The 142718-nt window shown below is 30.3% G+C and overlaps 13 protein-coding genes and 1 long non-coding RNA gene across 19 annotated transcripts; 10 read left to right on the top strand and 4 right to left on the bottom strand.

Annotated features, from left to right (window-relative positions):
- Positions 1-4354: 4354 nt before the first annotated feature.
- On the bottom strand, positions 4355-5006 carry LOC114162258. Its single transcript, XR_003599174.1, has 2 exons — positions 4777-5006; positions 4355-4701 (listed from the first exon to the last, which is right to left on the bottom strand). It is a non-coding gene; the product is annotated as an uncharacterized LOC114162258 (long non-coding RNA).
- A 5308-nt stretch (positions 5007-10314) lies between these two features.
- LOC114177743 (protein TRANSPORT INHIBITOR RESPONSE 1-like) lies at positions 10315-14101 on the bottom strand. The gene is made up of 3 exons (XM_028063250.1): positions 13400-14101; positions 11631-12123; positions 10315-11527 (listed from the first exon to the last, which is right to left on the bottom strand). The coding sequence occupies exons 1-3, from the start codon at positions 13867-13869 to the stop codon at positions 10730-10732; spliced, it is 1761 nt and encodes a 586-aa protein (XP_027919051.1). The 5' UTR covers positions 13870-14101; the 3' UTR covers positions 10315-10729.
- An 8456-nt stretch (positions 14102-22557) lies between these two features.
- On the top strand, positions 22558-23276 carry LOC114196274 (myosin heavy chain IB-like). The gene is made up of 2 exons (XM_028086871.1): positions 22558-22862; positions 23002-23276. Exons 1-2 carry the CDS (start codon positions 22654-22656, stop codon positions 23072-23074), a joined length of 282 nt encoding a protein of 93 aa, XP_027942672.1. The 5' UTR covers positions 22558-22653; the 3' UTR covers positions 23075-23276.
- Positions 23277-29075: 5799 nt separating this feature from the next.
- Positions 29076-32242, top strand: LOC114165041 (protein NETWORKED 3C). 3 transcript variants are annotated; one of them, XM_028049684.1, is made up of 3 exons: positions 29076-29183; positions 29897-30020; positions 31111-32242. In XM_028049684.1, the coding sequence occupies exons 2-3, from the start codon at positions 29924-29926 to the stop codon at positions 32031-32033; spliced, it is 1020 nt and encodes a 339-aa protein (XP_027905485.1). In that variant the 5' UTR covers positions 29076-29183; positions 29897-29923; the 3' UTR covers positions 32034-32242. The 3 variants fall into 3 exon arrangements, with proteins under 3 accessions (XP_027905485.1, XP_027905494.1, XP_027905475.1); XM_028049674.1 differs by having other exon boundaries at positions 29082-29183; positions 29878-30020; XM_028049693.1 differs by lacking the exon at positions 29897-30020.
- Positions 32243-43889: 11647 nt separating this feature from the next.
- Positions 43890-48630, top strand: LOC114177098 (probable indole-3-pyruvate monooxygenase YUCCA10). The gene is made up of 4 exons (XM_028062340.1): positions 43890-44695; positions 46541-46774; positions 47090-47215; positions 48292-48630. Exons 1-4 carry the CDS (start codon positions 44075-44077, stop codon positions 48463-48465), a joined length of 1155 nt encoding a protein of 384 aa, XP_027918141.1. The 5' UTR covers positions 43890-44074; the 3' UTR covers positions 48466-48630.
- An 11253-nt stretch (positions 48631-59883) lies between these two features.
- LOC114163074 (auxin response factor 2A-like) lies at positions 59884-68099 on the top strand. The gene is made up of 14 exons (XM_028047143.1): positions 59884-60110; positions 60446-60558; positions 64080-64181; positions 64267-64323; positions 64545-64697; positions 64788-64872; positions 65006-65096; positions 65368-65538; positions 65709-65825; positions 65953-66028; positions 66131-66305; positions 66466-66971; positions 67230-67420; positions 67642-68099. The coding sequence occupies exons 1-14, from the start codon at positions 60053-60055 to the stop codon at positions 67736-67738; spliced, it is 1992 nt and encodes a 663-aa protein (XP_027902944.1). The 5' UTR covers positions 59884-60052; the 3' UTR covers positions 67739-68099.
- A 345-nt stretch (positions 68100-68444) lies between these two features.
- Positions 68445-69331, top strand: LOC114194547. Its single transcript, XM_028084861.1, has 2 exons — positions 68445-68734; positions 68854-69331. The coding sequence occupies exons 1-2, from the start codon at positions 68477-68479 to the stop codon at positions 69124-69126; spliced, it is 531 nt and encodes a 176-aa protein (XP_027940662.1). The 5' UTR covers positions 68445-68476; the 3' UTR covers positions 69127-69331.
- Positions 69332-69796: 465 nt separating this feature from the next.
- LOC114194532 (zerumbone synthase) lies at positions 69797-72653 on the bottom strand. Of its 3 annotated transcripts, XM_028084843.1 has the most exons (4): positions 72542-72653; positions 72072-72149; positions 70241-71074; positions 69797-70157 (listed from the first exon to the last, which is right to left on the bottom strand). In XM_028084843.1, the coding sequence occupies exons 1-3, from the start codon at positions 72595-72597 to the stop codon at positions 70270-70272; spliced, it is 939 nt and encodes a 312-aa protein (XP_027940644.1). In that variant the 5' UTR covers positions 72598-72653; the 3' UTR covers positions 69797-70157; positions 70241-70269. The 3 variants fall into 3 exon arrangements, with proteins under 3 accessions (XP_027940644.1, XP_027940634.1, XP_027940652.1); XM_028084833.1 differs by having other exon boundaries at positions 69800-71074; XM_028084851.1 differs by lacking the exon at positions 72072-72149 and having other exon boundaries at positions 69800-71074.
- A 4133-nt stretch (positions 72654-76786) lies between these two features.
- Positions 76787-81158, top strand: LOC114162781. Its single transcript, XM_028046762.1, is given in 8 exon segments — positions 76787-77147; positions 77283-78408; positions 78410-79163; positions 79247-79516; positions 79596-79676; positions 79833-79944; positions 80038-80104; positions 80824-81158. Coding segments are annotated over 8 exon segments (2721 nt in total). The 5' UTR covers positions 76787-76936; the 3' UTR covers positions 80924-81158.
- An 11302-nt stretch (positions 81159-92460) lies between these two features.
- Positions 92461-97379, top strand: LOC114163313 (RNA-binding protein BRN1-like). 2 transcript variants are annotated; one of them, XM_028047546.1, is made up of 9 exons: positions 92461-92776; positions 92884-92966; positions 94761-94812; positions 94949-95074; positions 95158-95237; positions 96154-96333; positions 96418-96751; positions 96892-97035; positions 97117-97379. In XM_028047546.1, the coding sequence occupies exons 1-9, from the start codon at positions 92599-92601 to the stop codon at positions 97242-97244; spliced, it is 1305 nt and encodes a 434-aa protein (XP_027903347.1). In that variant the 5' UTR covers positions 92461-92598; the 3' UTR covers positions 97245-97379. The 2 variants fall into 2 exon arrangements, with proteins under 2 accessions (XP_027903347.1, XP_027903356.1); XM_028047555.1 differs by having other exon boundaries at positions 92463-92776; positions 92884-92970; positions 97117-97359.
- A 6762-nt stretch (positions 97380-104141) lies between these two features.
- LOC114164539 lies at positions 104142-105149 on the top strand. Its single transcript, XM_028049252.1, has one exon. It carries the CDS (start codon positions 104423-104425, stop codon positions 104798-104800), a length of 378 nt encoding a protein of 125 aa, XP_027905053.1. The 5' UTR covers positions 104142-104422; the 3' UTR covers positions 104801-105149.
- Positions 105150-108743: 3594 nt separating this feature from the next.
- Positions 108744-111529, bottom strand: LOC114173132 (rho GTPase-activating protein 2-like). Its single transcript, XM_028057371.1, has 4 exons — positions 111002-111529; positions 110221-110341; positions 109754-110104; positions 108744-109671 (listed from the first exon to the last, which is right to left on the bottom strand). Exons 1-4 carry the CDS (start codon positions 111307-111309, stop codon positions 109114-109116), a joined length of 1338 nt encoding a protein of 445 aa, XP_027913172.1. The 5' UTR covers positions 111310-111529; the 3' UTR covers positions 108744-109113.
- Positions 111530-118067: 6538 nt separating this feature from the next.
- LOC114178961 lies at positions 118068-125433 on the top strand. Its single transcript, XM_028065121.1, has 10 exons — positions 118068-118335; positions 118428-118619; positions 118714-118879; positions 118964-119355; positions 121016-121047; positions 124058-124083; positions 124135-124280; positions 124373-124564; positions 124666-124831; positions 124916-125433. The coding sequence occupies exons 1-10, from the start codon at positions 118126-118128 to the stop codon at positions 125320-125322; spliced, it is 1929 nt and encodes a 642-aa protein (XP_027920922.1). The 5' UTR covers positions 118068-118125; the 3' UTR covers positions 125323-125433.
- A 12865-nt stretch (positions 125434-138298) lies between these two features.
- LOC114192772 (NPL4-like protein 1) lies at positions 138299-141891 on the top strand. Its single transcript, XM_028082588.1, has 2 exons — positions 138299-139515; positions 141359-141891. Exons 1-2 carry the CDS (start codon positions 138532-138534, stop codon positions 141611-141613), a joined length of 1239 nt encoding a protein of 412 aa, XP_027938389.1. The 5' UTR covers positions 138299-138531; the 3' UTR covers positions 141614-141891.
- Positions 141892-142718: the final 827 nt, after the last annotated feature.

The following is a 142718-nucleotide window of genomic DNA, read 5'->3' as shown; positions in this document are numbered from 1 at the left end:
ATTTATTCTTTATTAGTCTTTCCAATTTAGTTGCAGTCATAATTATGTAAGAATTAAATTGAAGTAAAACCTTCACTCCTAAGAATAAGAACATCTTTAACAGTAATTGGAATAAGTGTCATGATCTCTAGTCTAAAATTTTAAATGAATTTATGGTAATTGAAGAAAGGTTCATTGTAACATATAAATGACCATACAAGCATATTATATAAATGGTTTCAAAACACTCAAAATCAATTTTTAAAATTAATTGAAAATGACAAATTCACATTAAAATAAAAGTGATTCCTTATAGTTTATTCATTAACCAAAATCAATTTTCTCACATTAAATATCAAGTCGAATCAATTCTTCAGAATGTTTCCAAATAAATTAATAACAATTAAAGATAGAATTGTTGATAAAAAAAAATCAATATCATAATTACCCTTAGTATTTAAGTTCACATCTCACTGTACTAGACTTAAGAGATATTGAGAGAAAGATCCTTAGTATACTAAACTGTAGAGAAGACAGCAAAAGACATATTCTGCAACAAAAATCTTATGATTAACTGTAAATAAAATTCATCCTCAGGCATAATTAATGCGTATTGAATTTTAAGTACATGAGTTTTGTCTTTAAAATTATAGTTTCTCACACTTTTTCTTTCTTTTTTTTTAACTCTCTTTCTTTATAAAATATTTTATTTCTTTTTGGGGTTTTAAAATGGGTCAATCTGACCTGTTTAGATCTATCTTATTTCTGGTCTATTCAAATCGGATTAAATTAAACCAATTCGATATTTTAAAATGGGTTGAGAAGGTGAACATGTCCCACTAAAGGACTGATTGATAGATTGACCGGTCTTTTTTTTTTTTTTGCATTGGCATATTTTCCATCTTTACACTAAAAAGAAAAAAAAAAGTGCATTCATTTCACAGAATAAATTATTTATATATGAAAGTGACTCGGTCACTAAATTGTTGGGTTTTATTTGATAAAAGATTGTTTAAATTTTGTTTGAATTGGATACTCTTGTTGATATTGATAAAAAATTAGATTATGCATGTGAATTATATTATTTCTGTAATTTGAGTTTGTAATACTTATTATGATTTATGAAATTGACATGAGCTTGTACAAATATACATTGGGTTAAGGAGAAAGGATTGATTTGAAATTAATAAAGAATAATCCTTGAACAAATTACGGGTTGGAGTAATCATATGAATTAAGAGGTGATAAGATGTAGTATGCATGAAACCAAGAACTATAAATATTCAATGATTGTTAGGTGTCATTTACGCAGCAAATGTGGTAGTTTTTTATCAAAATAGTGCATTTTTATACATAAATTATCAAAATGGGTAAATTTCAAATAAATTATACAATTTGAAGTATGTCTAGTAGCGGATCTTTGAAGTGATCAAAAGGAAGTCATGACCCTCCAATTTTTTTATATCTTTATAATTTTCATATTACTTAAATATTTTTTTTAAAAAATTTAATATTTTTAATATATTTTATATATTTTTATTTTTTATATATCCCTATCTATATAAAGGAAAAGTTATTTTTTTATTTTTCATATCTATTTTTTCATTTTATCTCTTAAATATATTTTAAAATAAAAATAATTATTTTATTTATATTATCTTTTAAGTAATCATTTATTTAATTTAACCATTTTTTTATTTATTTTTAATTTAGTCATTGCAAATGAAATATAATTATAGTAAAATTATAAAATTATTTTATTTCATTTTATAATTATAATAATAACAATAATTATTATTTTATTATTTTTTATTATCAAAAAAAAAGTAAATATAATATTTTTACTGGTTTGTGTAAAAATTTGGAAATGACTCTTTTCATTCATTTTCTCGCTCAAAAATATTAAGTTGGTCCTTCAGTTATTTTTAGTCTCAATTTGGTCTCTTTTTTTAAAAATAATGCAATTTAATCATTTTTCGTTAAATTTCTTGAATCATATTAAGATTTTTTCATTAAAATTGAAGTTAAGGATAGTTTGCTTTATTTGTGTAATTGACATAATTCTAATGTCAATTTTGATAAAAAAATCCTGCCCCGCGTTTCAAGAAATTTAACAAAATGATCAAATTGTATCAAATTTTAAAAAATCAATACCAAATTGAAACTATAAAAAATTAGAAGATCAACTTGACATTTTAGATGAAAAAATAACAAAAAATTAATTCAATTAAAATTTTAGTACCTAAAATATTGATCGAATATCCACCTGTGAATATGTCGTATTCAAATCATGCAACCTCAACTTTTATTTTACAATGAGTTCAGAAGAAGGCTTTGAACTTCAATTTTGAAAATCAACGGTTGTGTTCAGAAATTAAACTCTCATCACTAAAGTTGTGAGTTTTCCACACGATTTTCAACTCTCTTTTTTTAAGTGAAATTTGCCACATGTATAGTAGTGAGGTAGTTAATTAGTGACCCATTATACAAAAATATCTCAGAAACTATCAAAAAAATAAAATAATTGTTGGAAAATATCAAAGGCAGTGCGAGCTTAAAATCATAACAGAATGCTTGAACATGTGCACTTTTTCCGGTTTTGGCAGCTTTTGAATTTATTAATTCCAATTCATAAAGATCATGATAAAGCAATAAATTTTACTTGCCAAATAAATAATTGTTTCCTAAACTATATATTATATTGATTTTAAAATGAACTTATAATTATTCATTAAACTAACAAACAATATGTTGAATTATTTTAGTTTTTCTTTTATCCACATACCATAATAAACAATTTCTAACTAGATACTAAAATATTTTAGTATAAAAATATACAAGGTAGTCCTGTATTCTTTAAAATAAATAGTTGTTATTTAACAAAAGAAATATTATTTCTTAAGCAAATTTTATTGTTCTATTAAACACTTTCTATTCTCAAAGTACCGTAAAAGAAAAGAAAAAACAAAAAAAACACAGCAACTTTAAAAGAAGATTTCTGCAATGGAAATAGCTGAAAACACGAGTTCGGTATCAAAAATTAAATTAATAATCGTATCTCGAGGTTATAATTTTAGTTGTCCATCTAAAAGATTCTATTGCAAAGACTTTTAATTTCGAAAAAAGAAATTGAGAATTGTGACAACTTTACTTCCCGCACACGATCTATATTTTCAAAATTAAAATTCAAAATCTTATTCTAAGTTTACCACTTCTATAAAATAGTAGTTGAAGTATATACCAAATTATGTAATTTATTTAAATTTGTTTGTTTTTGTAATTTATGCATAAAAATACACTATTTAGCTAAAGAAAATCTTAATGTCATATCATTTATTGTTATCTTCAAATGGTGTTAGCATCTGTTCAACACGATGGACCTAATAAAGACAAAACCAATAAATGAAAAAAGAAAATTGGGTGTGTAAAAGTGTCTTTCTTGATTTTTTTTCTTTTACATAATATGATGTCTTGTGGTATATTTTATGATAGAATAATATTTTGACCTATAATTTAATATGCAGAACAAGTTAATTATTTCGTTTTATCATTAATATTTGGTGAAGGAAAAATATTATTTAAATACATGCATACCTTGATCACAATTCAAGTGAATAATTGACATTATAATTTAAAAATTCTCATTTATCCACCTAAATTTAAATTTTGAAAATGATCTTTGTTTTGTTATTAACAAGATTACAAATGAATAATTATATATATATATATATATATATATATATATATATATATATATATATTATTTTTGCTACTATAAAAACATGGTGAAAATAGTATGTATCTTAAAATTGGCTTTAATTTGTCTTCTAATAGTTACTTTCTAAGTATTTAATACTTATGTATATTTTATGTTTTACGATGACAATAAATAAATAAAAGTTAAAATTAATTATTTTACAAATTTGATAGTTATCTTGTATATTAAATATGTAAAAGTTATTTATTTTTGTATACTAAAATAAAATATTTTACTAATTATTCTTAAAATGTGTAATATTATTAGTCGTTACTTTATTTAAATATGAATTATTTATTTTTACTAATTCAATTAGTACATTTAATTAAAAAATATGTAAATATTAATTAGTATAATAATAATATTAAAATATGAATATTTAATTTCATTAAAAGTAGTTATATATTTTTTTTATAATCCCGTAGAAACACTAGTTATGGAAAGAGTCAATGCTTATCATCATAGGAATGCAGTTGAAACCTCTAATCTGCTCCAATTCATGAAAATACCTTCCAATTCATAGCATCTGATTCTTCTCACAGTTCACCAATTCCAACATCTTAACCATTTTTACTTGTCCGTTAAAGTTATGCGAGAAAGAAAAATTGGGCGTTCGGGTGATCAAAAACACCGTTTCTTTTATTGATTTCAATTGTATATACAGAGTATCTATTCAGCCATGAGAGGCAGAGAAGAAGAATATGGGACATACATCTTGAGAAAAAAGTGAGAAAAAGAGGAAGAAAAATGAAAATTGACCTAATAATGGAAGCAAAGAATGAATAAGAAAAGTTGAGATAGAAAGATCAAACATAGCGATACACTACAACCTGCCTCTTAGGGTTGGAGCAGATAACTATGAGAGTGAGAGCAATCACCAGCGCCATCAGAAGACCCATGAGGTCGATGCAAAACTCCGTGCAAGCCATTATTGCTATGTTTCTTCTTCTTCTTCCTTTTAACAACTGCAAAAGTAATCAAAACCAAAACAAATTCATATATGGCCACGCAATTCCACTTATTTAACTATAATTTATGACCTTTCTCGTGGCGGGCCATGGCGTGGTGGTTAGTTGAGTTGCACCAACATTGACCCAATGAAGGGGCATGCATCAGGTCTTCGTCTCTCACTATTTTCTATTAAATTCTTTTTCAAAGTGGAAAAATTAAACACCCATTTTCTAGTTTCAATTTTCAATTTTCAATCAAGAAGATTCAAGATCATTCTAGAAAACGTGCCCTAAAAATTAAAATTATCATTTTATAACTCCTGGATTACACTAATCCCCATCCCAAACTTGTCACTAAACTTATTCACAGGTAGCATAAATTAAGAAGTCAATTGTTCAACATCTTTCAAATTGTGAGGTCTAAAAAGCACGGATGTGGGATCCATCTATATTAAAACAATTCAAAATCAAATAATTCAATGTATTTGGTCTTTGTTGTACTTTGGAGGCTGAAGAAAAAAAAAAGAGAAAAACTCTTTTAGGAAACGAAATTAGCTTATTCTAAATTCTAAATTCTAAATTCTAAATTCAACTACGTACTACAGATTCTTTTCCTCAACTTATTATATATTTATCTTATGTACTAGTTTTGTTCTCATTAGCTGGGCCTAACCTATAGTTGATGACTTTACCACCCATTGGACACAAGTGTCTGGTTAGGTTCCAGAAAAGTTTGATTTAGCTACCCTATTTTTCTTACAAACAAAAGATAATATATAAAATTATTATATTCTTTATTTTTCATCGTCAAATACAAGTGTCTTTACTTAATCTTTTAAATTCATCTTGGACCCTATTCAACCAAAATTGAAGAAACAAAGGGCTGATCACCAAGCTTTGATAAAATGGACAAGAGATTGAATAAGTACTCATTGTCGAATTGTATTATATTTATAGGTAATTTTGAAGCTGAAATGATAGGTATTGTCTTATTATACACGACAACAAAAATAAATTTTAGTGAGAAAAATTTAGTGACAAATATAAATTTTGTCACTTTTTATATATTATATGTGACTAAATTTTTATTTGTCACAAATATTAATCATAATAATGATAAAATAAAAAAATATCACAAGAACTATATTAAAAAAATTATTAAATAAAATTATTATTAATATATAAATTTTTAAATATTAATAACTCGGTTTTTTTTATTAGTGATAAACTATTAATTATTACAATACTGAAATATTTGTTTCATTAATAATAATAATAATAATAATAATATATAACAAATTTATTTTCTATGTTTAAAATAATATATATATATATATATATATATATAAAAAATATTAAATTCCTATTTGTTCAGATCTAAGTACCATATCTTTATTTTATAAGTAGATATTATTTTCATTTTGTCACAACGTGGTTAATACAATAATAAATATAAATTTTGTCACCATTTATATATAATTTATAATTATCTTTTAATTTTTCACAAAAAATTTATTAAAAATGACAAAATATATATGTCACAAATAACTGTTCATTAACCTAAAATGTCGAATGATAAAATTGTTTTTCTTTTAATAAGAATATAATTAATAATAAAATTATTAAATATTTATAAATTTATAATTACCATATAGTATTAATTATTAATGTAATTATAAATATTATAAAAAATAAATTCTTTTTTTACAATATAATTAATTGTGTTAGAGATAAAATTTGTCTTTATTTATATATGTAACCGTTTTTTAAAAATTTTATTAAAAACAATAAAATATCATAGTTATTATGACAAAATTATTTTTTGTATAAAAATATAATATTAACTTTTATTATATTATCTGTAACTGTTAAAAAAAATTGTTTTATTTTAAATTTAAACTCTAGTTCTTTTATTTAAAAATTAGTTCTATTTCCACTACGCCACTTTATATTCATAAAATTAATTTCACTAATACGTTAAATTATCTATTTGTACATACTTTTATAATATGATACTAATAAATAATATATCCATTTTAAATTTAAATTCAACATATTAAATTTGAAATATCTAAATTATATAGTATGTCTAAATTTAACATATTTTTTTAATTTTAATTTTTTAAAAATTTGAAGTTTACATATTCAACCATTTATAAGGATAAGATTTTTTATCGAAAAGATAGTACATTATCATGTAAAGGGTCTCAATTTGATTTTTTTTTATCATTTGAAAGATGGATTAGATCATTTCCAAGGAGATGATCTTTATTTACGAAGATTTGTTGACAAATACTAGAGTTATCAAAATGAGTTGAAACCCGCGAGCCAATCCGGCTCACCACGGGTTCGGGCCGGGTTGGGTTAATTTTTTTTTACAAATTTCAATACGGGTTGATTTTTTCTAGAACCCTGCTCACCCGGGTTGAACCCGTGATGGACCAAATTGGCTCATCAACTTGCAAATAAAGGGTCATATAAGTATTTTATGTTAAGTTGGGCTTTATTTTTGAGTCATGTTAGATATTTTTTTAGCTCACACATAAATAATTTGTATTTTTTTAATTTTAGTTTGTATTTGGATTATATTAAAGTTTATTTAGATTTTAATTAGAATTATAATCTAATTTTGACTCAAAAAAATAATAAAGAAATTGTATTTTTTTAATTAAGTGAGCCCGTGAGCCAAACCGTTTAACCCACCAACCCGCGGTGGGCCAGGTCGGGTTGGATTTTTTTTGGCTCGCTAATGAGTGAGCCGGGTTGGGTTGGCTCACTAAGTGATCAATCTGTGGTCAATCGAGTCAGATCGGGCCGAGTTACCCTTTTTAACAGCTCTAACAAATACCAAGTAAATGTCTCGATTTGAAAAAATATATTTGGCCAATCTCATGGACAAAGTCTAGGTGCAAACGACCATTCCAACACAACAAACCTCGAATTAAATGAAACATAAAGAGATCAATTATTATTTCTTTAGAGAGGGTCTTGATACAAGCAAATCGATTACCATTCCCACACAAAGGGTGTTGTCAATGTAAATGGAACCAAATGAAATTAGTGACAATTCATATAAAGAGGGTCGTACATAAAGAAACCATATTTTTTTAAAGAATTTGAGTTTGGTATATAGGTCATTTCATATGAATGAAAATGAAAATGAATATATTATTTGGTGTTAGATAGAGAGATTTTCAATACCTATGTGAACTTTGAATTTGAATTTAAGATTATACATTAAAAAGGTAGACATCTTTTTTATTTGAATTGATACATGTTAATTTTGTCTTATAACTAACAAAAGGGAGAGAGAGAAAAATATAATTTTCTTTCATTTAACTTAGTTGACCCATAAAGTCAGAAGTAAGAAAATATAATAATATCGACTAGTGCAGTGAGTGGTAAACTGATTCACCAGTTTAATAAAAAATAATTGGTGCAAAAAATTTGAATACATAATATCTATACATTTTTATTTTATTCTAGAGACGTTAAGTTATAGGCAACTGAGAACACAATTGCATTACTTTTAAATATTAACAGCCATGAATCTAAGAGTATAAGAAGAAAAAATGTATTGTCAATGTAAATTTGTTAAGATTACTAAGTAGTAAAAAGTTCAATCATGTATAATATTTGTAAAATAATTATTATAAAATCTAACAAACATTACGATAATTTGTGATTGAATATCAATGTAAAGGATTTAGCTATTATTACATCAAAATTAACTTTATAAGAAATATTAACTAAAAAAGGCAGTTTATTTACGTTATTGAAAGAAAGTTTGTTTTCTGTTTATTATTATAACAAATGGTTAATTAATTATATATAACTTTGAATATAACATAATAATAAGGTAACATAATTGTATAGAATTGCTATGAATACTACGATACCAATAGTTACATAATATCTATTAGTTATAGAATTAAAGACGTGGGTTTTAATCTAATTTTAGAATGATCCTGCACCTCCATAATTTAATCTTGTTCTTCATATCCTTGAAAGATAAAGATAAATATGTCATTTCACAACTCTATAGAAGTGGAAATTGAAATATATGGAGGTGCAGGAGGAAGCTGTCCTAATTTTACTGTCACCCTCAAAACATGGGCTTAGCATTATGAACTGGGCTAAGAGGCCTTGCAGTGGTTTCCAAGCCCAAATCATGAAAAGTTACGGAGGCTGAAATTGGAATTATACAATGATAGAAGATCCATTTGAACGTTAAAATGAGAATGAAGGATATGGGTGAGTTAATAATAAGAGAATAAAAATGATGATGGTGATGAACATGAAACGTGCGGCCATCATTAAGTAATGAAACCTGGTCTCTCTACTACTCACACCTTCGCCCTTTTCTTTTTCTCTGCTTTTTCTTTATTTGATTGGATAACTGTGGTGGGGACCAAACTCTCCCTGCATCATAATCTTCTTGTCTTGCCTACTTCTCCTCCCCACCACACTTTTTCTCTGTTCACTTCTTTTCTTCTTTTTGCTGATTTTCAGTTTCTTTTTCTGTAAAACAAAAGTTGTTCACAATCACATCCTCTTCTACCAAATTTAATCGATGTGTTCTTTGGAACGGATCTGTTTTGTTAGATGGTGTGAGTTTAGGGTTTAAGAAAAGAGAAGTTGAACGAAGAAGAAAAAGCAAGGGACACCATCCAATGTGACCGAATCTATCACGTGGCTCGCCAGTCGAGGATCTCTTCCTCTCTTTCCCCGATAAACATTGAATGAAAAAGCAGATGTCACCACACCTGAGGGCATTTTTACCACCCTAGCCTTTTTCCTATTTCTTTTGCTTTTTCAAATGCCACTGCCACAAAATTTGGGCCATTCACTAATTTCCCTGCCAAAGCCACCTGAAACCTGATTCTTCTCCTCCGCAAGCAAAACTTTTAAAACCTTACTCACTCAATCCTCTTCCCAGGGGAGAGAGGGCACCATTTGCAGGCTTTTACACACTGCTTGGATTCCGATTTAGCAAGCTGTTGAAAGCAACACATTGTCATAATCCGGCAATAAAATGTGCCAAGTTTACATCTCCACTTTTTTCAGCTAAAATGTGTACAAGGCGTACGAACTAGATACCTTACGATTCAGTAGCCTAAAAAAATACTATATGTAAACTAAAAGCAATAACGCAAAATATTTAAACTAAACCTGACTCTTTTATGTATGATGATTCTATACTTTCGGTAATTTGTTGGGAATAAAACAGAAGCAACTAAAAGTACAGTGAAAAGTTATACATAGGTTTATAGGGACTATTAATAAAGCTGTTTCAACCGTTTAGCTTATCTACTTCAACAAGTTTGCCTTTCCTTTCTTCACATCTTTTTATAACATTTCATAGTTTTCTAATGTTTACACAGGGACACTTCACCAAATAATGAACTTAGTCCGCTAAGAACCAAGGATTTAGAGTTTCTATATGATCTACGATCAAAGTTCAATGCAATCAAATTAAGTACCTACCATTTTATGGGGCTACTGAAACCCTTTTAACTGTAGAACCATTTTTTGTTTCCCACGATGATCGATAGTTCATCCTGATTCTGTTCTTCAGCTTTAGACACAATGCATCAAAATTGCTAAGGGCGGCTAATAACGCGGGCATTAGAATACGAATATTATAAATTGAGAATGCTTAATTAAAAAGACAAATGTGTCCAACATCCTACTAAAGAAAGACAAAATTAACATACAAATAAATTGAAGGCCGCGAATATTATAGTATGATGAATAATATAACAATTAGTATCGAACGCACATACAACAACAGTTTCAGTCTATTTATTAATCGGTAAATGAGCATCTCGTAAGCTCAGCCAGTGTAAAATGAATGGCATTCGAGCTCAAGCCGTCGGCGTACTCTCTTTCACGTACCTAGCTCAAAGACGAGCCATAACTGCATCTATGTAAGCCAGGCAACAGTAAATTCACTAGAGATTGCATACTGAGCGTGTACCTGTCATTGTCAATTCCCCAAATCAAAGTGGCATTAGATTTCTCGGCTCAATCCAGAGCGTGATCACTCAAGCCTTAGCGAAGAATCATCTTCCATTGTCCACACAAAACCAGGCATGTCCAACCTTGGCCCGGCGATAGTCCTGTAAATATAAAGCTTCTCAACAGGACAATCATCCGGCCTAGAATCTGGAGGTCCTCTTTCATCAATGACTTCAACGTTGAGTCTGGGCATTTTCTGACCCAGTAGCTTACATGCTCCATAACTCACTGAGCAGGAGGACATCCAAAGGGATCGCATTGTCTCCAGCTTTGCAGCATTTGCCAAAAGCGCCTTGTCACCAAAGGGGCAGTCCCTGATCTCCAGCTTCCTAAGATTATCACATCCAGACAGCACATAATGAAGTCCCAGATCACTTTCTCCAGCAAAAGCCACAGATAGCATCTCCAGCTTCTTCCCGTAAGTCCCAATATACTCGAAAACACGATCTGTAAGAAGACCGGATAGGGATAGGCGTTGCAGATCCTTGCAATGTTCTACAATGGCTCCAAAACCAGAATCAAGTGGCTCAAGCGTAAGATAGTCGGGCGTTCTAGGCTCGATGATACAAAGCCGAAAACGAGTCATATTAGGCCTGTTCCGCGCAATTGTGTGCAGGGCTGCATTAGACATTTGACGACAAAAATATAGAACCGATTGGAGCCGGGGGCAACCCTCAGACACGGAGACAAGGCCCTTTTCTGTCAATGAAACATTTGGCTCTAAACCGAATGGGTCAGACGGAAACACCCTTAACTCCCTTAAATCCTTACAAGATGCAGCAAGGTTATAAAGACCAGCATCTTCTATGTAATCCAGAACCTGTAGCAATCACCTTAATCAGCACAAGAGTTTAATAGTATGACTCCGACCAATGAATCGGAGTCGTAACATAGACATGGGCAGGCAAACAAAATAGACATACCCACAAACGCAACAAATTTGGGCATTGACTGATAAGCTTAATAAGATCAGGGCTCTGAATAATAGCATAACTCAAGTTTAGTGATGTTAGCCTTGAGCAGATGGGGTAGACAGCTGGAAGGTACGATGGGAGCACGTCCCAAAAACCAGACAAAGTCTTCAACTGCTTGCACTCAGAAAATGCAGCTTCCAGATTTGAGAAGACCTCTGGTCGCATCTCAGTTGAGTAGACTCCAGTGCCTAACTCAACCAGCTGAGGACAACGACGAAGTAGGTTGGGTAGTCTATCAAGTGGCACAGCACGATTGAGGCGCAGGGTCCGCAGGTTGGGACACCTCCCAAGCAGACGCTCCAGTGCAGATAAACTCACCTCATTGCCTAAGCAAGAGATGTTCAGTGACACCAGTGACGTGTAGGAATCGGGAAAATGGCTTAGCCAGTGCCCACTAAGGTCATCCACTTCACTCTCCTGCAAGTCCAACTCCTTCAAATTCCTACAACGCATTAGCAGATAGAATTTATCAATGACAATATCAAGACACTACAGTTCAGAAAATAGCATCCTATGGGTTTCTAACCAAAGAATGTAGTACATTGAACCACACGGTCCACACAACAAAAATTTAACACATTGTTGTCAATGCCCCAATATTAGCATATCATTCTATTCATCAGAGGTGCGCCATGCATAAAGTAAAACCTTGGAAGAAGAGAGAAATAAACTTTTTCTCACATGGTTCACACAAACCCCTCTCATCCGGTATCAAGTTAAAAATGTTCCTCTAACCATGCAAGTTTCTCGATAATAAATTATTTGATAACCATTGTTACTAAGCAGCTTTTTTTATCTAGTCAACCAATCATAAAATTTCACGTCATACGTAAGTAATTGATTTTGATAATAATTAAATGTCCGTGAATCAAAAATTAAATTCTTGAATTGATAGCAGCAGAAAAAAAAATAGGGATACAAGTGAAATCAATATGCAGGAAAAATTAATGCTCCAAACTTTAATAATGTAAACAACCCAACACAGCGTACTCCCGTGGCTCGCGAGTGAGATTAACAGCAGGGGCTTACTATTACCATTACTATTATTATTTATTAATAGTTAGCAATAATAATAATAACAACAAAAACAAAGCATCTAATCTAATAGAATACTACAATAGTCATTTAAACCAAGACGTAACTAAAGGTAAACCCCAAAATCACATCACGGGTCAAATTATTAGACATCCAAATCAATGATACTCACGGTGTCAAAAATTTCAAACATTTTTTACAAATAGCCGGGACCATAAACGATATAACTAGCGCTCGAAAGGGAAGGAGAACAGATCTAACATACACCTGAGAAAACGAATAAAAATAACGACACGCCCTCGAATTCACAACGGTGTCCGTTCCAAAAACACATTAACCAAAAACTAAAAATACCATTGAACAAAATTTAAGTTAGAATATCAGCTCTTACAGCCCCAAGTCCAAGATGAGGTTAAAATTCAACATATTTAATGTTTCATTTTGAATGAGTCAAATCTGAGCCTGGAAATGACAAGAGAGCCCGCGTTCACATTAGCCATAGGACAAAAAACAAGCCTCAATAGCGAAGATCCGAACCAGAAGTTCTTCCGGCGAGAAGAGAACACGTTAGTTACAGCGACAACTATCTACTGGCTGCTTTCACTACCAATAATAATCCACAAAGACGAGCAATGTACCGTTTCACTCAGCTAAAAGCAAATGAGAAAAGGAAATAAAGAAACCTGCAGTTGGCAGCAATGGCGGCCAGTCCGTCAGTGGTGAAACCCTCGCAAGAAGTGAGAACCAGCACCTTGAAGTTTTTGAAGGACTTAGCGATGAGTTCCAAGCTCTCGTCGGTGATGACCATCCTCTTGAGTCTGATCTCTTCGAGGCAGGGCAAGGCGCAGGCCATGGCGGCGATCCAGGGACAGACGTAACCGCCCCAACCCTCGGGGACCAAATTGAAGTCCGCGAAGTGCGGCTTCCCCTTGAGCGCAATGGATCTCAACTCCGGGAACCGCTTGATCACCATCACAGGGCTCACCGCATAGCAGTTACCCACGAAAACCTTCCTCCTGCACCACCGCTCGATCTCGTACCACGACTTGCACACCAGCGAGATCGCGTTCCGGTCCCTCTGGCTCTCAATGAAGGAGAACACGTGCTCCAGCACCTCCTCCGGAAACGAGAACGTGTAGGCCATTCTCTGCATAGGGAAACACTAACAACAGGCAGCCAAACGGCGTCGTTTCCACGATGAGAAAGTAGCAGAAACGGCGAAGCGCTCGTACTGTTAGATCTGAGACGCCATTAACAAGAAGCGAGAGTAGTATGTGTAACGTGATGTGAGTGAGAGAAAGACGGAGAGAGAGAGAGAGAAAGAGAGAGGATAAGGAGTTTATGTTTATGCTGTGTGTGTATGTATGTGTGTGCCTGGTAAGGTTAGAAATTAACCATGGTTAAATAGGTGGTGGTGAACTGGTGACAGGTGATGGATGGTTTTTCGTTTTCTTTTTGCGTGAGCAACTGTGAAGAGGACACGTGGGTTAAATCGAACCGTTGGATGGGGAGTGCGAAGAGGTGATCATAATATCTTATCCGTTGAGAAGGATGGAAGAGGAGCCGCAGAAAACGGGTGTACGTGAAAGGCGTGGACCAAATGGGGACGATATTTTGTGAGTGTCGTTATTTTCTCGCGAGTCATAGGGATGGGAAGACCGACAGGGTTTTATCGCGGGGGGAGGGGTTTGATAAAGTGTTATGATGTGTAGGGAAGTGGGTGTGGAAGGGAATCTCATGATTCGCATTGCACGGCTGGATCTGAAGGGATGGGGGAGGATACGGTGGGGACCACCGGGGATGGATGCAGGGATATCATATTTTGAGTTGAGTCCGAGAGAGAAATAAAAGAAGAAAGGTTGCGATTGCATAATTTATTGAAGGAATGAATGATATGAAGTGGAGTCTGGAAATCATGACATCACGGCCGTCCAATCATATATGACTGTTTCATTCTATGATTCTAACAGTCAGATATCTGTTTCCGGTTTCTCACACATTTCGTATCAAACTTTTTTTTCTCACTCAATCTCTCCCCTCAAAAGAAACCTAGGTCCACTTTATTAATGCCACCATACACACTAATCTAATCATCTATGCCATTGTTTACCATATGCTTGTGGTACCGGTACGAATCACCCTGCATTAATGACCTTATCGTGCAAATGTCAAAATACACAACCATCAATTAACCTTACAAAACGAAATCATGTTAATTCTAACTTTATCTCTTTTCTTTCACTAATCATTATATTATGATGATAATTGGTATAATTTTATTTGTTTAAGAAAGGTCGGTTACAGTATTAAATGAAAAAGCAAATTAAAGATGAGGATTGAAAGTAATTTAGGTTGGTGAATTGAAAAAGAAAAGGTGCAAAGGAATCGGAGTAGAGCAAAGCAGAGGCATGAATAGCATATGAAAATGTGTTGAGTTACGGCATTGGTTAGCTTAGCAATCTTCCTTTGCCCCTTTTTGGTAGATGCTGATCGTAGATGTTTGGTTAGTTAAATCATATTATTATCTTGAGTTCATTGTGACAAGTAATTCTCCAAAAAAGTGTCGGCAATCTCCAATAAGAAACGAAGTAGATGAACAAGTTTATGAAGGCAAGAATTGATTGGCTTTTCATCCTTGGTATATATTCAGTCAAATTTTATTCTAGACAGCAAGAAAGAACTCCATCGTGTCAAGCCACCACCAAATTAACGATTCAATGCACCAACCGCTTCCTTTCTCCCTTTTCACAAATTACGTATCAAATTCGCGTTCTCACTCACACTCTACTGGTTAACTAAGCAGAAGTAGAAAAGAATAAAAAATAAAAAACAAGAGGAAGAGCAGCAGAGAGGAATCCATTGGCTCTGGTGAGGAATCGATTAAAGTACAAACAAGCTGCACGTTGCATCTCTATCAAACCTCTCTTCTTCTCCCTCATCAGAAGCTTTTTTAACAGTGTACGGTCTGCGGGTGTATTGTATATTGTAGTTTAGTTACACGTATGCCAACAAAACCTAAACTCATTTTTCTCTCTTTCTTCAGATTATCACAAACACAAATTCGCTAATTGGTTTTCTCTACTCATAAACGGGTAAGTATGTATAATGATATATGAGCACTACGCAAATTATTGGCGAGGGTTTAGAAAATGACTTAACTACCCCTCGTTGTTGTGGTTTTCGTAGCGTGGGAAAAGGGTATTGTGGTCAGGAGATGACAACGACATGATAGTATGGGGTTTCACTCGCTGGGCATGGACTCCATTGAGCTGTCCCTTTTGTGTCCAAAAGCAGAGACTAGACAGTAAAACGAGAGAGAGAGGCTCAGACGGGTGGAATCAACGGTTCGGATTTCATCTTGAATCGACCCCTCTTTGTCTCTATTCGCGCTCTTTTCAAAACACAAAAATAAAAATCTTTATTATTATTATTTCAAGAAACGTCGAAAAGTTTTGCTTAAAATAATCAGGAACCAGTTTCTGCTAATGCTTTCCAAAGAAGGAGTTCATTAATCCGTTTGAACTATGAACTCCAATAATTTGCAGTATTAAAATGGAAAAGCGAGAGCTGAGTTGTCTTGCACGTATAGTTCATTATTTAATTCCCAGGAAATCAAGCTTATAACTTTAAAAACGCATTAATGAATTGAGATAATTAACAAGTTTAATATTAAGTCCACGCACGGTTCTCCGGGATTCTCTCTCTCCCTGGAGTGGAATTAAATCGCCCTCGCCTTCACTACAATATATAATATGGTGCTTCGCATGGTTCTACTGTTTAAGGTGCCCTCCAATTTTATTGATTTCAGAAAAAGGAGAAAAAAATAATAATAATAATAATTGAAAATAGGAGCAGAGAGAAATATTGAGTTGTGTTAGTGGGTACACGTGAAGTGGCACATCCAATGTCGAAAAATAAATGAAGGTTGGATCCATCCATGGGAATAGAGCGGAAAGCATGGCGGAACACATGCCGGTGAAATCATAGATGGCAAAGTCACATTCAACGACGAACTGGCGCAGCAGAGAATACAACAACACACCCTCCTTAACAGAATCAATCATCCATAATTCACACTACCGAGTTATAGTAGTTTACAAAAACCTAGATTAATTTATAACATGCCACACAGCTTTGGAATTTTTAAACAAAATCCCAATATTTAATTTAATGTTCCTACAATTTCTATGCATCAAATCTATGTATGAGTGTGCCTTCTTTAGCGGGTGCTGGTGAAGTTAATGTGACATTGTCTGCACCAATTGTCCAATAACCTTCATCATGCCCGTTGTTAATGAACTGTCAAAGATCAATCATCGTCGTCTTAATCACCATCACCCTTCATATCATCAAACACATTTTTCCCATAAACAACACTAACAAATTTACTTTCAAATAATCGCTCCAGAGATTTCCATTCAAAATTTTAGTTCGAATAAATCATAATATATAATTAGTATAAAGAAATCTCAAGATAGTTAAAGATATATTATAATAAATTTATCATTTTTATATAATTTGGGTTAGTCCAACGATATACTAAACATACTGATTAATAAGAATTTTTAAAATCAAACCAATAAAGAATCGACAACCGATTGACCTAAAAAACATTGGTAAAGTAGTTAAGTAAACCTTGTGTAAGTTTGACTACAACTTAAAATGCCTAGTGTACAGTATGGCCTACCATCAGACCATCGGTCAGACGAACCAAGGAACATCGATCAGACGAATCAAGAACCATCGGTCAGGCGGACTCTCATTTATGAAGACAACCGACGGGACGCACGACCCATCGGTCGGGCGGTCACACCAAAACCTGGATCAACGGGTAAAAGGTTGATTAAAGTAAATACAAGTCAGTAATCTGGTTTAAAACATGATTAAGAAACTTTAATCACAAACCCATACCAAAAACTATAAATAGAGGCTTAAGGTATGTTGGTAAGGACCTTCAACTCGCATTTTATTACAGCATTTACTGCTACCTATCGATCGGTCTTAAACTGACTTAAGTATCGAAGTCTTTTAGACAGGTACCTCGATCGCCCGACCAGTCGAGGAGAGAAGACGCTAAGCAAGAGAAAAAACTATATAAACTCACTAAGAAGGACGTCGGACAAAAGACTCAAAAATAATTTGAATGTTGGAAGTAGGTGTTTGATCCCTACATCCGAAACATCTAATAAAATTTCCTTTCATAGTTTTTCATTATTTGAATAAGGAAAAAAGAGAAAGAAAAATTGACTATATTTCATGCATTACAAATATGGTTAAATTGTTTTAATTTAAATTTTATATTAAATCAAATCCACCTATAGATAAATTTAATTTCCAGTTTAAATAATTATCTACTCCTACACTTGTAGCTTTACTGTTTAAAAACACAAACACAATTAATGTATCTGAAAAAGTCTGCCACTAGATATGGCACGAAAAATTCTGCTGTCGAAAAGAAAGCAAGAAAAATTCTTGGTATGGTAAGCGATCTCGTGGTGGTTAGTTATCCATAACTTTTGTTCGAAAAAGCAAATCAAACACAAATTCCATTCTATATATTAACACGAAAGTTATAACCCCTTTGCGTCACAAAACACTATAGTTAAGAAGATTAATACGTGTTTTAATTTATAATTGTTCTCTTATAAGTATTTTAGACAATTTTATCTAAACACGTCTTGATATAAGAATTGTTTAGGTAATAAAAAGAAATGGGGGGTGGGGATTGAATATGAAGGCAATATGAAGATAAAGACATTTTTGAATAGTTGCGTTAAATATTTAAGAAGTATTGGACGACCATAATTTGGTGCTCAAATGAAAGTGAAGGCAATCATGGAGATTAGGTGCACGTGATTGAAAGCTATGTTATTTAATTATGTATATGTCAATTAGCTTTTTTATTAGTGGAAGGGTCTCTATCTGATCATTAGTTAATGTCTTTTCTCTTTATCCCCATTTCAATCTAATACATCCTTACCCAGTTTAATATATAGCTTAAATTTATTTATATTTTATTTCTGTATACTTATAAGTTTGGTTAGTAAAAAGGAATAAAATAACCTCGCGAATAATTGGTATGTGCAGTGAATCGAAACCGACGGTGGTAACCATAGTGGAACAATGTGCATGTACATACACAACTTCAATCACAAGTTCAAATTGTGATTCCTTTTGGTTCAACTAAGTGGCTCAGGATCGATTACGTGATTTCCTCTGACAAGAACCGAATTTGTTTTGCATCCAAATCAGGTTTAGCTCAGTTGTTGGAAAATCAAACCTATGATTTCGGAATTTGAGATATCACACCAACCCACCGCAACAAGATTTTTCAAAAAAAAACTAGCACCATGCCTCCACCCTTTCCAAAAGGCGAAAAACTTATTCCTAGTTAGTCCACTACGTGACAAACTTAAATCTGGCACGTTTAATACATCTCTTAGTCAATATTTCTGCACATTCTTTTGACAATTTGGATCATCTAGTACACCAAACTCTTCACTTTTAACCTATTTTCTTGCCTTACTTCACACCACCACACCATTTGGTTCTATACCATGCTTTCTTTGTTCTTCTTCACATGGATCAAATTTTGAACCCTCTTTTCTTCTCCTCTGGATCGGTGAAAGATGAAATGTGTTGGTAGCAATTGTACATGTGTAATTTTGCAGAACTGAGAGATATGTACTGAGAAATGGTATTGAATATTCCTGGTTTGACCACATCACATGTGTATGTGGTACATAAAGTAGTTAATGCGTGACATCATTGATTAAAATTGTTATGTGTTGGGACCACACAAAATTTAAGCAACTCTCAAATCTCCCATATTCAAAAGAATGGAAATAAAGAAAACAAAACATGAAAAGGAAGGATGTTACAGATTTAAATTTTTATCTTTGAGTTATCAGCTTCGTTTGTGGATTTTCTGCGCCATTCACCGGAGTCTTCTGAAGCTCTCTGTTCACCGAAGGCCCACAGTGGTCCATAAGGTCCAACACCCAGTGGATTCAATGTGCATGTGCCATGCCATGCCATGCCACTTTATTATTTTAGTTATTTTCAAAACCTAACTCTTACATTGTTTCCCATAAAGCTTATAACATCTTTCTTTCTTTCCTTTTCCTGATTCTGCTACCTTGTCTCTAATGTGTATGATGTATGTGTACAAATATCTGAGATGAATTAATGCAAATGTTGATAAATTGGTATAAGTTTGTATTAGTTAATTTATTATATGGTTTTGATATGGGTTGGTATAGCACATTTACACATGATTCATGAACGAAGCTACTTTAGGACATTTTATGGACCACTGGTGAAGAAGAGGACCACTAATCCAAGGACTACACTGTCAACCTCTATCTGTTGGGGACCAATTTGAGCGACATTGACTTCTTTTGTAAACACAACCTTTTTCAGAATCGGTTTGCCAAATCTGTTTCTATCAGACTCGGATTCAATGACCTAGCTAGGTCATCATTTTGTTCTTAATATAGCTTGCTTTAACTAGAACAACCAAAATAATCATCCTTCATAGATTTGCTTCAACTTCAGTTTTTGTTTTGTTTTATTTTTGGGGTCACACTGCAACAACTACTTTGTTGGTATGATGGATGGGATATTTTTTCTTTGGACATCAACAACTTTCACTTTCCTTTCCTCAACTCTCATGGATCTTCTCTTTTAATTGAAGTGGGACATTATTCATTGCCAAGTCTGACAACTCCTAATTGCCATTTTTATTTTTATTTATTTATTTGCTCCTTACACATCCTTTTCACCACCCAATCCATCAATCTCTCTCTATTCAATCAATTGGTGTTCTATAGTTCGGCAAAAATATACCTATTTGTTGCTAATGCCATTAGACATATATAATCGGACAATGATATTTTAACTACTAAATTTTAACAATTTTTTCTTACAACATAAGTTATCATCTTTTAAGTTATCATCTTTTAAGTGATTTTTAATATTGAAAATAAAAAAATAAAAAAATAAAAAATCACTAAAATAATGACATCTAAAATTGTAAAAGAAAGTTATCAAAATTGAGTAGTCAAAAAATCATTTTCCTACATAATCAGCAACCATAAAATGAGATTGTAAAAAAAGTACAACGAATCTACTCAAGTAAATTTGAAATGACAAAAACTAAATGTAATTATCAATTCTCCAAATTTATGTATATTTATACCTACATACTATAAAGAGATTTATCTTTATCCTTCAAATTATATTTTATTTAAATTTAATTCATTTTTTATATATATCGTTTGCTTAAGAGACGTAGGTGTAAAATTTAGGATTAGTTTTTGATAAAAAAAAATATATTACTAAATGAATATATATAAAAATTTGAGAACAACAAAAATTATTAGTGATCTAAAGCTACTGGGCCTTCGTGAGTTCAATAAGAGGGCCCATAACTAGTGGTACAAAAGATGGGTCATAGAGTGGGAAGAAGCCCGATGTATTTAAGAGGGAGTCTGTGACGCAAGATGTTTCAGTTCCCCCAAACCCTAATTGGCATCACTGTTACTTGCATTTTGGGATTGTTGGAGATTTTGATTTGAAAACTTTCTTTTCTGCTTTGCTCTTGTTCTTCGTTTCAAGCGTTGTATTACTATTTTGTTTTGATCGAATTGGTATGTGGATTTGGAAATGGAAGAAACGTTTTTTTGTTTGTTTGTTTGGACAAAAAAAATGAGTGAATTAAATTTTGGGAAGTAGTGATGATGAAAGTATTATTGGCATGAGCAGCGACAACACTTCTGCGCACCGTGTTAGTTTATTTTCACGGGTTGTCGTTTCGATGAAGAATGTGTCAAAATGCTAATCTGAGACTCTTTTCCCGTTTAGGTTTTTGTTAGTTCTGTGATATTGTTTTATCGTTATCAATAATTTTCTTTCTTTTTTTTTTTCACTTTTTCGACTTGAATAGCTGACTCGTGGTTGTGAATCTCCTACAATTTGTTTCTTTTTTCAATTGATTGGGAGGAACTTTGAAACACGTTTGTATAATCTTAAATTAGAAGTATCATTTATCTGGAAAAAAAAAAAAGTCTTTTGTTTTTGCCTTCTCAATTAAGCTTGAGAACCAGGATAAAAGGGATATAAGTTTGAGACTAATTTCTACACACAATCTCATGAACACTTATTAATTATATTCCGATGTAGCAAACACAACATTAAAGATGATTCAACCGTATATAATGGATATAATGATCTTCTCATGAAATTTACCAAAAAAATCATATTTAAATTGAATTGAATGTGAAGAATAAATATAATGTTATAATGAAAGTAAATCACTCATGAGAGTAGGGTTAGTAGCATCACTGTCAACAAAAGATTTCGTTTTATACATTTGTTTCTTGTTATGTGAAATTAAAATCTTATGTCATGCATGTCTTTTCTGTCATCAAACAGAACAGTTCAGGCCATCGATTTGTGTTGCTTCGAGTTCCAAAAAAACAAGAATTTGATGTATTATTCTGAAGAAGATATATGAGATAGATATAAGCATCAGCCAAAAAGGACAGAATCTAATCATATTTAAAGCATTGAACCTAACACTGGGTGAACTTTGGAATAGTTTCATTAATAGAGAAAGTGTAGGAGTGAACATGAGAACTTCAAAAACTTCTTAGTAACATGTTTGTTTGATTTGTAGAGTAAAGAGGTAGGTAAGAATGGCATTGACTGATAGTTAGGAAGTATAGTTAGATATTTGGTGATTGGTAAAGCATGCACTTCTTTTCCTTACACAAGAAGGAAAGTTGGTGAATGTTACTTCCTCTAAATAGAAGCATAGGGCAGGAACTATATATTTCGTCTCAAATTTTAGTTTTCTTGTCTTCATTGCGGTGCTAAAGTTGTTTCTCTGTGCCTCTCTGCAAATTGTTCTATTGTAAAAAGCTACCCAGTTAACATGGGACCTGGAGGACCAGGGGGTCCTGGGCCTGGTGGAGGGCCAGGTTGGGGTCCTGGGCCTGGTGGGCCAGGTTGGGGTCCTGGGCCTGGAGGACCTGGTTGGGGACCTGGGGGACCTGGTTGGGGACCTGGAGGACCTGGTTTCTTTGGGCCTGGTGGGTTTTTTGGTGGGTGTGCAGATGGTATATGCGGCCTTTTATCTTCATGGTGAGTTTCATTATGTAGAAGAAAAAAAGTGCATAAAATGATGATAGTGTTTGTGAATTAATCAATAATGATTTTATATGTTGTAGTTTTTGTTTCTAATTCTAAATTTTAATTAATTCATGGTGACCGGGGAATGCAGCTTCTACTGCTTGTGCTGTTGTTGCTTGTTCCGAGATTGTTTCGGCCCAGCCATGCCACCTCCTCCATTTTGAAAAGAAACCCACGAATCTGTTGGGCCGTGTCCATTGTTTGTTTGCAACAACGTTGTGTTAGTCGTTCAAATAAGGTTTTATGTCTTAGCTCCATTGCGAAGTAACTTTTTTACCCAGTGTAATGTAACGTGAAGTACTGAAGCTATTGTTATTTTACTTCTTTTATTTATAATATATATGTAATTTCATTGTTGTTTAAGAATTTTTGGTGATTATGATTTTGAAGGCATTATTATTGCTTTGATTGTTTAGAATAAGATTTTGAAGCCACATTCATATTCACGTTAATGTATAGATCTAATTACAAAATAAAAATATTTCTATGATATTTAATCCCTTCACCGTATTTTAATAGTACATATTCTTTTGGCCACTAATTTTACTAGTTAATGTAAATTTCCATAGCGGTTATCCCTTAATGAAAAACCAAAATAATAGCAAAAGGATAATAATATTATTACACCTATTTTCTTTTTCCGAAAAGTAACGAATCTAAAATGAAATCACCTCGTATTGAAGTAAGAAGTGTCTATAATAAGTCTATCCATTTCCAAAAATAAGGTTGGAAAATCTGTAAACTCAACATGTATTTTGCTTCTTATTGTGTATTTTGAGACAGCATGTTTAAAATCACTCTTTTGTGATTGATGTTACGAGAATAATTAAAAAATATTCCCAAATTTATAATAGAAGAACTCAATTAATCATATATACAGATAACATTAGTGTGAATCCAATTGTATATTTATCGGTTTATTCATGGACTTGGATATTTAGAAATGTATTAATCCTTAATTATTAATTTGCACTTCCACCGTTAACCCACTAGTAAAAGGCTAATTTCTTGGTTAAACCGAGTTTAGAAATAAACAATAAGGAGTGTGAAATTAGATTTGTTATATATAATTTTTTTAGTTAGAAAAAAAATTATTTATTTTTTTTTCATTTCATTTGCTTAAAACAAACACACATAATAGTGTAATTTAAAAAAAAAAATTATTATCATTCACTATTATCATGTTATTATATCATGATATCAAACCATGACCATGAATACAATTTTAGATAAACATTTTGTACCTCATCAATTTGATTTGGTGGATATTGTCAAATTTGAGGATACTTTTCCCAAATCGCGTTCTAATAAATTTTTAAATTCATTATATATAATTTTAAGAACTTTAGGAGTTTGTTTTTCATTGTCTCGAATTCTTGGTTCTCATAAAAAGTTTAATTAACGAAGATATACTTTTTTCATCTTTATCATATAAACCTTTTTCTTTACAAAAAGAATAGATTTTTTTATTCTTTATCATAATCTTTCTAATAAAAATTTATCACCTCTCACCTATTTAGAAAAAGATAAAATTTATATTCACAAATCACAATTATCACAATACAAAACATAACAAAACTCATACCACTTTAATTAAGCAAGCAGCACTGTATAAATTCAACACTTTAAGAAAAATCATAGGTAGCAAAAAACACAAAATCCCTAAATTTCATAATTAAGGGTTATAATAATTTGAAAAAAGTTTTAATTAGAGTTCATACCAATCTCAAAAAAGAGTTCTAAAATCAAAATTAGGGTTTATACTAATATGGCATAAACTTAATTAGGGAGAAACATCCTTAAAATAATCATAAATCTAATATACATAAATCATAATAAGATTCTAACATCTGTTCCCCAACTTTTGTTTCTCAATCTATCTCTTTATATTTATTTCTCCTTACACACTTTCATAATAATTTACATGGTGAAAAGATATTATAGTCAAAAAATACTTTAATCTCTATTATAAATTAATGTCTTCATTAACTTTTTTATTTTATCTTTTATTATAATTATTCATAATATAAATAATATATAAATTTATATAAAAACAAATTCTTTAAAAAATTGGAATTTATTTCCACTATCACTACTAGGGATGACAACGGGTTGGGTCGGGTAAAGATAGTGCCTACCCGCAACCCGACCCGCCGAAAAAAATATGCCCACTACCCACCTGTTTACCTGCCGGGTATCCGCTTAAAAAATATTCGCGGGTACCCGTGGATACCTGATACCCGCAAATATTTAAAAATTTTATATTATATAAATTGTTCAATATAAAATTATAAAAATAAAATAAAATATAAAATTAAATTAAATTACATTAAATTTTAATTATAATTAAATTTGACATAATAAAATATACTGATAATTTTAATTTTAATTAAATTTAACTTAATAAAATATAAATTAAATTTTAATTTTAATTTTTTTGTGGGTAACGGATACCCGCGGGTACGGATAGTATGATACCTGTACCCGACCCGTTTATAAACGAGTATTAAAATATCCGCTACCCGCAGATAATAAATATCCGCAGGTATTAACTATCCGTCACGGATTTTATCCGCGGATATCTGTGAACACAAGTATTTTTGTCACCCCTAATCACTTCGTAGTTTCGCCCTGCTTCTTAGTGAAACAAAAATTATTTGGAATCTTACATTAAAGGAAATATATGGTATATATTTACAAATTTTAAAAAATTCTTACATTTTGTTTGAATAGAGAATTTTATAAATTTTAAAACATTTAAATACATTAAATTTGAATTAGTTTTACCTTAATCTTTAAGGTAGGTTTTTCCTGTTAATTCCATTTTTTTTCTCTGTTGGTTTATTGGGCATAATCAGAAATCTCGAATCTCGAATGATAAATTTGTCCTTTTTTTTGTTATTCTTCCATTTTTTGTGCGAAGATTTCACTGTAATTTCCTTCATTGCAATATAAGATTTTTCTACACTAACCTTCTGCATTAAAAGCATATTTAATTACTATCATATATTAAATATTTATTGAATTATGCTTAATTTCAATAACTAACAAATATTTAGAAATTACATATGCAAAAATTTTGTAAAAACAATTAGTATAATAATAGTTTAATTTAAGAAATTAAATAACTATAATTTCTATTATCATTATTATTATATATCGTTATTAATAGTAATATTAATATTATTACTGATAACACTAAAATTACTAGTATTACTGTTATTTATTATCAGTGTTATTCATATTGGTATAGTTAATATTATTATTTAAATTAACATTAATATTAGTAATAGTATTACTAATTATTATTATAATTATTAATATTATTATTGTTGTTGTATTGTCGTATGGTGGAATCGTTCTATCGTTATGTCGTTGTGTCAACGTGTTGTCGTGTTGTTACGTCGCTGTGTCATTGTATCGTCGTATCGTTGTGGCGTCATGTCGTCATATCGTCGTGTCACCGTATCGTCATGTTGTGTTGTCGTATCGTCGTATCATTGTATCGTCTTAAAATAAGAAAATTATATGTGACTACAATTAAGAAATGTCACATAGAAAAATAATAATCATGTCAGAATGAATCAGCTCAAAAAACTCAAACAATTCCTAAGAATACCATTACACTTCTAATTTTATAGGATGTTCTATCTATACAAAGAAACATAAAAAAAATATCAAGACATGTTGTTATGATTACATATTTGCGATTCTATATTCGTAGAAACTTATGTAAAAAATGAAAATCTCACATACAAATAGTAAAAGCATTGCATGCAACAAAAACAAAAGAAGACAAAAAAAAAACTAAAACTATACTTTACCAATAATCAAAGAAATAATATTATCACGTTTGAACCACTAAAAAAATCATGGAAGAGATTTTTTATCTTGATAACAAAGAAAAAATGATTTTTTATATATTTACGAATATATAATAATAATAGTAATAATAATAAATGAATTAAAGATAATAATATTTTGATTTATTTTTTTATCAATTTTTAACCAACCACTTAAATTACTTTTAAATTATCTATTTTAATTTTTATTAGTAGTATAATGTAATGATCTAAGGATGATTTAAGTGGTGAGTTAAAAATGAGTCAAAAAAGTGAATCAAAATATTATTATTCATGAATTCTATAATGAAGATATTAGTGATATAATTTAGTCGGAGACTTTCGATATAAGAAGTATTTTGTTTTATGTTTGTTAAATTTGAGTGCAAAAACATGCACTTTGTACGTATTTTTTTAAGTAGTAATTAAAATATATGTAAATTATTTAAATTGTAAAAGTAGTATCTAAAAATATAAAAATGAAAAAAATAGTTATAGACATAATTATATGTATAGTTATAAAATAAAATAAATTATAATTATTTAAAAAAAATTATTATAAAAAATATTGTGTAAAAAGTATCATGAGTAATTATTTAAATTTGAAAAGTTAGTTACAAAAATACAAAAGAGTTAATAATTTTTTTTAATAAGTATTTATTTAAATTTAAAAAAGTAGTTGATAAAATGATAAAAGTAAAATAATTTTTTATTGTAAATATATATTTAAATTTTAAAAGTAATAATGGAAAGAATAAAATTATAAAACGAATGAAAAAATATTTTTATATATAATTATTTTAAAATTTAAAATGTAGTTAATAAAATGATAAAATTAAAAAATAGTTTTTATTATGAATAATTATTTAAATTTGAAAATAATAATTAAAAAAGTGAAATTAAGAGAAAAAGTGTACACGAAAGAAGTTATAGATGTATTTAAAATATTCAGTGCATATCTACAGTAACTATAAATCAATACCTGAAGAATTTGTAATTAAAAGTACGGAGAATGATAACCGGATGACACTTTTTAAGATATTAAAATATAGTTAATGAACATTGAATTTACTAAAAGTTATAGGTAACTGTAATATTAAATAAATTATAACTTTAATAATTATTAATTCACTTTTATTGTATTTGAAGAACAAAATTACCCTGAGTGTTATATATTTTATAATTGATAATTTATTTGATAAAAATTAAAATAAAAAAATATAATAAATATATTTTAATATTGTTAAAATTAAAATATAAATAAATACAAAAAAAGAAAATTAACAGAAAATAAAATAGTTTTTTTTTTAAACATACAATATTATGTTAATTATTTCTTTGTTGAAAAACAAATGATATTTTATTTTTCTGTTAATTTAATTTTTTGTATGCTTATTTATATTTTAATTTTTAATAATATTAAAATACAGTTATTTTATTATTATTTTTTTATTAAATAAATTATTAATTACAAAAATGAAAAATATTTATGAATACTTTTGTCATCTAAATAAAATAAAAGTATACTCATAATTATTAAAGTTGTGATTTATTTAATATTACAGTTATTTATGAACTTTTAAATAATTCAATATTTATTAACTAGTATCCTTAAAACGAGTCCAGATTTTATTGGACATTCAAAATACATTATACTAAAATTAATAATAATTAATATATTAGAAAAATAGAGTAAAAAGTAGTAAAAAAAAAATAACAGAATCCAAATTTCCTCAAAACTCTTTAGCATTACCCCTTCTACTCTACAGACACGTTGACATTAATTGACAAGCTAATTTCTTTCAACAGTTTAATTATGGTGTCTTGAAGTTTGTTCAAAACCTGGAATTAAATTCGCATCATAAAGAGGAAATAAAACACTTGCAGTGTATGACAGTTTCTGACCGTTGCACCATAAACTTTTCTTTTCTTTTCTTTAAAATTGTTAACTGTACACGCTCCTTCACGTTTTCTAACCCAAACCAGATCAACAAAACTTCCACGCTTTTTAAACATTATTTAATATTCATAACATTACAAAAATAAATAGTTATTACTCATTCATTATAAACAAATGATAGTCTAATCATTTCAGATTGATCAATAAAATCATAAGTTTAAGCTTGATTATGATAAAACCATCTTTAATATCAGGCTTTGAATGGGTCAGCGTTATGGGCCTAAGGCGATGGCTGGGCCCAGACATTTGATACACGTGGGAGACTGTGATAGGTGGAGAGTTATGAATGAGACAAAAAATTCAAAATGAGAAAGAACGTGGTATTTATGTTACAACACTCCCTCTCTGTTACACTTGAGTGGAGACTACTCCACCACAGTTGCTGAACAGCGCAGAGCCAAAGAACAAGACTCAGATTTCCGACCGTGAGGAATTGAAGCTTATGCACCTTAAAACAACTACCTAAACCTGGTATCTTTCTCTGTCTCTGTTATCATGTCTCTGTTGATTTTGTTTTTGTTTTTTTTTTCTGTCTTCTTTCTGGTTTCATTTTAGTTTTGGGGTTTTGAAAGTTGAATGCTTACTTCTGAGCATCTAAATAATAATACCATAAAATAAGTTATACAAGAGAGTAACAGTTTTTATGAGTTGCTTTTAAGGTTATGTACAATATAAGTTTAAACTGTGAGATGGTATTAATTGTGATTCAAATCCTACAACAGAGATATCTAATCCTTGAGGGAGATTAGGTTAAAGATCTTTTTGATGTGAATTAAATAGTTTATGCTAAGCTTAGTAATGGTAGTAGTTTTGAAGTTACGGGGAATGATAATTTGAATTTCCATTATCTTCTACATGTAATATTTGAATGGTTTTTTTTTTTTTAGGATAAAAACTTCTCTTTAGGATAAAAATAATTAATTCTTGAAAACAAAAAGAAAAAGATATAAGAGATTTTTTCTAAAGATTATTAGTTTATAAGTTTATAGATAAAAATAGATATACTATAATTTTAATTTTCATAATATCTTCTACATTTACCTTATCTTCTGTAACCGCAGTACATTATTTAACATTATTTAACGAACACCAACAATCTATTCCAACACTCTATACCAGTATTTTTCTTTTTTGAGCAAGTGATTGTTGTTTTTTTTTTTCATAGCTTCAGCAATTTTTGTTAGGGAGAAGTTTCTTAAGAGAAGTTGAATATGGGTGAAACGATGGAGAAGCAACCATCACAGTGGTGGTGGCTTGATAATCACAACACTACTAATCGATCCCCATGGCTTCAATCCACAATCTCTGGTATGCATTGCATTATCAATTTGTTACATTTTTATTTTCTTTTGACAAGTGATAAGTTACCCTCTTAATAGAAAAAGATGAACACTAGCAGAAAAGCATAAAAAGGTTATGGGGGCACCCTTATGACTTATCTGAGTGTTACTTTTCAAGTTCTTTATCTTCTTCATCTTTTGTCCTCTGGATTTAGCCGTTGGAGCAACCCATGGAACCTTTTTGTGCACATTCGTCTTTTGGATTTCCTAATGTTGTAGATACAAGTTAAAGAAATAGAATATATGTTGGAAATTACAGTGAGTCCAATAAGAGGGCCCATAATCAGTGCTACAAAAGATGGGCCTAAGAGGCCCAATGATTGTGCTGTATTTAAAAGGAAGTCTCTGTTACATAACAAGCTTTGTTTCACCAAACCCTAATTGCTTCGCTGTTACTTGCAATTAGAGTGTTGCGAGATTTTGATTTGAAAATTGTGTTCTGTTCTGTTTCGCAATTGTTCTTCTGTTAAAGCGTTGTATTAATACTTTGTTTTAATTGAATTGATTTATGAAATTGGAAAGGAACCAAGGTCTTTTTGTTTTCTTTAGAAAAAGAATGAGTGAATTGAATTGAATTTTGTGAAATAGCTGATGATGAAAGTATTATTGGTACGAGTATCGGCAACACTTCTGCGCACCGTGATTGTTTATTTTCACGGGTTGTCGTTTCGATGAAGAATGTGCCAAAATGCTAATCTGAGGCTCTCTAGGTTTTAGTTTTCTCTGTGGTATTGTTTTATCGTTTCACGATTTTTGCCTGTGATTTTCCTTTTTTAACTCCCAAGTTTTTCAATTCGAATTTCTGACTCATGGTTGTCTAGGATTTATTTTTCATTCTCAGTAGTTAATTGTGAGGAACTATGAAATACGTTTATATAATCTTAAATTAAAACTATTATTTCTTCGAAAAATATAGTCTTTTGTTTTTGCTCTTTCAAAGTCTTTTCGCTTTTAATTTCATACCTATAACAACGTTGGAAGATGTAAAACTGAGTGATTAGTTCACCAAAATAAGTTTATCCTAATATGCAATAAAGTTATGTGATTATCTGTTGCAGAGCTAAATGAGAAGACAAGGGCAATGCTAAAGTTAATTGAAGAAGATGCAGATTCCTTTGCCAAACGTGCAGAGATGTATTACAAGAAGCGACCAGAACTTGTGAGCATGGTCGAGGATTTCTACAGAACACACCGCTCCCTAGCTGAGCGCTATGATCAAGTCAAACCTGATACCACTGGAATTGGACACCTCGTTACTGGGGGATCACCGTTTGCTTCAGCCAAGTATCAGATACAGAAGTTGATGTGTTTTTCAGATAGTGGATACGACACATATTCTGAGCGTTGTGATGTGTACGAGGAGTACGAGGAGTCCGAGGAATCTGAAGTAGATGATCCCGAAGAGGAGGAGGAGGGGACCGAGTTTGTTCACAGCTGCACAAAAAAGGAGAAAGCTTCACCAGTGGCTGTGAGTGATGAATTGATGAAGATGAGGGATGAAGTCATGAGACTCAATGAAGAGAACAATGCTAATAGGGATCAAATCAATGATAAGAATACCATTTGTGAGGAAGTCAAGATGTTGAGGGATGAAGTCATGAGACTCAATGAAGAGAACAATGCTCATAGGGATCAAATCAATGATAAGAATACCATTTGTGATGAAGTCAAGATGTTGAGGGAAGAAATAGGAAGGCTTAGAGATGAGAATGAGGAACAGAAGAAACAACTCAAACAGAAGGATGAAGAGAAGATAGAGGTGATAAGACAGTTGAGTTTAGCAGTAGATGTGCTGAAGCAGGAGAATGTGAAGATGAGAAACTTCATTGCTAATGAGTCTGCCAAGAAATGGAAGAAACCGTTTGATGAGATCAACAAACTTGTGGGAGCATTTTCGCTGAAGTTGTTCAATGGTGGTCCGAGGAATCAGCCCAGCGTTGAGCTCTCCACATGTGGTTTTCATTGTTTCGCAAATAACTAACTAATAATGTTCAAACAATCTTATGGAGGTGTTCATGTTAGGAACTTATTAACCAAAAATTTACATCTTGGGCCCGTAGTGTGAGTGCTTAGTCATATTCATTATATTCTTTTACATATGCAGTTTTTCTATAGCAGTTGTATTCATTTCAGTCGTTTCAAATGTGTATTTGTATTCCTTTATATATGAAATCCATTCGAATTCTTGTCTGTTGCATTCTTCTCCCTCTCTTTTATGTGGTCCTAAGTACTATCAGAGTAAATAGTGGTCCTAGGGGAAAATGACCAACTCCTTTAGTTCGATCAATTTGCTGAAGTTAATGTCGGTTGGTGAAGGCAACGGAAGGAATTTTCAATGTTTCTCTCAACCTTTGATGGCAAAATTTCCCAGCTTTTGTTCTTTAGTTCCAGAGTTAATATCTTTGTTTTGTTTGTACCGAGTGTATGAAAGATAAAGTTGTCTTTCAGTATTTAAAACAATCATTTATAGAATTTGAACTGAATTGAACTCAACTAAGTTGGATGGACTTTAAAAGTCTTGAGATCTTTTGCCAACTGTGATCAACCATAACCTAATCATAAATGTTGAAATAACTACACAGATAGAAACACCAACATCAATGTATTAAAACCAAGGCATAAAGCCACATTGTGTAAATTACAGGTAAAATAAAGCATGACATTGAGCATAACTGGAAAGCAGAAGCCTGAGATGGCAAAAGATTGAATACAGTGGCATCTGGGTTGGGAGGGCTTGGGCTTGAAGGAATTGTGGGCAGTGAGGAATATGATGGAGAATGAGAAACTCCACCTGCAACTGGGGTGGGAAAAAGTGGTTCAGTATCTGGTGATTGAGTAGGAGAAACTACAGGATCACTTTCTGGTGCTGCTGCTGAGATGGTGGAAACTTGCATACTTTGTTGAGAACTGGAAGAAGAAGCCAAGGCTAATGAACAATTACACGCCAACATGGCCATCATCAGCATTGCCCAGATTGACCAAAAGGGAGTCATAAGTGGTGGGGGAAAACTATATATTACCTTGTGATGAACTTCAATAAATATATCTTGATGAGAAAGAGAAAACTGTTCCAGGAGAAGCTATGAAAGTGCATGATTGATGCTTAGAACAGCGTAAAATGAATAATGTTTCAGGATGAGAAGATAAATTCAATACAACTAATTTTTTGTTTTGTTTTTCATATTAAGTATTTTAGAAAGTAAAGCATCATCCATATGAAAAGGGTCTAACAGAAATGATTGTGGGCTTCCAACTGTCAGTGGTAATTGATGTCTAGGACCTACTTGTTGCATTCTGGAGTGAGTGAATCCTAGATGTCCATGCCATATAAATGAAAACCAAAATTCAGGAGAAAACAATGGAAAACTAAAGCGATTTGTTGTTTTAGATTCTTTAATCTTAGTGTTTTTTATATTTAAGACAACCTTTTTGTTTTAGAAATATATATAAAGCCAATCATATAACTTTTTATTTAGGGTGATTAAAATTATAACAAATATGTCAGATCGTTTCACATAATATTAACTATAGAAAAGAAATTAAGAAGAAACAAATTTCGGACAAACACAAAATTCGTGTAGCTTTTTTACATTTATGATTTTATGCCCTATCCTAGAATATTATATCTCAAAGCATAATTAAGAGAGAAGCAAGAATTCCAACCTTTTTCTCTCATCATTCACAAACAATATACGATTTGGAATTGGATCTCTTTGCCCAAGGTAGTTTCTTCCCGCACCTTCATAAATTTCTTCTTGTACTCCTATGATTTTTTGTATTTTAAATCGTACTATTCAGTGTATAAAATTTATATTCCAAAATATATAATTCGAGATATATTTTTTATTTCAGAATATACGATTCAAAATATAAATATATTTTGAATTATACACATGCACTCCAAAATATAAAAATGTATAAAGATACATGTACAAATTATGGAGGGACAAGAAGAAATGTCCTTTTCTCAATCCTAGAATATTTATTCATAACGAAAAGTTAAAAAAAAAATCCAGGCCCAAACAACAAAAAACACGAAAATAATGAATTGGTCTGAGCCACAACCATGACATGTCTGCATAATTGGAAATGGAGGCTTCTCCCTACATCTCCAAAGAATTCTACTGCACCTTCAAAAGAATTTAAATTTTCTATAGTACCCCTTTGAACCCTTTAACTGTTAAGCGATAAAAGTTAAAAAAAGATTCTCTCTTTTGCTGTGAAATCATGGGTTCTTTTTTGAAATCCGGTAAAATCCTTAACCGACTTTTGAAACCTGGTAAAATCCTTAACCGACTTTTGAAACCTGGTAAAATCCTTAACCGACTTTCAAAATTTGTATACCGGCATTCGAAGCCCGGTTATTGAATTGTCTATCGGCATTCGAAGTCCGGTTAAGCCTTTAACGAAATTCTAAATCAATTTTTTTTAAAACAACATTCGTAGTACAGTCAGTGATTTTAATTTTCTTTTTTTTATTTGATTTTTTATAAGATTTAACTTCAATTGTTTTATAATTTATGTATTAATTATTTAATTTTAGATAATTTATATTTTATATAAGTACATTAAATAAAATATTATTAATTTAATTTTTGTAGTTATTTTTACTTTATTAATTTTTAATTAATAATGATAAATTTTTATTTAAAATATTTGCCTTTATAATATCTAGATTAATTTTATTTAATTATTTTCAAATTATTTTTATTTATTTATTATTTGTTATCTTTTAATGTTTTTATTTATTTACTTTAAAGATTTAATTTTAATTTATTTATATTCATATATTAATTATTTAATTTTAGATTGTTAACATTATATATAACTACATTAAATAAAATTATATAATGGAAGTACGGTTCAGTAAATTATTTTTTTATTTAAATTTTATATTTATATAGCATTCGAATTTTGTTAGTTTAATTTTTTTAATTTATTTTACATATAAAATTAAAAAATAAATAAAATGAATACAAAAAATTGTAGAAAACAAATAAGATTAAAAGTTTATTTTTTAATTTATTAAACAAATAAAAAACTCATTCATCAAATAAATAAAACTTTAAAAAAGTGTAAAAAATAATTAATACAAAATATCGCAAATAACAAAATTTATACAACAATAAAGTAATAAAATGAATAAAAAAATAACAAATTAAAACAAAAATAATAAAATAAATAAATAAAAACTCAATTTCATAACTAAAAGAAAAAATATTAATAAAATATAATACAACAAATCAACAACTTAATAATATTAATGTAATTGAAAATAGATCTTATATGCGAAATAAATTAAAAAAATTAAACTAGAGGAATTCAAATGTCGGTATATAAATATAAAATTTAAATAAAAAAATAATTTACTAAACCGGACTTCCATTTCCAGTAAAAATAACTACAAAAATTAAATTAATAAAATTTTTGTAATGTACTTATAAATAATCTAAAATTAAATAATTAATACATAAATTATAAAACAATTGAAATTAAATCTTACAAACAAATCAAATAAAAAAATAAGAAAATTAAAATCACGAACTATACTACGAATATCAGTTAAAAAAAGCTGATTTAGAATTTCGTTAAAGGCTTAACCGGGCTTTGAATGCCCGTATACAAAAAAATGGATTTCGAATTCTGTTAAATCACTTAACCGGACTTCAAATGCCGGTTCATAATTTCAAATCCGTTTGGTATTGTTCACCGGGTTTCGAAAGCCGGTTAAAGATTTTTCCGGGTTTCAAAATATTAAAGAACCCGTGATTTTAGAGGAGAGGCAGAGAAAATCTTTTCTTTAACTTTTACCGCTCAATAGTCAAAAGGTTCAGAGGGGTATTATAGAAAATTTAAATTCTTTTAGAGATGCATTAAAACTCTTTGGAGATGTAGGGAAAAGCCCCCATTGGAAATTTAAGATTTTAGTGGCCCATAATGGTTGTTACATGGTCCCTTCTAGTTGCAGATTCTTATTAATTTCTTTGTTTTCTTTCACATTTCCAAGTTTCTAGTCCCCTCTCATGCTTTCACTAATGTACAACACCCTCTCCATTAGTACTTAATTATTTATAATTGTATGTTTCTATTTAGAAGTTTGGATTTCATTTTAATATTTTTTTACAGTATGTTTATCTATTTATTATTTATTTTTTCATTTTATAAAAGTCTCATATCAACTAGAAATAATATAATTTCGTAATATATAGATGAGTGCAAACTTCAACTTATGAGTCGATTTTTTATGTAATAAATTACAAAATTTTTTTTACATGTTATTGATCACTAGGTAAGGAAAATAGTTTATTTTTATAATAACTAATTTAAAATGATATTAATTTTTCATTATTTGATATCACACTATTATACTACTAATACATAACAAGAAAAAAACTCTAGAGGTATTTTAAGAGTGAGACATTTCAATAGGGCACTTGTGCTTTTTACATTGGCAAGCGACCCTTCAACAACAAATAGAAGATTTGTGACTTATTCATCGAGATTTGGAAAAAAAAATAAAAATAAAAAAGATACAACACAGCGCTAAAAGCATCAAAACAAAACTAGAAATGAAAAAATAATAATTACCTAAATAAAATAAAATTGTATTTTTCCATTTTCCTTGTTATTCATTCCCCACCAAAGAATTTAGGAGCAATCCTAAAAGTAAGTTAATGAACTTGACATGTACATGTGAATTTATTATGTGTAAAAGCAAACCGTTTTATCATATTTTGTTAAAAATATTAAGAAAAAGTAAACATACTTAGAATTTAGTATTTTGTTCATGTAGCATGTATAAGGAAAAGAGGAAAAAGAGTTGATAATATAAACTAGTTAGGTTTAAAAAATTAATTAACTACAATGTAAAATCACAAAAATAACATTTCAACACAATTAAAACATATTAGAAACTTATTGAAAATACCTCATGCATGGATGCCCACACATGTATCGCTTACTACGTATATGATTATGATATGTTTATTTTGAAAATAAATAATTCAAATTATATATTTTTAATTTTATAAATTACATATTTCATTAATAAGATATAAGAAAATTTTATAGATTACATAATAAAATATACAAAAATAATATATATATATATATATATATATATAGTGATTCAAATTAAAATATCATAATAAAAACATATTATCATGAATAATAGTTCAATTAAAAGAAAATTAATAAAGCATAAATTATAAGGTTGAAGAGAACTTTCCATGCCAGGACAATATATGAAGCATCCAAAGAAGAAGATAAGGTCTAAAATTGTTATTTATTATATCTTTACACGGTATAAACCCTTTATATCATATAATTCAACTTAATTTAAAATTTGTATTTTCTACTAGTAATAAATGAGTTAGTATAATAATATCCTATGTTTCTCTTTTTTTTTTCTTTTTATTATCATAATAATATCTGGTCATTTTTTAGTCTCTCACCTCGTTAATACAATTTATATACTAAAGTTTCATATGAATTGAAATAGTTTTATATTGACTTAACATCATAGCGTCCTTGAAGAGCGATCGTTAACAAACATAAACAAAATAGAAATATTTTGTGAGTAAAATAATTAAATTACTTATGGACAACCGATTATATAAATTTTATAGATAACTAGGATGCAGATAAATTTGAATATTATTGAAGCTCGTTTTATTATTATTTGAATGATTGTTATTGTTGAAGGTGTTGTTTTGAGGATGCCATTGTTCATCTTGTTATTCTTCACTAATTCTTACTTCCTCAGATATTCCTTTCCTTCCTACAGATTTTATTCAGATAAGTAGCAATTTTTTCTGCCCAACCTATTCCTTTAAAGGCATTAATTCATCTTTCACAACCTTTTCTTTTTCAACTATGATCTAAGAAAAACAAAGTAAAAAATTAAGAGTTATAGTAAGCACGATTTTTAATAGCTTTTTGTGAAAAATAGTAAAGTGGTGAGATGAGTATAAGCATAAAATTGTTAACAATAATAATAGTGAGAAAGCAATTGAGACGTTGTTGAAGGGGTAAATGCGGCATCATGAAAAACATTGAATTTGGCGACATTCATGAATTGACTTCCTAGGTTAGGTTGCGTCAAACAGAAACCCAACTACCAATCAAGGCAAAGAATTAAAAAGTAGGAAAATATAGGTCACCCTTTTTGTCAAATCTCATTACTACATTTCATTTTCTTCGTAAAATACACATTATTTCTCAAATAATAAGATTTTGAAAAACAAAATTTTCCAAATAGGTTTCGGGTGGCTGTTGTGCAATATGAATAATATGAATATGTAGTGGGACGTCGGATATCAAACGTTGACTAATGTTAAATAAGTGAAAAAATTGACGTCTAGTGATGTCAGATGCGTGGAAAATAGACGTCAAGTTTGAGTGAAGTCTGGCGCGTGATGTACAGATATTAAGAAACATCAGAACATATCTGGACAGACGTTAAAATTGACATTTTATTTACAAAAATGTCACTGGTCATGTTTAACGTCTGTATTCTCTTTAACAACGTTAACTAAATGATGTTCTAGACACTTTTTACTTTTATGTTAGCGACTTCTTTTTACTGTACACATGAGAAGTTCGGTCTCTAGAAAATTGAATTTCCACTTTCAATTTGCAGTTCCTACACAATAAAAAAGTTCATCGGTCCATTTGAGAAATTTTATTTTTAAAAGGTATTATTTAAAAAAAAACTGGACAAAATGTGGTGTACATACACTTCCATAGTGAATTTCATGTTCGGTGTGGAACAAATGTATTAAGCACCAGCCACTATGAGTAATAAAGTTTTGTCATGTAAAAAGTAACTAATGAGTAATCATTAAATTGTGATTCTTCAAAATCAAAAAATGTATGTTTTGCGTTTGAGTTTTGACCTTCTTTTACATAAAAAAATTGCATTAAAGAAGAAAAAACACATTTAAGCTGCCAACGATTATTTTAATGTACTTTGTATTCATTTTACTCTTGTTTTCTTTCGACCTTTCTTTTTGTTAAAAGTAATTTAAGTATAAAAAATTATACTATAATAATTAAATTTTGACAATTTTTTTTATATCTTTAATTATCAGTTTTTAAATGGTTTTTTTATTTTTTTATTTTTTTATATTCTAAACTCACTCAAAATATGTCAACTTAAGTTATAAGAGAAGTTATTAAAAGTGAATTATTACATTATCATTATCCTTTAAGTTAGTCTCACATAAAATTAAATAAAAAAAATACTAAGAAAAAATACTCATAAAACTAATATATAGCAAGGACCATAAAGAAGCAACCATTGTTTATCACTCTTTATTTTTCTCATAACAATAACAGCTTTCAAAGTTCACATCTTCTTGCATTGTGAATATCTAATAAGACTAATGTGTTAATTGTACGATAAATTGTGGTAGAATGAAAAAATAAAATAAAATATTATATATGAAATAATTGTTGATTATATCACTATCCATTATGACAATATATAAACAATTTCGATTTTTCTAGTGCTGAAATTGGGTTCACACTAATTGTTTACTTTTATGTGATTTTCGTGAGAAAACCCTAAAATATCTTGTCCTAAAAATTCAAAGACACAACTTACTTTTCCCAAAAGCAAATGTGTTTATCATTTATTTCTTTCATTGGAAGAAAAGTTGATTATGGATTGACATGCTCAATAATGCACTGCCACTCTTCTGAATTCTGATACCAGATGTTGAAAAACTTACAACTAATTTCTCTTTCTCAAATATTATGCTAATTACATCATAACCAATTACAAGGTACTTTTTTAATACGTTAAAAGAACAAATTTCGTAGACTTGATTTTTCTGTTTATTAGAAATGATTTTAAAAACTGATAAAAGTTAAATTCTAGATTATATTAAGTGTATAAATTGAAATCTTAATTTTGTATTATTTAGGGACAACCACCGCATTCCCAAAGTATTGTCCGCTTTGGAGCATTTTAGCTCCGTCACAGTTTTGTCCTTAAAAAATACCTTAGAGAGTGGAGGGAGGTAGGAGTATTTAAATTTCGCTTGACCTCGACTCCTAAGCGATGTGGGACTTATTGGGTATACCGAAACAAGACCCCAGTCGAGGACAAGGAAAGTTGAAGGGGAGTTGTCGGGCCCCACGGTGGACGCCAATGTTCCAATTCCGATCCAAATTCGTCCGGCAGCCATCTTTTAGGAACACATTCATAACTTTTCACTAAAGTATTTGTATGTTTCACTTTTTTTTTATCAGAAGTAATTTCCATATTAATTTTATGATATTTTTTATTAATTAGGTTATCATATCTTGTTTAAAGATGATTCTATAAGAAATAATGACGTTAAAGAAATACATAATCCGTTATATCTTATTAAGAATTGAAATGCTTAATTATGCACTTTCTTTTGCTTAATATTTATAGATAGAATTAATTGTCAAATAATTATGAAATGTAATCATTTTCTAATAACAATAATTAGATCAAATCTTTCGAATTCTATCTTTAATTTAAAGATATCGACGTTAACATGACAATACTAAATAGTTTACTACACCAATTTAAAAAATTGTTGCTGAACATTTTTTATTTGAAAACTTATTTGGTTCAATTGATAGGTTAGAAATTGCGGATTAAGTTTCTTAACTTTCTACGTAAGTTCATAAATTGTATAAGAAAAGAAGTAAATTGTTAATTAATTTATTTATATATGTTTTTTTATTATGTAAAAATTATTATAGTTTATGTGAAATAATTAATAATTATTTATTAAATAAAAATAACTTATCTGTCTAATTTATAAAGGTTACATGAAGAAATTACTGTAATGTCCCATTTTAAATAGATAAATCCAATTTAATAAAACGTCACATACATAAATATCTAGAGAGTACGAAAATTGGTATATGAAGGTACAGGGTACTCCAAACCTATTCATAACAAAAGAAAATAGGCACCACACTGCCTAATATAAGTACAATAGTTCAAAAGCAGCACAAGTTCTTGTCTAGAACAAGAGAAAATCTAACTAATAAAACTCCTTCAGCCGCGGGCCCATAGTGAGTCCAATACCCGTCCATAACCATCAAGTTGCAGCATCTCTACTATCCTTACCGCTGCCAAGGATTCTCACATCTGCTCACATCAATAAAATTGATGATCATCGCAATGGAGAAAGCCACACACAACATTCAAGCAAGCAAAAGGGTAAACTAGAGTAACAGATCCTTATATTATAACACTCAACAGGTAAGTTCAAAACCAAACATAATTAACAGATATCCACACATGATATGCCCAAACCACTTAAGACTTGTAGACTTGACTATCCGGATACGTATAATGAGGCACCACCACAAGACTGTGGAATTACGTCCTAGTAGTGAGGCACCACCACGAGGCCTTCGTGGAATTACGTCCTTATATTGAGGCACCACCAAGATACCCTCATGGAATTACGTCCTTATATTGAGGCACCACCCCACCATGAACTCTCACCCCGAGGTTCATGGAATTAAATCCAATAGATGAGGCACCACCATTGACTCCCCTAAGAGGGTCCATGAGATTACGTCCATATGATAAGGCACCACCATGAGCTCCCACCATGAAAGTCATGGGATTACATCCTACACATAACTTGTCCATATTTCACCAAATCAATCATTGAGTTTTCATGCATACCAATCTCATGCTAATATATATATAAATAACCAACTATCCAAACATATATCATGACAAACTCATACCAAACACATCAACTTCCAATCCCAATTATATCATATAGAGTGTATATGGCCTCATAACTTCAACGGTTTAAAGCACACCTCATCCAATCACATGAAACATACACATATGCACTTAACCCTGTCAATCTCGCTCAGCTGCAACATGAGTCAGAGAGAAGGGTGGTTTCATTTTGAGCGACCAACAGCTCGTCTGGACGAGTTCAGCAGAACCTTCCCGCTCTCACGCGTGCCAAGCCAGAAAAAAAAATCATCCAAACAACACCAGTAATGCATTTCATACCATAGACACCGTGAATCAAGTATTCATAACATAAAATAGACCAAACATGCAAAAATGACTTAAAATAATGAAACTCTGACTTCCCTTACCTGGAAAATGGCTAATATTGGACTTTGACTCTTAAGCCAGCGAAACCAGTAGCTATAAGGACAGATCTATGAACTGGAACAGTGACACGACAAAGGAGATTGAATTCATACAGTGAGTCCTGATATAAACCACGGAAACAACTTAGAAAGGTTAGGTTCGAGAATTAACTTACGTGGACGGAAGACGGAGGTTGAGCTCACTTGAACTTGAGTAGATCTCCAAACCCTAGCAGAGGTTCTGTGGAGAGAAAATGAGTAAGTTAGGGCACTGATTTTTTAGAATCACTTGCAATTGAGGAACCTTAGCTACTTTAGGGGTCTTGGCACCCGATGGGCCAACCCTTTAGACCCAACAGTGTGGCAGTCCTTAATATTAAGGTATTCAATAAAAGTGAACCTTACAATTATTACAACACAAAAAAAAACCTAATCATGACAATAAAAAATTAAGTCAAGGAGCGGTTTCATAAATTATTAAGTTTTTAGATAATTTCAAATTACTATAGTTAAATGGGTGTAATGAATAATTTAATATTGTAATTTAAATTATAATAAATTTGTATGATTGAAAATTAATTATATTAAATAATAAAACTGTATTCCTAATGTAATATGAAGAAGTGATGTTTACTTGGCTAAATAGATTATGCCCAAATTATGCAGCTTTATTTTTTAATATAATATGCTTTCATATGCAGTAAATGATAAATCCGTATACGGATGGATAATGCTTCTCTTAGATGATATTAAGAGAAAATGTAGGTTTTCAAAAATAGTTTCTTTCCCTTTTCTATTCATGGTTGACGGGGCAAACCGCATTCTGTGCTTCACATTTGTTCAATGAACGGTCATATTTTAATTACTAAATTTTAATATTTTTTTTATAATATGAGATGTTATTTTTTAAATAATTTTAAAATATTAAAAATAAAAAATTAATGAATCACTTAAAAGATATTATTTTAAATTATAAAAAAAATTATCAAAATTTAATAGTTAAAATATTTTTCTTTTGGTGAATAAACATACCGTTAAAAGGAACAGAGACAGTAAAACCTAAAATCCTTGTCATGTTTTTTCTCACACACTTTAGATGTAAAACATTTTCAAACCATCCATGTTTATCATGTTGCATAAGATAGAAATAAAATAATTTATTTTTGTATATTATATATTTAAAAGATATTTCACACAAAAAAATTTAAAAAATAAATTTATAAATATAAAGTAAAATTTAAATAAAAATAAAAAATTATAGAATTTAATAAATAAAAAGTTTCATTTTATTTTAGTTCAACAGTAAAAAAAAAAGTTGACCGAATAGAGAATCAACATATTATTTATATAATTGAAAATAATAATTTAGAGATTAATTTATCAATTTAGAAATTAATTTTTTAAATAAAAATTAATTTAAAAACAATTTTTAATAACCAAAATCTAAATAGTTAATATTAATGATTAATTTAAATATTATAATTCATAATATAAACTATTTTATTCCGTGATGATTATATTTTTAAAAATTATTTTAATTATTAATATTTTTTAATTTATAAGTTTCGATTACTATAATTGTTATTAGTTAAATTTTTTAATTTATTAATCAAATATTGTCTTGTAATTAAGTAAAATCGTCAAACTTAATAACATATTTAATTATCTTTATGGTTATCAAAAATTTAGATTTAGACTTGGTGAGTTCCTTGCTCAAATATACTATTCTCTTACGAAGCATTTCAATGAGAAGTATCTTTCACAAGTAACCCTGCGCTCTGATATTAAAATATCGATCTTGTTGCGTGTGATGTCTGTGCAGAAGTAAGGGGCCCTATATAATACGTTGCAGCAGACGAAAGCAGAAAGCAATATTGTAACTAAGATCACAAACAAAGAGTGAGAATGCAGGAAGAGAAAGCCGAGCGAGTGATAGTGGTCGGAGCAGGCCCCTCAGGGCTTTCCGCCGCCGCATGTTTGAGGAAGCACTCCATTCCGTTCATAATCCTCGAGAGAGAAGACTGTTTCGCTTCTCTGTGGAAGAAATACTCCTACGACCGTCTCCACCTCCACCTCAGGAAGCACTTCTGCCAGCTTCCACACAAACCATTTCCACCCTCTTTCCCTCCCTACGTTCCCAAGAACCACTTCCTAGACTACCTCGACGACTACGTCTCCCACTTCGCCATCGCGCCGCTCTATCGGAGGACGGTGGAGCTCGCCCAGTACGACGGCGCCCGCCGCTGCTGGACGGTGGAGGCCCGGAATGGGGAGTCCGGCGAGGTGGAGAAGTACTGCGGGAGATTCCTGGTGGTGGCTACCGGGGAAACTAGCGATCCCTTTGTGCCGGCGGTGGAAGGGTTGAGTAGTTTCCCTGGGAAGGTGATTCATTCTACTCGGTTCAAGTCAGGGAAGGAGTTCAAAGACGAGAATGTTCTTGTTGTTGGGTCTGGGAATTCCGGCATGGAAATCGCTTTGGACCTTGTCAACCATGGTGCCAAAACCTCCATTCTTGTTCGAAGCCCGGTAATTCTATTATAGTTAATTAGTCTATTCATCGTCTAATGTTTTTGTAGAATGTTTTTGTAGGATTAAGGTTAAAACATGTTTTAATATAGCATTTTATTTTTGTTTAAAGATCATATTTTTTTTACTTTTTTTTTACTTTTTCTTATAACAAGAGTGCCATATTTTAAATAGTTTTAAAAAATTGAAAATGAAAAAATAAAAAATTACTTAGAAAATAGCACCTCATGTTATAAAAATAATTATCAAAATTTAGTAGTTAAAAATTAATTTTCTTTCGTTAATCTCTTTTTATAAAAAAAGAGATAAATTAAAAAAAAATAGAGAAATAGGAGAGAATTACGATTTTTTACCCAAAAAAAAATCTAATAAAAAAATTCTCCAATCCAACCTGGTATAGTATAAAAGAATGATAGTGTCAAACTATCGTGGTCCTTTATTAAAAGTGACCTATTTTTATATTAAGTTCACACTTGGTTATGCTCGAGCTGAATTGCATGGTCTGGTTTTTTTCTCTTTTTAATAAAAATGTATTTTAGAAAGAATTAAAATCTTTTTAAAAACATTATGGCATGTTTTAGATTTACAAATTAAATTTGTTGTTATAGCATGTTTTAAATTATTGATAATAATTTTATTATATTATTATAATTTCAATATTAAATTAAAATCGATCTAAATGGTATTTATATTTGATTTGTTTCCAATTCATCGTCACAAAAATTGTGCTAAAAATTCGATTTTTCAGAAACTGAATTATGATCATAAAAAAAATGCATGTTCCTTTTTTTAAATACTTTAGCACCACGTTGGTTTGGAGAAAAAAAAAAGTTCATAAAGAGCGAAGATTAAATTGGCTTGACTGAGAATACATATACGTTAAAATAAGTGTGTTGTTTAGTTGAAAAAAAAAGTCATTTTGATGCTATTTCATAAAAAATATTAATATTTTTTTATCATTATAATGTATTTTTATTATCATATTTTTAGAAGAGGAACAACAATTGTGCTAATAAAACAAGAGAAGAATGTGAGAATAAAAGAAGCAAGTAACACTAAAAAATAAGATAATGAACGTTTATCAAAGCTATTTCTAGACAAATAATTACTTCATCGGGTACAAAGTTTATAACTCTGATCTCACTCTTTTGATTTCAGATTTCGTTTGATTATTATATTTCTATATTTCCAAACAGCTTATGTTGGTGTTTTTCTATCATACTAAGGTTATTACTTGTTTGGAAGTTAAAGATCAATACTTCAATAATATGAATATTCTCTTACAAGAATCAGATAGCTAAACTGCATGCTTTAAAAGATGATATTTCTTTTTATGATACATCTTACCATGTTAGATTTTTTTTTTTTTTGCTTTAAAATACTTGGCACATTATTTATTTACTTAAAAATTCAGTGGACCCAAAGCTTTAATGTAGTAGACTTGTTGTTAGACTAACTCTACTTTAATTTTAAATGTCGATGACAGATTATTAAGTAATCCGAAACATCAAACAATTCACACTCCAACCAATCTTTATCTGACATATCAATGCACTAATATATTTATTAGTAATTAATGATAATGTTAGAATAAGGCTTAGAAAACGATCTAAAAAGTCAAGAGTAGTCATTTTCACTGGATTGGTATAAAGTGTTTACGAAAGCTTGTTACTTTGACTTTTTTGTGGTGTTGTATTGGTCACGAATTGATGTGAAAAGAACAGAAAAAGTAGGCATATTTATAATGTTGGTGGTGTTGTGTTGACCTGAATAAAGGGTGAGTTATGGTTTGCTTGTTACGCACTCTAATAGATGGAAATTATTGAATAATAATGGAAGGAACAGGTTCATTTTTTATCGAGGGAAATGGTGAGTTTAGGGTTGTTTCTGCTGAAGTATTTGTCGTTGAGCATGGTGGACTCGTTGATGGTGATTCTGAGCACCATGGTTTACGGTGATGTGACTAAATATGGGGTCAGAAGACCCACCGAGGGACCCTTTTACATGAAGGTCAAGCATGGAAAATATCCAGTTATTGACGTTGGAACCTATAAGAAGATAAAATCTCAAGAACTAAAGGTACGTGTTATAGATAGATATAGTCTTTGGCAACTTTTTTTCTTCTTTAAATCACTCCTTTTTGTGGCTTTCGTATTTATTAAAATTTTCAATATAATCCAATAATCAGCACAAAAGGAAGGTTTTTAGTGTTGTTTTTCTACTATCATTTAATTTTTTATGCATATAAAATACATTCTTATACACTTTATAGGTAGTTGAACTGTTTCATTTCCTTGGTAGAATAAAATACTGAGTCGCTTAAAGATTTTACACCATAATGTTTGTTTTGTGTGACGTGACGAAGCAGCATTCTGTATATTGTGTGATATGTAGGTTTTTGCAGCAGAAATAGAAAGCGTAAGAGGCAAGGATGTCCTATTCAAGAATGGGGAGTTACACCCATTTGACTCCATTGTTTTTTGCACAGGCTTCAAGAGATCAACCAACAAGTGGCTCAAGGTAAGAAATAATTACTTGTAGAAAAAAAAAATAATTATGTTGGAAATTACTAGTCGACCAAAGTTTCATGTCGCCAAGAGATAAGTTCAATTTAGATTATATAAGTAGGTTCAAACCTTACAAAGCTGGATTGTATGACTGAGTTAGGTTTAAAATTCAGAGTCATGGATTAAACATATCCTAACAAGATTTGTTGTTTGTTGAACATATTATTTCACTCGTTCAGACCATGAATTAATGTTTAGTTTAAAGTACGAGGTGTATATATCTCTCGGCGTGAACATATCAACTAGAGATAAAGTCAATTTATATATATGTAGATGCCAATTTCATCTTACAAACTGATTATGTAAAGTTGAGTTAAACTTAAAATCAATTTAAAACTAGTCGACCAAATATCAAATGAAATTGTAATATATAAATAAATACAAAACTCATATTATAAATTGGTTTTTAAACTTGAAATATACTTTTCAATAAGTGCATCATATCAGAATCATGTGTTAAAAGTTTCATGTTGACAAGAGATAAGTCCAATTTAGATTATATAAGTGTGTTCAAACATTAAACATATCTTAACAATATTTGTTGTCTCTTGGACATATTGATTCATCCGTTCAGACCATGAATTAACGTTTAGTCTAACATAAGGCTTGAAATTCACTTCTAATATGGTATCAGAGCTAGGTTAGAGTTTATCCTAATGAAATTTCTTGGACATTTTGTTCCTCCCGCTATCGGACCGCTAACAGACCACCTACAAATTTTTAGTCCCACGTACGAGATGAATATACCTCGGCGTGAGAGGTTGTATTGGAAGTCCTATATCGACTAGAGATAAGGTCAATTCACAATATATAAATGAGGTGCAATCCTCATCTTACAAGCCGATTTTGTGGAATTGAGTTAAGCTTAAAATTCACTTCGAATTATATATATAGATGTCAACCTGACCTTACATACTGATTCCGTAAAGTTGAATTAAATTTAAAGTAAAATTCTTAACATCATTCAAAGTTTATTTTAACTAAATTTACTTTATACAGTGTGTAAGAAATTGAATTATGTTTGTGCAGGGTGATGATTACCTTCTGAACGATGATGGTCTTCCGAAGCCAAGTTACCCCAGGCATTGGAAGGGAAATAATGGTTTGTACTGTGTTGGGCTATCAAGAAGAGGCTTCTATGGAGCTGCTGCAGATGCTGAAAATATAGCAAATGATATAAGCTTCTTCATGCAACAACCCTGAGAACAACACTTTCCCTGTATCATGTTTTTCGAACATAATTATTACAACACATCATGATTTGGAACATTGTCGTTCTTATTGTTTCTTTAGCTCCCATTGGTCTTCGACAGGGACATCAGTATAATCTGCAAATAATAATAACATGCTTCCCTCTGCATTTTCTTATAATATCATTCATAGCAATGTGTTCAACAATTAATTATGGAGTTCAATCATTGTTGCAATTTTTTTTTTTATCATTGAAGAGTTGTATAATTGTTTTTAAAAATGAAAAAAAAATACATCAATTGTACGGGACTATTGAAGAATGTTCTATAATTATTTTTAATGTAGAAATTTAACTAATACAGATTGTAAAAGAAAGGCTCTACTAATAGAAAAAACTATTTACAACCAAGTTACTCTTGTTAATTATTTTTTCTATGGGGTAAATAGTGGAGCATGTATTTATACTACAAATTAGTGAGGGCTTTATATAATAGTACCATTAAAAATTTCTTTACTTTTTAATTAATTATATAAAAAGATTGCTATTATTGATTTTTTTTTCTTCTCCTTATTCGATTAGCCCTTCATGATTTTATAATTTTGAATAACTTTAATCAACGATAAAGTTTATATATCAAAAAATTACAAGAGAAAAATAATAGAAATAAATTATAAGTGTTAATAGGATATCTAGCCATTATTTGGGAGTTAAAAAAAATCTCAAGACGAAATATAACACAAAAAACAGTCTCATTAAGGTTCAATTCACATCAATTATCGATGAGCAATAAATAGTAACTTAATTATATTTTTAATCTCTCAATTACCCCTAATATCACTTTGGTTTTCCTTCATTTTTTTTTCTCTGTTTATAGCAAATTTAATTCTTAATAACAATTTTCAGTTTGGGTATCAATTGACTACACGAAATAAATTTTAGTCCTTTCGTTTTTTTTTTCTTTGCTGTATTATTACACAGTTTTTGGGCTCCACCCATTGTGTCTTTGGACTTTTTAATGTACATTCATACTTTAATACTTTCTTCAACTACCTTATAAAAAAAAAAATATGAAGATTTATAATCAATTTAAAACTATATTTTGAATTACGAAATTTTTAGTATTTTGAAATTATGAAGTTTGAAACTATATTTATTTTATCCTTAATGTCATATTAATATATTTTGGGCTGCGTGATTTAAAATCTAAAATATGATTTTATATTACAGAAAATAAAAATATTTTAAATTTTGTAAATTGAAAATGTTTTAGATTATTTAATTCGTAATACAGTTTTTGAAAAAATATCTTCAATTACCTAAATTCGTAAATAACCAGCAAGACAATGAATCTCAAATTATCAGAAACACATGGGCCAAGCCCTAAGCCCTGCTCCAGATTGGGCTCGCTCAATGTCCCTTCCAATTCGGGACCATCTTTATGTCACTGTCATATTGGGCTCCAACACTCTCATATATGAAACATTCCAACATTAACATAACACAACAAATAACTAGTTTAATCTAATTAAACAATTTGGTAGGGATAATTAATAAAAACCGAGTTTTATTTCCATAATTAATTTTTGACCAACCTCATTTTATTCGTCACTCTTTCCCTTTTGTTTTATATGTTTTTAACATGGATCAATTTAGTCCTTATATGATTTTATTTTAGGTCATTTGTTTTTTACTAGCATTATATATGTGTGAAATGTATATTTAAATGAATATTAATTAAAAATATTTTATTGAAACATGTGTATATATAGAATTGATTATAGTACCTGATAAATAAATCTCTCTTTGGTTTTTATGTGATTAGTTGCAATGTAATAGTAAAAAAAATATTGAGGTTGATGAGATCTCGTGTAGGATTTAGAAGTAGTGATCTTATCAACCCTAAAACATTAATTTCTTACATAAAAAAAATTAATTTCTTACCTAAAAACTTCATCATGTTTGATCCCTCAGTTTTCAGATTGGATAGTACAAGAAACATTCATGACCATTCTTTCATTTTGTTGAGCCTATTATATACCATATCGACATTTATTTAACGTTAGATGGAGCCATTCAAGGGTACCTACTCTCACTTCAGAAAAAAAAAATTACCTAAAATTTGAAACAATAAAAAAAAAATACTAAATAACGTTCATGAAAGAATCACATAATGAGATTTTTTTTTATTATTATTAAAGGTTAGTGTTAATCACTATTTTATGTGAGAGTTTAAATTTGAATGCACCATAAACCACATGTTATGTTTATGTATGGGTTAGGTTAATATCTCCCATATATTTTGAAATAGCAATAATAATATTTGTTAATAATGTAATAATATTAAACATTTAATATTATGGTTAACAAAATAAATATAATAATCATAATAGTATTATTAAAAACATATGTGTATGTATTTTTTTCTTATGGTAATTATTATAATAAGAATAGAATGAATTATTATAGTAATTAATAAATAAAAAAATTATTACAATTATAAAGAACTGTATTCATAAAAATAGTTAAAAATAAATTAATTTTTATAATTTTACTATGCGTAATTTTCTCTCACAAAATAAAACTAATAAAACAAAGTTAATTAAGTTTGTAAAAGAAAAAACAATAAAAATTTACACAAAAAACTACAAAACATAAGGAGTAAATTGTAAATAATTATATAAACAAACACATACAAAAGTGATTATCTTTATTAATGACGTAAATATAAAATGTATTTTATATTTGTTATTATATTTATAGAAAATTCATCTTTTATATACACATTTTATTTTTTAATATTTAACATTTTTTGAAATTAAAATAATTAACTTATCATTTAAGAAACCGTTTTTTTAAATATAATATTTTTTAAAATAAAAATAACTATTCAAAGCTATTTATAAAATAAATAAAAGTTATCTTTAATTATAAAAATTATTTATTTTTATAATTATTATTATATTTTTTTGTGTTAAAAATCAACGCATATGTGTCTACTGGTAATAAATGACATATATTAATACTTAATAATATCGTATTTTACTTATTTTAATTTTTATTTTTATAACAGAATTATTTAATTAACATGTAATAAAAGAGTATGAACATGATACAGATATAACCATTCTTCGAAAAAATAGAAATAAGAAAAAAAAATCCATATTAATTTTATAGGAAGTCAAATCCGCCTTCTGTCTATCCATCGTCATCCTATTAGTAAAAAGTGTAGGTTTGAAATTTTATAAGAGAAACAAAGCATTCCTTTTATACTTATTTTCTCATTTTATTAAATCTATATATTAAAAAAAAATATTAAATTTTACTTTATTAAAAATAGCACCTCATGAATGTCATTTAATTTAATTTTTTTTATTTTGTAATTTTTTTATCACTTACATTTTTTTAATTAATTACTATCAAGTAAAAAATTAAGTTTTCTAATATACGATGCACTAATACTTCAATTTATATCACGTATATGTATTTATATTTAACACAAATACGTATTTGATACTTTAATATATTTTACCAATATATCAATGAAGTATTTAATGTATAAAGTAGTATTATTTTTATGATAACAATAATTTATAATTTTTTATGTTAACAATTTTAATATATATGATTTTAATTTGGCTTGATACAATAACAATCATATATTTATCATATTTTTAAAAATTATTATACATTTTTCGATATGCATGTATCATGTATGCGTCATATCTGATACACATATGTATTTATGCGTCATAGCGTTTAATAATTCTAATCAGTACTTTAATTTCACTGGCCAATATTAAATATATTACATTTTTTATCTATGTATTTTAATTAAAAACTTACAAATTTTAATGAATTAATTCATATTTTTATCAATAACACAATTTTATTTTTAAATGTCTATTTTGTTTATGTACACATATATTTATAAACCCATGTAACAAAAGGAATTTTAATAATTATGTACTTTACAAAATCACCGAAGATTTACACACTTATGATTATTTCTTAATAAATTCACATGCATTTAGTTGTTTCTGGCCAACATTTATACATTTATGAAGTTATTATTATTATTATTATTATTATTATTATTATTATTATTATAAATTGTATCTACATGCCTTTTGTTGTGATTTAAATACACGAAAATATCTCTGTGTATTACAATACTTAAGTAAAAATATAAGAATAAAAAATACTGAAAATATTAATGTTGAGAGTTTTTTAAAGGTAAATGCAGATGAATCCAAAGACTTATATACTTCTAAAATTCATTGTACTTCTAATTTAAAAGGTTTTTTTTTTTCTCATTTAGTTTCAATTTTATAGTCACTAGTCTATCGGAATCTTTTTGGTATATGCTCTTATTCTCTGTGTATTTAATTAATTTTTTTCCACAATAAACTCATTTAAATTTTGTTCTTATCCAACAAATCTTATTTTGGTTTTAATTTTATTGTTATGAGACTTCAGTTTAGTTTGAATAGAACTCCGAACATTTAACTTTCTTTTCTTTCCAATTTTTAAAAGTAAATTTGGAAATATATGTCAAAATTAGGTTTTCCAATAATCAAATTCTAATCGATTTTTTAGGCCAAGTGGGGTACGTTGAGATTTTGATTCGATCCTCCGAGATCAAACTCTGACATGCTATTCTATTTTTTCTTGTAGTATTGAGATGTAACTGTCTACATCAAATTTATCAAATCTAAAATCTTAATAATATTTTTCTTATTATTATTCTCTTATCAATGAAGTCGAGATTTTCTAAGTTGTTGAGATGTATGGAAGACACTTCAATAACACCAAAATTAAAAATATATATGGTTAAAAGTTAGATGAGATCAATTCACAAAATATATAAATAGAGTGTAATTTTCATTTTATAAATTAATTCTGTAAAATCAAATTAGATTTAAATTTTACTTTTCTAACATATATCGTGAATAAATTTATTATTATTATTATTATTATTATTATTATTATTATTATTATTATTATTATTATTATTATTATTATTATTATTATTATTATTATTATTACGATCTCTTACTTGTGATCTAAATTAAGTAAAAATAATACAAATGAATTTAGAATACTCTAGTCTATCATACATCTCCTAATTATTAGTATGTTGATTTAACTTACATGTGTGGATATAATACCGCAAATTGATGACATTATTTAAGTTTTGTATTATAAATATATATTTAAAAAATTAGGCTTAATTATCACTTATAAAATAATATATATATATATATATATATATATATATATATATATATATATATATATATTTAACTTTTAAACTTAAATGTAAAATTAAAACTAGTTTATATTTTAAAATTTGATAAATAACGTTAATATTTTTGTATGTATTTAACATGTTTTATGTTGATATCTGAGATAGATTATGTAAATAAAATAAAATGTTATTTTAGAATAACATTTAAATTAAAAAATTATATTCACTCATTTATAAAATTTAAAAATTAAAAATAATCAAAATTTTAAAAAATAATCTAATTTAAAATGTATATTTAAAAATTAAAACATATTTAACCATCGAAAAAATTATATTACAATCATTTAAAATCTTATTTCTTTAATTGATTTAAAGTGTGAAGATTGAATCATGTTATAAATGAGTTATTTTGTTTTTATACTTAGTTATATTTTGTCTCTCCATTTTAATATTATAGTTTGTGATGAATAATAGTAATACATTAGTATTTAATTTCCCTATGTGTTTTTAACAGTCAACTAAAACCATAGGACATAAAAGTTTGTACCTTGAAATTTCATGCTACAGAAATTGCAAACATCCTATACATCATTACAACAACATTTCCAAACAAACCTTTTGCCTCTCTCTTTGTTGACAGCTAAGACTTTGTACAAGTTTCATCACAATTACATCACTAGGAATGGATTATCAAACGTATTTTTGTTTTTTTTAAGATTTACGGTTTTCTTTTCTTTTTCAATGTTGATTGTTTGATGGCAACTTTTTTAATATATCTGTAATCTCTCTGTGTGTGACACTGTCAGTTAAAACAATGCAAATGAGCGTTACGTGTGAACTACTAAGACTATATACTCACTGCACCATTCATAACAATCTCTTAATTTTATGATTTCAAAAGTGTGAACACTCAATAAATTATCACAAATTAATTCTTATAATATTTCTTTTTCTATCATATTCATTTCTTTTTTCTATCTCCTTTTCTATATGATTTTTTTTTCTGATGTATTATTATTTTCATGTGCTTGTTGGGTCGTAGTTAAAACTTCGTAAACAAAATTTTTTGTAATGTCTCATTAATGATAGGAGCTTCAACAAAAATATTTTAGGGTGTGAAATTCTTTTATAAATATATACAAGATTTTGAGATATCAGATATATATAAAATACATTAAATAAAAAATAATTTAAATTATATATTAATGTATATAAAAAAAAGTTTGGAAGTTTAAACTCCTCCATTATGATGTTCCGCGTCTCACTTGCATGTACATTATTATTAATAAAAAAATTGAACAAATATATACGTAATCTTTAATTTTTTTAAGAAAATATTGAAAAAAAATTCCTTACACAACTATCAAAAAGAAAAAAATAAGAACATTTATATTATTTTTTTAATGAAACAAATTATATTCATTCATTTTATAAGCACCATAACTATGTCTTTAATTCTTAGTGCCGGTTATTTTTTATGTCATAAATTAATCATAAATACATACGAAACATAATGGCTCAAATTTAAAGAAACACTTGCTTGAATTAGACTCAATCATATAATTATGATGGTCAACATCTCACTTACATATACATTACTATTAATACAAAAAATTAAACAAATATATACGTAATATTTAAATCTTTTTAAAAAATATCGAGAAAAATTTCCTTACACAACTATCAAAAAGAAAAAAAATATGAACATTTACATTATTTTTTAATTAAAAAAATTATATTCATTCATTTAATAAGCATCATAACTAAGTTTTTAACTCTTAGTGCCAGTTATTTTTTAGGTGTCATAAATTAGTCATAAATAAATACAAAACATAACGGTTCGAGTTTCAAGAGACATTTACATTGAATTAGACTCAATCATATAATTATGATGATCAACGTCTCACTTACATATACATTACTATTAATAAAAAAATTTAAACAAATATATATGTAATATTTAAATCCTTTTAAAAATTATCAAAAAAAATTTCTTTACATAACTATCAAAAAGAAAAAATATGAACATTTATATTATTGTTTTAATAAAAAATTATATTCATTCATTTAATAAACATCATAACTAAGTCTTTAATCTTCGGTGCCGGTTATTTCCTGTGTCATAAATTAATCATAAATACATACAAAACATAACAGTTCGAGTTTCAAGAGACACTTACATTGAATTAGACTCAATCATATAATTATGATGGTCAGCGTCTCACTTATGTATACATTACTATTAATAAAAAAATTAAACAAATATATACGTAATATTTAAATTTTTTTAAAAATTATTGAAAAAAATTTCCTTACATAACTATCAAAAGAAAAAAATATGAACATTTATATTATTTTTTTAATAAAAAATTATATTCATTCATTTAATAAACATCATAACTAAGTCTTTAACTCTCGGTGCCGGTTATTTCTTGTGTCATAAATTAATCATGAATACATACAAAACATAACGGCTCGAGTTTCAAGAGACACTTACATTGAATTAGACTCAATCATATAATTATGATGGTCAGCGTCTCACTTACGTATACATTACTATTAATAAAAAAATTAAACAAATATATACTTAATATTTAAATCTTTTTAAAAATTATCAAAAAAAAAAATCCTTACATAACTATCAAAAAGAAAAAAATATGAACATTTATATTATTTTTTAATAAAAAATTATATTCATTCATTTAATAAACATCATAACTAAGTCTTTAACTCTCGGTGCCGGTTATTTCTTGTGTCATAAATTAATCATAAATATATACAAAACATAACAGTTCGAGTTTCAAGAGACACTTACATTGAATTAGACTCAATCATATAATTATGATGGTCAGCGTCTCACTTACATATACATTACTATTAATTAAAAAAATTATACGTAATATTTAAATCTTTTTAAAAATTATATATCGAAAAAAAATTCCTTACATAATAATCAAAAAGAAAAAAATATGAACATTTATATTATTTTTTAATAAAAAATTATATTCATTCATTTAATAAACATCATAACTAAGTCTTTAACTCTCGGTGCCGGTTATTTCTTGTGTCATAAATTAATCATAAATACATACAAAACATAATGGCTCGAGTTTCAAGAGACACTTACATTGAATTAGACTCAATCATATAATTATAATGGTCAGCATCTCACTTACATATACATTACTATTAATTAAAAAAATTAAACAAATATATACGTAATATTTAAATCTTTTTAAAAATTATATATCGAAAAAAATTTCCTTACATAACTATCAAAAAGAAAAAAAATATATGAACATTTATATTATTTTTTAATAAAAAATTATATTCATTCATTTAATAAACATCATAACTAAGTCTTTAACTCTCGGTGCCGGTTATTTCTTATGTCATAAATTAGTCATAAATACATACAAAACATAACGGCTCCAGATTCAAGAGACACTTACATTGAATTAGACTCAATCATATTCATGTTTTGAGAAAAAAATTATCTCCATTTTGAGACCTATTCTCATATTTAAATCCAACGGATATCAAATTTTTGTCTCCTCCTAGTAAATGAGTATATATCCGTACCCGATTTCTTACTGTTTTAGTATCAATTAATTTTCATAACATAATAAAAAAATAAGGTAAATAAAACATAATATTATAAAACATTTAATATTAAAAGGTTCAATATCAAATATTTACAAAAATATTATAATTATATACACTTCAAATTAAAATATTAAACAAAATTTCATTAAAACCAAAACATTTATTAAATTTGTAAACTTTAATCAAACCTAGTTGATAATATATAAAAATATTCTTAAAAAGATATAAAATAATAAAACATATTCAAATAAAAAATATTTTAAATGTCTATTTACTTCAATTTTCTAAGTTTGTTTGATTTGGTCCCAAGGTTTGTGAATGTTCAATTTGATACCTTTATTTTGTTTAAGTTGATCAATTTAGTATCTCCTGTTATATTCCAATTCACGCCCGTTTGTATAGTGGTGAACTATCATTGTGTAACAAATTAAACAATTAATCTCATTATCATACTGAATACACTTGATCAAAGAAACATCAAAAGAGAGACTAAAAATGATGTTAACTACACCCAACAAACAAACCAACCAAATTATAATAACTTTACTTTACTCCTCACGTCTCTATTGCATCGATAATTATACATTTTTTTTATACACCAATAAAAGTTATAATACATTAATTTATCAATATCACACAAGGAAAAGTGACTAAACTAATAATAATATAATTTTAACAAGATTCATAATAATTGTATTAAATTATTATATTATAGTAAATAAAATTTATTTATAATATTATAGTGATAAAATTACATGTATGATAATAAGTTAGAAAATAAAAATAATTACATAAAAAATATCAAAGTAGTATTTCATATGATAAAAATAAACAACAAATAAAAATATTAAAGAAAATGATCTAATGTGTGGCTTAAAAATAATTTGATAGACCATTTAATGAAATCGTATAAAGAAAAATAAATGTATAATTAAGGGTATAATAAAATAAAAAATATCTTAGAGATCTAAAAAATATTTTCAAATATAATTCCATTCGATAATTGAGATATACAAAATTTGTTTTAATAAAACAATTTTTTGTTCAAATGAAACAAAAGAATAATAATAATAGAATAAAAAAAATAAATCTTTCATATAATCTAGTAGTGAAAGGTTTATGTTGTTGAACAATTAAATTGAAAGTGTTAAACATTATCGTGTGAATATATATATATATATATATATATATATATATATATATATATATATATATATATATATATATATATATATATATAATATTAGAAAAGAGTTAAAATATTCAAATGTGTTTGATAGATAAGAAATTTTGTAATCTGACTTGACCCACAAATTGGTAAGTTAGTGAATTAACTCACTTATGAATATTTGATTTTTGCAAGTTATTTTATATATTAATTACATTACAAATGAGAATTAATTGATTTAATTGTTTTTTATAATAATAAAATAAAAAAGTGTTCACCTAATTTTAAAAATATAAAATATTATTATAAAGATAATAATTAAAAATTAAAATATCAATATATATAACTTAATTAAAAATAATAAATTATTAAAAAAAAATCGTTACACGAGAAACAACAGGATGAGAAGTACCGTGACCAACAAAACATCAACACTCTTTATCAACATTTATGGAAATGCATGTTTAGTAGCATAAATCGTAAAATTATCAAAAGAAATTACAATAAAACATGTAATTTTAAAATATAATATATTATACATTTGGTAATAGATCAAAAGTGAATTAATTACAATAAATTATCTCCTATTAGCTACCACACGATCATATTATTAATAATTCAATAGTGAATTAATGAAAAAAAATACAATTTTAAATAGTAAAATTTGGTAAAACTCAAAATTAGAGTGAGAAAAAATAGGTGATTAATATGATGTATATTCTAAAACCAAAATGAATAACACTTAAAAGAAATGTTGTTGAAAAGAAAGGAAAGAGAAATAGTGATGCAGCAGCCAGCCATAATAGCCTGAACGGTGTGAATGGTGTATCCGTACAACCCTTTCTGCAATCACTGACGCTGCCTCTGCATGCAAAGTACCCGCATGCCCTCACTCTCTCTCTCTCATATCTTAATTAATTAATTAATTAATCAAAGCCAAAACCATTAATCACTCTCATCCAAACTCAATTAACTCAATTAATCAACGGTTAGGGTTCAGGTGTGGCCATCATCACAAAGACAACCCCAAGGACGGTGCAAGCAACTAACAAACGCCTCTTGTCCTCAATTGTATCGGCGCACGTTAGCAGTAAGGTTGGTGTGATGAAACGAGTGAGTGAGTGAGTGAACCAGCGAGTGCAAGTGAGTCGTGGAACAATTAAAGCAAAGGGTCTTGCTCGCTTTGCAGGTGCACCGTACTGCACAAAAACATTAACACAAATACAAACATAATCTTAAACACAAACACAAACGTAAAACTCTTAATTTGTCTTTGTCTGAGTTCCAGTGGGATGGCCATGGAGGAGGGTGTTTAGAGAGAGAAAGTAAGGGTCCGCATAGTGTTGTAACATAACTCTCATGAATCAATGAAATCAATGAACCACATTGTGTGAAACGTTTCTTCTCTCTTTTTTTATTCTTTTCTTTTTTTCTGTTTCGAACAACAGGACACGCCTCCCTCGCTCCTTCTTAAATCTCACGTGTCCTCATTTTCTCTTTCTCTGCTTCTTCTTCTTCTTTTCCTTCTCGCTTTCTCCGTTTTCTCATTCGTTTTCTCCGCCTTCCTTTGCCGTTCATGAGGAGGAGGAGAGAGATGGAAGCCGCACCCAGAGACGGACTTCCCCATAACCGAGGTACTGTTGCTGTTACTGCTACAGCTACTATCGCAGACTCAATCATTTTCCTCTTTTTCTCAGCACCTTCAATACAATAGTGCTACTTTACTTTATTTTTTTCTTTTTTTATAATCTGTGTTATTTTATGCAATTGCTCCACCAAATCAGAGTCAACAACTACTGACTATTATGTTTTGCTTTTTCTAATTGCTGTCGGGTTAAGGTTGTTTTGAAGAATGTTGAACTGAATCGGTATCTGTGCTTGATTTTCATATCTCTTCTGAATCCGGAGGCCGGTTTGTTTATGGATCGGTTTTCTGGTTTAATTCTTATTATTTGTTATGGTTTGGTAGGTGGCACTGATGATTTGTACACTGAACTGTGGCGTGCATGTGCGGGGTCTTCCGTTTATGTTCCTCGTGTTGGAGAGAGGGTTTTCTACTTTCCTCAAGGTCACTTGGAGCAGGTTCTTCAATTTTCTTCTCTCTCTCTTTTACCTCGCCACTCATTCTTCCAATCTTGTCTTTGTCGTTCTCAATTCTACTCATGTTTTGTGTTGACTGTACAACAAAGATGGTAACTTTCCAAGGTTGTCTTGTCATCTTTTTTTTTTTTGTTTTTATTATTATTTCAGTAAATTTTATTGGGTCAATTATTGCACAAAATGTTTCCGATTGCCATGTCTTCCTTGTTGGTCGTAAATCAAATGCTTTTATTTTCTTTTCTTTTCTTTTTCCGTTTTCCAAAGATGAACTATCTTCTGCTTTATTTAATGTAAGCAAGTTTATTGATGATGAATGTTGGAAACATCGTTTTGAAATATGCAATTTTCCTGAGTCAACTAACTTTGCTTTGTGATTATTGATGTTAACAATGCTATGTTTAATTGTGTATATCGTACTTTTGCAGATTTTAATTTAATAGGTTTTTCACTTAATATTTTTTGGTGTAAACATTGAACGTAGACTTTTTATGAATTCGAGAGGATGCGTTTCTGCTTTCTCATTTTTTTTTTCATGGGATTAAATCATTAGGAACTGGATGGAATTAATTATTACTTTTTTGTATATTTGATACGTTTTTTTAAATATTTTTTCATTTACTTAATTTGTGACATTTAAAGTTTTGTTTTTCTCACTCTCCCAGTTTCGGTTTCATCGTTTCTGTTCAATGTAGTGTCGTCTCTCAAATGCCCTTTATACTTAGATTGTTGTGGTCTGGCTGAAGCTCATTTTGTAATATATATAGTTTTATTGAAGTTTATTCTTTTTGGAATTTAGAAAATACTCAACATTTCAGTTGAAACGATTATGTTTACTTTTTTATATTCAATGCGTTTTTCATTTAATATTTTTATTAATTACGTATTATTTTATTAACTTTTTTTTCTAAATAGGTGTAACTCTTAATGGATACTTGTTTTTTTCCGTCAGAAATTCCGTTTAACGTCAATCCTTGGGTCACGTTTAGGAGCATTGAACGATGTGCAAATGATAATTCAAACACAGATTAAACTATCATTTCCCTAAACTTATAGGATTTACGTTTTTTTTTTCTCCCTCTCCTAATTCTAATTTTCTAGTCTATATATATATATATATATATATATATATATATATATATTATTTGATTACCAATTTAAACTATTTGAAGAAAGCGTTATTTGTGAACAATGTAAAACTTTATTTCTTAATTTTATGCTTTCAAATTTGTGAACAGGGAAGACATATATCGTTACTATTCTCAAACATACTTTTTCATTCAATTTATATAAGATTTATGTTTTCTTTCAACTGTTGACTTTTATAATCTCTGATAGATAAGAATCTCTTATGGCGTATATTCTTGTTGTCTTTGTGTTTTCGATGACCAATTATAATGAAGCAAAGGAGACATAGATGTGAATGATGTATACAAATTTTGTTTCTTCGTTTCATGCTTTGGAAAATGCGAAAACCTAAGCATCATTACGAATGAGTTTGCAAAAAACTTTTTGTCCCTTTGTGTAGTACACAACTAAATTGTGTTTGGTAACATTTTTTTTATTAAAAAAAATAATAGCTTGTTTTGAAAAAAATTATAAAATCAAATAATTCTTTTCTTAAAGTAATCTGATTCAAAGAATTTACTTAAATTACTCTAGAGGGCTAAAATTTCCTTTTCTTAATCTATGATTTAGTTCTTTTGGAATTTTAAAAGTACTCAAGAATTTTAATTGAAACAATTAAAAAATAGACGACATTAATATATTTTGTTTCAAATGTTTCTTGCATTTTAAATATTTTCTATTCAATATTTTTATCAATTATTGAAATAGTATTATAACCTTACTTGACTTCTTTCATGAGACAAGTACATTTTTTAATTTGTAAAATATATGGATTTCTCCCATTTTCCTTTTCTTCATTTTTGTTTATTTGGTGGCCATCATCTACTATCCTTGATTACTGTTTTTCTTATGTCTGACTAGCACTTTTATATTTAGATAAAAGTTGATTGTTTTTTAACTTCTAAGGAACCTTCTTTAATTTGAAGGATCTTTTTTTTTAGAAAATAAAAATACTGTTAACCTCTTCATTTGACATCTAATGAATTTACTTTTCTTTGTTTGAGTTTGGCTTCTAGATTATAAAGTATACTCAAGTGTTTTAATTGAAACAATTAAAAATAATAATGAAACTAATAATAATGATTTTTTGAAATATGTAATGTACTTTTATTTTTCTTCATTGTTTTATCAACTACTAAAATAGTTGCATGATAAACTTATTTTAAGAGACAAGTGTGTTATATGGTCTTTAAAAATCTATCCTATTTTCCCTTGATCTGTCTTTTTTTTTGTCGACTGCTATGTGTCTGATACATGATTACACAGAGCTACTAAAGCTCATTTTCTTTTAATCTTTCTTTGGGCTTTTTAAGTAATAAAACTCAATCATTTCAATTGACACCATTAACTTAGACAACATCAATAGTTACACATTTTTATGATATTTTTTTATTTAAATAACCATTAAAACCCTTATTAAAATAATACATGCAGTAATGTAAGTTTCTTCATCTTTGTTTGACCGTGAAGTTTTTTCAAATGTTCTTGATTTTTATTTAGGTGACATTAGATCATATTACCCGTGGCTAAAATTCCATCTCTTATAATTGTTTTACCATGATATTCGTATCTCTCTTACATTTTGAAATCTACTAGTTCATCTTTAAAAAAACGCAAAAATTTCAATTGATAACATTAACATTCAAATAGTATTATTTAGTGATTCTTTAAAATATTTATTTAATCTAAGTACGAAAGTGTTAATAAAATAATATCAAAACGTTGTTTTTGTTGACTTATTTAGTAATATATATATATATATATATATATATATATATATATATATATATATATATATATATATATATATATATATATATATATATATATATATATATGGGACATCAAATTTATTATGAGAAGCAAGTTGTTAAACATTTTTGTTTTTTAATGTTCTAGACAATCATGACTTTACATTAGTAACAATTTCTGACTAGTAGTAATGTATTGTAATGCTTTTAGTATTTGTCTTATATCATATTTTTCATTTATTTGACGATAATTATTTTTCAAATGATTTTGGTATATCTTTTTTCTTCCTTGACCCTTTGTGACTTCATACTAAAGTTAGATCACACCAGGGTAGCTAAAACTCTGTCTTTTACATTTACATTTTTTAAACTTCTGAATCATGGTAGAAATAGTTGTTAGGTTGAGCTTTACCATGTTTGAACTGCTTTCGATTAAAAATATATAATATGAACCTCACTTATTGACTTATTATACAAAGTTTGTAATATTGAACATTTACTTGTGTGTCATACATAGAATAATAGAAAAAGAAGGGTTATTTTCTTGCTTGATATGTTTCTGTATGCAAAACCTATACGCTGTCTTATGATACCTTTTCATGATCGAATGATTGTCATGTGGATTAGGTTGCTGCATTTACTCAGCATCAGCAAGATGGACACATGGAAATTCCTGTGTATGATTTGCCTCCTAAGATCTTATGCAGAGTTGTGTGTGTTGTATTAAAGGTACTGTCATCTTTCTACTTGGGTTAGTATCATTGTTTACATCAAATGTTTAGTGCATATTGGAAATAATGTATTGATTTTGCAGGCCGAAACTTACACCGATGAGGTTTTTGCTCAAGTTACATTAGTTCCGGAGCCCAGGGTTGGCTACTTTCTCTTCTAACATCTACCTTTATCTTCTTCCATTTTTGCTTCTTTAATGTGCAACCGTAATTTTTATGATATTTTTTTAGTATCCATTCAGTATATGACATTAGTTTTCTATAGAATTTAATGTTAAAGAATGAATGACAATTTACCTTGTACGACAAGCAAACAAGGATAATGTTTTAATAGAATTGGTTATTGCTTGGATCTTTGCAGCAAAACCACTTTGGTTTAGAGAACGAAGATAATCTTGTTCCATCCAGAACTACAACCTACTCCTTCAGTAAGGTACTCACTCCGTCAGACACAAGTACACATGGTGGATTCTCTATTCCGAAGAGACACGCTGATGAATGCTTCCGTCCCCTGGTTGGAATCTTTATCATCTGTCATTTATTTAGTTTTTTCCTTTTTAAGGAATTTGACTTATTTAAGGTCTCTGTCTCTTTGATGTTACAGGACATGACTCATCAAACGCCTGCACAGGAAATTGTTGCCAAGGACTTGCACGGGTTCGAGTGGCATTTTCGACACATATACCGTGGTATGTTTAGATTACTTTTACTTTGTCAAATATTCTGATTCAGTTGCAACAATGTAGTACAATAAATCACATATATTTTGAAAGAAATGCTGGTTTAGTTTCTGGGTTCGATATTTTTTCAAATGAAATGCAGGTCAGCCGAAACGACACCTGCTAACTAGCGGTTGGAGCACGTTCGTGAGTGCAAAGAAACTCGTTGCTGGAGATTCATGCATTTTTGTTAGGTACTTTTTGTCTCCATGAATTATGTTTGTGCTGTTCCAGAGGAACTCTGGTTAGAATCACAACTTTTTTTTTCTCACTGCATTAAGCGAAGTTAATCATTGGCAGTATAATTTTCAACTTTCATAAGAGTAAGATTTTCAAGTAACAGTAGAGAATATTAATGCCTCACAAGAAGAGGAGCTTTGTAATACTATTCTAAATGATTAGGTTTATTTAATGATTCCAACGTTAATAGAAGTGTTAGTAAGGACAGTGGTTGTGTTGTTGCAGTGGGGAGTATGGAGAAGTTCGTGTTGGGATTCGTCGGGCAAGTAGACATCACAGCAATGCATCTCCGTCGTCATCTCTGATATCGGGTCATAGCATGCAACTTGGAATTTTGGCTAGTGCTTCCCATGCTGTTGCCACAGGAGCCATGTTCACTGTCTATTACCACCCTTGGTGAGTTGTTCAGGATTTATCAGATTGAAAATTCAAAAAGAACATGTCTACTTTTCTTGCATTGTATGTGTATACGTGTGTGTGATACGCACACACACACACAAAAACACAAACACCCTTTGGGCATAAGTTTCAATTGGAATGAGCTGTCTTATTCGCATCTTTTGCAGGACGAATCCCTTTGAGTTTATCATTCCTCTGCAAAACTATTTGAAGTCAACTGTACCCGTCTATTCAATTGGAACGAGAGTTCAAATGCAGTGTGATGTTGAAGAGTCTCTAAGAAGGTAACGATGTCAAAGTTTGGCCGACTCATCGATGTTTTATTTTGAAATGAATGTTAAGTGGTAATTATAGTTTCTACAATGAAACAATTCATAATCAGGTCTTTTGCCTTTTTGTTTGAGTAACCAGATATGCAGGTACGATAATTGGTAATGAAGTTATTGACAGCATTAGGTGGCCTGGTTCTGAATGGAGATGTCTCAAGGTAACCAGGCTCTTTTCAAGTCTTCTAGGTTTAGTTCTTTGAAGCTAAAATACCTTTATGTTTTATTTTACTCGATTCAATGAAACTTATGTTTCTTCTCAGGTGCAATGGGATGCCATAGTAGATGCCTTCATGCACCCTGAAAGGGTCTGTCCTTGGTGGATTGAGCCCTTGGAGTCTGGGATGGAAAAGCACATTCCTATTCTCCCCAACCCAAAAAAGGCACATGTCCTTAACCAGCGCCCATTGCCTGGACTAAATGTCTTTGCCATGGATGGTCAGTACTTATAAATTCATCTATAGTTTGACTTACCTGTAAAATTCGATTTGAGGAAGCTAAAAGATGTTAATGTTATAATTTTCCATGTTTAGAAATTAGAATGACATGTTATCTTTTCTTTAAGCACTGTGGACTAGTTGAATTCTCTTGTTATCAGATGCTGGTGCTCAGAGTTCAGCCAGGGCGGTAGCGGATAGGGACTTGCAAGGACAAGATTACAGTGGCCTGAGTACTTCAAGGGCATTGCAAAGACCACCACCGAAGTTCTCAATCGGTGGCTCACAATTTGGGAAGGAGAATCTGAACCAGCATCCCTTTCTGATGCAAGACATTCTTCATAAATCTCTTGGAAGATCAATGTCATTGCCACATGAAGATTTATCAATTTCAAGTTCAAATTTAAGCTCCATTTGTTCTGAATCCTTGGGATGGCCACCTTCTGAATCTAGAAATGAAAATGATGCTCCACTTGGTCATCTTGGCAGTTATAACAAATACAAGCTCTTTGGTGTTAACTTAATTGAACGCCAACCGGAGCTCCCTTCACCACAATTTGCTGGTTTCAGCAAAACTCCAAGTCTGCTTTCTAGTCCTCCAATGTGTGTTACCTCCGGGAAAACATGTAAGAAGTGTCGCTCTGTCAATAACCGTAGCTGCACAAAGGTACTTAGCATTTGAATGTGAATAAATAATATAATATAATGTGAATAATTCTAAATTCTCCTATGTCATACTTTATTGAATGGTTTATATTTCCAAAACATACAATGCGTTTACTTATTCATTCAATAATTTCTTTGTTAAGTACTAGGAATGTGTTTATAAAAGGATAGCATTACTCAAATACTATAGCAAGTAGCTGAAAGATTCTTAGCTCTTCACATTCTGAGACATCTGAACAAAGGCAACTAACTATTTCAGGTGCTTAAGCTGGGAACTGCTCTTGGAAGAGCAGTTGATCTAACCCGTTTTCGTGGATATGATGAACTCATTGCTGAGCTCGACTCCATGTTTGATTTTGGAGGCAGCTTAGTCAATGGAACTAGTGGATGGCATGTGACCTGCATAGATGATGATGGAGACATGATGTTCTTGCGAGATTACCCGTGGCAGTTAAGTACCGAAACTAACAAGATTATATGGAGTTAACTTTGTTATTATTTTTCTGCCTGAGTTTCTAACAGCTCTGGTTAGATTTTTTCATTTACACATTGAAACATTTACTTAAGCAAATTCTGGTAAAAAAAATTGAGTGGCTTTGTTTCGGCTAGTTATTCTCTTTTCTTTCCTTTTCTGTTGCTAACTTTAGTATTTGTACCAACAAACAATGCAGGGATTTCCAGTGTATGGTGCAAAAGATGATCATATGTCAGAAGGATGGTATCAACAATCTCAATCCAAGCTCCTCAGCAGATCCTCCAAGCCTTTAGTGATCCGCCATGTGTCTCTTTCTCCACCAGCTTGAAGGACTAGTCCATCTATCTATATCTGTTCTCTCTATGCAACCAATGCCATTCCGTGTCTTTTTTAGTTCCAATACTTTTCTTCCTTTTCCTGGCAATTTCGGAGATCCGCAATGTCATAAGTTTATGTGCATGCTGGCTTTGTTATTAGTAGCATAGGAATATAGCAATCACAGTGAAAATTTACAGGGTCAAAAATCGAAATCTGGTTTTGTTGTTTTAAGAACCTGTCTTCTTGATACTTGTGCAAAGTATCCATGATTGTGATAGAATACCTGACAATAATACATGGCCATTTCGTGGACACGAGTGTGCGTGTGGCTCTCAAGTTTGCTTGCTTTTATCGTCAGCCATAATTTTCAGAATTATGCCTTGGCACTGGAACATTTAAGCAAATTTAGTTTGATCAAATGAATTTTTTAGTGCCATAATATACTCGTTTTTCATTTTTCGTAATTTCTCATGATGCTCCACAAATGCTTTACGAATAATTTTTCTGGTTCCTACAAACTTGCGACTATAAAAAAAATAAAAATCCTAGAAGGTTAAAAGAACATTCTTTTAGAAATCTGAATAATTGCACAGCTCCCGCGAGTGGTGGGACATGACCTCATCCAAAATAGTTACGTGTTTACGAATGAATGGTCCGTATTAGTAGTTGTGTTTTTTATGTAGAGAAAGCGAGAGGAGACAACAGTGTCCATAATGACAACCTCGAAACTAAATCTGGGTCAGCACATGATCGTGTCGCCGGTCATCCCTCGCACAATCGCATTCACCCCATCTTCCATTGCAGTAACTCTGACTAACCAACATGCTTCTTCTTCACTAACTCTATGCTATACTCCGACGCATTCGCCCACACGGGTCAGATCCCGTTCTCACCCATTCACAGAATCCGATGACCAAGTTGAGGACCTCAGAGTCCCTAACCATTGGTTACAACCAACAATTTCCTTGCAGGTACTTCTTTTTTTGTTGCTGTCAAATCCAAATTGATATTGGTTTTCAATTATCGACAAGTTTAGAGAACAAGTGGTCGGAGATAAATTATAGCATGTTTTTATTTTTTCACTTATCAGGAATCAGAATGGCTTAGGGTTACTTTGCATAAATGGTTGGATGATGAGTACTGTCCAGAAGAAACCAATGTGGAAATAAGCCGAGTGGCTGCCAACTCATACTACAATTCTTTGCTACAGAAGCAAACAGACCTGGGTGAGATTCTGTTGAAGATGGCCCGTGAACTGGAGTCTATTAACTACAAAGAGAGTTTCCATGGGGCATTCTCATCAGCAAATGCTGCTATTGACCTCATTGCTCAACGGATAGAACAGTTCTCTCAATCGATTTGAATTTCATTGCCTCTAATTTGCTCGTTTTGGTTTGATTTGGTTATAATACAATCGTGTATCTTTATTGGCATTATAACTTTAATACCTGGAAAATGTTCTGGTATAGGCCATTTCACGGAATCTTGTGATCTTATTACTATGGTGTTATTTCTGAGTTTGCTGAAAAGGAAATGAATCTCAAATGGTTTCTTTTCAGTGAGATTGGGAAATTCATTATCATGTCAGTATTTCACTAATGATCAACTATTAATCTCTCGAATCTTATCAAGAACCAGTCTTCATCGTATGAACCAAAATTTTTCTCCAACAATTTTGAAGGAGAAAAGGGAAGTAAACCTTGTATTCTCCCTAAAACACGAGAACTAAAGCTTTTGCATAGGTTTTTTATTCATACTCGACTGAATGTAATTGTGGTGTTAGTAGAAATCATGAACATTTGCAAAATGGTTGTTCCTAAGTTTCAATCATCTGACAGATTCCAGGCTGATTTAAGCTATGTTAGTTTTAGCATCTTATAAAGTGCGATTCCCTTTGTCAAGTAGTCCATTGGTGCTGTAAAGTTTATTATAAAGAAGGCTATTGATGGAAGCTTGATTGGTTAAATTACAAGATTCAATAAAGTTAACAGAGGGCGCACCAAAAAGTGCTCTGAGAATCAAAAGCTTTATCATCCTTTCAAAGTTGACTACGGCTATAGCATCTCTTATAATGTTAAAAACTGAAGGTAAACATGAAAGGTTTTATTCTTGTATCACTAGGTAATGAAGGGCCTGAAATGACTGGTTCAGCCATACACAGGACTGATTCAACAGAAACTCCCACTACAACGCTTTTCTATCTCTAATTCCTTTTGAATGAAAATACAGAACTACAAAAAGTATCACTTATGATAGCATGTTTATTTAGGGTGCCTCAAAGCATTTGAACTGGCTCATGATGCTTGCATGGGTTTCCCATCCTTTTTGGGTGTGAAACTGATATCATTTGGGGTCGCCACTCAAACGCTAAACTTGGATGTATTTAGAAGAGTACTGAAATAAATGAAATTGACTCACTCTCACTGAATTTTTTATTAAAAATTTGAAATTGCAAGATGGTTTTCCATCATTGTTACCTTTATCTAAATATAATTTGAACAAAGTTCTACTTCACTTGATCTGGTGCAGGAAAGTCCAAATTCTTAAAAGATGTGAAACCCCCATCGACAACCAAGTTGTGTCCACTGACATACTTGGCATCATTGGACGCAAGAAAAAGTGCAGCATTAGCAACATCATCGGGTTCACAATAGACACCCTTTAGGACACTAGAATTGTGAATAATATCCACATGTCTCTGACTATCAACATGAGAATATATCTGACTCATTTCTTCCAGAGCAAAAGGTGTTGGGATGGCAAAAGGTGATATGCAATTGACTCGGATTCCATGCCTGCATAACTCAGAAGCCAGAGATTTAACAATGCCTACGACTGCAGACTTAGATATTGAGTAAGTGTGCTGAGCCAGACCTCCCATCACACCTGTGACACTTGCTGTGCACAGAATAGACCCACTTCCACGTGGGATCATCACACGTGCTGCATGTTTGATACCTGCCACAGCACCACGAACATTTATGTCCATGATTTTGTCAAACAAGGCCATGTCCAGGTCAACGATGCTCAGAGGACTTTTGCAGGCTACCCCTGCATTGTTGTACATGATATCAAGTTGTTTGTGTTTAGAAATGGCAAATTCAACAGCATTGGATATGTCTGACTCTTGAGTGACATCACATGTTATGAAAGTGGCATTAGATCCTAGTTCTTTTGCCGTCTCCTCACCAAGCTGTTGATTAATATCAGCAATAATAACCTTAGCTCCATTATTGATAAATTTGGTGGCTGTGGCCTTTCCTATTCCACTAGCTGCTCCAGTGATAAGTGCAACCTTGTCTTGTAGCTTCCTGAACCACCAGATCACAGAGCAAAGCTATATCATCCCACAACACAAATCTTTCTAATACTTCATGAAAAAACGTATTAAGAAAAAAAGTAAATACATTCATCAATATTTCGGAAACTTAAAAAGATCCAATGCTCTATCTCGTAAGAGGATTAGTAGGATGACTTTGTAGAAGGATTTTGAATTATTTCAACATCAAATGTGAATTAAAGCCGCAAGTTAACATTTGTAGCATGCTGAGTATGATATGATATGTATCTAATAATTGGTGGAAGCAGAAATTCAGGACTAAAAGGTTGTGGAGTCTTTGATGCCCCGTCAAAGATTAGTATGTCACCAAAAGATGTATTGGTGTCTCAACAATTGAGTCCCTAAACCAAAATCAAGGGTTCAATCTTTGGTTTGGATATAGGAGTCAGAATAATCTAACTATGAATCTAAATCTCACATTAGTCGAAATGATTATATAAGAAAAGATACTTATAAACACAATGCTTCGAGGTTACCTATTAGTGTATCAGAGTTAGAGTTAAATTCGTCTTGGTGACAGTTTAGACCATTGTGACAACATATAGATAATACACCACAACAGTGAAAAAAACCCATCAATAGGCTGGTAATTGAAAGTACCACTTTATCCTAAAATGGTAAACCCAATACTCGGGTGACTTATTAGGTGCCAAACAGAAGCCCCAAATCCATCCTTTGGTTACACTAAAATAGAAGTCTGGTGTCTTAATGGGGAAAAATATTCATTGTTCATCTTTATAGTCCTCTCCAAAAACATACACAGCATGACAGAAATATAAATTATAATGCACTTAAGGAACATATTCAGTAACTCGCCCCTTTGCTTGTTTTCACAGAAAATTCCATAATCAACCTTAATGGTTGCAATTACTCAGATCAGAATCACTGATGGTTTGCCATCATATGTTAAGTTGAAAAACGGAAATGTAAATCAAAGACAAGAGAAACAATTGGTTAAATTTCCATACCCTGAAGTCTGAGTAGACAACAGCCTGTGGAAGCTCTCAGCAAACAAAGCCCTTGAATAGGAAATGTTGGCACTATTTCTAGCAATTACCAGAAACAAAAACTAAGTTGTAGCAGTATTCATAACATGAAAAAAAAAAAAAAAATCAAAGAACCAAAAGAAAATATCCTCATGCAGGATCAAAGGTTAGTATAAAAAAAAAAATAAGTCATTTATTTCATCAACCTAGATGTTAACTCTGCACACAATTCATCCACCTCGCAAAGTGGACAAGTAAAGAAAATATTTCGATTAACAGATAGGTGAGTCAAAGAATTCAACAGTGGACAGAGTGGAAAGTGCGAGCACAATAACTAATAACTTTTTTTAATATCTAATACATAATTTTTTTTAAACATCAAACTTAAGAGATGGTGAAAGGGAATAATTAAAACAGAGAAACAAGTGAAAGACAGAAAGTATGAAACCAACCTCAAACCCATTCTTATCATGATTTCTGGGGAAATTTTGCTGAAATGCAGAGCCATACACCAGAAGCTCTGAACATGAGCTTTGGGTCCCTGTCAGGCCAGAGAAGAGTGTAGTCAATGCTATCTTATAAAATGATGAAGGGCAATTTGGTCAATATAGCTAAAATTATATATGTAATGTAATTATTATAAAAATTCTATTCAGAAATGATGTATAAATACGATACGTGTATCAGATATCACGTATCTGATATGTCAATATATTTATTTTTAAAATAATATGATACGATACGTGATATATGAATATTGAAAATTTTACAATAATTCTTACAAACATAGTAAATATGTGATTGTTAATGTGTGAATCCAAATTTTCTAATTAGAGACCAATTATTTTGGCTACCAATTATTTTGGTAGCCAAAACCTGTTAGTTAATGTTAGACCAATCTAAAAACCAATTTATAATTGAGACTATTTTAATTATCAATTTAGAGATCAATTATAATTTTTTTGAACTATTTTAATTGTCAAATTGGTTCCTATATAGTAACTAATTATTTGTTGTCACTCAAATTAGTTATTATTCGAATATTTTATTATAATGTACTATAACTATATAAATTATATAAATTAGATACTTGATTGATAATTAAAATATTATAAAGTATATGTGTCACCTAAGTATCGATACATCATAAACATACACCAGAATGATTAGTCTTTATTTTACCTTTTATTTTATTCAAATTGACTGATTTAATGTTTTCTTTTTTCACTTTTTTTTCTTTTTCATCTCCATTAATATATATTTAATAATTCTTTTAAGGTTTAAATATGATTTTCTTCTATCTCAATTTAAAGTAATATTAAACATTTTCGTATATATAGAATGTTTCTCACATAATAAATGAAGTTTCAAAAAATATTATAAATATAAACATTATATATTATTTATTAAAAATAATATCTTACATAATTTTATAAAATACATAAATCAAATAATACATAATTTAATTTAAAAATAAAACACCATTTTTTAAATTTGTTTGAAAATAAGAAACATATTGAACTCTTATTTTAAAATAATATATATATATATATATATTAATTGTAGTTACATAATAATAAATTTAAAATTTAACAAAACTAACGTTATAATAATAATACTAATAAAATACATCTGGAAGCATGCATTTATAACATTAACATTATAATAGATGTTGGTCAAGTAAATAAAGGTAAAAATTAATACAATGCTACAAGTTTATTGAAATTATTAGTTTTTATAATATTTATTTAAATTTTATTTAATTTATAATAATTAAAAACTTATTTTTTACTAAAAATATTTTTAAAAATATTAATTAAATTTTACAGATAATTATACAATAAGAATTAAAAAATATACTTATACTATTAATTTTAAATGCTTAATTTTAATTTATATTCTACACATATTCCAAATAATATAACTATATTTAAATATTTATTTAAAACGTAATTTTAATCAAAATATAAATTAGTTTACTATATTTTTATACCATTAAAATTTTAGTAGGAATATATTTAATTTTCATTTATATGGATATCGTTAATTTTTCATTTATAAGTATACTAATACATATTAAAAAGAAAAATAATTAAAAATACTATTAATAATTTGTTAATTTTAATTAACATTTAATTTGAAATAACATAAAAAGGAGATCAAGTATTTTGGATTTAATAAAATTTATAATATATATATATATATATAATTAGGATATATAATAAAATAAGACTATTTTTGTAATTTAAAGGAAAATAGAAATCAAAATACTAGGGATGGCAATTAGGGTCTGGTCCGCGGGCCCGGCCCGCAGAAAAAACGCGGGACGGGCCAGGATAGTGAGCCCGTAGGCTTGTGCGAGCTCGCCCCGCATAGGCCCGCTCAGCTCGCATAAGCCCGCTCGGCCCGCATAGGTCTGCGGCCCGCGCGGGCCGGCCTACAAGCCCGCATAAAAAAAAAAAAAAACTTGCTCTTGTGTATATTAATTACTTCTTTTATGGACTCTTGCATTAACGTTTTAAATTCTTGTATAACTGGAAAAGACAAGTATTATGTAATTTATGTAATTTTTAATGTTCTAAAATTTAAAGAATACATTGTGTATGTCATAGTATGAATATGATGAAAATGTTAAATTATCAATTTATCATCTAATTTCCCAAAGTCTTTACGTAATTTTGTGAACTTTTTAAAGTTTTCCAATTTTTAAACACTACAAGTTTTATCATAAAAAAAAGAAAAACAAGAAGTGGATCGGCCTGCGGACCCGCGGGCCAAGGAGTATGCGAGACAGGGCGAGCCAGTCCGTGTTTTGCGGGCCTTATGCAGACCGGATCTAAACGGGCCGAACCGGGCCGTCCCGCATTGCCATCCCTACAAAATACTAATGGCATTGAATATAGTATGAAAATGAGGAAGAGATGGATATGTAGATATCATTCATAATACTCATGCCTAATAAGAATTTTGTGTTAAAATGAAACTTAGACAATATCTATGAAGATGAATTTATTTCTCATCATATATGTATATATTAAAAAAGTGTGAAATTGTATTTAAAGAACACTCTTGATCAACGTCTTTGCGACTCATTTGCGACATTTCTAATTATTTGTGCAAATTCAAAATAAAAAAAATGATTGGCTTAGATATTAAAGAAAACCCGTAAAACAAATACTTAAATTGACAAATCTATAGGAACCGACACAGAGCAACAGTATCTCGTTGATGTAAGAAAAAAAATGGACCATAAAAAAAGAAAAGTAGGGTTAAATATGTTTTTGTTCCCTAAAATTTCGGTGAAATTTAGAATTAGTCCATTTTTGAAACTTTATACCAATTTAGTCCTTTATCTTTTAAAATGCGTAAATTTAATCATTTTAACTAAATTTTGTTAAGTTTATCTGACGTTTCAAGCGCATTTCATGATAATATTTGAATTGTTTATACCGTTTGACACATTTTCGCTTTAATGTTAAGTCAAATATTATCATAAAATATGTTTAAAATGTCAAATAAACTTCACAAAAATTGGTAAGAAGGACTAAATTCATGTATTTCTAAAAATGAATGACTAAATTGGTATAAAGTTTCGAAGAGGGACTAATTCCAAAATTCACTGGAACTTGAGAGACCAAATACATATTTAACCCAAACAAGTAATGTATAAAGACACCTTTTTAACTTAAATATTAAAAATAAATAGACATTTAAAGTCATATTTAACATTTAAAAAAAAGTAATATATTATAAACAGTTGAATGTAAACATAAAAAAAGTGTTAAGCTTCAAATTTGTTAAATTTTTTTAACTTGTAACTTTTTAAAATTAATATGCTTTTGATAAATTTGAAAAAAATTATATCAGACTGGCGAACCAAATGCTATTGCATTTAAGTTTTACCCTTCAAAAAAACCTACACCAATTAATAGAAAATATAAAATTTAAGGAAGGAAAAGTGTATTTAAATTTATTTTATAAAGTAATAATAAGAACAGGAAATGGTTTCCCTCCAAAACAAAAGTTTACCCTTATTTTATTTGCATTTGATTTTGATTTCATCCCAAATGAAGGGCATTTCAATTTCACAAGTTAGCGTTCTTCGTTGTTTAGCGCTCTGATCGCAGCATTAGGGTTTTATTTCAACTCCATTGCCACCCAATTCATCATTCATCTATGCCGTGTTTTTCAAGAATATTCAAATTTTATTAAGTAAAGATAAACATAGTTACCTTTCTAATGGTCGGGGTTTCTTCGCCTCACTCTCAAACTTCGTCACCCCCTACCGGTAATCTTCCATTTTTCTTGTTTCGTTATTGACGTTACTGCAATCATCATCTACATTATTTTTTTTTTTGTTGTAAACTTTTTTACTGTTATTTCGATGATTTTGATCATTAAAATGTGGAAGACAGCAAGTTGTTTGTTCTTTGATCATATTGAATTTAATGTGTAGGGCGCTTCATCTGGTAACAGATTATATTCAATGATAATTTATAATGTGGCTGATTGTAATTTGTAACAACGCTTCAGGTTGAGTTGAAACGTTTTTACTGGGATAGGATAGGATAGGCATGCAAGTAATTAACGAGTAACTGCGAAAGTTGTGCTTATGATTCCGCATGTGAAAGATTATGGATTGAGTCGTAGAACTTGCTTATATTGATAAGAATGCTGTTTCGCTACAAATAGGATATAAAGTTCAATTTGCAAGTGACGATGATCCATTTAGGGAAACTGCTCTCTTTCAGGACACCTTGGTGTTCAATAGCCCTTTCACTGAAACGGAGTTTGAAAATCTCAATCTGGACACTGAGATTGTAGAGGATCCCGAGCTTACAGAGGACATGGCAACAGGCAAAAGTTGCGAGTATGAACAATATGTTCTTGATAGCGAGGATGAAGAAATGAGTGACAGACATGTTGGCAAAGAATTTCTTGAGGATGAAACTAGTCCAACAATGAAAATTCCTTCGACACTCTTCCAGAAAAGACTGCCCAAGCCACCTTGTGAGCAAGTAGAAGCAAACACCACCACTTTTGGGAACTCTACTGCTGGTATGTGTTTGTTATCTAGATTTTAATATTGTCTACTTTGTTTCTGTCTTTGTAATAAATTTTAGTTATTTTTTCTACGGTATCTTTATAAATTATGGAGCACTTCATGATTCATGAATGAATTAATTTTTCAAGAACATAATATGCTTGAAGGCGACAAAAGAGCTTTAGTTGATTCGGACAGCTTTGATGACAAAAACCGTTTATATCCACCTGCAACGCTAAGTCACATTCAGTCACCAGAGCCTGGGAATTCAACCCAGGCTGCTCTTGGCTTTGTGGATCAGTACTTGTCGTCAAATGATATGGACTTGTTTCAAGAAATTCATTGTGGAAAGACCGCTAGGGAGAAATCACCCCATGTCCTCAATGCAAGAGGACCACTAAATCTTGCCAAGAAAATTAAAGCCCGAACTAAAATTGAAGAGAAAAAACCTTTCAAATGGGTGGACAGTTGCCAACATGTCAACAGAGGTCGTATGTTTGGTCAAAAAATTGAAGCATCATCAAGTTTTGGAAGATACAAACAAACATATGCGAGAAGAAGGAAAAAAGGTGGCCATCTTCAGAGCCAAGGAAACTGTAGTACAAGTAATACATTTGATGAGAAGTTAGGCCGGGGACCGAGAATGGCAATTGGAAATAATAACTCTCTAAAGGAAATGAGTGTTCAACCAAGTTCTGTAAGAGAGAATGCTAATGTTTATTCCAGTCTAACACATGTAGAGGACATGTCTGATATTGGTTTAGGCACTCAAATAGCTGCTGAAGCAATGAATGCCTTAGCTTTAATGCCCCCTTATGGCTGCCAGTTCAATGATACCCATCAACCAGAGAATGCAATAGACGGCTCTTTGGCTGATTTCACAGAAAATGAAAATCATCTGAAAAATTCTTCAAATATTCAGAATCCTAGTTTACATTCTATCAAGATAAAATCAAATAAGAAAAAGGCATCCTCCTCTAGATTTAGTAAATTAACTTCTATCTCATCTTGCAAGCACACTGACAAACAGGAGTCAAATGTTGTCTCGGGCAAAATGAAACAAATTATGAAAAGCAAGTCAGCAGCTGAGGGGCGGTTTGAAAATAATAATAGTATGCCAGAATGCAGTAAACATGTATTGCTTGAAGAGGTTTGCCCACTGGGAGAATATACAAGTTTAAGACCTGCTGCCGAAGAAGAATCCGAACATAGGAACAATGAGAGTAGACATCCAAGAATCAAAGATCAACCAAGCCATTGTACAGAGGAGAACAGTTGTCAAGGAGAAGGGTATTAAACACAAGAGAAAGGGGACTGATTTAGTGGCTGATCCAGTGAAGTTGGGTGCTAGGACTAAGCGTCTTACATTCTTTTCCAATTCATGTATGCTTGCTAAGAAAGTCAAGTTGAATCATCTGACCGAAGTTAGCCCACAGTTATCAGCAACCCGCAGTTTTTCATGGACTGATTATTGGGTTTATCCAAAAAGATCAAGAGGGAAAAGAAGGGGGGCTAATGCGGGAACGAATCTCAATGCATCATCTGTAATGTGTATTGATGGAAAAGAAAACAATATCTTCTCCACTAGAAGTCTAGAGGACCTGACCGATGCTTCATGTGTTGATGATGCCAGATGCTTGTTACAGGGGAACTTTGTGCCACCAGGCTCATCTAGTGATGCAATGAAGGAACAAAACTTGCCTGATACGCACCCTTTATTGTTGGCACATGTTGAAAGATCATCAAACGAAAGTGTTGCACAATCAAGATCAGGAGTTCGAGCTACAGTTGTGCCAAGTGAAGGTGTAAAAGTTTCAAATGTGAAGCATTCATACATTGAGCATCACAAAAAACTGTGTGTAAAAACCCAGCCTAAGTCTTCACTTTTGAAAGAGCTTACAAGATTAGGAGTTCCTGAGTCCATGTCAGATATGATGTGGAAAGATCTGAGACATCATAGAGGTATGGCAGACGTTCGAGTTCTGTTTAGTCAGCATTTGGATGACAGTATCATTAAGCGGCAAACAAAGGTTAGCCATGGATTTTATATTTGTGATAGAAGATGCTAAATGTTCATGACTGGCTAGTGAATTACTATTTTCCCTCCTTGCAGATACTGAAACGTCTCAATATATCTGTTGCAACAAGTTCAATGGAGGCCACACATTTCGTAGCTGACAAATTTACACGCACAAAGAATATGTTGGAAGTCATCGCTCTTGGGAAATTAGTTGTGAATCACTTATGGCTCGAGAGCTGTGGACAAGCCAACTGTTTTATTGACGAGAAAAATTACATTCTGAGGGATATGAAAAAGGAAAAGGAAATGGGCTTCAACATGCCAGTTTCTCTTGCTCTCGCAAGAGAAAAGCCACTCCTAAAGGTATTCATATGATCTTCTACTACGCCCAAATTCTTGCATTTATGATATTTGCTCAAAATCTGGTTTCTTGCCTTTACAGGGTAAAAGAGTTTACATCACGCCACATATTAAACCTGATAAGGAAGTGATTGCAAGTTTGGTCACAGCTGTTCATGGCCAGGTATGCATATTCACCAATGCATGCCACTCCACAACACAACTGCACCTTATTTGTGGCTGCAATATTAGGCGTGTTTGGGCTATTATTATTTTGTGATTCCCACCTTTCCCCCATTTTCAAAAATTAGTTCATGTATTTATTGTCTTGCAACTTCAGGTAGTAGATCAAAGTGAGGTGTGTGCTGACATGAATGATAATATCTTGGATGATCTGTTGATTCTTTCTTGTGAAGACGACTATGCAATATGCCACCGTTTATTTAAGAAAGGTTTTGAACTTTAGTATCACCTTCTTGATAATTGATGTTTCATTGTGTATCAGTGTATCATAACATAACTCTTATGGACTACACAAATTACAGGAACTGCAGTTTACAGTTCAGAGCTTGTTCTGAATGGAATTGTAATCCAAAAATTGGAACTGGAGAGGTATGATGACACATTTAGGAGTCATTTTTCCTTCGTATTTATGTTATATATTTGTTCACAACTCTGCAAACACAAGGAATTCTTCTCTACATTCTTTTTTCCATTTTTAACCTTGTTTGATATATTAGCCTAGCTATATAAATGCCACCTTTGATCTCAACTCAACCCTGTATAGCTGTTTCCCACAACAATGATTTTCTGGCTTAGAATAAAAACACCGAAGGATAACTTAAATTGAGTTCAAAATGATTTCCGGATACCAAGGGTCTAAACCCCAAAAAAATTGTGGAAAACCGACATTGCGTTGTTGAAATTACTGTATGAACCCACGGTTTTAATTACATTCCCTCTTTCACATTATGCCTCAATTCTAAGTTAATCACAGGAGAAAGCTCTTATAAAGTGAGACTATCTCAATGATGAACAAGAAAGGATGTATCTACTACTGACTTTTCAGATCACAATTAATTATTGTGACCTGATTTGTCCAATTTGGAGTTATTTCAAGAGCCTTGTCCATTGGCTCAAGCACAACTTACTATATGCCTTGTATTATGTTTCAGACAACTTAGGTGTAATCTTTTGGCATATTTGCATGTAACGAGCCTATTTTTCATCCCTGAGGAACAAGTAAAAGCATTGTCTTCCCAGTGAAGTGATTAGTATCGTATCATCTCAACAATTTTATCAAAATTTAACCTTATTATGAACTTTGGCAGACATCAACTCTTCATGAATCAAGTTACAAGGAGTACCAATTGCCCAAGTGCGTCTAATAGGTTTGGTAAGGTTTACAGAAGGCGTCAGAGGCTGATTTAAGAGCGCTCCTTGTGCAAGTTAACATTCTAATTAAGAAGAATCAAATGAGGTCAAAGTTTAGCTACAGAGCATGGAATTATTCTTTTTAGGGTGCAGAGGATTAGTTTTAATGTAATGAAGAAATTTCTTGTATCAAAGAGTTTGGAGATGAAAAGTTAGCAAGGGATGCAATGTGTGTGCTTGATGAGAAAATCTCCTTTATTCTATTCCATATTATCTTAACTCATGTATAATTTCTGAGAAAATAATGAGAATGAAAGAAGAAAAAAAGTTTTAGAAAGTGTTTGATTGAAGAAAAATAGAGTAAAATAAAATAAAATATATTAATATTATGAATTTGGTTAAAGATTAAAGTATATTTTTTAACAGATTATATGTTTACTTTTTTCTAATTTTTCATATATTTTTTAGTCAATTTAAACAATAGACTAATGAAAGTTTTAATTGAGTAGATGTTAAAATAAACTTCGCCACCATTCTATACAACAAAACTCCATAGTCTTTTCAATCATTTTCTATCAACTAAACAATGTGATAGGGTAGCATAATTTTAGTTTTTTTTAATAATATAAATTAACTATCGACGAATAATCTTTTAAAAAGATAAACAAAAATACAATCTTAAGAAATACTCGTTTTACTTATTAAATCTCACATAAAGATAATGATAATTAGAACTTCTGATAATTATCTTTTTAACCAAACTTACACTTGACCACTTCAACTTATCTTTAATTAGAATGCCAAATCTATATATCAATTTATCTATTAGTCTATTCATAAAAAAAAATCACATTCCATGTATCTGTTAAAAAAGTAAATTCAATTCATCCATGCATTTAATTTTATAAATTACTATTAATTAATACTTAATAAATAAAAACTATTTTAATCTATCTTTTACTATTTAATTCTTTTAAAAAAATGTTCAGAAAAAACATTTTAATTAAATATTTTAGAAATATATGACAAATTTCAAATATATCACACGCACACTGGAAATTTTGTTTCAATAACTACATTGAAGTTATGTATTTCGTGTGATAACTTGTGTTCAATAATATATTTGCTCCTGAGTTACTTTTGCAAAATCAATTTAAAGAATAACTTGCATTGAGATTTTGTAATTATTGATGTTAAAAAAAATGTTTTGAAAATAACATTTAAAAAGTAACGTCTGTTAGATCACAGAATATCTTTTTAAAAGTCTAAACACACGACAACCTGACACTCAAATATTTTCATGTCCCATAATAACATATTTTAATAAAATATTTTTAAACCTGTAATGTTTTCATGCATCTCAAGATTAATTACTTACACATTTAGCATTTTGGTAGTCCAACCATGAACATATACTTTATTTGTAATTATTAAAATTGCTTATATCACACTAGAAAATTTCGATAAAAAAAACATAATCAAATTCATTAGAAATAATACAATAGACAATGTTATTTAGGATTAAGAGAAACATAGCAAAGTCTATAAAATTAATCTCACCATAAGTAATACACTTAACTCCAAATATTGGAAATATAAAACCTAAATACAAAATGAAAGTTTTTTTTATCACAATACATACCAAATTAGAGAGCCCAAAAGGGACAATCTGACACTGAATATACTTGGAGCAGACCTTTACTGTTTCTGCTTCTTTTGAAAGTGGCCCAGGAATGTACCCTTTCGCACACCATTTTTTGCAAATCATCACAACCATCATTCTCTTTCTCAGCCTAGGAATCTCGTACACAATAATGATTGGAAATAATTCAAGTACGAGTTAAATTCCTCATATTTGATAGAATAGATAAAATTAAACATTATATAAAAATAAAAAATTTATAACACTATTATCTTAAGATTTTGGGGTAAAAGTAATGTTAAATATGACTAATGTCATGTAACCATAGAACTACAATCTCTCAATATATAACCATAATCTATATATAACCAAAACATATAAAAAAAATTTATATATATATAACCCAATAATAATAAATGAAAAAAAGTTGTTTCAAACATTTGATTTCTATTTGACAAGTTTTGAAAACATAAAATTATCGTAATAAAAATTATTTTTTATAAAAAAAATAGTATTAAATGGGTGTAGTCGGTGGGTTGAGAATGAACATAAATGAACTAATTCTTGGAATTTTAATAGTAGTTATGAGTTAGTGGTTGTGTATAGTTAATAAATTAGCTATTATAAATAATTAATATATTTATCGTTATAGATAATTAATATATTAGCAATTTAGTATGCGCTGTAGTTATAAGGAATATGTTAGGCGTGTTTATAACTATTTTGAATAGAAAAGAAGATATAAGATTATGAATTCATTACATGATAACAACAACAAAAAAGTTGAGTAAAAGTTTTTTCGCAATAAAAAATTTGTTGTATTCGGCTTTCTTCACCCTCTACCAAAAAGGTAAACTCCCTTTGCATTACAGTTTGGCACACTTTTTATTGACCTCAAAGTGAAATTAGATAAAGTGAAAAGGAAGTACCACACTATCTTTAGTTTGGTGACAATGTTTCTGGTTTTTCACATACCGTGTTGTAGCACATTATCTAAGGAAGAAAATAAATGGGAAAACAATTTTCTTGGTTTGTTCAATTCCTCACGCATTCAAGTTTTCTAATCTCAACCCACTCCACTCACTTTTTTATCTTTGGACCATACCATAAATTTACATCTCCACCCAATGCACTCTGCGTATTCTAAAATTTGGAAAATAGACTTCAGCAAAAAACCAAAGTGATTTGTTTGCATGAAAATTCTCATTTTTATCTTATAATAATGGTAATTTTCTAAGAGAAATAGGATCAATACAGTTACACAAACGAATAGAAAAATAATTCAGAATTACTTTTTTGTAATGATGGATAATCCTTGTGTTTGCATATTCTCAACCATTATCCTTGTGTTGGTATAATAAAGAATGGGTCAAGTATGATTTTAATTTTTGAAGTATGATCTAAAATTGGAATTCGTTTTTGTATGAAATTTTAATGTATTTTGGTTCCTAAACTTTAAAAATAATGAATATAGTCTTTTTAATTCAATTACGTTAATTTTTTTTAGGTGTCGAACATATTTCTCAGTAGATATTGAATCAAGAACGTGTCAAAGAGTGTAAAAAACTCCAATGTTAATAGGAAAAGCATTCAACACATAAAAAAAGTTAACATAATTAAATTAAAATGACTATATTAATTCATTTCTAAAGTTTAAGGACCAAAATGTATCAAAATTTCAGACAGGGACGAATTCTAATTTTAGGTTAAAGTTCGGAGACTATAAATATACTTAACCTATAAAAGAATAATAAAATAAAATAAAATAATTTTGTTTAAATTTGAGATTCAAATATGAAAAAAAAAAAATCAGATTAATCAAGTGATTTCGTCCATTACTGTCTCGTATTTGTCACACAAACTGCACATTATATAAAACAAATCTAAACAAATAAACGGTCTAAAATATTCCATCGATCCTGTACAATTTTTTCATAATAACCTGTCTCGCATTGTATTATTACATAACAGTTGTTTTAGTATTTTTATTTTATTTTTGAACAATAGCTTTATGAGTTTCAGTAGTTATTTTTTATAAAAAATAAATAAGAAAAAGAAGAAGTGTGAGGAGAGAAATTATAAAAAGGAGAAAGATAAAGATGAAAATTGAGAAAGAAAAAGGAGTGAGATTTTTTGTTGTATTGGGCAATCAGAGATATCCATTCATTCATCAAACATTTGCGCTGTCTTGGCGGGACAGTCTGGCTTCTTTCTCTTTCTACCCCCATTTTCTACTTTATTACCATACTACCCTTTCTTCCTTTTTACCTTTCTACCCTCCTTTCACATCACCATTTCTACAAAAGTTATTAATTCTTCTGCACCAAATTTGTTAGGTATTAAGACACATTCAAAAAAATCACTTCTTTTTTCCTTTTTTAAATATTGTCTTTATTTATTAATAAATATGATTTTAAATATAATATATTTCATTTTTTAGAAATCCGTTAATTATTAGATTTAGATCGTCCAGTTTAATAGAAAGTAGTTTAGTTCATAAAAAAGTTATTTTTTTTCTTACGCTTTTATGTCAATAAATACATTTAGATTAAAATGTACCTATACATCGTATCTGTAAAGAATCATCGTGAAGTTCTTTTTAAAGTTGAAAGTGATAAAAAAATATAAATGTCAAAGTTCTCTATCCATTAAATTGCTTTTAAAGTTTAATACTTTATATGTAATTTTAATTTAAACTTCTTATAAATTTGTAGTTATACATATCCATATTAATATTAAGTTATGTGTCTTTTTTTTTTCATGTTATATATTTTTCACAAAGTCATTAATTAAATTGTTAAATTCTTGAATCAAATAATTGAAAACAAAAAATATTAAATAACTATAAATAAATGTTAAACAATTTTTAAAATAATTATAATTAATTATAAAATAAAGTTAAAGAACTTTATAAAATATGTTTATTTTAAAAACTAGAAATAATATTTGAAACATATTTTCAAGTAAATTTGAAATGAAAATGTCACTCGCGTACATTAAATATTAGTTATTAAATAGTTTTTATTAAAATCATTTAACGTAAATATTAAATATTAATTTTTTAAAATAAACGCATTTCAAAATTATTTAATGTAAAAGTCCAAGATTTAATAAATATGAAACATTGCACCGTATTGAAAATCTAAAGTTATCATCGTTCAAGATAAATATGAAAGATTAAAGATTGCATGGCATTAGAAATCTAAAGTTATCATTGCTCAATAAACCTTGCACGACTTCCAATGAAGAGATTTTAAATGTATTTGTGTAACGTCTATATGATGGATACGAAATTTGAATAAACGTTTGTATAAATTCCTGTAATTATTATTTGTACTACTCCAGATAATCATCATTGCACCACTGTATAGATAATTGAACCGCTCCATTAATTTGAACGGCTCGAAATCATCGTGTTCTGGTGATTCAACTGATTGGGATTTAAATATTAAAGTAATCAATTAATCTCTCTTGATATCCGAATATGGTGCTCCTTTGTATAAATACTTTTTCATTAGTATTTGCATTGCTCAAGATAATCATCATTGCACTGGTCCAGATAATCATCATTGCACTGGTCCAAATATTTCAACTGCTTTATTTATTGTTTCATCTCTAACACGCTTTCATGATTCAACCTATTCAGATTAAAATATTCAAAATATACATTCACTTCTCTTCACATTTCACACTTCATTTGCATTTCTTTTCTCTCTTTGATCATCATTGCACTACTTTAGATATTGTTCAATCTCTCTCACACGCTTTCATCATCTAACATTTTTGGATTCCAACACTTAAAAAAAACTAAAAATGATATTCACAAAATACATTTTCAGAAAGACTTGAAAACTTCATTTTTATATTTAATTTACCAAACTGAGTTTTTGTCATCATCTATTTCGAAATTTGGTTGATTAATAATTATTTTTGTTATTTATTTCTAAATATTATTTAGTATTTATATTAAAATTTATATTCAATATAAACATATTCCAAATAAAATAATTTTATAAATCAAGTAATTAATATATTATTACAAATTCAGCAAATGGTTTCGTACTCCAAGATTAAAACTGTTTACATTTACCAATTCATTAATAAATATTTATTAAATGATTTACATAAATAACTCGTAAATGGTTTTATATTTCAAGATTATAATTGTTTCGATTGCATTGCAAATAAATGTAATCCAGGATAATGTGCAAGTTATGACTGCTCGTAAAACAATGTAATTTTTGTACTACTAAATCTGAGCGTATTCCAACTCATGAAAACACAACTTTCAATAAAGATATTTTTAAATTTATTGGACCACTAATATTTTATGCCTTTATTGCAGCATAAAGATATAATAATGTATGATAGGAGTAATTATTTCATTCTTTGCGTCTATATATATTGCATGCTTTGCAATTTTGCAGGACAGAGAACCAAGGGAACTTCTCTTTTAGTAATAGTACTATTTTTATTATGAAAATCTTATTCATCATAAATTGAAATGTAATAAAAATTAAAAGTTACCAAACTATAAATTTATTTATATATATATATATAGATATTAATGCATTAAAATTTTTACGACATATATGATATAATTATTCTATTTAAATATTTAAAAATAATATTCAAAATTCTTTAATCAAACTTAATTGTTTTTTTAATACAATACAAAAAATTTAAATTATATTTAAATTTTTAATCATAATAAATTTTTATTTTAATTAAATATTTGATTTTTTCACTCCCCACAATTTATTGTCATATTAAAAAAGTTTATTTACTCTGTTGAACAAAATTAGGAGCAATATTATTGAATTACCATTGAATGGTATCAACCTTTTCTTATATTCACCAAAAGACATGAGCAATATTACTGAATAAACATAGAAGACCTTCGTATTGATATATAATAATATCAATTCTATGCTAAAATAATGAATTAATAATTATATATAATTAATCCGATAAAAATAAACATTTAAATTAATTTTTTATTAATATATAATAATGATGAAATCTATTTTAAAAAAATAAAAAAAACAAAACAAAAAACATGACCCATATGCACCAATCTCCTCTTTATATATTGTTATATATAAAATATTATAATTTTAAAAATAATATTAAGAGTAAAACTGGAATAATAAAACATGGACATAAAAGAGTGTATCTCTTTATATATTTTTATAGATATACTTTTATTTATTTATTTTATATATTATTGTTTATTGAATATTAAAAAAATTACTATAATACTTTCGTATTTATGTATTATGGTTAACTTTTATTATAAATTCAATGTCTACGTTGATAACAACATCTACGTATATTTTTGTTTACAACTAATTTAAGAGTGAACTTTGGAAGAATTATTATATCATCTTATTTAGTTCGTTTGTATATATTCAGAGGTTAAATATTTGATTAATAATTTTAGATAAAACAATAGTTAGCAAACTATAAAGTTTATAAATATAAATAATAATATGTACATATGCATCTCATTTCAATATAATATATAGCTCAATGTATATTTTAAACAAAAATAAAATAAAATGTGTGTACCCATCAAGATTTAGTACTATAAATTTAATATCTACATTGATAACAATACCTGCATTTATTTTTGTTTAAATGTTAACATCAATTTTACATTATGTTTGCATTTTTGTTTAAATTGATTATTCATGTGTTGACATTACTTTTGCACGAGACCAAAATTCTCAATATTCCTGTATTTTATTTTAACAACAATATGTAGATATGCATTTCATTTCAATATAATATATAATTCAATGTACATTTTAAACAAAAATAAAATAAAATGCGTCTACCCAAGAATTAGTTATTATAAATTTAATGTCTACATTGATACCAATACCTGCATTTATTTTTGTTTAAAAATGTTAACATCAATCTTACATTATGTTTGCATTGTTGTTTAAGTTGATTATTCATGTGTGGGTATTACTTTTGCACGAGACCAAAGTTTTCAATATTCCTATATTTTATTTTAACAACAATATGTACATATGCATTTCATTTCAATATAATATACAACTCAATGTACATTAAAAAAAAAGTTGTGTGCCCATCAAAAATTGGTTATTATAAATTTAATGTCTACATTGATAATAATAACTGTATTTATTTTTGTTTAAAAATTTAACATCAATCTTACATTATGTTTGCATTATTGTTTAAGTTGATTATTCATGTGTGGGCATTACTTTTCCAGGAGACCAAAGTTCTCAATAATCCTATATTTTATTTTAACAACAATATGTACATATGCATTTCATTTCAATATAATATATAACTCAATGTACATTTTAAACAAAAATAAAATAAAATGCGTCTACCCAAGAATTAGTTATTATAAATTTAATGTTTACATTGATAACAATAACTACATTTATTTTTGTTTAAAAATGTTAACATCAATCTTACATTATATTTGCATTATTATTTAAGTTGATTATTCATGTGTGGGCATTACTTTTCTAGGAGACCAAAGTTTTCAATATTCCTATATTTTATTTTAACAACAATATGTAAATATGCATTTCATTTCAATAAAATATATAACTCAATGTATTTCACAATATGTTTGCGTTTTTCCATTTTTCTTTAAATTGATTATTCATATGTGGACAATATTTTTGTACGAGACAAAAGTTCACAATACATCAATATTTTATTTTAATAACGATATGTAATATGCACGAAACAAAAGTTCACAAGACACCTTATTACTATACCTTGCCGCAAAACTACACCCTTCATATTTATTCTCAAATGTAGTTATTTCAATGTAAATAAAGTATAACTATAAACCATGTATTATGTAACTATGAATTATATTAATTAGATAATAAAGCAGATTGTCATAATTAGCCAAAATCTAAATGATATATTTACAAATTCACATAAATTATATTAATAATAGCAATACTTTAATCTAATTTTTAACCAACAAATTATATAATATTTAAACAAAATACCTATAACAACAATAACACAAAAACGAAAAAAACTCATACGTACCTATGGGTCTCATACTAGTTCTTCTATATGAGAATCCACTTAAAGTACACATCGTTGTACTTCATCTTAAGAATTCTAAAACCTTAATCCATAAACCTAAATTCAGAAAGACACATCAAACAAATCATAAAGGCACGTGAAGTGAATTCCCAAACAAAAAGTTAAGAACAATGTTAAAAAAGACATAAACAACAAAAATGAGTTTATTTGTACACATACCTATGGCTGTATGGAAAATAGACCAACAAATTGTAGTAATGAAATGTGCAACACGCGTTTTTTTTAATACTTAAGTAATTTTTCTGTACACATTGAAATCATTGAATTTTATTCTCTGTAATTTCTTTTAAGGGATTTACATAGATAGGATGAGAATTATTAAATATTTAAGGTTTAATTAAAAATTTAGTTTTTACATTTAGATTTTTGTTATAATCTTTACATTTATTTTTTATTTAATTAAGTTCTTTTATTTTTGTAAAAAAGTTTATGTGATGTATTCGGTTAAATTAACATTGATAATATTTAAAAATATCACGTATCAAAATCTAAATTTATCACGTATAAAGATTTCGATATTTTTTGTCTTGAAATATATTTAATTTTGACATATGATACATTTAAAATAGAAAATTACCAAAATTTAATATATGAAAGACTTAAATTTTAACGCATAATAACATTAATTTAATAAAAAGAAACACATTGAGTTTTTTTCTTACAAAACAAAGACTATTAAATAAAATAATATAAAAATAATAATAAATCAAATATTTAAATATAGAAACTAAATTATTAATTAAATCGATATTTGACTTTAACAAGGTAAAACCACACCAATAATAATTTCTATAAATAAAAATATATTTCCTGTAATTACAAATATTTTGATTTAGATTTAAGATAACCGTTTGCTCTATACTAACTACATCATGATAAGAATTATATATTATGCAAATTTATTACAGGTTTATAATTGGTCTATTCATAAAAATAAAGTAATTTAAACAGTTTGCGTCAACTTCCTCATCACCTGAACGATGAAGTAAGCAAATTCACCATTGGAGTTTCACATCATTATTCATCCAATCCGAGTTCAATTTTTCTTTAATATCATCGACTTTTCGTATACCCTCAAAGGCTTAGTAGCTTTGAACATCATGTGGTGTCAACTGTTTCCTCCATCACTGGATTTATCTTCATGTGCTTTTCATCTATCATTGAAACTGCAACTTCGATAACTTTATATCATTTTATGTTGGAAAATAGAAACTTGATGTAACGTCCCACACAATATAACTTCTTCATCTTTAATAATACAATTACGAATATAACTGTTTCGGTACAGAGATCTAGCACCTATACCAGAACACTCAACTTGTCCTTATCATTTTCTTGTAATAATTTTTACCGTTCAATCTTCTTTTTTTCCAAACAATCGGGGTACCTCTGTCTATAAAACTCCGATGGTTAAGTCAGTTCAAGTCCGTTCTGGTAAATACAATTAATGTTGTAATAAATGCAAAGTAACGGTGATTAACAACTTACTTTGGACTTCTATTTATAGTGTTTGATATGGACATGTGATTAAGGTTTTTCTTAATTATGGCACAATTGCTTTTTAAACTTGATTTTGACCTATATTACCTTAATTTGAAGATTTAGTTTTATCATGCCCAACTGACTGACGAGCCGTTCGTACTACCGAAGCCACCATATTTATGACGATAAAGTTTCATTAGAATGAGCGGGCCATGACCGCTTAGTTCGTGTGCTCTCTAAAATCATTCTGGAGAAATTGTCACATCAACAATTCATAGAATCATAATAGGCGGCCTTCAACTACTTATTCTTGATCCGACTGCCTTAAGGTCTGGATGGAAATGTTGATAGGTCATACTGTACAATAACCCTCACTTTACATCAACTTCTTTCATCATGGGTTAGTTTCACATAATAAAGGGCCAATTTTAATTCTTTATTTTATCCTTTAAAAAGAATAATTAGTTTTAAAGCAAAGTTTTTCTTTCTGAAATTGAACAGTGAAAGTTGCATTCACCAACCAATAAACAGCAATAAATTAACATGGTTATACATTGAAAGGGAAAAAAAGACAAAAGACGTGTGAACAAAAGGAATGACGAATAAGTCAAAGCACATCATGCGCTCCTCCTTCTGCATTTGAATAAGATTGAATTGAATTCAAATAATCACTTATTTCACTTTTTTTTTATTCAAACCTAAAAAAAAATTGAACATGTTCTTAATCGTCAATTTTATTCGTAATTACAAATTTTCTCTCATCGTATACAAATTTACGCAACAAACACGGAGGACACGAAATTCGGATAGATATAGGACCTTATCACACGGTCACAAACACATCATAAGTCAAACTACATTCACACACACAAACCACAAGTCAACAAAAAACATTCAAGTTGCATGTGCTCATTCGTTTACTTTTCAATAATTCCATTCCACCAACTTACGCTATAAAAATTCAGAATACAACTATGAATTTAATTGTTTTTTTTTATAAAAAATTAGAGGACTAAAAAAATATTTTAACCAAAACAATACATTCATATATTATTTTTAATTACAAGAACCTAACTAACAAAATTAAAGTCAGTGATAAGAGCGAAAACAAAAATTGCAGAAAAATATGTTAATCGTAATTTAAAGGATTTATTTATTTATGGTATAAAAAAAAAGGGGGAGAAATGAAGTGCATGGAAGACAGAAAGGCAGGGAGACAGGACTCCACTAGTAGTAGGAGTACCAGCTGTACGTAGTGGCAAAAGTGTAAAAAAACAGAGAAGCATGTCGTTAGTGGAAGGTTATAATAATTAAAATTGTATTTATTATTAGTATTATTATTATTATTATTATGGTAGTTTAGAGTTTATTTTATGCAAGAAATTGAAGATCGAAGTGGAAGTTTGGCATCTGAGTGTGTGTGAGGAACCTAAAATTAGTTGGTTGAATCCAAATCTGAGAGAAAGAGAAAGAGAAAGACATTGATTGATTGGTAATGGCGGAAGAGAGTAAATCTAGCGAAGAGAGTAAATCTAGCGAAGAGAGCGTGAAGCTGTTCGTAGGGCAAGTGCCGAAGCACATGACCGAACCGGAACTCCTTGCAATGTTCAAGGAGTTCGCGCTCGTCGACGAGGTCAACATAATCAAAGACAAAGCAACTCGTGTTTCCCGAGGTACCTTTCTAACTTTGTATTCTCCGACATTATTGTTCGCTCTCTTTCTCTCTCCCGCGCCACCTGTCTCGCCTCCTTCCAACCCTAATTTTCCGTTTCCCTCGCAGGTTGTTGTTTCGTCATTTGTCCCTCCAGGGAGGAGGCTGATAAGGCCGTCAATGCGTGTCACAATAAGAAGACGCTACCCGGGGTTGGTACTTGCTGCTAACTGCTTTTCTCTTTTTCTTTCTTTTTTTATTATTTTTTTTAATTTTTCTAATTGATAAATTTAACCTGTTCTTGCATATGGCGGTTTTATGATGTGAATGGGTGGTGCTGCTATAGTAGTTAGTGAAGCTGACGAGTGTTTGTTTGGAATGAGTGTGTCTTAATTGGGCAAAAACATGTGTTTAATTTTAGCTTTTTCTCGCCGAGGTACATAGTATATTTGGGTAACCTAATCAACTTACCCTTCATAGCTTATAAGTGATTTGCATTCTGCTGTTTTGCTCCTGTTCTATTCTATTTTTATGTTTCGATTTTCACGGAAATCAATTTTGGTTGCCAGAATTTTTTTTATTTTTTGGTCCGACATTTTTTAGTTTATAAAGTGTCACTGTTGAATTAGGCATCATAAGCTTGAGATAAGTTGTCCTGGGCACATACGATATACTGTTTTACTTTTTTTTTTCTTTTTTTTTTCTGTTGTATTCTTAATGTTTCTTTCAGCATTAATATCATTGTGGTCTTAGGTTTTGACCCTTGTTAATGTCTCAGTCAAATTTTTTGAAGTATTTTTCACTGTCGTGATGTATCCATTATACTTTCTAGTGTACATTTGACTAGTTGCATTTTATTTTAATCAGTTAATTAATGAACAGACGCTTTTCATGTAATGTGAGTGGATTCTTCCTATAACTTTTCATTAATTTTCCAACAAGTCAGTTATTGTAATTCTTTTCATCCTTTAAGGTTGAGAATTGAAGGATACTCGTGGTTTGAAAAATCATTTTTCTTTTATAAACTGTCTTTCTTGCTGTTCTCTTTTATAATGTACCTGCAAAAAGGTGCAGTACAAAGCTTCTCGGAATGTTTTGTATCTTCCAATTCTTCTTCAATGGTATGGGGTCCCTCCCGCAAAAGACATTCAATACTCAGGTCAACTATATTGTCCTTGTAATAAGGGTAATAAATGTTAAGATGAATAACGTATTTTTATCCCGATATTTTAGCTCCTTATATGTAGATTTAGATAATGCCACTAGACTATGGCTTTGTCCATGTTTGCTAAACCTACCCTTTTAAACACTTTATTAGTTTGTTTTGATTGTCTTCCTTAATCTGCCATGCTTCTAAATTTCGGGACATTGCTTGGCTGAGGAGGACTTGGCCAATGAATGGTTGGGACATTGGTTCAGAAGGCCATGATCTCCTCAGGAGTACCCGGTTTAATGAGTCCTATTGAAGTTCAATGGAGAAAACCATTTAAATTGTAACATAGAAGTTAGAAACCTGCCTAGAAAAAATGTAGACTGTAGAAGATTATACGAGTAGAAAGCAAAACAATTGAAGAAATAAACAAATTCTGAAAATAAAGTGGAAATACTGTACTGAGTTTTTCGACAGAACTGTGGTTTGGAGAATAAGCACATTAGATATGAATTTAGATTTTTATAGTCAGTCCAATAAAGATTTATTTTGATCGTAGCCTTTTTCTTTCCGTGATGATTCTGTTATTTTGGGGATTCTCTGACCTAGTGATTTATTTACTGGTAGATGTGCTTTTAATATTAAAATCAAGGCTTCTGTTTGCTTGATAAATTGTCTTTGTTGCCTGTGATCTAAATATAGATTATGAAAAAGATTAAATAGAACTGGAAATTTGATTATCCTAACTCCAAAGCCATAGCAATATTGTCATGGAAAGTTATTGCTTTAGTACCGTATGATATAATGTTATTCCCATTATGATTTGGAACATTCTGTTTTTGTGTGTTCAATTCAGGCATCCAGTCCATTACAAGTGAAGTATGCAGATGGCGAGTTGGAAAGATTAGGTATAAAAATACTTCTTTTATTAATTAAAAACTTTGTTCAGCCGATCAATTTCTTAGAATCATTTATGTGCCATAATTTGTTTGTTATATTGAGGTCAACCCTTGATGTGTAATTTTCTGTTGTCATTGAATCTAGAACACAAACTCTTCATTGGCATGCTTCCGAAGAATGTATCCGAAGTCGAAATATCTGCGCTTTTCTCCAAGTATGGAACTATAAAGGATTTACAGGTTTTAAGAGGTTCTCAGCAAACAAGTAAAGGTACTGATTTCATACCTTAATTAATCCTTTTATTTAGGAATTTGATACTGCGAAGTGTTATTTATATTTGTATTTTGTGGCAGGTTGTGCATTTTTGAAGTATGAAACGAAAGACCAGGCGCTTGCTGCTTTGGAGGCAATTAATGGAAAGCATAAAATGGAGGTTGGTGTTTATTAAACCATCATCAGAATTTTCAACACCTCTTTTGTGGTAATAGTGCAGTCGTTTGAGCAATATGATGAATGTGTTTGAAAATATCATCCATTACATACTGTATTAAGGGAAGAAGAGTAATAAATTTGATGTTAAGGATGGAACTATATTGTTATCTGACTGATATTGTTTAGTTATTTAGCTGTTGGAATGTATGAGTAGATATGGCTTTAAAGCTGAAATACGAACTAGATGGCATGATAAATCATAGAAACATGCAGAATAATTTCAATTCAATTACATGTTTCTGGTTGATTGTTTGTGGTAGAATGGAAAAGCGCATGCCTTTAAACTCAATTACAATTTAGTTGTAAATGGTGTTTGCAGTATTTTGGACCTTCAAGCGGCATTCAGCCACAAAATTCTGTTGGTGAGGGACGTGAACATTCAATCATGTGTCTCAGATTTCATTATAGATGCAGAAATACTTATTTCAATTTGTTTTATTGTTGTCTCCATTTGGAAATCTAAGACTGCCTCTGTTTCCTACATTGGTTTGCATAAGATAATGTTTCAGGCTAAAGCTTGACTCATTATTCATATGGCAGGCTCAAACTGGATCCAAGCTTAGAAAGGGGAACTCCAGCTATGGTTTGTTCAGCTCATAATGTGATTGCAATAAAATGTGCCCATGCTGAATAAATCTCACGATAGTGGATTGTTCACAATTCTTATTCATGATTTCAGTCAACTTATATATAGTGCAATGTGTATGAAACATAAAATACAAAAAATGATTTGTGTTTGCTTGATATGCACACTACTCATACGTGTCAAACATTATCGATATTGCTAACTCGACAAGTGTATGGATTCCGACGATAACTGGAATTTGAATGTTTGACGTTGCTTTTGTCTTCCATAGGGTTCAAGTGTTCCCTTAGTTGTTAAATGGGCTGATACTGAAAAGGAAAGGCAAGCTCGAAGAGCTCATAAAGCACAGTCCCAAGCTTCTAATGTACCACACACTGATTCTCAGCACCCGTCATTGTTTGGAGCCTTGCCTATGGGTTATGTTCCTCCATATAATGGATATGGTTATCAGGTTAGTTCTAACGTTGTAATTTAGTATGTGTTCCAATGAGAAACCATGAAGTTGTCGGTGATGATAGTGGTTTTGTGTTGATAGGCTCCTGGGGGTTATGGGCTGATGCCCTACCGCATGCCACCAATGCAGAGTCAACATGGTTTCCATAATATGATGCCCCATATGAATCAAGGAAATGCATTACGGCCTGATCTTGGCCCTAATATGAACCCTAGAAACTATCACGTGGCTCCTGCAAGTTACGTTGGTTCTTATCCTGCTGTAACAGGTCTGCAACATCCCATGGCATATTCTACAGGAATGATTAGTCCAAGGCCCATGAATGCTTCTCCTGGCTCTGTTTCACCTGCTAGTGGAAATAACAACACTGCTGCATCTTCAGGTGGCAGCAAAAATTCTGGGGGACAGGTCGAAGGTTGTTATCTTATGTTATCTTATAATGTTTGGGTTTAAAGTGGTCGTGTTCGTTTTATGCTGGATGCATCACTCTTTCCTTACAAAAAGAAAGTTACTTACTTTGAAACATTTCTACTTGTTTTTCTATTTCTGACTTAGGACCACCCGGTGCCAACCTATTTATATATCACATACCTCAAGAATTTGGAGATCAAGAACTTGCTAATGCTTTTCAGCCATTCGGTATGGTCTTGAGTGCTAAAGTTTTTGTTGATAAAGCAACTGGTGTTAGCAAATGTTTTGGTAAGCGTGTGCTCCATTTATTGAATAAATTTGATGGGTTTTTTTATGTGGAACTTGTGTTTGATGAGGTGGAATTTGCAGGGTTTGTAAGTTATGATTCTCCAGAGGCTGCTCAATCTGCGATCGGTATGATGAATGGATTCCAATTAGGAGGTAAGAAGTTAAAGGTTCAGCTTAAGAGGGATAACAAACAGGGTAAACCTTACTGATGAAGCTCAACGATGGAATTTTGTACAATTCACATTGTAATTCATAACCCATCTCATGTTAATACAATTTGTAATTTTCTGTAACATCAAAGTTCAATTGCACATTGATTATTAATTTATTGATTTTTCCCTCAACGCCCCCTTCATTGTTTATCCTTCATAGTTTCATCCAATTCCATGTCCAGGATGAAAACAACTTTTTTTTTTCTCAGTAACCATGTTTTTTGGATTTAACTTGCTAACATCTGACAGCTAAAATAAGTTGTATTGATAGACTAATTAATTAATTACCCCTTTAATTTGTTGTAACACAATTTGATAATTTAGTTGCTATTATCAAGGAGCATACAATATATGTCGCAACAATTACTTTTTATATGGTCAGACCTATTATTTATGCGTTTAGAAACAGTGATATAGAATTTCTGCAAGACCTAACCTTAACTTCTTTGTATTTATTTTCACCTGTTCAAATTTTTAATAAAAGTTGCTTACAATTATGTTTAGACTAAAATTGAAAAAGAAGACACTAGTGCACACATATTTCAATTTAATATACAAGATGAATACCCCATGCATAAACCTTTGAAAGTAGATTTTTTTGGGTTTAAGATGAAAATGAACATTGGATTCAATGCAGCCCAACAATATGTGTGATGAGTTGTAGAAGCATTTATTTTTTAGACGAACTTCATGTGAATCTTAAAAAACAAAAATAACAAAAAAAAGTTTAAACATTGATATCTAACTACAAATAACAATGTGGTTAATTTGTTGAATTTAACAGCAAATACTTTAAATTATTTCTATTTGATTTTCCAGGATGATATCCGTGACAGCCTTAGGTTTGACAGCTTACACATCACACAAACAAATATCTAAGGGGGGCATTGTTTGGTTTATTTATTTCAAAACTATTTTTTTATAATTTTTGGAGAAAAATTGAAATAGTTATTTTGTAAAATTAAATTAAAACTAATATGGACTATGTTTTAACGGTAAAAGAAAGTTGGATGTACAGGGAATTAATAAGCATCAGAATGTACTAAATACCGTTGGACATGAGTTTCTGTTTTAAATGGCAACCACTTTTTACTCTTTTCTCTCCCTCAAACTCCTGTTGAAACTTTTTTTTTTTTTGCATAGATAAACCTAAATTCTAATTAGACTTTTTTTTTTCACAAATAAAGCCAGCGATTTCCCAACAATGTAAAATTGTTGACCTATATTTTTCAATTTTTTTGAAAAATCTTTTCAGAAAAGTTAAAACACGTTTAAGAGTATTAGTTTCAAAATAGGCATAAGTAAATTAAAATATTTTTTGTTACTTAAAAAGTTGTATTATTATATTTAATTTAAAAAATATTAAATCAATATTTTTATCAGTTTAAATTAAATTTATAAATTAATAACAATTACTTTTATTATTTTATTAAATTGATATTATCAAATTAATAAGTCTAAATTATTAATATTAAATTTTACTAATATTGATACCAGAAATAAATTTAAAATATTTTCAATGAATATTTAATATTAATTATTATTACTCATTTTTTTTATTAAATTTTGATAGAAATCATTATTAATAATCATAATTTTAACCAGTGAATTTCAAAAATAGTATTTAATAATTTATATTCAAATAAAGCTTAATTACTATACTAATTATTAATTAAAAATAAAATAATTAATTTAATAGTCTATGTAAAATTTTAAAAATAGTACTTTTAAAATAATTAGTTTTCTTCTGAAAAGGTTTTGAAAACTAAAAAATCAAATTAAAAACCTGTTTTCAGAAGTGGACTTTCGACCTGTTTTTAGGTCACTGCCGAAATGAGGGAAGGAAGACACAGAATTTGACTCTCTAGAGGCCCATTTATAGTTGAATAAATATTTGTATAATGGATTTATCTCAGAAATTTGCTTTTGTAAAGGGTTAATTACATAAAAAATTTCACATTAAAGTTTGTATAAATTTATTTTAAAAATATAATATTTCACCAATCATATTTTTATTTTCAAATCAATTTAATAAAATCGTTTAAGAAAAAATAAATTCTTTTACAGTAACAAAAAAAATCTTGAATAATGACGTGATTAAGAAGATAAATTATTATAGCCAGTCACATTTTTTGAACAAAAAATAATCATAGGTAAAATTAGTACTTCCTATAACATTATTACCAAAAATATTTTTTAATATTTAAATTAATAAATATTGACGAAGCAAGATCACAGAAAGAAATGATATTGAAATAAACAATGCTCAAAGATCTTGATACTCTTGTTTTTTGGCTTGATTTAAATTATGGATGTATTTTTATAAATTCCATAATATAGATTTGTAATCTTTTTTATAATGTATGCTTTTTTTTTAGCTGTTCATTTTTCCCTTAATTTTTATTTTCCTGTAATTTCGTTTAATTATTTGTATTTTTTTTTATCTTTTAGTAAATTGTGAACTATTCTTATAAGCATTTAACGTATGAATTTAAGATTTAAAAATACCTGTCCAAATAAAAAAACGAAAAACATCACAATAACTTGACTACAGAGAAATCATGTATCCATAACAAAATATAATTTTGTTATACTTTTAATGAGTTAAAATATATATTAATTTAGTTTCTATATTATTATATCAAACATACTTAACTACATAATATTATAGATGAAAATAAATAATGGGTTATAACTCCATCATAGGAAAGTGTAAAGAGAATCTAAATTCGTCAGTCTGTATAGACTAATTCAACATAAACTGTAGTCAAATTATCTTATCATGGAGTTAATATTATTTCTTTTAGTTTTTTATTATTTATATCTTGTAACTAAATATTTTTATTTATTATTTTATTAATATCATATATTTACAAGTATGAGTATAAATTTTACAATATATTTATCATTTATTTATAATAAGTAATAATTATTATAGTTCAAGTTTTCATTTTTATTTTTATTTTTTATAATAAAATTTTTTATAAGACACTCAAATTTAATATTTAACGTTGCACGATTTTATTAACATTTCTACTTTTTCAATTTAATAAAATATGATAAAATCATGCAGGTCAGGGAAAAAATGGAATGGTTTTTCACGCATATATACCCCTACATAAGATCAATATAAATGTAATAGTAAACTGTAATAAAATTATGAAAGTTAAAAATAGGGATCAAAATTAGTTTAAAAGAATCCAAGACCAAAATTTCAATTTTAACAAGATTTTGCAAAATATAATAATCAAAATTAAGAGTGTTAAGAGTGTTAATAGTAGAACCACGATGAGCTCTAAAACAAGAAGATAATGAGATGTAAGATTTAGATAAGAAAAAAGTTCATTATCGTTGGAAGTCTTACATTGATTAAAGATAAAACAATTTTATAATATATATAAGTGAGGTGCAAACCTCACCTTACAAGTCAGTTTTGTAGAGTTGAGTTAAACTTAAAACTCATTTTTAACATGGTATCATAACCAAGTTAGAGTCTATCATAGCGAGCTTTCTTAAACATTTTATTCCACTTCATATCGAATCGCTAACGGATCATTTACTAATTTCTAGTCTCATGCACACTGTCACTAACTTTCGCAACATATTTATGCTGTAATGGGTTGAAAATACTTATATTTTTTTTAAAAAAAGTAATTTTCTTATAGTAAGATATTAAAAAGAAAAATTTTAATTAGACAGCTCTTCATGATGATAGCATAATTTACTCTCAATTAATTAACTAATTAGTATAAGCTTATGCATTATATTATAAGCATGAAGACATAAAGAAAAAGTGATGATTAATTAGAAACTTGTTTTAGACATAATAGGTTTTGGTGATGGCAATGACAATTGCCCACACGCTTTATAGATGTATGCTGGCTGCCTAGTGCATAACAAAAGTCAACTTTTCTCATTATCTCTTTCTTTTTAATAAATCAATCGCCACCCACCCACCATGCCTCTCTCTCCTTTTTTTTTTTTATTTCATCTTTTTCTACCATCTTTTTAAATATTTTACGAAACAATTAAGATATGTTAGGTAACACACTAACAAAATAGCAACTAACAACTAAGATAAAAAAGAATATTAAACACGTAAAAAGACAACTAAAACTAAGATATCATTTATATAGAAAACAATATTTTTTTCAATAAAAATACGAAAAATAGTTATTATTTTAAAAAAATAAAGAAGACTTTTTTCCCCTCAATCACTAAAATAAAAGGAAGTGACATTTAGTATGTTTTATTAGAAAATATTGTGTTTCTTTTATAAAAAAAAAACATCAATGTTTCTTCTTAAGCGAGGCTTCTCTTCTAACATTTTTCTTCTTAAAAAATTCTTATTAAATTAATCAAATCTTCAAATCATCATGTTTATTAATTACTAACATTATTTTATCATATGTTTTTCTTTTAAAAATTTAAATAACATTTAGAGTTGCTTTTATTGTTCATTTGGTTTATACTTTGTTTTTTTAAGTTAATGGTAAACAAATCGGAATAAATCTCAATAAAACTTTTTACAATTATAAAATTAAACAACATTAAAATTAAAAGTTAGCTCAGTTAATGATACGATTAAATTAAAGTATATTAATAGGTGAGAATTTTAATTCTACAATCAGTTTCAAGTAGTGGTGATAACACAGTCCAATCCATTTTGATTCAATTAGTCTGTAAAAATTGGGTTGAGCAAAATTGACTCGTCAAACAAAAACAGGTTAATAATGGTAATTTGTCTTGTACAGGTACATGACAGACTACCGAGTTCGTCCGTCACTTTTTAATTTGTTTTCAAAATTTTTAATCTTTTAAATTATTTTATATATATATATAAATTAATATTAAAAACATATTTAATCATATAAAATATTTTTTAAACTTTTAATTGATTAGTTAATATTTTTAATTAGATAAATTAAAATAAATATTATATTTACTTGTTATATTACTCTAATCTAACTAATAATTGAAACATAATAAGTGTTAATGATTTAAATTTACATTTACATATTTTTCAAAAATATAATATAAAGAATTCAACTTTTTAATTATTTTTATTTTTAATTTTAAAATAAACAAGTCGAGACAAACTAACCTGTATTTTAATTTATGAAATTGATGAATCAAATTGATGAACTGAATAAAACGAACTAACAAATTGAAATATTTAACTCGCACAGTCCCTTTAACATGAACTGTTATGTAGAAAATATTGAAGGTAAAGGTTGATAGTTTTAAAAATAGTAATAAAAAACATGTTGATAGAATACCGGTGGATAAAAACTTTAGATAATCCCACATTTATTTCTATCGGTATATATTAAAAATGAAAAGTAAAAATTTGATTATAATAGTTATCTTTATTATTATACATCAAAAGAAATTCCACACCTCTACTTCAAAGAGTTTGTTCGTGTTTATTTTTTAAAAAGGACTTTTTTATATAATATAAAACTTTTACTTTTTATAACATATTTTCAAATCCGTTTATTTTCTTTAAAAAATATATATTTTTTTAAAGTAATCCTATCTATTTCTTAAGTCATTTATTTATTTTCAGCTTGACAAAAATGGTTGAATATCTCTTTTACATGTAGCCGTACGAAACTGAAAGTAACAAGTGTGATGCAAGCATGACAAGTGGAACAGGGGAACTTAATTCACGGAGTTAGAACAAGTGAACGGTGATGATTTTATTTTGAATGATAGTACTTTATTTAACAGTTCTAAGGTCAAGTTCAATTGTTTACCGTGACGTGAATCTCATGGTGACGCGGTCTTTCTTTTACCTTTATTTTATTTTGCTAAATCACCAAATATTTTTCTAAGTTGGCTGCCTCAAGTTTCATGCATTCGATGCTGCCCATAACGTTTCTCCTTTGCATTATCAAACACGGAACTATTCACCTTATCACAACAACAACAACGTAAGCCATCAGACCAACCTAAGGTTGGAGGATGTCACAAATAACTTAATGCTTCATTCTTGCCTTAATCATACCTTCATTTTTAATCTTCATACCCAATCAAACCAGTATTTTAATAGTTGAATTTTAAGCTTAATTTAATTTTATTATTTATCTATATTTGTTTTGTCTTTAATTGCTATAAAATAGAATATGCAACACATTTTTTATATTGATACATATACATTACAAACATGATATTAAATATTAATGATAGTTGTGTAAAAGGTAGTACAATAAAAATAACAAACAATAAATCTTATTAGAATATATTTAAAATGAATTTATATTATCTTAAAAAGTAAATTTTAAAATTAGATCAATTTTATAAAACTAAAAAGTGAATTTATTAATAAAAAAATTATGTACAAGTGAGATATAGAAAATACACATGATTTTTTTTATCGACAAATAGTAATTGTTAGTATTTTGATAATGGAAGGAGTTGAATTCACAATCTTTTTACCCTTTAGTGACAGTTCCACATCAACTAGAGATAAGATCATTTCATAGTATATAAGTGAGGTACAAATCTCATCTTACAAGTCGATTTGGTGGGGTTGAGTTAGGTTTACAACCCACTTTTAACACCCTTCCTTCCAAACACTTTAAATCAATTTTATAACTCCAAAAATATTAATGAAGAGTTAAATTCACATCCATCTTACATTTCATCAAAATTTTCAAAATCTACAAATGAAACAAGAAAAATTTTATAAGAAAAAAAAGTCATACATAGATCAGACTTGACCAGAGCCACGAATTTTGACACCTAGAGAGACAAATAGAGGCAAAGGCTATGTTTGAGGGTTAAGATCTTTTGTACTAAAATAGCAAAACAAACGTGGCTATTAAGATAGTTCCCATTTATGTTTCATTGTCTTAAATCTGTTCTAGAAGAATGTTGAAACATGTTCTTATTGCTCTTGGATTAAATAAATAGTTGCTGTCCCTCTAGAAGACCATGACAAATCTGAGGCAAATCCTTCTCCTTCAGTAATGACAATTGACTGCTTCCATACGTTAGAGGCTAAGTCTTAGAAAGATTGCCCCGTCACTGTCGCAAAAACTATCAAACAACTTCTTCTTTCGATCTCACTGTTTATTTCAGTGTCTCGGAGATGCCCTTCTGCAGTGTTGGATGCACCACTCGCAGAGTTTCAAACCAAATCTTTGCTTCATTTTGATGATACAAGGTCGATGGACATGAAGAACCCTTCTGATTTCCCTTCTAATTACATGCTTCTTGAGGCCAGTGGTGACTCTGAAACTGATTGCAATCCCACTATGGAAGAACATGGTTCTGATGATGATGCTCAATCTTGCATCCACGATAGTTCTGAGACATGTAATGCTGCAGAGCTCAAAGGATACGAGTTTTGGAAAAATGATCATGATGTAGACGATGTTGAAGATGATGAGAAGAAAAGTGAGGTTCATGGAACATCATATTGTGATGATGATGATGATGAGATGCAAGAACACCAGAAGTCGTGTGTCTCTGATGAGTCAGGCCATGAAGTGTTGGATGAGATGGAAAAGAACAGAAGGTTCTGGGAAGCTTGCTTGGCATCGTGATTACGTTTGAAGTAATTCCCTTTTTCTCTGAATCACACTGTTCTGGCTTCAAGAACATTCATACAAATTTCTTTCTTTTTGGGTCAATTAAACTTGTCAAAAAGATAAAAGCTTTCAATTGTATGTATCTATGGCTAAACGGAATTGTTCACAGTTTCAAACCACATTTACTTGTATAAATCATTGATCACACTATTCAAGTATTACCATTTCTTATAACAGCTTAATCATGTAGCATACTCTTGATACAGAATCGATTGATTCAGTTTAGTTATCTTTGAAATTGGGATTATGAGATTCCATGGTTAAGGAGATTCAGGGAAATTCGGTTCTGCGATTCATTCTTTCAGAGTTTTAGCTGTGAAAGCATGGTACAGTAGTTCAGCAGTTTTAATGCACAGGAAAGTATATTCTGGTTTTGCTTAGGCCCACTGATTCAAAATTCTCACATGTTGATCAATTTCTGAAGTTTTGATGAATAATAAATGCAATGCAACATGTGATCTTTTGAATAATTGAACACCAATTACGGTCCAACTGAGTTGAGTATTTTATTATTGTAGTACCAGGTATTATGCAGCATTCAAAATTCAAACATTTTCAAATAGTTTTATGGTCAAATTTCACACTTTTTTTGGGTCAAGTTCATGGACTTTCATGAAATGGGAATGATAATAAAAGTGTTGAAACTGTGACAAGTAATAAATTGCCACTTATCTATTCTATTATGTGATGCTAGAGTCGATAAGATTATTTCTAACTTGAATTCATCATCAAACTTCTAAGTTTTGACTAAGATATATGATATATTTATGAGTTTAATTGTTAAGCATTAACTGTATAAATATATTGTTAACCAAACAAAATTTGAAATAAATTCCTTGCTTTTTATTATAGTGTTGGTTCATTTTGGACTAGAGACTGGGTTATGGTCCATTGCCGCCTAATATTTTTTTTTCTTCAACTTTTTAGCTATGATGAGATAATAATAATGTAAAAAATCATTTAAGTAAATTCTTTTCTTTGTATTTATCGATACAGGTAAGAGACATTGGATCATGCACCACACATCTTTTTAGAATATATATATATATATATATATATATATATATATATATATATATATATATTTTGTTGAAGAATTTTTTTTTTTGTTAGGAGAAGATAACTTGTGTGATTTCATTATGAATCAATTAAATATGAAGCTAACATAACCAATGGCAGCCCTACTAACACGTGTTCTACCATGTTAGTTTGCATTCTAAAAAACTTAACATTAAAGTTTGGAAATTGGGAAAAAAAGACATTACATTTATGGAAGATCAAACCAAACTCAGAAATATCTTCCCCTATGAAGTCAATATCATTAACCACAAGTTTGCAATTAGGTTAAGAAAAATACTTATTGATAACCAAGAAAAATTACTCAATGCAAACTATTAAGTAAAACTCATGGCTTAAGTACATGTTGTGGTGAGATTTTGAATTTTTGAAATATAGTTATGAAATATAAAAAATATAAGATACAGGTTATATATAGAAGTTTATCATCTTTGTGTACTTGTATATAGAAAGTAAAAAAGTGACAAAATATTTATAACTCTTGATCTTAATTTTTTAAATTTAAATAATAAATAAATATATTTGTTATCTTTATGTAAAAAATATTTTCGGAAATAGAAAAATTTTCTAAAATTTAATTTAAATAATTTTTTTAGCATTCTTTTTCCCTAAATATTTATTTTAATTTCAAATTTCACAAAATTAATTATCTTTTTTTAATCTTCCTATTTTTTGTTTATAAGTTTTGTCTTTCTTTTTCTTTCAAGACATTATATTTTCATTCAATTTGATATTTTTTTATTGTATTTATTCTTTTATAAATCTTATGTTCTTTGTTTATTTTGGATCCATAGTACTGAGATGGTACATTTGTGGATGTTAAAATGTGATTCTTTATTATTTTTTCCGCTTGAACATAAAAAATTTTCAAGAAATATTCATCTTTTTTCAATTTTGATCCTTCTTTTATACATTCTTTATTTGTAATCAACTCTTCTTTTATTAAATATAAAACAAATCTTTTGTCTTTGATATAAACTTTGAATACTTTTAGGTTCTTTGCATCTTTAACCACATAAGGTTTATGATTAACATATACAAGATGCCAGAAATTAATTTGACACCTACATGAATCTTAATTGCAACTATTCTTATACCTTTCACAGTAAATTTTTCTCCATTCCTAATTCTCACTTTAGAAATATCTTATTTGTTGAGTTCTTTGACAAGGAATCGAACATAAGTTATATGTTTTGTACAACCTTTAATCCAACATTTTGTGAAGTTTTTGATTGTAACACATGGTGTTCAAGGAAGCAGTGAATCTTTTAATTCGTCCTCCACAATCTTAATCTTGAGAATGTTGGAATTCATCCTCCAAAAAATTGTTTTAATATTCTTTAATTATTGCAGACTCTTTCATCATTTGCATCTCAAACTCTCGAATCTAATTTAGCACTTTAAGATCGTGATTATGATGATAATCATTTGTGAAATAACAAAAAACAAACATGACTTCGTCTTTATCTTCTTTATCTTTTTGTTTATTTTGCATAAATTTGGGTCATAGTAGAATTTTTAGATAATGCATCAATCATGTAATCCTTTGTCGCAGTTTTTCATAAATCTAATACATCTAGATAAGTTTGCATTCTTAAAAATCATAAATCATAATTTTCACTATCATATAGTGAAATAACAATTTTTTAAAATTTTTCTTCTATCTTAATTTTATTGGTTTCAAAATAATTATGACTTTTGACATTATTGATGAAATTTTGAATTTTAAAAATATAAGAGATATCAAATATATTAAATGGAAGAGCTTATCAAATATATAAAAACACAAAACAAAATATGATAAAATATCAAATATTTATAATATTTCAATCTTAATTTTTTAAATTTAAATAACAAATAAATATTTTTTTAATCCTTGTATAAAGGATATTTCTAAAAACAGAAAAAATTTCTAAAAACTAAGATAAGTAAAAATAATATAAATAAGATGATGATGAGCGAATATTCTCCACATGTGATACCATAGCATTCATTTACTATCTCTGTCTTTTTACAAATAAATTGGCCCCCAAGGAGTTCAAATTTTATTTTGTCTGACAAAAGCATCAAAATTGCATTGAAGTATAGCATGGTTTGATCATATCAGAATTGTTGATAAAGATAAAATAATGACCTTTATTAGATCTTGCATACTACATTACGTAAGGAATATGTCTTAAGTCACTCATTTGGGCACCAAAACAATATTAGTATCATTTATAGAACTAAAAAAATTCACCCAAACATAACCATTGGCATCATGCATAACAAATATCTTCTATTATACCTCATACAGCTTCCGCCTTAAATATAAGTTTCCAGAGTAATAATCTGCAATATCACGCAAACCCCTCATCTTCAACATTTTTATTACGTCCATCTTGCAACTTCTGAATTTTATTTAGTCTTCATCTAGTAGAAGCATGGTTGTGGAGAAACCCTTTATTTGATCAGTATCACGTAGCCAATAAATCTTGGACCTTTGCTTCCAGTTTTGTTCTCGGAGCATTCTCTTGAAACAAAAAAGTCACAATTCACTCGATATTATTTACTGAGAATTCAGGTGAGTCTAAATGATAAAGTTGAACACCATATAAAATTAAAAATTCGTAAATTTATTGTTTTAAGATTTTTTTTATTAAACGTGATATAATCTTTTATGTAGATTGAATTCATGTCTGAGTGATGTTTAAGGAAATGGGTGCCAAGGCCTGTGTTGAATTATCTTCTTTTGTGATAATGGATATACTTATTGAATGCTGTCTTTGCCTCAAGAATAGAGGGTGATGAATAGTGTACGACTCTAACAGCTATACCATTGTGAAAGGAATTCAACATTTATCTACCAGTAATGTTACATTACCACCAAATTTTGATCATGCACAGATACAAACAAAGCAAGCACCATTTCTTGCTGAACCAATCTCTCTATTCCCTAACAATTCGTCAATGCATTCATCACCACGTGTTTGAAATTTGAAAATACGCTTAGCCACTGCTTAGACTCCCCCATCCAATCCGGTACTGGGACATAGATAATCAGAATCAGGTCAAATTCAGCCCTAAACTGAACATAACCACTGTCCACACTCTTCAACAAACAACACATTTCCTACACCCGTGTACCAATTCATTTACACAAGGTTAGAAACTTAAACACCGCTTAAGAGTTAAAATACATTCAGTTCTTATTAACTAGATGCAAACAGTGGAACTAGAGAAACAGGATCTGGAAATTTATCGATCATCTCCACATCATTGGTGCTCGTGCTTCCCATTGATGAACTACTTGTGTCAGCATTTGATTCCTCGGCAGTAAGAGTTGTTCTTGAGTCATCTTCGGAAGAGAAACTTGAGCAGGAATTCTCAGTTTTTATGTCAGTAAATGATAAATTGGATTCCAAGTTATTATCTACAGGTTTTTCAGAGAATCTTTTTGTTTTCTCATCCAAACGTTTCAAGAAGCACTCCACTATCTCACTCACTGATGATGCATCACCCTCCTCGTCCTCTTCACTGGTAGGACTGTAGATAACATCATGAAGATGATGATCATGATGATCACCATCATCATCATCTTGCTGACTATCATAGTCACCCTCGGATTGGCGATCAGATGAACCAGATGACATGGGCGAGTATCCTCCTTCGGCTGCTTCCTCACGTTTTCTCAGTGTGTTCAGAATTAGTGTCTTCAGTAAATTCATCACTTGCACCGCATGCATCAGAGCAGTTAATGGATCAGACATCTGTTTCAGGAAACATGAAAATATTTTGACTAGTTAATGATTTAGATTTTAAGATTTTAAGATGTATGTATAGGAAACATACCTGAGTCATATTTGGAGCAAAAACCATTGCAATGTTTCTTGCATCCATTTTGTTGTAATCCTCTTCAGCTACAACATCAGCCATGAGATCAATGGCCCAGTTGAGCAAGGCTGACTCGGTTGGCTTTAGCTGCTTCACAAGCTGAACACAATCTTCTTCTGTGTCGCACTCAATAACTTGCTCAGGGGAAAGTCCATCAAGAACTCCTGAAGGAAGTTCTCTGAACCATGCTTTGATTAGGCCGGCCAAGCAGTGGACATCAATGTCATCAGGCACAACACCCTTATTCAACTGCTCCCTCAAATGCTCCTCTTCAGTGTTCTCTGGATTTATGCGAAATATACCTTCAGCCTGAAAATTCATCAAGAACAGACCACACAAATGAGATAGTCAATGACCCAATCTCGCAAGGTTTTTCTTTGTCAATGGTCCAAATGGCAAAGAATGTAATAACATTTGGTACCTACCTTTAGGCCACCCTGTGAGTATAATCGCTCTTGCATTAGCAGTAGAATGGTGGGGACACTGTTTCCTTTTGAATCGTAGGAACACTGCATTGATTCTGCTGAGACGCCAAACACACTAACGCTGCAAGTGTTGAAGATGGCAAATCACATCAGAATACCGATAAAACATGAATCCCACCCAGATCAAAAAACACAAACACCCCACTTTGCAATTACACAAATCAAAGAAACTTGCTTTCATTTTTCAAAAGTGTTACTGTATATCCAAAAGCATGAGAAAAAATAGGACAGCTTTTAAATCCCACATTACCGTTAGGTATTTTTTCAGCAAATAAAGGCAAACCTTAATTCACCTTTTAATGCAACTATAATAAAGGTAAAGTTTAATCTCCTTTTGAATGCAACTATCTAACTTTTAGTTTCCTCCTTATTTCACTTTTCTCCCACGCAACGGACGAAAATCCTTATTGAAGAATATTAACGTACATTCCTCCGTCAACACACTCAGTAGAAATGTAGACGGGTTTATGGCCATAAAACTCTCCACTTCATAAAATCCCAACACAGTGGATAAATTTCCAGCTTAATCTGTCAATTTTGGTGTTTGGCGAAACACTCCAGAGGATTTGAACTAGAAAATAAAAAACTCTACCAACTTTTGAAAAAGAAAAACTATTTACTCACGCAGAAACAGACCCACCAACACCAAATATGAAACAAAAGAAATAAACTTGGAGCATTTTTAGTAAACCCCATTTGAAAAAGGTGAAGAAAGGAGTACCTAGCACTGGGAACAGGAGCGGGTACATGAACCTCCAGCTCAAGGGGAAGACCCAGAAACCCATTGAAGCGATCGAAAGTGACATGACTAACATGCTTGACGTTTGTGGGCCATCCGATCTCCATGGGGTGATGGACGGCGGAGATAACATCGTCGGGACTGTCCACACTGCAAGCCACCATCGATTTCCTCAGCGCCGCCAACAGAACCGCCACCGGCGAGGCCGGGTTTTGGTCCTCCTCGGCGGCTCTCCGCCCCTTCCCAGCACCGCATCCGCCAACGCTGGTGACCACGACTTGCCCCGTCATCCTTATCTTCTTCGACAGAGAAACGAAAGACACACGCTCTATCTATGTCTCTCCGGGTGCACGAGTGGAGAGAGATTTTTGTTGTTTTTTGTTTGTGCTTGTGTTTATTGGGAGGTGGGAATGGAGACAGATTTGAAATTTGAGGATGAGTTTGGTAATGCGAGTTTTGTTGCGTTGCATTGAAGTTGTTTGCTAGTTATGTATGTTGTGTATGTATCTGTGAACTTTGAACCTCAACGGCCACTCGTTTCAAATTTTTGTTCCAGACTTTATCTACCCTCTTCTCTCTCCTTTTTGACCTCACTGTCCTTACTATTAACACCACATGCCACCACACATTATTAACTGCATCTTATTACTTCCAATTATCATTATTAATTCTAAATAATTATTTAGTCCCATTATTAATTCTAAATAATTATTTAGTCCCATTATTAAACTGCAAAAAGGGGACAACTTTGAATAATGGGCTATTTTGTTTTCTTTCGCCTTTCATTTTAGTATATTAATCATGAACAAAAGAAATAAATTTCCTGAAATATTTTTTTTGTTTTGTTTTGTTACCGCTCCCCTGTTGAATTAAATGTAGTTTCATCCTTAAATCATCTAAGGTAATCGTTTGTTAAAATGTTAAATCTTAAAACGGCACAACCGAGAATATTGGAATAGTATATTCTCGTAGAAACAATTCATATAGCCAACGAAAGTGCCCTGCATAAAGGACAATAATTAGTTGGCAATAAAGTTTTTATAGTGAAAAAAAAGTGATCCTATTTGCTTCTTGCGTTGAGTGAGTCAGCTAAAATAAACAACACAATCATTTATGAAATTAAGGCATCGAATTCGATGTGCGTTCTATAGTTTGAACATCAAATCAAATCTATAAACTCGGTTTCATTTAATACGCAAATGGTGAAAAATTAGAATTTATGAACATCATTAAGGTGGTGTACTTTCACGCAAGGACAAATTATCAAATTCCAATGACCCATAGAAAGACATGCCGTCGTCCTTCATAATAAAATTCGAATTTTATGGAAGACCGTTGCAAAAGAATATGATCGTTCTTTTATGGACACTTTCCTTGTTATGTAGGAAGTGTTATCATCGGAGACAGCAACCTTTGCATCTTTTTTGCCTGATTCTAAATGCTTTATGAGAAACGGGATGCACAAGTAAAATGTATACGTTACAACCTTTGCATCATCCATGCAAGTAACAATAATAAGAAAAAAAAATTGTTTATTTCATAATTATAAAACTGTCTCTTTATTTTGTTATTTTGTGGGATACCCTAGAAAAAAAAATGAATGGGTCATAAACAAGCACGAAAAAGAGAGAGAAAACACAAATACCTGAATGTTGGGTAATTGTGGACCCTTATATATTAACATGGGATTGGGATGAGACTCTTAAAGACTGACATGTAAAGGGTCACTGATAGGACACAAGACTAGAAAATAATTCAATGGAACCATTTTTAGGAATTCAACTCACATATCGTATTGGAGAATGAACACCTAAAATAGACTAACTGATTTATGCTTTCTAACACCTTCACCTGTTGATATTGACTATACATTTTATTCCTATATAAATCAATTACTTTTTGTGAGAGATTGATGTTGAATTTTTTATTCACAAAAAAAAAAACAAAATAATATGTTGCTAAGAGAAAAAAAATGTTATTTTTTACAGGAATAAATGTAAAAATGTAAGGGTCCTTTTTCTCATTCCTTCTGTATTAGAGTTTGGCTGAGTTTAATTTATCTAACTCGAATTCTCGTTGTGTGTGATATTTTGGTCAAAGATTTCTTCTCGTATAATGAGAAGATTGTCTTTTGATAATTAGATAAGTATAGGGCCGAGGGAGCGGCACTTGAGGGGTCCATGGACCCAGCCCCAACTTTCTTTAAAATTCAGATTATATTTTTTTTCTTTCTAAATTGTAATTTTTATTCATCAAATTTTGTTCATGCATTTCAAAATAAATATATCTCATATCTTAAAAATTTTCAATATAATTAATTTATAACATTTATTTTCGCATTGCTCTATTATTTTCTTTGCTGGAAATAAAAAACAATGTGTCCCGCCTAAGTAAATTGTAATATCTTATTTAGATTCCTGAACTAAATTTACTGACTACAAATTTAATGACCTTCCTGTTCACAATAAATTATTAATCTCAGGAACTAAAATTTCAGATTATATATATATAATTTAAAAAAATACTGAAATCTTCAAACTTTTTTATCTTTGACACTAATTTGTTGTTTGCAGAGAGGCCCGGAGAAAGTTGAGATTTAATAAACATGTATAATTGCACTGGTACAATTTTTTTCGAATAATTGGGCCTACTTGGCCCTAAGAATCAGTTATTGGGCATATATGCAATACTTTATTTTATGAGCTTAGCTGTATGTCCTTTCAAATATTTGGTAGTGGCATTCATTTTATTTTATTTCCTCTTTTAAATTTCAACACGCGGCTTTCTACGAAACAGATATAATTAACAAAATAAGAGGGAGAAGATTAATTACTTTCTGGCATATTTAAATAATTTTAATTTATTTTGTTAGGTTAAAAGATTTGGTAGAAAAATTATGTTATGGCTCATTTTTTTAAAAATATTTGCTTTTAAAAATTAATAACATATTTTTAGATGATCAATGAGAATTTAAGTTAATAAAAAGCAGAATTTATGATAATCACTTATTTTTCTTTTACAATATGTAGTGTGTGATTTAAACTATATATATATATATATATATATATATATATAATATTTATAAATCATTCCTCAAATTAATAACTTGATTTTGTTCTTTTTGTAATAAAAGATATATTTGTTTAAAGTCAACTATATTTATTATAATTATATTTCTACATTGAATATGATTTTGTTACAATAAATTGGTTTAAAAATTATGTCATGTAGTTTAACATTAAAAATTATTTTATGTCTATATAAAATATGGTGGTTTTTATTTTTACTCCCTGCCTTTTTCTGTTTTTGAAAAAAAATACCCATTTCTAGTTCTTAAAATGTCATAATGAGAACCAAAACAAAATATCTGGAAAAAACTAAGTTACGAGTTTAATACTTAACTTAAATAGCTTATAAGTTAATCCAATGCTTATTTATCAAAGATCTTACCATAATTAAACAAAGCTTATGAAGAAATTCAGTAAGTTAGAAGCTAAATTATTTGACATATTAAAAGTTATTATATATATATCAGTCAAATGTAGTCTAATTCGTCATTTAAGTACTATTGAATTTGACTGAAGTGTTCTATGAAAAATAACTAAGCGTGTTCTCAACCAAGAAATTTTTCACCACTTCATAGAAGATTCATTTCCTTTTCATTTTGAAGACGACATACAAGACATCAATTATAAAGTCGTTTTATCAAAGCAATCATGATTTTAGCCAGACAAAAATCTCTTAGCACTAATTGTTATTTATTTCACTTTCATTTATTATTTAGATGTAAAATGATCAATTTCACAGGTACGATGTAAGTTAAAAAAAAAAACTAGGATTAAATATGTTTTTTTTGTCCCTTGACTTTTAGTGAATTTTGGAATTAGTCAAATTCAAAACTTTATATCAATTTAATCTTTCATTTTTCGAAATACGTGGATTTAGTCCTTTTAATATAATTTTATTAGATTTATTTGATGTTTTGTACGTATTTTAAGATTGTACTTGAGTTGTTTATATTGTTTGACACATTTTTGTTTTAATGTTAAGTCAAATAATATTAGAAAACGCATTTGAAATGTCAAATAAACTTAACAAAGTTGTATTAAAATGTCTAAATTCACCTATTTCAAGAGATGAAGGACTAAATTGGTTAAAAATTTTGAAATAGACTAAAAATTAAGGAAAAAAATAACTTAACCCAAAAAACTATCGATAACAATTAGAATAATAAATAGTGTAGTAATGGATGTTACGTATAAATTTTTTTGCAAGTACTGGTAAAAATATTAACTCTCTTTCTAAAATAAAATAAATTTATGCATTTAACTTCTATATGCGTTTTTTTTTATCTAATAACTAAAAAAATGTATAAATTGATATTAATTTACAGATAAAATCTTAATTTAATTTTTCATTTGTTACACATATAATTATTTATAACAAAAATTATTAAATAACTTCTGCCTTCCCTCCGACTTGGATTCTAATTATTCAGAAAAAAAGAAACTTGGATTTTAATTAATTAAAATACTTAAATAATTAATTTCTAGGTGGCTACGTACGTATAATGATAATGATAAAAGATATGAGATAAGATAAGATGTAATCAGCTAAGAATAATCTCATCTTCAATTTTTGATGAGGGTATATAAGCTTTCTCTTAATCTGATTTCTTTTCTTCATTTACAATAAAATAAAATAAAATGAGAAGTTTATTGAGAAAAGCAAAGTATAGCTGTTGAGAATTTGTCAATGGATGTGAATTGTAATGGAATCGTTATCTTTATCGTAGCAAAAACAAATCCTAAAAGCATGAGTAGTGTAGGAAATGTTATATTTAAATACTATTTTTGAAGTAAAATATTCAATTCTTTGTTTTAAATTTGATAGCAATTTTTTTTTTGGTCTTTTTTGAATTATTTATCTGTTAGTGCTTTAGTTTTATTCATCAAATTTGTAATTTTGGTGACAAACAAAATTATTAAAATTGACAAAATAAAAGGGCACAACTTTTATAATAAAGAATTTCCAAAATTAATAAAAGAATCAAATGTGTTAAAAGTAGGTTTTAAGCCTAATATCAGTAGTCGATGTAGGACTTCCAAAACACCTTAAGATAAACTCTAACTTAACTCTGATACCATATTAGAAGTGAACTTTAAATCTAACTCAACCTCACAAAATCGACTTATAAGGTAAAAAGTCTTATCTCTAGTCGATGTAAAACTTACAACAAAATGAAAACCTAGAAAATAACTAAGCATGAATCCTTGCTATTATTCCCATTTTTTATTGAGTCTTAACCAAGCATGTGAAGTGGGACACGTCATTCTATAGACGACAAACTGAATTTTTGTGATGTTTGACATAGATAACATTGACTTTCGTTTGTTTGCTGAATTTTTCTAATAATTCCAATACTTTAGGAGTTGACATTCGATCACGATAACAACCACAACAATTTATTTGAACATTTTATAAATGTCTTTCAAACTTGTGTGTCTATGTTGCTTGTTGGACAAAACAACATATATATATTTCTAATAACTTTTACAGAATCGGGTGAAAAATAAATTTACAAATATACTGCAAAATAGATGCAACAAATTACAAACACAAGATCAAAAGAGACATTTATATATTATCGTGATTGAGATCATAAAACTATAGAGTACTTACCTCAATAACAGACTTAAACCTACAAAAACTTCTAATCAAGAAAAATTACATCACAATCATAAGCTAAGAATTCTAATTTAAATAAGTTTACATTGAAATGTTAGTAGTCTGACGAAAAACTTAACTACTAACATACAATTCGACATAATGTCAAGTTTGATGTTAGATCTCCAAGAATAAATAAGTTATAATTATTTACAAAATCGTAAAATTTGAGTTGTTTTTCTTTTAGTCTAATATAAAATATTTAACGACGTAAAAGACTCATGATTTTTTTGTGTTGTTTTTGTTTTTTTTCCTTTTATTCATTAGTTTGTATTTATTTTTGTTTTTTGAGAAAATATCACGACATTAACCTTAATATTAAATTGTCTGAAATGAATATAATTAAGTAGAGGGAATAAACCTTCTTAACAAGACTAACGACGCGTTTATGTCATCTTATTCTCCTAATGAATAGATTAGAAGACTAGCCAGTGGAAAATTAATGGCAGGAAAAAGACCAAAGATGTACACAAAAAAAATAGATTATTTATTATTCTACCATTGTTTTGGGTCATTGTCATTCATGTGACTGATTATGACGATGTACTTATTTGATTTTCGTCAAACTATTTAACATGTCAATTCAAATTCTTTAACCAAGTTAAATGATAGTAACTAACTAATAACATATTAACAGGTTAATTGCTAATTTTGTAATTTTAGAAAACAATTGGATCTATCAAATTAAAACAAAAGAGTAAATTAATTAATAGATTACAGTTTATATTTTTTCTTATTTGAAATTATCCAATCTTAAAATGTGTTATAAGACATATATCTTACTCATCAGAATAACATTCAAGCAATCGTCTGGTAAATACTGCATAAGCCCGAAGAGGAGAGGCTGAAATTTATTAAGTTTTGAAGATTCCACATTTGCATCTATATCTTCTGCATTTGTAAAACTACTCATATTCGTTTAGAAAAAAGTTTGACCCGCGAAGTTATGTTATGACAGTGAAGAACATATGTGCAAAGTGCTGGCAGATTGTAACCAACCACTGTAGAATAGAGAAAACTATTCTTTTGACACAAACTTACTAAAAAAATTAACTTTGATTTAGATTATATCCTATCAGAACCAATGGCAGTTGGGATTATCTTAATGCTACATTCATACATGCATTCGATGATTGAAGTGGCAATTAATTAAATATGGTTGAAGCTGGTTTGAGGGCACAAGTTTCCTTCTCAGAATAATCTTCTCACACAATTTAATATTAGGTTGTATGTAATGCTTAACTGGATTTGCTTGACAAAAATGACTTGGAATGCCTATAAAAGGGAGCAAATGTTCTTGTAATCAAGCACTGCACTCACTAATTAAGAGTTAGGACAAGTGCATAGCATAAGAGTGACACAAAGGGATTAAAAACAGGATGAAGATGAGAGGTTTTCTTGTAGCATGTTTGGCACTGTTCTGTATCCTAGGGGTTTGTGAAGGTGGCGACCTTAGAAAGAAATTCTACAAGCGAACATGTTCTGAGGCCGAGGACATTGTTAGGAGCAAAATCCAGGAACATGTCTCTGCAAGGCCTGAGTTGCCTGCCAAGTTGATCAGAATGCATTTTCATGACTGTTTTGTCAGGGTAAACATTCATATAGTTCCTGCTCTTTAATAAGTTTAATTAATTACACGCCGATTGACACTGACACGACATGGTTGTAATCAACATTTCAGGGCTGTGATGGTTCGGTTTTGCTGGACTCCACTGCCAGCAACACAGCAGAGAAAGATTCCATTCCGAACTTATCTCTGTCTGGCTTCGATGTGATCGATGACATAAAAGCAGCATTGGAGGCAAAATGTCCTGGAACTGTATCCTGTGCTGACATACTTGCATTGGCTGCTAGGGATGCTGTTTCTGTCCAAGTATGCAAAACCTAATTAACCATTATATATACTACAAAACTTGCATATGCAATTTTGTGTCATGCATGTAACTGACTACTGGTAATATTTGCAGTTCAAAAAGCCTATGTGGGAAGTTCTTACCGGAAGACGAGATGGGAAAGTGTCTATTAGTGGTGAAGCCTTGGCCAATCTGCCAGCACCGTTTTTCAACCTCGCCCAACTCAGACAAAGCTTTGAGAGTAAAAAGCTTACCGTGCATGATCTGGTTGTGTTATCAGGTACATTTTTTGCGCAAAGTTGTGTTAAATGTACATAATTATGAATGACAAATTAACCTTTTAGGTATGTTTGTGTATATATAGGAGCACACACAATTGGGGTAGGTCATTGCAACTTATTCAGTAACAGGCTTTTCAACTTCAGCGGAAAGGGTGATCAAGATCCTTCTCTGAATCCTACTTATGCCACTTTTTTGAAGACAAAATGTCAAAGTCTGAGTGACACCACCACTACAGTAGAAATGGATCCTGAGAGTTCAAGCACCTTTGACAATGACTATTATTCTATCCTTATTCAGAACAAGGGTTTATTCCAATCAGATGCTGCCCTTTTAACAGCCAAGGTTTCGAGAAACATTGTGAACGAATTGACGAAACAAGACAAGTTCTTCACAGAGTTTGGACAGTCAATGAAGAGAATGGGAGCCATCGAGGTCCTCACAGGCTCGGATGGAGAAATTAGAACAAAGTGCTCTGTTGTCAACTCTTAATTAAGAGTCCTCATTGTTTTTAATTTGTTGTCTTTCTTTTCCTACATTATTTTGTCACAATTTTATTTGCGTTTCCCACGCCACTGTGTTCTAAAATTTGTGTTGTCAGAAGTCGATTCATGTGAAAGTAAGAACCTTGTGGTTTATGTAATAAATTACTTGATGGAATAAAATGGCAAACTATTTTGCAGCAGCAACAGTCCAAATTTGATCGTGGCTACCACTTTGCAACCAGCAATTATGTAATGCTAGTATTGTCAAATGTACGACAAATTTTAAATTTTTTTGAAATCAAAAGATACTACAAAGTCAAAATAATAGAAACTATATACTTATCCGTAATTCGATTACGAAAGCCAATATGATACGACAAAATAATCTTGATTTTCTTTTTGTAATTGTATTTGCAATATTAAGGTAGGTAATCTAAACTATTCAATGGGTCGTGGTTGGAGTCTTACTTTTTTTTTCCTGTGTAACTTAGATAAAAGAAAATTTTTCAAAAAAAGAAATTTAAAATCAAAAAGTGACATATAACAGTACATATATTTACATTGTTACGATAGTATCAATCGATCTAATTGTTACACATTTTTTAAAATAGGAATCTAATGAAAATTAATCAAAATAGGATAATGATATTTTGACCAATTTTTTTTATTCACTTTTAACACATCATTCCAATCATCGTTCAATTATCTATTTTATTTTTTAAGTAGTATGATGTGATGATCTAAAAATGATTGGAGTGGTGAATTAAAAGTAAGTCAACATATCATTATCCATCAACACATAGGGACATACTTGAAATTTTCGAACAAATACAGTGATCAATTTTTAACCTAATCTTGAGTTAAAATTATTCAAGCATGAATTTTAAGCAATAGATGTTGCAATTATGTATTTTGAGCTTGTTTATTACACTAATATAATAGATCTTTTGTAGGATTTTGGAAATGTTTTAAATTGTTGTATAAAACTCTTTCATGACATATTTTGACTCAAGTATAATATCTTGCCTCATTAGAAAAATAAAGAATTATCTTTGATTCAAGTGATAAATTTTTACCCTCAAGAGAGAATAATTTTGGTTTAGAAAAAAGAAGATAGAAAAATAACCGTACTTTTATTTTTGTTTGAATCTCATTCAAGGGAGACAAGGTTACTCAAAAAACATTTTATAGAGTTAGATCCTTTTAATGATAATAAAATGATTGTGAATGATGATATATATTTATAGAATTAGTGGAGGTTACAAACCTAAGAGGGTATGTGGTATGTGAAACTTGTAGTAATGTTTGTAATTAATATAAGCAAATATATCTAAAAGAGATATTTTAAATGACATAAGTGGTGAGAAAGGGATGGAGGATTTACTGTATATGTAGAACACATGAAGGTGTTTGAATAATGAATGTCTTAAACTTACTCTAACATTGAAACCTAGGTTGCGAACTAGGAATGTCAACGGGTAGAGTCTAAGTTTTATTATTTCATTATGTAACACCTCAATTATTATATAAATAATTGTTATTTGATTAATTATTTATTTTTATAATAAATTTTCTTAAAGAGAATATTAATAAAAAAATAACTTTATATATATATGTATGTAAATATTTTGTACCTTTATAATTATTATAAGCATATTATAAAAAATATATATTTTGTACAAGAGTTCAGAATAAATGACTACTTATATATTTAATATATCTTCTAAAAATATTATTATAAATTCTCCATGGGTTAACATTTTAAAGAAGATATCCCAAAAATTGGTTGAACAATTCTTATTGAACAAGTTTTCCTTCTATTGATATAGTACATACACTTCAAAGAAAAACACAAGAAGAGTATAAAGTCTTTGTAAGTCTTAAATATTAATATTAATAAACTCAATAAACAATGGGGGCATAAGATTAGACTTACAACCATAAGACTTAATCTCATTTTATCAGATATATGGACCAATATTCCTTCCACTTATGATGATTAAAAATTACTTTGGAAAGTGATTGAGTTTAGTACTTGAATATTTCCCATTAAAAACATTGATACAATCATAACTATTTATTTATGGAGAATACCAGCCATTTATTGGTCCAAAAAGTCACTACCTAACCTTCTTGTGCTAAATAGTCATAAGTTTTGCCTATGAATATCACATTATAGGGTGCTAAATATAGATTAAAATATCATAAACAAATATAATAATATAAATATAAATTAATATAAGGTACTAGTGCATGATTGAAGATAAATAAACTAAATAAATAAATAGAACGAGTGACTCAAAATAAATTAAGTGAAATAAAAAAATGGGTTAATGCATATAACTAGATATAAATTATATTCTTGTACACTCAATAAGTCTTATATCGCTTAGGAGTTGAGATCAAACACAATTTAAATATTTTTTCCTCCCTCCACCTTATTAAGCGATGGAAACTTATTGAGTGTATCAAAGCCCCCAGTTGAAAGTAAGGGAAGAGGAGAGTGTGGAGTTCCATCACAGTTTTGTGCTCAAAAGTTGCCTAGAAGGATAGAGGGAGGAAGCAATATTTAAATTGCGCTGGACCGTTTGACCTCGACCGCTAAGCGACGATGTGAGACTTATTGGATGTACCGAAACAAATTAAATAATATTAAATATATTTTTAGTCTCTGAACTTTAACAACTGAAAATCGTTTTTGATCAAAATTTTGAAACATTTTGATCCCAAACTTTAAAAAACATTAGATATAGTGTTTTTAACTCACTTGCATTCATTTTTTTTTAACGTCCCAAAAGCATTTCCTAGGTTACATCAAATTTAATGTAATTGGATTAAAAACACTATATTTATTTATTTTAAAATTTTGAAAATTAAAATGTATCAAAATTTTGAATAAAAACGTATTAAACTCATTAAATAACATAAATATAAATATAAATTAATAGGATAACAATTAAAAATAAATTAAACGAATAAAATAATATATCATTCCAAATAAAAAAAGATGAATAAAAGACACATAAATCTTTTAAAATTAATATTAAAAAAATTAAGATCACTTCCCTTACCTTGTTAATTGTTGAAGTACCTTATTAATTGAAGTGATACATTAGAAATAGTTCTACCAAGTTAAAATTTAGTTGAATATGTTGCTCAAAATTCTCTCTCTTCCCTATCCTTCCTTAATTTTTTTTACATTTTCTCTTCCAATTCACAACTTGTCACATGATTAAATGCATTGTGATAGTATAATTTCTTATTTCGTTATTTTCTACTTTCTTTTTCTTTTCTTTTTTATTCTTTCTTCTTATGCCTTATAAGATTATTTCAAAAATAAATTTTAATATATATATATAATTAATACTTTTTTATTTGGTTTGCTTTTTTTTCATTTTACTTACAAAATATTTCCTTAAAATTACTTAATTTGTCATTTCCAATGTTCAGACATTATAAACAACAAATGTTATTCATTTGTATAAACCGATGTTATTCATTAGAAAATATGATAAAAATAAATTATTTTTAATATCATCAGTATGTTAAAATATTATATTTCATAAAATAATGCATTATTTTAAAAATACTATAATTATAAGTATGTGCTATCTTTAAATTTAAATTAAATGTAATTATAAATTAATTAAATTCATTAAAATATAACCAAATAATTTAATTTTATATAATTTAGTTATTGTACATAGAAAAAGATATTCATAATGTACATTTGATGAAATTAAACAACAAATGAATCGTAATTGAAGTCTTAAGCAATCATAAAACGCGGCGGGACTAGTATACACACGACAAACTTGAGAGAAAAAAAGTTGACTGTTTGCGATGCCTTTGACATATGAATAAGATTAACTTGGCAGCTGAATTTTTCTAAATCATCTGCACTTGCTTCAAATACTTTAAGTGTAGTTGACATTCGATCACCATAATTGTTCAACTACCTACCTTAAACAAATCACTTAATATTCAAACATCGAATTTGTCGTGTTGATGAATGGGCCAAAACGTGTGGCTCGATCAAATCACTGTTTTTCCCTGAAAAGCTTAAACTATATTTTTTGTCTAATTCGTCTTCCAAAACTTAAGGGACACAATCATGTACATTTAACTTGTAAAACTACACTCACTGCTACAAAACTAGAGAGGGTTTGGTCAAGCCTAAGAGAAAGTCCGAAAATGGTTGACCCAGAAGCTTATGACAGCAGGGAAGATATGTGCAGAGTGCTGGCATATTCACCACTGTACAATTTAGTAACCTATTCAACTCTCTTAACACAAAAACTCACCAAAAAGAAAAAGAACAACTCTTTCAACTCAAACTCACTTTATTATAGAATGCCAAACCAATTGAGAGAAGTATTTTGATAGAAAAAGTAATATCATGTGAAACCAATGGTAGGTGACATTATCTTAATCCTACTGGATACCTAAATGCATGCGATGATTGAAGTTGCCATTTATTATATATGGTTGAAGCTGGTTTGAGGGCACAAGTTTCCTTCTCGGATTAATCTTCTCACACAATTTAATATTAGGTTGTATGTAATGCTTAACTGGATTTGCTAAACTAAAATGATTTGGAAAGCCTATAAAAGGGAGCAATGCTATTGTAATCAAGCACTGCATTCACTAATTACGAGTTAAGAAAAGAGCATAGCATAACAGTTACACGGAAGGATTGAATTAAGGATGAAGATGAGAGGTTTTCTTGTAGCATGTTTGGCACTGTTCTGTATCCTAGGGGTTTGTGAAGGTGGCGACCTTAGAAAGAAATTCTACAAGCGAACATGTTCTGAAGCCGAGGACATTGTTAGGAGCAAAATCCAGGAACATGTCTCTGCAAGGCCTGAGTTGGCTGCCAAGTTGATCAGAATGCATTTTCATGACTGTTTTGTCAGGGTAAACATTCATATACTTCTTGCTCTTTAATAACTTTAATTAATTACACACTGATTGACACTGACACGACATGGTTGTAATCAACATTTCAGGGTTGTGATGGTTCGGTTTTGCTGGACTCCACTGCCACCAACACAGCAGAGAAGGATTCCATTCCGAACTTGTCTCTGTCTGGCTTCGATGTGATCGATGACATAAAAGCAGCATTGGAGGCAAAATGTCCTGGAACTGTATCCTGTGCTGATATACTTGCATTGGCTGCTAGGGATGCTGTTTCTGTCCAAGTATGCAAAACCTAATTAACCATTATATATACTACAAAACTTGCATATGCAATATGCAATATTCTTGTGTCATGCATGTAACTGGCTCGTAATATTTGCAGTTCAAAAAGCCTATGTGGGAAGTTCTTACCGGAAGAAGAGATGGGAAAGTATCCATTAGTGGTGAAGCCTTGGCCAACCTGCCAGCACCGTTTTTCAACATCACCCAGCTCAGACAAAGCTTTGAGAGTAAAAAGCTTACGGTGCATGATCTGGTTGTGTTATCAGGTACATTTTTTGTGCAAAGTTGTGTTAAATGTACATAATTATGAATGACAAATTAACCTTTTAGGTATGTTTGTGTATATATAGGAGCACACACAATTGGGGTAGGTCATTGCAACTTATTCAGTAACAGGCTTTTCAACTTCAGCGGAAAGGGTGATCAAGATCCTTCTCTGAATCCTACTTATGCCACTTTTTTGAAGACAAAATGTCAAAGTCTGAGTGACACCACCACTACAGTAGAAATGGATCCTGAGAGTTCAAGCACCTTTGACAATGACTATTATTCTATCCTTATTCAGAACAAGGGTTTATTCCAATCAGATGCTGCCCTTTTAACAGCCAAGGTTTCGAGAAACATTGTGAACGAATTGACGAAACAAGACAAGTTCTTCACAGAGTTTGGACAGTCAATGAAGAGAATGGGAGCCATCGAGGTCCTCACAGGCTCGGATGGAGAAATTAGAACAAAGTGCTCTGTTGTCAACTCTTAATTCAGAGTCCTCATTGCTTTTAATTTGTTGTCTTTCTTTTCCTCCATTTCTTTTTTGTGAGAAGCCATTGAGTTAAATTTGCTTTGTACACCTTCAAAATTGATTTGAGAAATAAATGTTGTGTTCTTTATTCTTATAGCTTAAATTGTGATTTAAATAGTTAGATCCCATTGCATTAAATTTCCTTTGTTCTTGTGGAATTTACCTTATAGAAACTCCTGTATTACCTCAAGATTCTAACCCCAATTAACAAGCATTCCAAGGTTATGATACAAACTCAAATATCACTACTATTCTAGACCTTAACACATGCATGGTGCATTGAACAGAAAAGTTTATCTAAGACTATTCAAATATAATGTTATCTTCTTGCCTGACATGAAATTTTTATAAGAAGGATAAGAGAATTTGAGATTGGATGAGTTATGAGAAGGATTGTAGGAAGGAAAATGAAGAAGAAATAACCGTAGATATTAGAATGGAAAGTAAGTAAACTTTGTCACATTAAATAATAGAAGGAAAATAGCACCAGAAAAGTACTACAAGAATGAAGAATTATTTTGGATGTATGGGAGACTTATATGTCATTGAAAGATATACCATCTTTCCAACCGATATTTTGGAAGGGAAAATAAAATACAATTTTTTAAAGTGTAATTTTTATTATTTTCACAGTTAAAATATCATGTTAGACCATGTTTTATATTTTAATTTGTGTTTTAAAAAGTACTAGAATCATAAATTACAGCTTTAAACCAACATTTAATTTTCCTCATATTGTTGTAAATTACATTTTTAAACCAACATTACAATGCTTTTTTGTTTCATTGTCTCACACAAGGCAACAAAAAATATGAAGTTTGATAAAAAAAAAGACTTCAACATTTTTTTTTCAGATGAATTATTATATATTACTATCTTTTTTTGTTTTTTCAAGCGGGTTTAAAGATATTAATAAATTACAGAAAAAAATAAAATACGTGGCTTTAAAAGTTATTTAAAAGAAAAATGTGCAGGATCTAAAACAGTTAAGATATAATTAATTTAGTATTATTTTATATCATCATTTAAAATTCTTTTAGCTATTTTCAGTTTTATATTTATTTTTTCACTCTCGTTGTAAATATTTATTCATGTTGTGCACTGCAATATTCATTGTGCAGTCAAATATCAAGGGTAGGAAAAATTAAAAAACGTGATAATATTTAAGATTACGTTTAATTCATACCACAGTTCATATATATATTTCATAAGAACAAACTAATGACATAATGCAATATAAAATATGACAAATAACCTTTTATTTAATAAATCTATTTGTTTATGATATTATTAGAAAAAAATTCGTTGGCTTAAATATAAATATAAACATACAAAAATTGAAAATTGAACCAAAATTATATTTTAAAAATATGAAAATAAAAAATTGTATAAAAACATATGAAAATTAAAGAAATATCAAATTGTAATAGGTGGTGATAAAATAAATATCTAATCATTACAACAAAAAGCAGGTATTTGACATCCCAAGAGGGGGATCTTCTAAATCTTTATTCTCACTTTATTTTGTTCATATAATATACTTTTATATTTTGAATCTAAAATTATATTTAATCTTTCTAGGATATATAATATTATGGTTAACGTAAAATAAATACTAAAGAAAGTATATATTAAATAATCAGATTATCATACTTATCAATTATTTTTATATCATCATTTAGAACCATTAACAACTTTATACATTTTCAATAATAATATTTTTCATAGATTTTAATTATTTTCTTTGTACAGTTTCATCCAGTGATGTATGAAATTATTTCTATAACACATATGATTAATTTTACTTCTTTTTATATTTGTATTTGTTATTTTTTTATCATGTATAAAATATTGTTTTTAATAATTTTTTATATACCTATTTTTGTTTTTATAGATGTAATTTTATCACCATATAAATATAATATAATAATTAAACTTCATAAAGATAAAAAATTCAATGTGTAAATATAAATTATTATTATTTTAATTTTTTGAACGTTTGATTTAGCAAGTAAACCTCTCAAATATTTTAAAACTTAAATATTTGTCTTTTTCTTTTATAATTTTTTAAAAGTATTTTATAACTTTATCAACTGTTTTATTAATATTTTAAAAATTAATAAATATTTTAATTGTTATTCAATTTTATTTATGTACAATATGTAATATTATATATATATATATATATATATATATAAATTTATCCTATTAGTAATTAATACTATGAATATAACACTAACATACCATATTGAAGCTTAACTGGATCGGACTGGAATGAAGAGAACTGAATCGAATTGAAGAGATATGAATCGGATTGGAGAGAAATGAATCGGACCAAATAGGAGAGAACCAAATAAGAGAGAATCAGATCGGACCAGACCGAACCGAACAAACTGAAATGAACCAGATCGAATAAGAGATAACCAAATCGGACCGAACTGGACAAGAGAGAACCAAATCGGACCGAACTGGATCGAACAAGAAAGAACTAGATTGGATTGGACCGGACAAGAGAGAATCGGACCAGACCAAACCGGATTGAATCGGACCGGACCGAACCAAACCAAACGAAATTGAATCGAACCAAACCGCACCGAATCAAACCAAACCAAACCAAATCAGACCGAACCAGACCAAACCAAATCAGACAAGAGAGAACTAGACGGACCGAACGAAATCGAACCAGACTGGACCGAATCGGACCGAACCGAACCGAACCGAACAAAACTGGACTGGACCGAATCAGACCGAACCAAACCGGACCGGACCAGACCGAACCAAACCGAATTGGACCAAACCGAACCGTACCGGACTGAACTGAACTGAACCAGACCAAACCGAACCGAACCGAACCAGACCGAACCAAACCAAATCGGACTGAACCAGACCAAACCGAACTAAACCGCACTGAACCGAACCAAACCGAATCGGACCGGACCAGACCGAACCAAACCGAATTAGACCAAACCGAACCAAACCAAACCGGACCGAACCAGACCGAACTGAACCGAGCCGAACCAAACCGGACCGAATCGAACTGAACTGAACCAAAACGAACCGAACTGAACCGAAACGAACCGAACTGAACCAGACCGAACCGAACCGAACCAAACTGAATCGAACTGAACCGAACTGAACTGAACCAAACCAAACTGAACCAAACCAAACCAAACCGAACGAAATTGAATCGCTTCATTGCCTTAGTGTCAAAGGAAAGTTGCTTTGTAATTGTGAAAAGAATGTCACATCCAAATTCAACACCAATACCACAATCGAAAGGTCCCTCCTCAATAAATGAAACAGAATGTTAAATGTATAAATAATAAAATAAACAAATTTTTTACTTCCAGTAAAAAAAAAGAAGCACAATGTTATTCTCCAAATTAAATATAACAAGTGTATTAATAATAACATAAACAAACTATATATTTTCAATAAAAAACATCCAAAAGACAAACTTAAATTGGTATATATTAACCATTGACAAAAACAATTATGTTGTCAAAGCGGATAACGAGTTCCAAAAATGGCAAAAGCATATATATTGAAGAAAAAAATTTAAAAAGAAAATAAAAAATGGAAATGGTGAAACATTAAGTATAAAAAGATGAGAAGAATGCAAAAGACAAATAAAAGAAGGATAAAGTGTTAGGGTTGGGGTTCACAAAAAGACATTCCATGGGGTGAAGTGTGGGGTGTTAGAATTGCACTGAGTGTGGGGTTCACAAAAAGACATTCCATACGAAGACTGAGAGCAACGGGGAAGGGACGACATGACCTTCAACGATGGTGATGGTGATGAGAAGCTATTGATCATTGTGTGGATAGTGGTGATTGAATTAAATTGGAGTGTGTACGGTGTTTATGATAGGAGGTCACAGAAAAGTAAAAGAAAAAAGAAAAAATAATTCAATTAGTGAATATTTAATCCATAAAAGCTCAGTTTTTTAAAACAGAATAATAAAACAATAATATTTAATTTTTATTATAAATAGTTTAATTTTTCTTACTTTAATATGATGTAAATGATTATAGTTAAATGAAGTTAGATTAATTTTATCTATCCTAATAAATAAAATAATTTTATAAAAGTGAAATATTCTTTAATATAAAAAAAAATACATAAAAAAAATCATAACAGAAAAACTAAAAATTATAAAAGTACTAACTTTTATAAATTTTAAAATATTTTTTATCTTATCATATTTTTTTATTATATATTTTTTTCTGTGTACAATCTCATTCAATCGTACGGATGAAACTAAAATAATTAAATCACATGATCAAAAATGAGAAAAAAAAATCAAGTTACACACTTTTCTACAAATATGATGATAAAAATCGTAAAAGTAATTAAAAATTCAAAATCTTATTTTAAAAGATGAATAGCATCAAAATTAGGATTTTCTCTTTATTACTTCTGTTAAATAAGAAGGATAATAACTAAACAGAAAGATTGGAATATAAGGTTTCTGCTTGTAATTCTTTTCTGCATCTTCCGAATAACCTTTTAATATATATATATATATATATATATATATATATATATATATATATATATATATATATATATATATATATATATATATATATTTCTTTCAAAAGAAGTATTAATACATACAGAAGATGTAACGTCCCATTTAATTACTAAACCAAATTAAAAGGAATGTCACATAGAATAGTATGTTAATCAGTCCTGGAGTACAATCACAACTCCGTACAGTAACCAAGGCACACCACGATGCCAACATAAAACCTAGAGGAATAACGACAAAGTTTTCAAAAAAAGAAGCCCAAAGGCCAAACAATACATGGGCCATTGCCCTAAAAGAAAAGCCCAATCAGCACAAGAAGTCCAGCCCAGGAAGACTATGCAGCGGATTCATCTCTCCCATGTTGACCACGATTTCCTCTCGCATTTGCTCCCATCAATAAATTGATGATCATCGCAAAAGTAGAAGAACAACATACAAGCAATCAAACAAGCAAAGGGTAAGCTAGAGCCAAAAAGATTTTCATCATGCAATCAGGTATACTTTCACAATCTAATATACATACAACACCCAAGCATGTTATGACTTTCAAATCAATACACTAAGACTCGACTCATCCGGATACATATAACCTGGTCGGATTCAGCGGATGCTTGCACTTGTGGTGGATACCTCTGCTCACCCCCGAGCTATGTGTTACAAGTGTTACAACGAATCAATTTTCCTCACACACAAGGTTAGCCCTTAATGAGTTTCAGGCCTCCTGCTACTCTCACCACAGAAGTCAGTCCGCTCTAAGTGAAACTAACTGACTCCTTAGAGTGTCAGGATGCGATCCTTACCTTGAATCCTTACCAAGTTATATAGATGGGGCACCACCATGGACATCCACTAACAGGGGCTATGGAATTACGTCCCGACCACTGAAGCACGACCCTGAAATCTCACCTAGAGATTCCAAGGAATTACGTACTGACCACATACTATACATATTCAAACAAACAGTAATATTTATCATGCTTATAAATCTCATGCCAACCTTTATAATCCATCCTCATACATGTTCCATGTTGAATCCATTCCAAATCATCCTTCCCAATTCATGAATATAGAAGTGTAATTCATACCGACACCATGCCACTTTGATTACCAACCATCTCATACAAGTCACATGCCAAGGTCATGTTAAACTTATCAATCACAGACCATAAACCATTCTACTCATACCCATTCTCCCAATTCATGCTTTTAAAGTAGTTGAATCAATCCACAAGTTAAAGTTAAAGTAAGGAATTAAAATTCTGCAACAATTCTCGCTTAAGCTAGACTGGTCTCGCTTAAGCTAGATTGGTCTCGCTTAAGCTAGAAATTCTCGCTTAATCTAGACTGATCTTGCTTAAGCTAGAAATTCTCGCTTAAGCGAGACTGATCTCGCTTAAGCTAAAATCCCTCGCTTAAGCTAAACTGACAGCTTTTTAATGGTTTCAACGTGTAAAAACACAAAATCCCAAACGACAAAAATTTAAGAAAACACAAGCACGTTGTATAAAACGTTGGCATCATATTTCATGCTTTAAAAGAGTAAACAATTCAATAATTCAATCATGGGAGCATACAAGCATTTAACAACCGTCAATCTCGCTCAAGTTAAGGAGCTCTCTCGCTCAGGCAATAGGGTCTCTCGCTCAAGCGAAAAACTTTCGCTTAAGCGAGATTGAAAACAAAGAGTACTTCAAGTTCTCGCTCAAGCGAGAGGCCTTCGCTCAGGCGAGCACTCGAAACTAAAAGGCGGCGAGTTATTGCCATTCTTGCTTAGGCGAGAGCTCCTCGTTTAGGCGAGAGCTTCCCGTTTGGGCGAGAAACAGCTCGCTTAGGCGAGCATAGCAGATCTCACCTGCTCTCACGCATGCAAAGCCCAAAATCCATCCAGAAAATAATACATCGATTATTTTCACACCATCAAAAGCGCATCAAATTATCAAGAGCACCCAACAGAAACAAAAAGACACATTATTTATAAAAGCATGAAAAATCCTAGCTTCCCTCACCTGGACAGATGCTAGTGGAAAGCACATGCACCTACGGCAACGAACCCAACAGCTTCAGGGCATACTCAAGAGGTGGAGCAGAGAATGAGGTTGAGCTGACTTGAATCTAAATGAGCTTCGAGCCCTAGCAGAACACTGTTTGAGGGGAAAAGAGGAGTAAGATGGTTGATTTTGCAAAGTGGGCAGAACATGAGAGGGTTAGGCTGGTTTAGGGGTTTTGGGATGCCCTATGGGCCAGCCTTAGGCCCAACTGACTAAGAGAGGCCCTTAAATTTTAGGACAAAATTAAAGTGGGTCTTACATTCTCCCCAACAACAAAAATTTTCGACCTCGAAAATTCACCGACGAGATGGGAAGAAAACTACGTTTTCCTCATTTCATCCGACAACCACCACTTAGACATGACTAATAAAACGACTCCAACACCTATAGTAACTGGAAACTTTACCTCTGTGCTAAGCGATATGTGTTCAACTGTGTAGATTGGTTTAGTCACTACTCTCGAAGTAACTTCCAACCTACAACCTTAACACTGGGATGCTCCCTCATACTTGCCTAACTAACTTGTGTCTATATACTGACTCACCCACCATATGCTCTCCACTACCTGTTGTAGGTTTTTATCAAAGTCTTGATCACTTTAAGTCTCAAACTAAAGCATGTTCGTTATCACTTCTCGTCACCTTGTTCGCTCCTTTATGCATCACTCCACTAACTTGATCACTATTGAGTTCTGGCCCACTACCTCACTATCAACACTCTGACCACTTTTACGCATAACGACACTCATAACATCTTGCCTTCTGTACTACTTCAACCAATGGTAGCAAAATCCACAACTAAGTCATTCCATTTCCAAATTACACTTCCCTCTTTTACAACCACCAAATTCATTTCGGTATCTCACCTTCATTTCCGATCTACTAACTTGTAACCATCCTTCCACAAAAGCCTTAGAATCATGTCTTTCCTTGACTTGAAATTTTTAGTTTGATTTATACCTATCAACTCTAATATACTTCTCAACTAGATTTTTCTGAATTGCTTCTTCCCTAACCTTGTTGAGAGACTCACTAATTCTAGTCGGATGACTAAACTAATGAAATCTCCTCACACATTCTCTTTCCAACCCAAACACTTATGTTTCTCGATCAACCCTTACTCTTAACTTGTCAAATCACGGATCTTGAATTTCATTCCTTGACTAAACATCTACTCTCACTTTCTCAATTCCAAGTTGGCACTCTAACTTGAAATCATAACTCAAACCATCTTCTACTACTCTTGCACAACTTTCTCTAAGTAACCCCATAATTCCAACTCTAAATGATTCTGTGAACCTCTTTAATTAATACTCATAAGAACGACACTTTTGTTGTTCAACAAGAACTGGTTGTCGTAGTAATACTTTAGGTCGTGAGTAAGATAGTTCTTTTCACGCACCTCTTACCCTTCATAAGTATCACTTGTCGTCATCCCGCTGCGCTACTCTGATCAACACACAAAGTCACTTATCTGTTTACTCAAAATGATGCTCCTTTCATGTCTGTCGTGACAAGGAATCAATCATCACTGAAAAACCTTACTCCAAAACTTTTATGGAACTTGCAAAACCCTTTTGACTCCCCTGTTTATAGCTTTAACATCCTCTTTTCTCAACATCGCATCCACCCTTTTTAAACCATATGTCTTACTAGTCACTCCAACATTTGTCAATACTCCTCTCGAACATTTTAAGGACTCTCTTCACACTTGGAAAACCCTCCGCTAAACCTTGATGATACCGCTAACCTGTTTGAAATTTCTTACCTTTATCATGTTTCCACCCCTTAAAACCACAGGCCAAAAATTTTATCCTCCCTTATCCAACGTTTACCCTTGAACAGTTTATCCTCCCATTTCCTCTCCTTTAAGATTCACCAAACTCGCAGTCATCATTGTCGTTATATTTAGTATAAGCCACTACTTCTCCAACATCTCCCCCACTTCCGTATTTACTTCAAATTCTCAGTAGGAACCATCCAATTAGAAATTATTGGCACAAGTCCTCCTTCAGACACCAATTCAAAAGTGAACTTCACCACACCAAAGTTAAAATTCTAATACTTGCTTCATAATACGTCTACAAACTCTTCTGCTACCGAGATCCTTTGCGTCTAGTATTCACTTTCCTTTATCAGATGACTCTGATTCACGTGACACTCTCCCCTCCACTATTTAGTTTGATTCGTACTTCATACGCAATCACTGACTTATCTCTTTTAAATCAAAGAACACCACCTTGTTCGTTGCCTCAGCTTATTACAATGAGATTGAGAAAATAATCAATTCACCCTTGAGACTATGTCCCAACCTTGCAAAGCAAACAATTCAAATTGGGTTTGAATTTAAACGTTTTGATCACCACGAAGGCACCACACACCGAGCGAATCTTCACTTGGTCGCTATTGTAACAAAAACCACCTCCTCAAACTCAGCTCCTTCTTGCAGACAACCATGACTCCTATACCATACTGGCGATATCAAAGAGTGTATGACCCTAAGCGAAGCCAAAACCCATAATCCAATCACCACCTCTGTAACATGTATCTTTTAAATTAGATTACCTGTGCTGGCCACTTTAGTGCCAATCCTCACAAACACTCTCATAGCTACTCAAAAACTTTTGTTTTCCCTTCCCCTTTCCTCGTGTTGTGACATTACTAATTGTCCTTCCCTACAAGAACAAACTTAACTATGTGTTTCTCCTTCTGATGCTTGAAATCGTCCATCTCATATCCAATGTCAATCCTTCCACTTTTGTGGGCCATTTTACTTAGAACATCCTTTCTCCTCCTAACTTTGGTAACTACTACTGTTGAGAAGACTCGACTACTTCTTTTGGAATTAATCTAGTATATAACTCCTAATATACTCCATTCTCCTATAACATCATTACACTTGGCTTATCTTCAAAGCTTTGTCTCCCATAAGCTTCCATCTTCACGTCTGCTTTCCATATACAGTTCAGGGCCTCCATCCTCAACCTCAAACCTTGCCACATGAGCACGCACCGATATTTTCTCATATACTAATCTCTAAGCTGAACTCTTCTTCTAAAACTTGTGGTGTACGATCTTAGAACTTGATCTTGTACCTCTCTCTCAGCCCAAAGCGTTGCTTCTTAACTTTCAACATCATTTCTCAGTCCTCTAAACCAAGACTTAACTTTCATTATCTATCAATATACAATCTTCTACATTTTCGCACCTTTGAGACAAGAGATTTCCTCCTAAATCTTGGTAAGGGTGAGTAGGTCAAGTTTCCCTCATCGCTACAGACACGAGACACAAAACACAGAGGCGTAACAGGATAAACTAGAACATACAAGGCAACACTCCATCATCTACAGACACCCAAACCTTCCGTCTATCATCCTTCCTTCCCTAAACCATTAGAATTAAGAAAGGAAAAACAACTTTTGATCTAGTCATGAGTGTGCACCCTCATCACTTTATCAAGACGTTTTCTGTTCTTAAAACTTTTGGTTTCATTAACAACCTCAACTAGACTTGGCAACTTACGCACGCGAGGCATGACAAACCCAAAACCTCAAGTCATCCTAAGGACGAACTGCTCTGATACCATTAATGTAACGTCCCATTTAATTACTAAACCAAATTAAAAGGAATGTCACATAGAATAGTATGTTAATCAGTCCTGGAGTACAATCACAACTCCGTACAGTAACCAAGGCACACCACGATGCCAACATAAAACCTAGAGGAATAACGACAAAGTTTTCAAAAAAAGAAGCCCAAAGGCCAAACAATACATGGGCCATTGCCCTAAAAGAAAAGCCCAATCAGCACAAGAAGTCAAGCCCAGGAAGACTATGCAGCGGATTCATCTCTCCCATGTTGACCACGATTTCCTCTCGCATCTGCTCCCATCAATAAATTGATGATCATCGCAAAAGTAGAAGAACAACATACAAGCAATCAAACAAGCAAAGGGTAAGCTAGAGCCAAAAAGATTTTCATCATGCAATCAGGTATACTTTCACAATCTAATATACATACAACACCCAAGCATGTTATGACTTTCAAATCAATACACTAAGACTCGGCTCATCCGGATACATATAACCTGGTCGGATTCAGCGGATGCTTGCACTTGTGGTGGATACCTCTGCTCACCCCCGAGCTATGTCTTACAAGTGTTACAATGAATCAATTTTCCTCACACACAAGGTTAGCCCTTAATGAGTTTCAGGCCTCCTGCTACTCTCACCACAGAAGTCAGTCCGCTCTAAGTGAAACTAACTGACTCCTTAGAGTGTCAGGATGCGATCCTTACCTTGAATCCTTACCAAGTTATATAGATGGGGCACCACCATGGACATCCACTAACAGGGGCTATGGAATTACGTCCCGACCACTGAAGCACGACCCTGAAATCTCACCTAGAGATTCCAAGGAATTACGTACTGACCACATACTATACATATTCAAACAAACAGTAATATTTATCATGCTTATAAATCTCATGCCAACCTTTATAATCCATCCTCATACATGTTCCATGTTGAATCCATTCCAAATCATCCTTCCCAATTCATGAATATAGAAGTGTAATTCATACCGACACCATGCCACTTTGATTACCAACCATCTCATACAAGTCACATGCCAAGGTCATGTTAAACTTATCAATCACAGACCATAAACCATTCTACTCATACCCATTCTCCCAATTCATGCTTTTAAAGTAGTTGAATCAATCCACAAGTTAAGTTAAAGTAAGGAATTAAAATTCTGCAGCAATTCTCGCTTAAGCTAGACTGGTCTCGCTTAAGCTAGATTGGTCTCGCTTAAGCTAGAAATTCTCGCTTAATCTAGACTGATCTCGCTTAAGCTAGAAATTCTCGCTTAAGCGAGACTGATCTCGCTTAAGCTAAAATCCCTCGCTTAAGCTAAACTGACAGCTTTTTAATGGTTTCAACGTGTAAAAACACAAAATCCCAAACGACAAAAATTTAAGAAAACACAAGCACGTTGTATAAAACGTTGGCATCATATTTCATGCTTTAAAAGAGTAAACAATTCAATAATTCAATCATGGGAGCATACAAGCATTTAACAACCGTCAATCTCGCTCAAGTTAAGGAGCTCTCTCGCTCAGGCAATAGGGTCTCTCGCTCAAGCGAAAAACTTTCGCTTAAGCGAGATTGAAAACAAAGAGTACTTCAAGTTCTCGCTCAAGCGAGAGGCCTTCGCTTAGGCGAGCACTCGAAACTAAAAGGCGGCGAGTTATTGCCATTCTCGCTTAGGCGAGAGCTCCTCGTTTAGGCGAGAGCTTCCCGTTTGGGCGAGAAACAGCTCGCTTAGGCGAGCATAGCAGATCTCACCTGCTCTCACGCATGCAAAGCCCAAAATCCATCCAGAAAATAATACATCGATTATTTTCACACCATCAAAAGCGCATCAAATTATCAAGAGCACCCAACAGAAACAAAAAAGACACATTATTTATAAAAGCATGAAAAATCCTAGCTTCCCTCACCTGGACAGATGCTAGTGGAAAGCACATGCACCTACGGCAACGAACCCAACAGCTTCAGGGGCATACTCAAGAGGTGGAGCAGAGAATGAGGTTGAGCTGACTTGAATCTAAATGAGCTTCGAGCCCTAGCAGAACACTGTTTGAGGGGAAAAGAGGAGTAAGATGGTTGATTTTGCAAAGTGGGCAGAACATGAGAGGGTTAGGCTGGTTTAGGGGTTTTGGGATGCCCTATGGGCCAGCCTTAGGCTCAACTGACTAAGAGAGGCCCTTAAATTTTAGGACAAAATTAAAGTGGGTCTTACAGAAGATACATTTTATTGTATTTATTTCATTTTTAATTAAACATTTTAATCTTTTAATAGATAAAAATTAATTAAATAACTTTCTACTTAAAAATAGTAACTATATATGAATATTTTAATATCACCGTTACAATATTATATATATAATTATTTTACTTTAATATTTTTCATTATCTTTTTCACAAAACTATGTGTACATGTATTTAAAATTATATTATTTTAATTTAATAAAAAGATAAAACAAATGTAAATACCTGCGCCCGTATTTTATTAAAAGAAATAAATTATACAATTTAGAAAAAAAATTGATTTCGTAACTAAGAATTTAGAATGTTGTTGACCAATAATATGGAATTATTTTTTAACTGTTTTAGAATAATATTTTTCTAAAATGTGAATTCAGATCTAATTCATTTGAATAATATATTTTAAAATATTAGAATTATGAAAAAAAAAAAAAAGAAGTTATTTGTAACAGAATGAATTTGGGGATCTAAGCGAAGGCCCAATATGAGTGAAGTGGGGCTATATAATATAATCTCTTCACATGAAAGGGCACAACCTCCTCTGTCTTACTATCTGTCACTCTCATCATCACACCACCCTCTTCTTCTTCACCATCAAACCTCTTTTGCTTCTCTGCACCTTTTCTACTTCCCCAAGCCATCACTCATTCCACATTCTATTCCCCAATTCCACTCCTAAATATCTTCTATATAACCCTAATTCCACATTCATACGCAACAAATCCCAAACATAAGCAACCCTCAATTCTTCACCATGATGCTCAGACTTCGAAGCCGCGACGGCCTGGAGCGAGTAATCGTCGAAAACCCGCACACCACCACAGTGTCGGAGCTAAAACGGATTATCGAAGCCCAATTGAGAATTCCGGTTCACAACCAAACCCTTTCCACCAACCAGAACCTTCTATTGGCGAAATCGCGTGAAGATCTCCATCGATTCACCGATATGGCCAACCCCGACCTCACTCTCTCATCTCTCAACCTCGCCCACGGCTCAATCGTCTTTTTGACTTACGAAGGCGAGCGCCACGTGGCGGGCCCCGCCTTCAACCCGGCGGGCTCCTTCGGCCGCAAGATGACCATGGACGACCTCATCGCCAAGCAGATGCGCGTCACGCGCCAGGAGAATCCGCACTGCGAGCTCGTCTCCTTCGACCGCGACTGCGCCAACGCGTTCCAGCACTACGTGAACGACACGCTCGCCTTCGCGGTCAAGCGCGGCGGCTTCATGTATGGCACAGTTTCCGAGGAGGGGAAGGTGGAGGTGGACTTCATCTACGAGCCGCCGCAGCAGGGGTCCGAAGAAAATCTCTTGTTTTTCAGAGACCCCGAAGAGGAGAAACTCGTGGAGGCTATTGCGGCGGGGTTGGGGATGAGGAGGGTAGGGTTCATTTTCACGCAGACTATAAGCCAGGACAAGAAGGACTATACTTTATCGAATAGGGAGGTGCTTCAGGCTGCGGAGTACCATGCTGAGAGTGGATTGAAAGAGTGGGTTACTGCGGTTGTTAAGCTTGAGGTGAATGAAGATATGGGTGCGGATGTGCATTTTGAAGCGTTTCAGATTAGTGATGTGTGCGTGAGATTGTTCAAGGAAGGGTGGTTTGAGACCGAGATAAAGGACGACGATGATCCCAAGTTGTCTAAGATGAAGAAGGATGTGGTTGTCGGGGTTAAGGATACCAAAGAAGTTGACAATGATTTCTTCTTGGTCGTCGTCAAAATCTCAGATCATCAGGTATGGTTCCTTGTTTATGTTCTCTTTATGCTTGCTCCATGTCAATGTGATTGTGATTGTCTATTACATGTTACCATGTTTGCTGAATTATGGTGGACGTCTGTTGTACTCCTGTTCTGTTCTACCCTTAGGCTGTATTTTAGTTCAGCCGCTAAGAGTTATTCGCCGTCTATACCATTGGTTTTCTTTTACAACTCTTTATTAAAGATTAATTATTTTTCTCATAACCACTAGGATAAACTTCGAAACTGTTTATTTTCATGAGGTGCTTGTAGCTTTAATCTTTAAACTGTAGAATTGCTGTTGATTCTGCCACAATTGGGCTTGCAAAAACCTTATTTTTGTAAAATCGAAAATTTTTTGGGGTGGATCTGTAGGGGGAATTGATGGAAAGGAAATAATTCCATATTCTTCTAGTTTCTTTTGGAGCATCTGGGGTAACCCATCAAATGCAATAAGCTGGGCAATTTAATATTGATTTTAGGCAATTCACGTTGATATTTCATTTTGGTACCAAATGGTGGCTTACTCAGTGCTGTTGTTGGGTATGGCTCTTTTTTATGGATGGATCAGTTGGACTGTATAGGGTATGAATTCATGGTAGTAAAGGAAGAGAATAGCTGTTTCAGCATAAGCTAATTCCACCCTTTGAGGATGTGCCTAATTAGATTCAATGGACTGTAGTAAAATCAAGAAAGCCCGGTTCAGAGTGATTTTCTCTTCTTCCATACATCAAGTTTAATTAGTTAAAGTACCATGGATTCCATGGTGATGGTTAATGTGACATGATCTTATATCTGAACTTTCCTTCTTTTAATTGTCTACTGTTGTGAGTATAGGCTTAATATCTGATCTGGAAGTTTCCACAGATTTACAGAACAGATTTCAGCGTATCGAAGTAATAAACAGATAATGCCTGTATTTTGTGACTGAAAATTTGATCAACAAGCGCTAGTTTAATATAAAATTGTGTTCTTTTTTAATCATGTCACTTAGTTGTTCTAGTCTTTAACCTCTTTAGGGAATCAAGAAATATTTCCACCTGTATTATTTTTCCTGCAAACTAGTTAATTCCCTGAACATGATTTATCTGGAAGGTATTTATTTTTGTTTAAGGAATCTTCAGATAACTTAAAATGTGAAAAGAATATGGAAGGATCATATGATATTTCTTAGTTGTCAATTGCTACTACAGAGGCTTTCTTTGTTAAATAGTTGTCCTGTGCTTGTTAGGTATTGGATAGGCAATGTTTGTTAAATAGTTGTCCTGTCATTTTGTTAAGAAAATGAGCTTCCATACAATCAACCTTTTTAACAAAAAGAACTTAAAAAAAAAAGGCAGCTTCTAAAACAGTTGGTCCCGAGCTTTTAAAGGAGTTAGTTTTAGTAGTTTTTGACTTCTACCCCATATTTTCCTTTTTGTTTTGAACTTCAGGATCCAGTAACTCCTTACCCAAAAAAAATTAACTTAATAAGTATCTGTTAAGCTAAAAGAATTATAGCAATACTATTTAGTTAAAAAATCTAAGCTCTAAAATAGACAATCAGGCACATGGTCTCTTTAACCAGGGTTAGCCAAATTTATGTGCTGCAGATTGCTAAATGATTGACTATATTTTGTTCTCTCTTTATTTGAAGTAATAAACTGTCAAATGTTATACAGATGTCAACACAAAAAGTTTTTTAATCTTTTTTTTGTATACCTGTGACTTGAACCAAGTGTATGTTGCTATAATTTCAGGCTTCATAAAAATGTTTCTTTTCTTCAAAGCATAAAAATCATATAGTTTGATTTGTATTACAACCATCAGTAACTTACCAGTGTCTTGTCACCCAAATGCAGGGTCCTCTTTCATCATCGTTTCCCATTGAGAACCGGAACACTCAGATGACTATGAAGGCTTTGAGGAATCATCTGGACAGGACAAAAAGTCTTCCATTTGTGAAGCGAATTTCTGATTTTCACCTTCTTCTTGTACTGGCAAGGGTTTTAGACCTGAATGCTGATGTCCCTGCATTGACGGCATGTGTGCAGACACAGACATCTATACCAGAAGGTTACCAGATCCTTATTGAGTCTATGGCAAATGCCGCTTGATGCTATGCACTCTACATTCAGGCCCTTTGCAGCAACACGGTGCATATTGCTCCATAGCTCCATAGCACTCGCAGAATGTTTATGTTGGAGATTTGTACATTGCTTCTTCATAGTATTGCCACTGAAAATCTCGGATCTCTCGATTTACTGAAAATGAGCTGATGTGGTTCACTTGTTTTATTGTTTAAATTAATTAGAGATAACTCTTACAACCATTAGTCACTATTTTAAGGGCGATAATGTTTCAAATTATATAGTATGAAGACGATGTTTTTTAACTGTGTGTTCACGGCTTCTGCTATATCTTTTCACATATACTGCTTGTTCAGCGGGTATCGATCTTATCTATGAACAATTTCGTTAATATTGTGCTCCTCGAAGGTTTCTAGACACGCATAAAGAATGCCTTGTCCTATGTTACCTCCTCATTTCCAAAGGCAAAAAACACTGGATTGTGATTTCTGTATATGTTCTGCATCCATTGAAAAATAATAGAGTTTTTTGTAAGGACTTTTAAAAGAAGGCAATTAATATATATCTTTCTAAAAGATAAATACAGTATGGATTGACTAATTTATCAAAAAAAAAAAATTAATGACTTTCTAAATATAAATATAAACTAATTGAATATTTAGGAAAAAATTTCGTTATTTTTTTCTTCTTTAATTTCTTATAGAAAAAAAATAAAAATAAAAAAATTAATAAAAAGTTACACTCCTAGAAAAGATAGAAAGCGAGGTAGGAAATTAAATGATGTTGTGGTGTCTAGTATGACTTCGTTGTATTGTATAATTCTTCATTTTTTTTTGTATAATAAAAATTATAAATAAGAATGATTTTTTTATTGTATAATTAAACATATTAAATTGAAGTAATTAAAAAATAAATAAATGTTAAATGGAGTAAATTGGGGGTTTTATAAGAAAAATATGATGTATCGAAAATAAAGTGCTTGGTAAGGTTGTGAATAATTTTACAATAAATGAAATTTTACTATCTACCTGTTATTTGATTTCTATTATATGAACATTGACCGATTCATTTCATTATGAATATAGTTTGTAATTGATCTTCAAGATTTATGAGGTTCGATTTCATTTTCTTC

Source organism: Vigna unguiculata, chromosome 1 (genome assembly GCF_004118075.2).
Source record: "Vigna unguiculata cultivar IT97K-499-35 chromosome 1, ASM411807v1, whole genome shotgun sequence".
Classification (NCBI taxonomy): domain Eukaryota; kingdom Viridiplantae; phylum Streptophyta; class Magnoliopsida; order Fabales; family Fabaceae; genus Vigna; species Vigna unguiculata.
Note: the sequence above shows the minus strand (reverse complement) of the source record. Positions and strands in the feature narration are given on the sequence as shown.

Coding starts and splice junctions, on each gene's coding strand:
- LOC114177743 (XM_028063250.1), bottom strand. CDS start 13,869: ATGCAGAGAATGGCCTACACGTTCTCGTTTCCGGAGGAGGTGCTGGAG. Junction 12,124..13,399: donor GCCATTGCTGCCAACTGCAG/GTTTCTTTATTT, acceptor AATGCGTTGTAG/GAATTTGAAGGAGTTGGACT. Junction 11,528..11,630: donor CAAATTTGTTGCGTTTGTGG/GTATGTCTATTT, acceptor TGATTGCTACAG/GTTCTGGATTACATAGAAGA.
- LOC114196274 (XM_028086871.1), top strand. CDS start 22,654: ATGGGACCTGGAGGACCAGGGGGTCCTGGGCCTGGTGGAGGGCCAGGT. Junction 22,863..23,001: donor TGCGGCCTTTTATCTTCATG/GTGAGTTTCATT, acceptor CGGGGAATGCAG/CTTCTACTGCTTGTGCTGTT.
- LOC114165041 (XM_028049684.1), top strand. CDS start 29,924: ATGGGTGAAACGATGGAGAAGCAACCATCACAGTGGTGGTGGCTTGAT. Junction 30,021..31,110: donor GCTTCAATCCACAATCTCTG/GTATGCATTGCA, acceptor TATCTGTTGCAG/AGCTAAATGAGAAGACAAGG.
- LOC114177098 (XM_028062340.1), top strand. CDS start 44,075: ATGCAGGAAGAGAAAGCCGAGCGAGTGATAGTGGTCGGAGCAGGCCCC. Junction 44,696..46,540: donor CCATTCTTGTTCGAAGCCCG/GTAATTCTATTA, acceptor TGGAAGGAACAG/GTTCATTTTTTATCGAGGGA. Junction 47,216..48,291: donor CAACCAACAAGTGGCTCAAG/GTAAGAAATAAT, acceptor ATGTTTGTGCAG/GGTGATGATTACCTTCTGAA.
- LOC114163074 (XM_028047143.1), top strand. CDS start 60,053: ATGAGGAGGAGGAGAGAGATGGAAGCCGCACCCAGAGACGGACTTCCC. Junction 66,029..66,130: donor CTGAATGGAGATGTCTCAAG/GTAACCAGGCTC, acceptor GTTTCTTCTCAG/GTGCAATGGGATGCCATAGT. Junction 66,306..66,465: donor AAATGTCTTTGCCATGGATG/GTCAGTACTTAT, acceptor TCTTGTTATCAG/ATGCTGGTGCTCAGAGTTCA.
- LOC114194547 (XM_028084861.1), top strand. CDS start 68,477: ATGACAACCTCGAAACTAAATCTGGGTCAGCACATGATCGTGTCGCCG. Junction 68,735..68,853: donor AACCAACAATTTCCTTGCAG/GTACTTCTTTTT, acceptor TTCACTTATCAG/GAATCAGAATGGCTTAGGGT.
- LOC114194532 (XM_028084843.1), bottom strand. CDS start 72,597: ATGGCTCTGCATTTCAGCAAAATTTCCCCAGAAATCATGATAAGAATG. Junction 72,150..72,541: donor ATGATAAGAATGGGTTTGAG/GTTGGTTTCATA, acceptor GGTAATTGCTAG/AAATAGTGCCAACATTTCCT. Junction 71,075..72,071: donor TTGTCTACTCAGACTTCAGG/GTATGGAAATTT, acceptor CTGGTGGTTCAG/GAAGCTACAAGACAAGGTTG.
- LOC114163313 (XM_028047546.1), top strand. CDS start 92,599: ATGGCGGAAGAGAGTAAATCTAGCGAAGAGAGTAAATCTAGCGAAGAG. Junction 92,777..92,883: donor AGCAACTCGTGTTTCCCGAG/GTACCTTTCTAA, acceptor TTTCCCTCGCAG/GTTGTTGTTTCGTCATTTGT. Junction 96,752..96,891: donor TTCTGGGGGACAGGTCGAAG/GTTGTTATCTTA, acceptor TTTCTGACTTAG/GACCACCCGGTGCCAACCTA.
- LOC114164539 (XM_028049252.1), top strand. CDS start 104,423: ATGGACATGAAGAACCCTTCTGATTTCCCTTCTAATTACATGCTTCTT.
- LOC114173132 (XM_028057371.1), bottom strand. CDS start 111,309: ATGACGGGGCAAGTCGTGGTCACCAGCGTTGGCGGATGCGGTGCTGGG. Junction 110,342..111,001: donor GCTCCTGTTCCCAGTGCTAG/GTACTCCTTTCT, acceptor CAACACTTGCAG/CGTTAGTGTGTTTGGCGTCT. Junction 110,105..110,220: donor ACTCACAGGGTGGCCTAAAG/GTAGGTACCAAA, acceptor ATGAATTTTCAG/GCTGAAGGTATATTTCGCAT.
- LOC114178961 (XM_028065121.1), top strand. CDS start 118,126: ATGAAGATGAGAGGTTTTCTTGTAGCATGTTTGGCACTGTTCTGTATC. Junction 118,880..118,963: donor TGATCTGGTTGTGTTATCAG/GTACATTTTTTG, acceptor GTGTATATATAG/GAGCACACACAATTGGGGTA. Junction 124,281..124,372: donor TTCATGACTGTTTTGTCAGG/GTAAACATTCAT, acceptor TCAACATTTCAG/GGTTGTGATGGTTCGGTTTT.
- LOC114192772 (XM_028082588.1), top strand. CDS start 138,532: ATGATGCTCAGACTTCGAAGCCGCGACGGCCTGGAGCGAGTAATCGTC. Junction 139,516..141,358: donor TCAAAATCTCAGATCATCAG/GTATGGTTCCTT, acceptor ACCCAAATGCAG/GGTCCTCTTTCATCATCGTT.